Here is a 139,149-nt window from a genome sequence, read left to right as displayed (position 1 = left end):
GCCGCTATGATTTCATGAGTCCCAATTCGTCCAACCTTGTCATTTGCTAAGAGTCTATCCACAAGTACATGTGTACGCCCGTTTTCTAGCTTTAGCTTGTCTGTAATAAACTAATGTTGTGCTCCTTTTACATGGTTTAGCAATCATTTGAAGCTATACAATCCATTTTGACAGAAGACAGTGCCTGAACGTTTTCTCCATATACAAAATCTATACCAAGTGATTTCTTAAAAGCTTTGTTAAATCTGATACTGTCGATAGATCCCAACTTGGTATCAGCATAGATCATAGAACAGAGGAAGGCTGAAGAAGGCACAGGGAAAAGGTGGTGGAAAGCACACAGAAATCATCCTGTTGAGCACTCCGCACACATTTCCATGGATCGTGGCGTCGCACACTCGAATGCTTGGCCTCATAATTTGCTCGCTGTTTTTGTAATCTTCAGGTTTTGGCGCACTAGGTGGCATCCCATCATGTAGTGAAGAGCTACTGTTATCTTGTTGTGCGCTCCTGAGGGTTCCTCTGACTGCCCAACACCAACAGTGGCTACAGGCTCTCGATGATGGCCCCCAGCGCCACACCAAAACTCACACCTTGCCGCTTCCCGTATGCGCAACATGATGGGATCTCTCGTCATCTTCTCTGCAACCAGCATCATGTTGTCTTCCTGGTAGGATCCCTCTTTTACCTCTTCTTTTGGCGGGGAGACACGAAGCTCAAAGCTCACTCTGCCTCGCCGAGACAGGGTGCAATTGTGGTCGAAGTTGGTAATCCATCAACCAACCAGCAGCATTCAACGAGGCCCTCGATTCATGCCAAAAGACGGGAAGATTTGTTCTGCTTTACTGGGTTCATTTGGCTAGTGCTCTCAACTGGCTTACATCACCATGGGGACCCTGTTCGAGGGCATGAGAAAGATGACGTGCTTTGTGGCACATGAAGGATTCCCCCCATCCCCCCCAGTGGAAAAGTTCGCCAAAATTGGAATCATAACAGCAGTGCTGCCTGTGCTCGTCTTTGCATCTCTGCTTTTGTGAGGGATTCTAACACAACCATGTGAGATCGTCATTAGGAGAGGTGGTGTGGGTTCTCATTGAGTTGGAAGTCTACTGATAATCTTGCCCTGTGAAAGGTGATGATGATTACGGGATATTACTTCTGAAAGCAGGAGATGGTGATTATAATATCTCAGTAGAACAAGAATGTTGTAGTCCATTTATTCTCCATAATTTTAACATAGCTGCGATTCAAAGGTGAACAACAATCCGAATATGAAGAAATTATTCATCAATCTACTTATGGGCTTGAAATGTCTTCGAGGAAGCTCTGTTCTTAAGATTTGCCAACTCCAGGTTAAAGATTGAGCCTCGCTGAAACAATTGAATCAAGCTCTGCCTTCCAGTAATTGGTCTGAGAACTCTCCTCGGGTATTGTTGAGTGAAATGAAGACTATGTATCATGCTGCTAGTTGCAGCTCCAACATCATCTGAAACCTATGTAATTTCAAAGTTTGGTAATGGGCAAAGAGTGTGTCAAGAAATGATAGAGGTAAATGCTGACAAGGTCGGTTGTGCTTACGGGATGAAATAGTATCATCAGCCGTAGTAGTTATGTTGTCACATAGGCAGAACCAGCTCCGCAGTTGCAATGAGAAGTTTCTGCCAACAAAAGAAGGGGCAAGGGAATCAAGCAGATGAATTGCAGGATTGTGTTGTGGTCTTTTGACACCATCTAAATGCAGATCAATCAGTAGCATCTTACCTTGTCCTCTTTGTTATATCTCTAGAATTGTGGCTTTGTTCTTCAAGGTATCCTATGCCTGGTTAAAGATTGCGCATCATAAGTGTTGCTGAGAAATGAACATCGATCTTCCATCAGAATTACCTGTCAAAATCTTGGCGACTACGTCCATAAGGCTCCGAACGGGGAATCTCTTCGAGATGGAAGAGGGAAACCGAACAAGTGCTTACCTTCTACTACAATGCATCTCTATCTGTTGAACTGATTGTAAGAGACGAATGTCTTATCGGTATGCAACAAAAAAACTGTAACGAGTGTGATAAGCAGTATATGGTCACATACCAACACTTTGCCTTCCAATCAAGCAATATCAGAGAATAGCTTTGATCAAAGGTACGCTGGTGAAGCAAGTTTGATGATCAGGTTTTGGTATTACTGCAACATCTACCAGAAAAAAGAAAAAAAATTCCTAAAGAATAAAGTAGGAAAGAAATTAAGGTACAAAATCAGAGTGTACGTTGCCAGAAATGCTTACCGTGTTAATCTCACCAACGCCATTGTTCCTTTCTTTGATCATCTGTTATCCCAAATTTTACCCTGACAATTATCATGGGATGGTAGATATCGGTGACCGACCACGACTCCTCCATGCAATTCCGGCGGTCGGCAAATAATTGATTCTCTGGGGAAGTCACCATTAGGCAGCGTCTCGAGACCGGTAGGACTGAAGTTTTCAGCCATCAGTGAAGAACCCGGAGTTGCTCTTCTCTTCTCGTAAAGATCGCGAACTCGAGAGCGGGGTAAAGCAAGAGAAGATTTAGTGGAGAGGGCAAAAATCTAGGATAGCTATCTGATTGTCAAGCCATTGGAAGGAGTGGGAGTGGCATACGGATAATTCAGCTGCTGTTGCTCTTTGGGCAGCGAAGCAACACCAGCGAGCTAGACAGACGTTAGATTACGGAAATCGTCAATGTAGCAGCGGAAATGAGATTTTTTTTTCCTTCCTCTTTGTTGGGGAAAGGTAGAAGGAAAACAAATATGAAGCAAACAAAAAAATAAAGAGGAGCAAACATTTTAAAGAGATTGACATGTAAACAAATATAAGGGGAACAAAAATGTCTTTTATCATTTCATTTTATTTGAATAATGTGTTTGTGAAAAGGAAAACTCGAGGATGAAAGACAAATAAATAGGAAGCTTAGCAAATGTAGGAGAGGGACATGTTAATGTATTAGAGCTAAAACTTCTTTAATAATACTTCTTCAATAATTATTCTTATCTTCTATTTTTTCCATCATAGTATCAGAGCTGTTTACCTAGAGCAAACTCTTTTCTCGCTGTCGACTCATCACCGTTGCTTTGCCGTCGGATCTCCACCTCCGGCGGCAAAAGCAATTATCTTCTCCACTACCATTCTATGCCAATATCCGTTCCTTTCTGTTGTGGCGTCTCTAATGCTGTGCTCACCAGCACTACCCTACATTTCCTCCTCTACTGCACCTCTATTGCAGCTTTCTCCTCTACTGCAGCCATCGCCGTCACAACCGCAACAACAGCAATAACAGCAGCAGCGATCTACTCTTGCCTTACTCACGAAGCCTCTGACTCGTAAACTGTTGGTTTTACATCAATCCAAGATTGATATCCTTGACAGGAACACCATCTTGCGGGAGCATGATAGCAGATAAGATTTTTTCAACTATACGGGGAAATCTTTCTATATTAAAATTTCCTATCAATGTGATAATCGAAATGACCAAAGAATAGAAAAAAAATAAAAGAGAATGCATGTAGAAAAAATATATAGAAAAAAAAAAGGTGATTTGCTTATTTTCTCCGACTATATGAAAATTAGTTATCCTGATATGAGTTGCTCCATTCTGGCAAGGATTGTCACAGCATTATTAAGGTTGGCAGATGCTGTAATACGTTCTGGAACCGGTGAAAGGCTCTCGCAATCCGCTATGAACAAGGACTTTAAGATTCGGAAGGTGATGCTGCTGCAGGCCCTCACGGAGGCACCACCGCGTGATGCACAACGATGTGAGGGCTATGCTCTCCGCCTCATCATTGAATTGTTGAAAACCTGGAAGAGCAACCAATCCGCCAACTTGTGATATTGTCGATTCTCCTAAACATGGAGGCAGGAACGGTAGTTCCTCGAGGCCAGGGCAGTCCATGATTGACAATCTGCGCAGTCTGGGGCAGCAGTATCTCTATATTAACGTAGAGATAGACTCTCCAACATCGGAAAACCCCAGCAGAAATAGGGAAATCCCATTGGCTCTGTTAGACTAACGTGTTCCAGCTTGACTTGGAGGAATTTTTATGGAAAGATGTCCCTGGAGTTGATTCAAGTGCAGCAGCTGGTTGATCTCTGTCCATTCTTGTTGCAGACCTTGTACAGTTTCAGCTTTAGAACGGAGTTTGCAGTTCTCAAGTTGCAGAGTTTGGAGATGGATAAGTTGAGTCAAACATCTGGCCAACCTTTTGATTCAGGTATTAGACAGGCCCAAGTAACGAAGGTGCTTCGAAAGAGCTGTTGAACTCGGCAACACCTGTACATCGCAGTCGCTCAAATCCAGCACTCGCGGACGTCTCATCTCTTGGAACATGTCATCAGGAACTCGTTTCAAGCCAAACTCACATTGTCACGTCCACCTAAGAAGAGGAGGGTGCGCATTTGCCTGAAACGCTTCCGTCGGAAGTCCTCTACGCTCTTCCTACACCACTGATAAGTGACGAGCTGCTGTTGTTTCATGGTTAACAGAGTTATCACCGAAGGTGTTGTTTCATGATGACAAGTCATCATTTGTCTTCACTAGTACGAGCATAAGTAATCACAAGATAATGTCCACTCTCGATGAGTCCTAATAGGATTCAAAACACTTGATAGATGTGGATTATGATTAGTAGAAAAGAAAATCCTTAGTTAATTAGGATTTATTATCATAAATATCTAATGTATCTTTACATTTTAATGGAAAGTAAGATATGAAAAAATATTTTAGATGCTCTTATATTTCTCTCTCATAAATCTAGAAAGAGTGAGAAAAAAAGATAAAATAATTTTTTAAATTTACGTAAGAGGGTATACAAGAAAAATTGATCCTTAAGTTGAGACTAACTTAAGGATCTTATGACTGATCTCACATGATAAAAAAATTTGATTTTCTCCATCGATACTGATAAAGAGTATCGAATTATACTAATCTTATAATAAATTTTTAATATTTTATTATTAATTTATGATATATTTGTTTGACTTATAATTATTTTCTCCTTCCTTAATAATTACCTCTTTGGGATATATCTCAATTACCAAGAAAGTAATCGACATATTAGATTATAGTAGAAGAATAATTTGTATACATTATTTTGAATCTCATTATTATATAGATATGATAAAAAGATTATTGGAGATAAAAAAAATTATATTAATTTTTTTGAATTAAAAGATTTAAATAAAATTATGTTATATTATTTTAAAAGTGTAGATGATAGAGAATTTATGTCATGAAAAAAAAAATACTAAATCAAACTTTAAGATTAGTTATGATTTTACTTTACGAGTGTTACTCAAGACAGAAATTTCTATTATAGTTAGAATTAAAGTTTTGGGTTTATATTTTATAAATAAAAAAATTTACCTAATTCTTTAGGTAAATAATTGGGAAAAGAAATGATGTAGCATCAAAAGAGGCTCAGAGATCCGAGATATAAAAGATTGTAAGTCATCCTTTTTCATATATATTTTTAGTTTTGAAGTCACTCTCCTATTCTTCTATATTGCACTTGAGATATTTTCTTATATGATATTATTCGATTTTTAATAATATTGGGATTCTTGTATGGGCTCATTTTTAACCATCTATATGTCATGCCCCTAATAAGTAAAATCTATAAAATTTTCTTTTAGTGTTCACATTCTTTAATAAAAAAAATAAAATATAAAATATATCGTAATAGTAATCACGTAAATAAATACCTTCAATATTCTCTAAATATCATCTCAACTTTATTTTGTCAATCGAAATATACTGTCATCTAAAATTAGTAAAGGGAATAATACACAAAAATGCAAGTAGTAATAAGTTGAATAAATAGGTACATTTATAAGAGTCGACTATCATTTGCATGAATATAGTAAGAATAAAAAGAAAGAAGTGAACATCAATAGGTGCATATCATGTAATAATGAATAGTATTTAAATTATATAATTTATCATAAAAGCAAACATGAATGATAGTCGCTAACAAATTGATCTTTTTTAACTCTTGATACGATTTAACTCCTTGAATATTTGATAGAGAAAATTCCTGTCGAGTCTATCATCTTTGATGATCCATTAATCCTCTAATAGAATCAATAAACTGATCTCCTTACTCATCAATGGGAATAATGTAAATGATCAAAATAATACTATTCATGTAACGTGCATCGTATACTAATATCACATAAATTTATCTTGCAATCTAACTAATCAAATGTTAGTATACCAAAAGCAACACACACAACCTAATCAGATATCAGCGTACCAAACATCAGTATACCCAAAACGACATACATAACAAAAAACATGTTGTTGATTCATGCATGAACAATATGTATACAATTTTTCAAATTAAATAGAATCAACAATAATATAAAAATTAGAAATCCAAATAAACAAAATATTAATCCTTTCTGTCTTTCCCATCCCTTCATATTTTTCTTTCTTTTTATTTCTTTTTTCCTTTTTTTTCCTTTTATCTTCTTTACTTTCATCACTGTCAACCTCGGTGGTTAACGTTGACAAGATTTACATTTTACATATTTTTTTCTAAAATTATTAATATATACATATGTTAATATCGATAAAGGAAAGGCGGTGTAAGATTTTATTACATCGAATTTTAATTCTTCAAATATTTCTAATTATATTTACGTCCTTCGTAAGTCAACATCTATTTAATCTGTATGTAACGGTCTCGTCGCCGGAAGTTTAAGCTTCTTTCGCCATAACGCGGGAATCCAAGCAGCCGCCACCCGAGCGCTGCACTCCTCGCGTCGTCGAGTCCGATCGCGAACACCACTCCCCCTTCCTCATGCCATCAGCCTCCTCCTCGTCTCACCCCCCTCACTCTCCCGGTAACCCCTCCGCCGCCTCCTCGGATCCTTCGACCGGCATCAGAGACCTTGCCTGGAACCCCTTCGCCGATGTCGAAGACGATGATGCGGAGGCCAACAACCTCGCCCTACCGGCCCCGGTCGAGGAAGGTCCGGTTGAGGAGACCCTCATCTGCGTCCCCGGCGCCATCGTCTACCTCATCGACCCCAACTACAGCATCGAGCTCGGCGCTGGGGACTTCTCCCTCGTACGCCTCCGCCAGGGCGACAACACTCTCACAGTTCTCGCTGTAGTCGGTGACGGCCTTGTTCGGTGGCCCCTCCTCCGCGACGAGATTATCGTAAAGCTCGATCACTCCCACTACTTCTTCTCCCTCCGTGTTCCCCCCAACTTCCTCGACGATGACGACGGCAACGACCTCCTCAACTACGGCCTCACCTTCACCTCAAAGACGCAGGAGAGTCTCCTCAGGGAATTGGATTGCCTGCTCCAGGCTTACAGTAGTTTCTCAGCGCAGGAGATAGCGGTGAAGGGAGAGGATCAGGCGGCGACGGCGTCGTCTTCGGCGATGATACAAGTCCTGAATGGATCGGTGGAGTTGGAGGTGACGCCGGCCGAGGGGATGTTGAAGGAACGGTCGGCCGCGTACTGGACGACTCTTGCGCCTGACGTGGAGAACTACAGCAGCACGGCGGCAAAATTGGTCGCTAAGGGTTCTGGGAAGATCATCAAGGGGATCTTGTGGTGTGGGGATGTGACGGCGAATCGGATTAAGCAGGAGGAGGATAAGCTGAAGGGGAAAGTGACGCCATGCTCAAAGCCGGCAGAAATCAGCAAGGCTACCATGAAGAGGATGAAAAGGTTAGCTTTGGTCGCTTTGATATGCTTTCACAATGGAGTAAATTGAATCAGAAACTATTTTAGATTAAAGAAATAGTAAGTCACAATGAAGTAAATTGAATCAGAAACTTATTTTAGATTAAAGAAATAGTAACATATTACTTGTCATTTCTAGTTTTTTTCACTCCTATGTTTTTATTTGCAATTCTTATGCATGTCCATATATTTGTTTAATAAAATATTTTTTTTATGGATAACCCCTTTTGTTATTTGCGACTTGAAAACTTTTAATATTTTTAAGAGACATGTGGAATGCTTTTAATTCATCCCAATTTTTTTCTTTCTTCTTCTTCTCATCGTCGTCGTCATCGTTATTATTATCCTCCTAATAGGATTTCGATGTCAGCACCTTGACTGATGGATAAAATAAGTTTTAGAAACAATAATGATTGAGGGGATGTGAAAAAAAGATATAATTGATAATTAAGGAATTATATTTAGTAAAATTATTATATAATTTTCTTAGATGATTATATAAAATAAGATATCGAGGTTGGCAACAGCAATATTTTCTTTCCCCTTCTTGGACTTTTACTTGAGCATGCTTTTATCTTCCCCAGGGCAAAAAGGATCACGAAATTGTCAGACAAAGTGGCAAATGGAGTTCTCACTGGAGTATTGAAGTTTTCAGGGACTGTTACAAACTCTATTGTGACTTCAAAAGTAGGCAGTAAGCTTTTCCGACTCTTGCCTGCCGAGGTTGTCCTTGCTTCTCTAGATGGATTTGGTACGATTCTACTTCAATTCCCTCTCCAATTGGTGTCTTAGATTGGTGTTTTTGATGTTCTATTTTAGAATGTTGATTTTAGTTCACATAAATCTAAAAAAAATACAAATTTATTAGATGCTCTGTTTTTATTTATATTCTTTAATATATATATATATACATATTTCATTACATCAAATAACGTACATTACGCTTATCTATTATTTATGTAACACGAGATGTTTATGTTCATATTTCTGTTTGTAATCCTTAAACTCAATAATAATATATGATATCAATAATTATGGAACTACTAACACTCGGTTATTCTCCTAGTTGGCCTAATAAATTAACCTTTTTTATGGGATGCCAACAGGTAAAATCTGTGATGCTGCTGAAGTGGCTGGTAAGAATGTCCTGAAAACATCTTCGGAAGTGACTACCGGAGTTGTGTGTCACAGGTCCGTTTGAATTATTATTATTTATTTAGTTTTCTCAATCTTGAATTTCCATAGACGACATTACTCGACAAGATCGATCACGGTGCATTATAATATTGCCTAGTAATACTGCAGTATATACTATATATGTGTGCATTGGAACTTTGGTGCCGCAGGTACGGTGACGAAGCAGCCAAAGTCACACACGACAGCCTTCAAGCTGCAGGACACGCTGTTGGAACCGCATGGTCAGTCTTCAAGATCCGGAACGTATTGAACCCTGCGAGCTCTATGAGTGCAGTGGCGCTGGCAAAGTCATCTGCCAAGGCGACTGCAGATGATCTGAGAGCAAAGAATGGGAAACATGAAAAGAAGAAGAAGAAGAAGATGAAGAAGAAAAAGGACAGATATATAGAGAAAAGAATTGAAGGAGTTTGATGTAAAAGACAAATAGCATTTTATTTCTTTCCCTTCTTCCTCAGTCTCTAGACATTCTACTTGACTCACTCTATGTAATTTCAATTAGTTGATAGAAAAAATGAAGTTTGGTGAATTATTAAGCTGCAGTCATCCACTTATAAGATTTGGTCTGTGCCAAGGTTGACGACTTGGCTGTGTGCTATGGTTGACGACTTGCCATTGTCCACCGTTTGGCGGCTACCAAAAATGGCTGTGTGCTAAGGTTGACGACTTGCCATTGTCCATTGTTTTGGCGACTACCGAAAGTGGCAGTGGAGCTGCCCCCACTGAATGCAAAAGACTATATGTAATGGTCATTCTCAATAGATTGTTGGTGGAGGAAGTGTCCGTCGTTTTCTCTTGAATTGCTTCGAACATTGCACGTAGGTTTTTGTCCCCCTGAATTCGATCGGTTTTCTGATGAAAACCCTTTAAAGACCACAGATTTAATTATTGCTTCTGCATTTGGAGCTTGATTTATTTTGTTCCCACAGTATTCGGAGCTATGTAGATTTGATTCTCTCTCTTGATTCTATTACTATACCATTACGATCGTCAATGAACTATGTAGATTTATGTCTTAGTTGAACCGACAATACTTGAATCTATTTCGATTTGTATAGATCTGTAAACAAATTGACATGGATCGTACGTAATGCTTATATCTTCAAAGAAGTTGTTGGCTTACTTTTCCTTCAAACACAACCAAGGAAAAGATCGAGATAACTTTCATGGTTACATCATTATGTGATTCTCATGTTAGTTTAATCATTACTAGGATTTGTTAAAGACTCGTTCTGACCCCTTCATCAAGATTAATATGCTAAGCTTAAGCCTAATTCTTAAGCTTAGTTTTCAAATGAGTGAGAGAGTTTGGGAATGACAAAGCTCAAGTTCGCTTTGAATCTCGAGTTGATTTATCATAAGTTCATGTACATAATTGTTTATAGGATCATGCTCGATTATAAACTCGCAAAATTCCTTGTTCGACCAAACAAACACAGTCCCAACATGGATTAAGAATAAATAAGCAATCTAATATAAAATGGTACATCTCATACTTGGGAGTGATTGGCATGATTTACGCCGCCATGTTTTGTGGATTTTGTCTTGTTTTCATTGGGTGTCATAAGCACGGCTACAAACAAGTGAAACACCAAACACAAGGATCATAAAGCCAACATCTCCACACGACGAGCAGACCACAGCTTCGTCTTAATTAGGTCCATTTGATTTAATTAGGGTAAGTTGCATTTTTATTGTAAGGTTTCCTGCGTGCAAATTTGTGACAATCTATGTACCATAATTAACTCAAAACCAATATTATCTCTAAATTAGTATGTTGTGATGCAATATTAGTTTTTTTGGAGTAATCAGATATATGCTTTACGTAATCGAACTGTGATGGCGGAGGTTGCGACAAAAGAAACCATGAAGACAAGATTGAGATGTGAAGGAAGAAGAGAAATGGACAACAACACACAACAACTCAGTGTGGGCGTGGGGGACAAAAATTCCATCCACGAAAGAAAATGGAGGACAAAAAGAAAAGGTTTCTTGATGACCAGCACTCTAAATCCCAAACCATCTGCTTGTGCCAACAGAGAAGAGCAACTGGAAAGCTTAGAAAGGTAGTTGACATCATCAGTGCATCCTCATCAACTGTTATCAAGAATCCTCCATAACTTTTATCAGCAGAGAGAGAGAGAGAGAGAGAGAGAGAGAGAGGGTGGTGATAAGGGTTGGGCATGAAGGATTGGGGTGATGGGTCACTTGAGGAGGCAAAGGAATGGAAGATGTTGGATCATTCCGAGTGATAATATATATATCCATCACCATATGACAAGATCTTAGTAGAAAAATTAACAGAATATTCCTGAGAATATCCTTACCACCAATATGTCACACGAGTATAGGAATAGATAATGAATACGTATGTGGAGATCCTAAACGGGAGTGTTAGCTTTGTCCAAAACATTAAATACATGGCTAGCAGTACATGCGAGCATCAAAGATACGAAGCAAAGTTGGCGAGGATTCTTTGACTGGGACCTAAACAGGCGGAAGCCCGCCTGAAACCAGAAACAGCAGCATGCGTCCACCCACAATGTAATGCCCCACGTTGGTTCCAACCTACCCGAGTATAATAATGCAATGGCCACCTTTGATTCAACTGGTTTTTTTAGGTAGTGATGACATGAGGAGAGAGGGAAGCCTCCTCCAATCCACTCCTCCCATGTCATCCTTTTCTGCTCACCAACTCGACTTGAAGTCTCCCCCCCACCTCAACGATATATAGCCGGAGCGAGGACGGGGAGGAAGGTCGAGGATTCTATTCTTGTAGGTTCTGAGGTGAGATGGGGAGGTCTCCATGCTGCGAGAGGGCCCACATCAACAAAGGAGCATGGACCAAGGAGGAAGACGACACCCTTGTAGCTTACATCCGCGCCCACGGAGAAGGGTGCTGGCGCTCGCTCCCCAAGAGGGCCGGCCTTCTCCGGTGCGGTAAGAGTTGCCGCCTGCGCTGGATCAACTACTTGCGCCCCGGCCTCAAGCGTGGCAACTTCACCGAAGTAGAGGACGAGCTCATCATTAATCTCCACAGTCACCTCGGTAACAAGTGAGTGATCAGTGTGCTTGCGATCATAAACTACGATCGACTATAGCTATAGCTCTGATGATTCTAAATGGAAACTCCGATGAGCTGCTCAGGTGGTCTCTTATAGCTGGAAGGTTGCCGGGAAGGACAGACAACGAGATAAAGAACTACTGGAACACGCACATCAGGAGAAAGCTGTTGAGTCGAGGAATAGACCCGGAGAAGCACCGTTTGATCCATGCGCCCGTATCGGGCTTCACTATGTCTTTCGCAAAGGGTGAGGAGAAGGATAGGAGCCTTTTTCCATGTGAGCAAGAGAAGATAATTGGCAGCAGCAGCAGCTGTAGTAGCAGCAGCAGGGAAGGGTCATGGCAGATCCAGAAGTACAGGTGTCCGGACCTCAACCTGGACTTGTGTTTAAGCCCTCCTCCGTCACAGCAGCAAGTAGAAGAGTGCACACGTTGTTTTAGCCGTTGCAGGGGGCTTCAGCCGACGAGGAAGGAGTGCAAATGTGATGCCTTTCTTGGGCTCGGATCAGGGTTATGCAGAAGCCTTGAGATGAAATGAACTGCGTATCCCGACATCTCTCTTCTTCTTCCCTTCTCAATTTGTTTTCCTGCCTGTAACAATACCTTTATAATCTTATTTTCCTTGATTCTCGTCAAGACATTCGTATGTTATCTTATGCTTAGATCTCTCCGTTCCTTTATTTGATGTTGTGGTTGCAGAAGAAAATTACTGGAATCTTGTCTGCCATAGTCATTCTTGTACTCTTCTTTGTATTATTAGAGTTTACTTTCTTGCTATTTTCTATTTTTGTTTCTTTTTTACCTAAAAAATCCTGTCCATCGTTAGATTAAGCAAATGCAGTATAATGGTCATTGTAGATGAAATCTTTGGGCCCAAACCAGCAAAATTAGGTCCAAATCCTGTTGATCCACCAAAGAAAACTCACATTCTCTCTCTGTCTTATTATAATTGCTGCTTCCTTTTGTTTTAATATATGATAATGACATTAACCAGTGTCTATATCTTGTGCGCTAATGATCGTCTTCTTACTGCCACGAAGCTTACTTGAAACTTTGGACTATCACCTAACTCATAAGCGAGTAAATTGGCAATGATGTCTCACTACGTCTCAGTACCAAACACTTGTGTTACCTCCCGATTAGTTTAGTACCAAGCACGTATCAGTCAGTATCAATACGTCATGTCTTCATAAATTATACGTAAAGAAAAGACAAATCGGTGAATAATATGACAGGCCGGAGTGCTTTCACCTATATGTTAGCCTATTGAAAGTGGTAACTTGCAATCCGAGCATCTTATGACTGCAGGCGTCGAGGACTACATAAAAGATTACATTAAAAAATATAATTAAAAGATTACATAAAATACTCAAGGTTCATGAACCTGAACATCTTATGACTGCAGGCCTATCATGATGTTTGATCTAAAATTTATTTCGCCACACCTATCATTTGGAAGGATCAATCAAAGGCTCAATCGTTGACACTCCGCTTATGATTTATCGAGCTTTAAATATAGCTCATATTTTTTTAGAAAGAAAAAGTTATCTAAAGGATTCTGAGAGACTAGAGATAAGCATATGAAAGTCCATATTGTAGAGACGTCTTTAATCCTACAAGATGTAAAATGAAATTTTTAAAAAGGTGATCCAAATCCAATTTTATTTGTAATATAATTAATTTAATTATATTGACTAATATTTTGTATCTTGCATATTTATGAGAAGTTTAGTAGTGATGAAGAAGCGACTGCTATTTTGGCTTCAAAACTGAAGAATTTATAGTAAGTGTTACAAATAATTGATTGTTAAATTAAGTAACTATAACTGATTGAATTTTTATTTGTTATTTATAGTACAAGTTGTTCTACGTTTTGGAAAGACAGAATCATGATGTATGAACATAAATCATTTTGGAATTTGTTGGTTGTGGGAGAATTTAGTGATGGAGAAGTTATAAATGCCTATCAATTTATTTTTTGTCATAAAATTATATAATCAGGATAAAAATTTTAATCATCTTTGTTCTTTGTGGAGTGATTTCGAGGTAAACTAGTATATTTGGTTTTTGTTCTTTAATTTATATTACTTTGTGATTGATCAACTAATATTTTTATTGGTTTTTAATTATAGGTAGCATATCATGCATTTGAGATGAAGAATTGCAAACTCAATTGCTGGATGGCTCCATTAGGTATATTTTTATTCCACTTTATAGTAATAACCATTGGCATCACCTAGTGATACATCTTTAGGAGAAGATTTATTCCCATTACAATTCTCCCCCAAAAATATCACATTCGAACATATTTAGATTAATGGTAAGCGTTCTAATTTGACTAGTTATACTATCAGAATATTTATCTTATATTAAGTAATTATTTATTGAGAAACAGGTAAACAAATTCAAGGACATATCCGTAGTTGATCTGTCTCCATCCTAGCATTATAGAGAAGATTATTACTAAGGGATGAAAGACAAAGATAGTCAAATGTCCTCAACAAGATGGATCATAAGTAAATCATGTTATTCACATTGGTCAAGTTATGTAATTATTATACTAATTTATTTTATCACTATTTTCATAGCAATGAATGCACAATATTTGTGATGAAGTACATGGATCACTTGCTGATGGACAAAGACATGAAATTTAGCCAATGAGAAATGTAATTGTTTAGGTTCCAAATTGTCGATGCTATATTAAAGGACTGTTATTATGTAACAAGACACAGAGATATTTGAGCAACTATAATTGGATGGGTGTTGTTATTGACTTGTATGGTGGCCTCTATTGTTTTAGAAATTGTTTGACAATGTCAAATTGGTTTGGAATTCAATCTGATTAATGTTAATGTGAATTTCTTCCATGTCGTGTTAAAGCTATTATCCACAAGTCTCTCTCTCTCTCTACTGTGATTGATTGTATGTGGTTATTATGTTTCTCATACGTGTGTTAATTTAGGATTCTTCATTTTCCAAATAGGTTATTTTGAATTGAATCTGAGATGTCACTCGAATATGACCCGAGTATAACTCTAGTATAACTTAAGTATAAATATTGAATTTATTCCCATACTTACCTAATTTTTTTAACTGTAAAAACATGTTTCTAACATATTTTATATTTTTTTATTTTAGAGTTGTATGTGGCTAAATATGAGATTTTTAAATTGAATCTATGATCTAGTATAACTTATGTGTAACTCAAGTATGAATATCTCCAATCATTCTCAATCCTTCTCGAGCTTCTCTAAAGCTATGATAACATATTTTTATATTTTTATTTTAAAATCAATAGGCGGTGAGATATCGGGTTTCTATATTGAATTTGTGATCCACTATGCCCCGAGTGTAACTTGAGTATAATTCAAGTATAACTATTTCTAAATATCCTCCATACATATTCAAACTTAAAAAAAAAAAACTATATTAACATGTTTCTAACATGTTTTATATTATTTTATGATTTAATAGTCAATAAATGATGAAGTAGAAGATCTTTACATTAAATCTGTAATCTAGTATAACCTCAGTATAACTTGAGTGTAACTCAAGTATAAATATATTCAATTATCCCTAAACCTATTTAAAATTCTTTAAAACTATAATATTATGTTTCTAACATATTTAGTAGAATTTATCCTAACTTGTTTTATTTTTATATTATTTTAAATTTTATTATTTTCAAGAAGAATACTAAAATTATTGAAAATACTATCACCTAATCCAGGGGTGGTGCGACCACTCTAATTTAATATAGTACTGCCCAACGGTGGTACCATCACCACTATAGTGTTATACTATGATCGAGTGTATCTACGATATAACACTAGTATACTTGAGTTACAATAAAGGTAATAGATTCAAACTTATCCAAAAGACATGATTTTATGTTGATGAATATTTTTTAAAAAAAATTTAGTATAATTATGAAATTTGGCATGTGATGATCCAAATATTAGATCGTAATGTTATCCTATTTGTAACTTGAGTGTAACTGGAGTTAAAATTAATCCAAATTAGAACCAAATTCTCCAAAACTATCATGACATGACTCTAAGTTAATTTGTCCCAATTTTTATTTTTAAGATAATTTTAGCATAATTATTGGAATTTGGCACGCCATCATCTCAACAGAACATATCTCAATCAATAAATATACTATTCAAATATCATCAAAAATATTTGTATAACAAAAATTATAACATCAATTATAAACTAGTAACTTCATATTCAAAATTATTAGATGTCTCATAATGTTGTGGCACACTTATTGAAAAATTATATCCGTATACTTGTATACATATACTATACATAAAAAATCACCCCTTATAACTAATATAGATAACAAAAGACTAACCAAAACTAGGCTATACAAAAAGATTGAAGAAACAATATTGCTTGATATTTTAGAACATTAACTTATACAACCGATGAAAAAATGCATAACCATCGATTGTGATATAACCATTGTGTCTCAATTCGATCCTTGCATTCTTTCTTCTGCTCGGTGGTTTTACTCTCTTGGAAGGTAAGATAATCCTATCATTAGGTTCTTTTAACCCAAAACTGCTTGCTTCTTGTTGGGAAGATGGTGTCACTATAATTCTTCTTCAATATTCTGCCAAAAATTAATCCTCATAATAGTCATATGGATTGGAATTCAAAAATCCAGTAGCAACTATTGCATGAGAGCATGGAATAATAAATATATAAATATATCAAAACACCAACATAAACTATTTTAGTTTTTCAGGTCTACTATGACTATCTCAATAGATGTTTAGACCTAGAAAATATTATTCGAGTGAGGGTGAATAGTGTAGAATCTAGCCTTATCTTTTGATTTTGAAATTTCTTGGAGATGTTAATGTATAGATCATAACATTGCCAATTTAATGATGCAAATAAAACCACTCAACGACTTTCCTTTGTGTCATCTTGATTATATATGTTATTGATAGTCTAGGTTATCTTTTAGCAATGGATTCATGCTTTCGGAATCATTTATTGTTAACATTGCATATCATCATCTCGTAAAAAATATAGTAGCCCACTTCTCTTTATCTATTTTTGAAATCCAATGATAATTTTTTATATATTTTTTTTATCAGTGTTCATATACATTCATTAAACTTAAACCCAATAAGTACTATCGCCTAAAAAGGTTTTATTGTTTCCATATTGTATACGTCACTTATTAAATTTGTCGAAAGATGGATCTTACAATAACCATGATGAGCCTCTGAAAATATTTCTTTCATTGCTATAAGAATTTCTGAATTTTTATCCCTAACAATATTTAAATAATCGTAATGTGCACCATAGCATTTTCCCAACTAAAAAACAAATATTCCCACAAGTCTCTCCCCTCAATCTCTGTTATTTCAAATATGATAAGAAATAACTTACTAGATCCATTAATAGTAGTAGTAATCATTAATACAACAAGATATTTTTTAGATAAATGTGTTGCATCTATACAAATAATTGGATGAATGAGCTGAATAAAACTATGCAAACATGCACAGAATGCCCAAAAACCTAACAAAAATGTCCTTCCCCGGTACTCATTAAAGAAATAGTCATTTCATAATCATAAACAAAACTAAACTCCCTTAGGAAAGGCATTAACTTACTTTAATATTCATCAAAGTCTTTGCAAACTTCATTCAATATGATTTCATATGTCAAATATGCTTTTCTATATGAAACTACTGCTCCAAATTTTTTTTATATGTTTGCATTGATTATCTTCGGGGTATAATGTTCATTTGCAAAAACTTATTCTTTGATTTTTTCAGCTATAGTTCAAGATTGATGATCTCGATTTTCTGTAAATATATTGCATTGGTGCTCGTTGATAAATTTTGTAATTCAATATGTATCACCTCCACGAGCAATTATCCTCCATTCACAATGCTCAACTTCACACCATGCTTTATGCTTCTAATTTATACATACCTGAATTTTCATTTCAAAATTTCTCCTTATGACATATTCTTGCACACTCTTTTAAACTCTAAACTCTTTTAAACTTTAAAATATCTTTAAATACCTATAAGACATGAATGACTTCAGTGTCAAATATCATAGCAAATCTTTATATTTTATATTGTAATATGAACAATGGCATATTATTACTTATCCAATGTATAGACCATTGATGATAATTTCATCGTCTGGACACAAAGCTAAAGCATCAAGGTTGAAGTCATCTTCTAGTATAACCCTATCCTCTAAAAGGTTTTCATACATATTTGAGTTGAAATCGATCAGTTCATCGTATCATGGGCATCAAATATATTATGATATATATCTTTTGTTATTCTCTGTTTAGACCACTCTTCTTGGAATACCTCATAACCATCTTCTTGGAATATAAATGTATCATTCAAATCAAAGTTGCAAGTTTGATATTATGCCTAGAATCACATTTCCCAAAATTATTTATGATTCTAGTATTGACAAAGGTGATGTTTCGTTGAAATGTCCATCCTTGTAATAATTAACCCATACTTAAATGACGTTCGAAATTAATAGTATCAAGCTACAAAGATATAATTATTAAATTTTTTTATAAGAAATGATTCATGATACACTAAACAATAACCACTACAAAGAATGATATTGAGGCTTCAACGATACTTCCTCAGTAAAATTACCATGGTTCGATGCTTCAACATCACTACAAAGGATGATGTTGAGGCTTCAATGATACTATAAATATTTCACCAATACTATGGTAAATTATATAGCGATTCAATAAGGCTGCAAAAAGATAAATGATTATACAACGATGAATCGCTAATCACCCAGGCTCCACAAAGCTCAATGCTCAACCAATGGCCACAACGATGATGAATAGTAGGAAGACTGGTATACTTTCGTCCACCTCTTGCCCCATTGGCCACAACGATTGTGACCCCTCTTCCTCTCCTCTAAAATGACATATTATTGGTAGAAACCCAATGGCAATGCTATCACTACTGACACCTTATTAGCAACAACCCTAATACAGTGGCAAAGGTTCACGCTAGCCCTAGCTCCTATTGGCAACAGCTACAAAGACAATGACAATGACAAAAATCACGATTGTCGACCACCACTGACAAGAAGGTTCACAACGACGATGTTTTTGTTGCATTGGTAGAACGGGGGTAACGAGTAATTTGAAAAAAATTAGAAGGGCAATCTAAACCTTAACAATACCAAATTAAATACTTATATTAAAGTCTAGTTCCATAAATCTAGTTTGGTCCAGTCCATCACACCAGTTCAAATCTTAAACCAAAGTAAAAAAATAATATTAAATACTTATATTAAAGTATTTTTTTCAAATTTATTTAAGATATTTTGCTTCAATTAGAAAAAAATAAAGACACCCCTAGCCTAAAAAAACAAATATGGTGTCATCCAATAAAATCTTATTATTATAAACTCTTTTGGATAAATTATTTTAATTTTTTATCCTTTTTTCCATAAATCCAATAAAATCTTATTATTATAAACTCTTTTGGATAAATTATTCTAATTTTTTACCCTTTTTTTTCCGTAAACTCAAATACCAACCATGTTGGTTGACACCTTCTTGGAGCAATATAATACCAATACGTTTCTCATTATTATTTTCAATTTCGAATAATTTTATGATTAAAATATATCAAATTTAATATATTCCTAAGTTGAATTTTTAGTCAAATGTATTTCCTTCTTTTTTTTGAATGTAATGATATAAAATTTCCCCAGATCATCTAAAAATTGTCATATAAATCAAATATAACATTAACATCCTTTATAATACTTTTTCGATATTTTATCATTATCTTATGTCGGGTTTGACATGCTTTTTATATTAAATATGCAAAGAGAGCATCTCAATTCATTTGAACGGACTTCGACCATCGACAACACCCTATTTCATTCAATGAAGGCAGGACATCGATAGATAAATTGCGAGAAGACAAAAAAAAAGGTAATCTAAGCATTCTTAAATCACCCCCTGATAAATTCTCGATGGAGATAAAGCCTACAATTGCAGCAACATTATTGATATGCTACAACATAAGACAACAGTTTCACACCATTTGAGAGTCCTACGCTAATATGGCAATCATATATACATTTATTTGAATTCGTCTACAATACAAGTGCATCTCACCTATTTTCTTGTACAACTAAAATCGGAAGCCAACATTACATCTGCAGCCTATTGCGCAACCATGTTCAAGCGGGAGTTGCATTTGCAGATCTTCCAACAGAATTATGTATAAACTGCCTTCTCCACCACTTCCCACTCTAGCCATATCTCTGGCACTAATCTGAACATGACCAATGGCAAATAGATCTTCTAGGTCTCCGACGGAATCCGCAAGGCAACTCAACAAGTCTCAGACTTCAAAATACCACAGAAAAAGATCTGCTTAAATTAATAGAGCTTCTCAAGCCAAAATATACAGGTAAATATTCTACCAATCTTCTATATCATCCTCCTCACTTTCCCCTGATTTCTTTCCTTCTAAACTTCCATCTGTACAATCCATGTCATCTTCCCTATGTAGGCTTTCTGAAATATTATCATGAGCATGAACATTGACAGGTGAATAGAACCATTTGATCGTCGGTCTATATTCAGTGGCTATGGATGACAGACTGCAAAAACTGGAAGTTCCATAGGTTGCAAATCTCTCAGGCAACATCTGAATCTACAGATGAGCATAAGAAGACTAACATCATAACAGACAATATAGATCTAACATCAGTAACAAGACAGGCATATACTGGTTGCCTTTGAAGAAACAGAGAATACAACACCACATACTTAAGAGGCCAATGTCAGATTGATAAAACTAAAAAATTGTTGGACTCAAGTTTTAAGTTTCAACAAAAATTAATTTATAATAGATCATTTGCAGGAGATTAGGAAATTACTATAGCATTAGGACAATTTTTTTGTGATTTTAATTCAATTTTAGGCACTGGAAATAATATATCCACTTTTGAGGATATTTCCTTGGCACTTCTACGTTAAGTTCACCTATGGGCAAGTAGGGATGTCAAAAAGTGATCAGTTCATAAGCAATAACAGATAGCAAATTTGAATTAACCTAAACTTGATACCTGGCTCACTTTTGTTAGGCTTGTCAAAAACAGAAATATACAGAAGTAGATGAATGATATATCTATTTTATACCCACAAAAATATAATATACTTATTAAATATACTAATTATTTAGAAGTAAAAATTCAGCACCTCAATCAAGACAAGTAACAGGATTAACTCACTGACTCTTTACAAACTTTGTATTGGTGAAAACTTGGTTCACTGAACGATCCTTTTCTGAAAGGATTAGTTTAACACAGAATCTGAGAAATGCTATGATGACCTCAGACTGTCAATACACCTTTTAACCAGCTACTCAGGAGCTACCTGGGGTTGGATAGCTGTATAAGCTAGCATAAGTTCAATAATTCACAGTAATATAAGCAATAGACCACACAACTAGGCTGTTGCATTATAACTCATTACCCATCATTAGTCTGTACAGAACATGGTTCTGCATGAAAGTGCATGAAAGTCGGGGTTCATCTTGAACAGAATGGGCAAATCAATTCATTATTAAATACATCTAGGATGGTATGACAAGACTTTTGTTATCTAGAAACCTTTAATTTTATTTGAATTCCTTTACAGCCTTATAGAAAATACTTAGCTTTAAATACCTCCCCCATTCTAAATAGATCTCATGTGCTGGAATGTGTAAGCCAAGACTCCCAATTATCTAAAAGTAATCAAAATTTTCTTTCGATGAGCAGGTCTGAAGCCTATAAACAATGTTTTATGTGATTATATAGATCTAGGTTGTGGCACACAAAAATTCAGAGCATGACACTCATGAAAATGTAACATACATGAATGAACATAATTGACTACATGTGGTAATCGATTTACCTTACTGTGTCGTGATGTTTGCTCAATTTGCCAAAGTTTTGGGGTACGGATAGTGTGCCACCTGTTAATCAAAGATGTGAAGGTTCTTTCTTATTTTACAAGGTTAAAAAATTAAACAAGAAATAGACCTTGAAGGTGATGGATGTGAATTTCCAAACAACACACCACGTACTGCAACTGAAGCAGCAACTAGTTCTCTAACACTATCTGATTCATTTGTCTCGGTTATTCGACAAAACTTTGGATGCAGAATGCTAGCAAGCATGTAGTCAGCATCACTTAGATAGGAGTTCACAACCCATCCACTATCAGTTGCCTCATCACTTACAAAGTCAAGAACTGCAGATAAGAAGGTTGATAAGTATTAGATCTCTGCCAAATCTTCGCATTCCAGGCAGAAGTTTAAGTAGCTGGCTAATTTTGATCTAATGATAGATATATAGCTTTGCTGTTAATAGCAACTGTAATAACAGGAAGTGCAAAAGACATGATATTGTTATGGGCCCAAAAGTCAGCAAGTTACCACATAATGATCTTCAACATTTAACAGTGTTGTCCTTTTGAGCTACGAATAACAGACATCAAAGAAATTTAAGATGCCAAAAGAGAAAATAAGACTTGATTTTTTTTTTCTTTTTAAATTTTACTCCCTCCATTCAAGCATTACATTACAAACTTAGAAGATGCTTACAATGGACATGAAATCCTGATCTCATGACTATGCACAAAACATCTTAACCACTAGGACATCTCCTGAAAGATAACAAAAGATTTGAGGTGCTTCAAGGTGTGTCGTACCTAGAAGAATGGAGCCTTTTGGCATTTCTCATGTGTACAAGGGAACCTAATAGGATTCCTGACAGGTTGACCAATTTGGTAGGACAAAGGGGAATAATACCTTTCGGCATGACTTCTTTCAGAAACCACTGTTGGATGTTATAAGTTTCAACACCCAGTGTGCTTCGTAATAGACTACTAAACAAAGTAAAAGTTTCCTTCCAAGAAAAAGTTAAGGCGGACAGCATAGCAGAAAAAGTCATTGCATCTTTTTTTTTTAATTTTTTTGTGGGCACAACTTGGCACATCAAACCCCACAGCAAAAGAGCAACAAGCACACAGGTGTCATAGTGAGGGTTCAACCTTGACCTAGGGTAAAAGATCCTAGATATACACCACCAGACAAACTAGTTGGTATATCACAACCAACAAGTGCCTAAGGAACGAAAGAATTGCTCAGGCATGGATCTTGTTATGACAACATGGTGAAAACATTTGGCTTCTATATCTTTGATGTGTTAGAAATTTGGAGGCAATTACACTACATGTACTAATGTAAAAAATTTCTTTACAAGATGAAAATGTCAAAAGATTTTGTAGGTAGAAGTCTAAGCATCACTCATTAAATTAACACCATTTTAGCATTGATAGTAAAAGTGAGACCGGTACTATCAGTGGGTTACACATTCCAATTAACAAGACCAACCCTTCAATGAAGCATAATTTTGAATCCATTATACAACAAAATTGAGACTAAAACTAGCCATCTAAAGAAGAAGAAAACAAATATGGAATTCTCATAATTAGCTATCAGACATGAACAATTGTAGGTAGAAAAATAAGCAAAGTAATAAAGACAATCTGTTCATGGTTTACACCAAGGCTTGATGTATCGAAGTGTACCACTCAGTATAGGTGATACATACCGGTCCGATAAAGGATCAATATGGGTGATACATCGGTACACTCCAGTATACCATATGTCAGTGCGCTCGGTACAACTTGGTATGTACCATATTGACAACTAATCAATACACCGATACGGATCAATAATGCGAACCATGGTTTATACAGACCAAGGATTTTAATTTCGAATGATACCGCCCGTACCGAGCAATACGTACCAATCCGCCAGCAGACTAATACGCGAACCACCCACTACCAGGCGCTCGAAGAAGAGGGAGAATCGGGAGAGCCTCGACACTTTCCAATTCGATGCCCCCCTCCCTCGACGATCCCGATCCAGAAGGTAATAGAGAGGCGGCGACTTGGCTTCTTCGCCACGTTCTTCGCTGAAGGCTGAAGACGCCTGCGGCCTTCATCGCGTTCTTTGCCGAAGGCCAAAGACACCTGCAACTTTCGCCGTGTTCTTCACTAAAGGCCGAAGACGCCTACGGCCTTCGCCACGTTCATCGCCGAAGGCCAGAGGCGTTTGCGACCTTCGATGCCTTCGCCGAATAAGGAGAAGACTGGTCTTCTCCTCGTCTGACACGACAAGGAGAAGAAAAGGAGGCGATGTCACCAAAGCAACGTACGCCTCGTTTATATATATATATAAATATATATACACACACACACACACGCGTACCGAGCGATATACCTTAGCGTACCGCTCAGTACGCCTATACTATACCATACCGAGCAAAGCTCGAAACACCAGTACGATACGAAATTACGAACCTTGATAGAGACAATCATTGGAAGTTGGAATTGTGATTTACGTAAATGTGTATTCTTAAAGATGACACTAGAATTGGAAGGACAAAAGAATAACCGCCAAATATGGAAATTTAACATGAAAATGAATTTTTAAATATGCAGGTAACATTGAGAGAACAAAAGGAAAACTACCATTTTCATGGAGAAAATCCGTAATGGTCCGTGCTTGCCCATGTGCCTGTAGAAGAACTTCCTCTGGAGCATCCATTTTCAGTGGATTCCTTGCATATTTCTTTTTCAAAGTGAACAAATCTGGTGCTGCAGCATCAAAAACTCGATTAAACTGAAAAACTGGAGAGAAAAATGCAGATTCTTATCCTTCCGAAAGAAGGCAATTGTCTGAAGAAACATTCACTGGCTTAAATATATATGACAGGGAATTGATATCAATATTAAGTGAAGTAATCTTTGACTAACAGTCTGGAGTCCCACTATTAGAAAACACCACAATGGTTTAGTAAGGTTTGCTCAAGTATAAAATTCAACGAATTTGATGTCTCAAAGTTCAAAGAGAACTTGTATAAATTGCTTTTGTGTTGTATATACTAGTATCAAATGATGCTCGATGAACAGTAATCATTTACACATTGCCATGTACACCACAATATTATTTCCAACAAAAAAGTATGAACTGACTAGAACAACACCTTTATATGAGTCTACAACTCATGTGCGCTTAACGATTTCACCATGATTATGTTGTGGGATGCCAAACACGAAAAAAAATAAGCAAAAAAATTTGTTTCAACATAGTGTCTGTTATACAATGTAAGCAAATAAGTTAACCCTTAATTGACACAAATAAGGCAACCCTTTCAACCTGAAGATGCAATATGGATTTTAATTCTGGCTTGTATATGCTCGACAGGTTAAAATAGATCTGACAGCAAAATAACTTGGAGGATAACCTGAAACATCTTATGACTAAAAGAATCGATTGTCACCAAGAAGAATTACCTTGATTTAAAAAACTTCAAGTTAAGGCTACTACAATTTCCAGAATGATTTCCCAAATTTCACAGAGAAATTATATAGGATGCTTCTTTTAGTACTGAACTCAAACAGTTTGCTCTAACAAGAGCATTATGAAATCTACCCATTTTGTACAACACAATGTTGACCTTCTCAATGCATTTGTATGAATCTGTTATTTATGTGCTCAAAAATTTTACCACAACCAAGTTGTAAAGCACAGAGGACACAAAATAAGCTAAATTATACTTATCCAAATATATTTTTCATATTTAAAGAATTCTAAAAAGTGAAAGCTGAAGATGCAATGAGGATTTCACTGAAAACACCACAAGTCAACCAAATAATACTATAGAATGACAGGACATATTCAAAAGATAACAGATGCAGTAATAGAAAAATTAATACAATGAAGAAATACAAACAAGATTATCACAAACAATTTTATCAGTTTCCGGCATAGGATCTCAAATATGAAGGTAAACTACTTACACTGTTAAGTTCAATGGAACATCTAATAGTTGCTAATAATACTAACACATAGATCGTTTCCAACTTAGGAAAGAAGAACATGTAAACTAAACTTATAGCAATATGGCATAATAGGATTAGCCAAGCTCTAAAATCATTACTTTGTGAAAACAGAAAATAGACTTTTATTGTGAATGATGTATATGTTAAAGCTTGTAGCATAAACATATAAACTGCAAATAATATATATAGTGCTACTGCTAACAGACTTCACTCCAGTAATTTCTGATAAGAAGACAATGACTTTACTTGTAGAGTTAAGGCAGCATACATTGACCCTCCCCAAAGACTACAACAGCTGGAGCCTCATGAATCGGACCATTCTTTCTTTTTAAATTTCCGACAAGGAGATGATTGTTACAGGAGACACAAAACAACATGAGAGGTCCATCAATTATTAACCTTATCAAAACCATGAGAACAGGACATGATTATTAATATCAAGATATGATCATTAAAGAAATTTACATACCCACTGGTTCAAATACTTAAAATTTTCTTGATTACAAATTTATGGTGGCTATTTCTCCACCAACTGTATCAAACATTTCATAAAATACTTGTTCTAGTCAATCCCACTGAGACAGATTGCCAGAAAAAGGTGATCAACTTCTCATGTCAAAACTATTGTTTCAGAAATTAATACTTGGTCCTCCTTTGACAGCTTAAACAACAACAAATACAACCCATATCTCACAACATATGCACACAAATTCTAACAAAACTTTTGAAAGGTACAGAGGAAAGTCTTAAACTTTGAATTATTTGGTTAACAAACTAAATAGAGAAAGTGTAAGCCTGTAAAGAAACAGAAATATTCAGAACATTGCCAAGAAAAGTAGACGAGGTAGACAGTACATCCAAATCATAAGACTCCCAACATGTCATGATCCATGAATTATGTGCTTCCTGCATCAACCAAAAGAACAATTTTCTCACACGGAAGAACTCGGTGCTCGTTAAGGAGACAAAGGTAGCGTTAGTTGTTAACATCTTAAAGGACAAGAAGAGTTGCGTCAACTAGGTCAAGCATAACAAAGAAGAGGCCCAAAAACCTCATGCACTCTAACCTCGAGAGAAAGCACAAAAACCTAGGTGAATATTCTAGAATCCTTTAGAATGGAATACGGTCACAAAAAATTCTATAATTCAGACATTAATTCTTGTTTAAACTTTAAATGACAAGCGATTGTTTAAGAATGCAAATATCATGCACAGAAGAGGTTTATAACTTTAATAAACTATGAATCTCCTAAATTTAACTTGGCAACTAGGCATGTCATACAAGCAAACCATCTTGAAGAAGCTCCCTTGACCTAGTAGATTGATTAAATAAACAGTGTGATATTTGCTACATCCTTCATATCTGATTCAACAAAGTTCTAATAAATAAAATAGATAGAACTGTCATTGAGAGCATTCCATGTAAATTTTCAAAAGAGTAGTTGTTATTTTAGAAAAATATACTGGAAATTATTACATCTTGATTCATGACAATGTTTATTTGCTGATTAGCACAAAACCATTAAGACAGGGACCTTCAAATTATAATGACTGGATTATAATATGCAGCAAAATCCAACAGATTGCCATGCTTTCAAAATCAACAAAGAAGCTGTTAGACAACATCTCAAGCACATGTTTGCATTGTGCCCAGCTCAAAATTTGCTTCATCAGCATGTTTAGGACACAAAATATATTCTAGCAGGGAATGGCTTACTATGACCAGCATGTTTAGGACTCCAATCAGTAAAATCATAAAGCTAATACCCCATGTCATTCAACATCAATAGAGGGATACATAAAGTTAATATGCCATGCCATTTAACATTAATAGAGGAATATTTTTTTTATCATCAGCAATAAACTACAAGTCCAAAAAAAACTACAACTACATGAAGATAATTCATAGTAACATACCCAGTGCAAAAGCATGTGGTGTCTCTCTCTTGTTGTGAAGGAACTTCCCCAAGGCATGAAATAGAGTAATTTTTTCATCTCTTCCCCATGGCAATGAAACCTGACGATTAATGTGCCCATCTCCATAACTTGCACTTGACAATAAACTGGGACTACCAGATTTTAGTTCATCATGAGTGTCATTTGGAACTGATTCATGAACAGGGAATGATTTGACCATCTTTATGCAACAATATTGTAAAGAAGTTATGGCATGTCTGATGTCACCTCCACTCACTCTGGCTATATGATCTATCCATTGTGCAGGGACATCACACTTCTCTTCTTGGCATATTCTAGTAAGAGTTTTCTTGATGGAATTTTCTGTTATAGGATTAAAAGCTACCTGCGATATAATTGTTATAGGCTACCACTAATTCTTCCCAATGTGATACTGTAGAACTTCAAAAGCTTATGAAGAGAATATACCTTATAAGCCCCAGCTTGTTCAATAGATGATTCAAGTTCCTCCCAGTATTCTGTTGCACTATCAGCGGACTCAATTTTGTGATATTCAGTAATCAAAATGACTGTAGGTGTCTGAGCTGACTGAATAAGAGTTTTTATGCACTTCCTTAATCTTGAAAAAGAAGCTCTTCCTTTTGTCACTGGTATGTCATCAATTAAGAGAACTGTTGGTTTCCTTAATTCTTCTGCATAAGCTCCATGAAGCAATGAATATTTTCTTATCTTTTCTATGAAGCCTTCAAATTCATCCAACTTTGACATATACTGTATTCCTACAAACACAGAGGTCTCAACATATTTGCAAGATACATTTCCAAAACCTATACTATTTGTAATTGTAAGTAATGATGGGTTTAATCAAGCACACCATATGTCTGCCTGCAGTGAAATAATTTGATGCATTTGTAATATGGTTAGTAAAATAGAGAATAAGTACCAGAATTAGAATTATGGACATGCTCTTCCCAGAGTGTTGGTGTGGGAGACATCCATTCACACAAATCAGCTCCAAGTAGTGATGCAATTACATGGATAGCTGTCTGAACAGGTAATGCCCACATGAGAATAAGAAAATTTAACGTACTACTGCATTTTAGCAGTCTTAACAGACAGAACAAAACAAGCAAAATGCATTAGCATCTTCAGCTTAGAGTTTCTTGGCCAATGAAATTCTGATAGTAAAGAAACTCTGTAAAAACAAAAGCTGAAGATTTCTGAAATCAAGTTAACAAAAGCTTCAGAAGCGTGCAAACATGCACCTAATAATTAAAGATAGCAAAAGTTCACATTGGCATGTTGCAAAAATTTATTATAAGTAACCTATGCAACAGAAACAAGATACATGTATGGTTCTGTGCATATATATGTATGTGTATACATGTTTACTGTACATATTTATATATGTAGAAAATAGCTATGACTTGAAGATGACAAAGTAGTGCCCTAACGCTCATGGTTGACACAACCAAAGAGTAGCATCCTTTACATGATCCAGTTACAATCAAGTTTGCCTCTTCGTGGGTATCATGGTAGTTGAAAATGCCCACCTTAGTAAACCAAATTAGTATTCCAGCATGTGTGACATCTACATTGATCAGATGAAATAACAATTTTGCACTTACTACATCAGAATTAAAAAAACTAGTTAGCCATAACATATTAAACTAGAAAAGAAGAAGAATCTTCCACATATTGAACTAGAAAAGAAGAAGAATCATCCACCTAAGGACCAATAATAGTATGAAGAGGAAGAATGCAGAAACATTCAGAAAGAAAAAAAGAAAGAAGCATACTGATTTTCCAACTCCAGATCGGCCAGTGATAAGAACACAGTTCTCTATTCCTTCCTGTATTTTAGGGGGGAAAAACCTGATTACAGTATGCTTATATAATACCCTTCAAACAAAATACAAGTACATATTTGAATTAACAGCTACAAAAACATAAAGTTGACCTCAAAAGATTATCTAAGTTCATTCCAACTTTTTCTCAAACATAAAAGCAAGCTTTCAAGAACTCTATTGGTAAAACCTGTAAATTAAAATATTTTATGATTCGGCAGTAAGGATTAGGCAATTCAAAGAGAACTCACAAATATCATATGTATGAGTGCTTGGGGTATCCCAGTTATGGAACACTGAAGAATGTAATATCACCCTCAAAAGGTTCTTGGATCTTTCATTAACATGGGATCTAAATAATTTTGTTTGATAATAGTAGCTCTTGGTTAAAAATGTTCAACTATACATGCTCCAAATAGGAAAAAGAACCCCATAAGCTGGCATAATCAGGAACCAGATTGAGAGATGAAGATATCGAAGTGTACATATTACAAAAAGAGCAACACATCTGAAAAAAAGGTTAAATACATCTCAGGAAAGAGAGGGTCAATGATTCATCCTAAACATTCAAGATCAATATTGTTGAGAAGACAATAGCTTCTTTGAGGACCTTCTCCAACCATTACTAAGATGTGAGGTTCTCACTAACCAGAGCTTACTCTAGTTTGAGAAGCGAGTCCAGACACAGTTTGCTAAAACTAAGATGTCTCAATAATTCGATATCAAAATGATATCTAAAATTGCCTCATCTTAGCACTCCAACATGCAGTAGTCAAATGCATAGACAGTCAACCCTTTCAGAAACATAGTCATCAGCTAGGTGGCTACATGAGGGGCAAAAGAAAAATACATTTTAAGTTATTGCATCAACATAATAACAGAGAGATTCATGTTGACTAGTCACAAGATACAATTATGAATTCATATCACATGAAGTCCGTCATATCTTAAATTAGAAACTAATTTGAATCAACTCCACCCACATTTTGTATGTAGCCTTAACTGTAATTATCTTCACATAGGGAGAGAAGATCAAGACCTTGAAACGATCTGAATGGGGTTCAGTGCATATGAATGAATGCATATGCTAAAAGAAAGAAACTGAAAGGGTGGTCAAATAGCCAATGATTCACACAAAAATGAAGCAAATTATTGAAGAATATGATGATAAGGAGGACACTGATAACAATATAGTATTGATGATGGGGCACTAGCACTGTTGGTACATAATGAAAAAGTCATGCTTCTAAGATAGAATAAGCAATTCACGTATTGATGAGATTTAATTCTACCTTTGGTGCTTTCATTCTCTCTTCCAACCATCTTTTGACCTCTTCAACCTGAGAACTGAGAGGTAATATTTAGAAAACAAGAATCTACCAAACAGATGCATCTTTCGAGCTAGAAAGGACAGTTGAAGAATTACTGCTATAGAAATGAACAATGAACAAGCTTCTTATCCTAAGAAAAAGTTAAACCACAGCCTGCTAACAGAATAAAAAAAATTTAAAGAACTAGGTTTATGTCAAATATATTAACTCACAAAGAAGACAATCATAAAAAGAAATATTTGCAACGACTTGAAAACTCATTCAAAACATGCTTAATGAATCCATCAATGACTATGGCAAAGTAAGAACTAAATATTGCCCATAGATGCAAGCATATCATGACTATAAACCCAATTGCTTACATGTTATTCTTCTCTAACTTATTACTACTCAACCACAAATTGTGCAGCTACAGAGGACAATAACTGCTCATTTAAGAAACTTCCTATATTTCATTCAAGGCATACCTTATATTAGAATTACATTGCTTGCAAGAAGAGAAGATTCTTGGAGATTATCAACATCAGATGCCTTAACCAAAATCAAGTGAAATGCAAAGCATCAATTAAGTAAGAACCTTCTTTTTATGGACAGCAAGCTCTGCCAAGGAATGGGGTTTATGTTTCTCAGTCCAAAGCTCTTTTCTGTCTGTTTGTGTAATTCCTGTTTCAACTCACCCTTCTCAGCAATTTAAATATTAAAAAAATATATCAATGTAGACAAGAGAAGAAAACTGTTGCATGTCATGCTTGTAAAAAATGATTAAAATTTAGAGGAAGTATTAGATCCACATTCCAGGTCCGAATGACTCGATAATAACATATGTTTCTTTGGTCATGGTGTAGACATCACATCTCAAACAATGGTAAGCAGAATCACTACTCTAAAATCATTACTTGATGCATGACAAAAGAATACCTTAACATCCATATCTATTTATTTCAAAGCTGAAAAAATCTATGCACAAAATCGTTGAGAAGAAGTAATTCTGAACATGAAAAGTAGATGATTTTAAGACATTAACAATGTACTTTGCTACCTTGCTGCCTTTACATGTTCAATTGTTATCTATGTTATGAAGATTGTTGCCGCTTTTGTGTTCTAATGTCATTCAATCTTACTTTGGGTTATGCAAACACATGACTTCAATTTTATGTTTTAAAATGCTATACCTTTTTCTTACACATTAAAACTTGTTTTCACTCATAAAAAGGTAAATGTCACTTGTGCTGTATTAGCGATGATACTATTATCTAAACACAAAACTCAGTGGGTTGGATGTGGTTTGGCACCAGCATAGCCCAACCAAAAGGTGTCGCAGGCCATTCTTTTAATTGAGTCAACCAGTTTGGGCCCAGACCAGTTGGGAAACCAATCAGTGAAAAGAGGCACCAGAATGGCGAGGAAGGACAGAAAGAAAAAAAGAAAGCTACTTTTCTTTTTCCTGTTGTTTTCCTTCTTTTTTTCAATCGTTGTCCCTTAATTTAACCAACACCTGGCTGCCAGGAACTAGTTATATAAGGACCAATACCATGTTGTTTGATGTCGGTCCCACATGGTCAGGTTACTATCTCATGTTGCATGGCTCAATGAACATGCAACGTTTATTTCCCATCAATTTGCGTGTAAGTTGTCGATTGCTATTGCTAGAATGCAAACAACAGACTGCCGAGATAGTCCATATATTACTGAATGCAAAGCAGTCTTTCCAATTTCTAACACAATTATATAACATGACAACTAATTCAGACCTCGCGAATAAGCTAAAGATCTAAAATGTTCAATTTTCATACAAAAGTGCTCCAGAATGAAGGTGTTCTGGGCAGCAAAATAAAATCACAACTTAAGGAACTCCAACAAGCTGCATAATACGCAGGATTATCTACTCTAACATTTGGATAAAGAAAATACCTGGTGTTTTGCTGAAATCATGAAGATGATCACAGAATTCTTCAGAAGGCATATCAAATTCAGCCTTTATGAAAAGCAATAATTATAAGAACTTCAGAATAAGATGTTGAATGTGAAAAATTAATAAAAGAGTAAATCGTTATAAGTGACAGATAACAAACAAAAGATTCATGAAAATTAATCAATCCAGCTGGACATGAATACATACACACATATATACACTGAGTCAAGACAAGTATATGCTTGTGCCCATTAAGCTATATGATAGGCAAATTCAATATTCACAGAAGAAATGGTTTTTTACCCACATTATGAACTGTGAAATTTTAGCATTCATTAGGCAATCAAAAACAGCTATTTTTATTTTAATTTTAGTCACTTCCAATTTCATGATTTGTAAAATATGCCATCACTCTCCAAAACTTCTAGTTTAGTGGTGTGGATCACAAGCATGATCCTTATAATAAAGTCAAAAGTTAATTTCACAGTGATTCACAGATTAGCCTAGTTCTTGACCATGGAACCAGATCCATTCTTGCAAAAAAGATAGATAACACATGTTGTTAACACAGCCTGGCAGTATGCCATGCCAAAGCACGTACCACTGAAAGAAAGAAGATCCAAATAATTAGAAAGAGATAAAGGTAGGAAGAAAGAAAAAAACACATGCATACAGCAGATATCCCAACGTTGACACCAACACCGGTCATCCTCAACACCGGTGATTGATAGGTGCAGACACCATGTTTGATCTTCACAGCTCGACTCTCTTTCCCTTTCTATCATGTCAAGGAGAGGAAAGGGGAACCTCAGAGGTGCCCTAATTGAAGTGAACTGGTCCTTCCTCTTAGTTGGTTCATTAATAAAAACTCCAAATTCATTAATCAAAGAGGTCCAACTAAAAGAATGAACCAAAGGGTATGAACAATAATAGATTGGTATCCCCAAACCATGACTATTGGAAGGCAGTCAATACACCACAGAATTTTCATCCTTGTTCCGAATCATAAACCTTTCTCTTGCTCCTCTTTATTTTAACTTGTCAACAGAGGTGGCTGCAGGTTCTACCTGGTATTCGGTCCAAAGCTTGATGGTGGTCTCTATCAATTTGAAAGGAATGATCATCCTGTAACAGTCCAAGCACTGGATGATCTAATCAGCTCCTCGAACAACTTATTATGCAATTGATTTTTCCAAACATAACCTTTGAAACTCATCGGCATTTTTCATGCTACCAAGGAAGGAGAATGCACCATTTGGGATCATTTTCAACAGGTTAAAATTTCTTGCATAAAAAGGAAACTATGATGCTCCTACGCAGAGACCCTACCAGAAAATGGACAATTCAAAGAAACATCGACATTAAGGAGTGGCCTAACCTCTGCGCTATATTAAAGGAACCAGGGATTTCCGATGTACAAAAATATGCCAGCATATAGCACCAACTGCCTGTAAAGTAGTCCAAAATTTAACATGCATTGCAAGCCCACAATGCCAGCGCACTTACATAAGTCCAGAAATAGCTCGAGAAAGTCGAGCAATTATCATTAATTGTGAAAAAAGAAACTCTCTATCTTGGTAATCACTTAATAATCAGGGAAAGTTCCAATTTCGATTCTATACAACCTTCACAGAAGTGCCTACCTTTTATTTTCATACTTTATGTCATCCAACCTCGCCGCAATGCCTAGTGCAGTGACTAAACGATAGACCCTCAAAACTATCCAATGCTCTCGACGATTCACCGGATCTCGAGAGAAAAGAGGTCGAGCCGCATCACCATGATATTTACAGACATGAGACAAGAAAGCGTCAAGAAACAAAGTTGCAACTAGGGATCAAGAAAGGGAAAAAGGAACCCAAAAAATCCTCAAGAAATGGTGCGTCGTTCATTAAATACCATCACGAACACAGAATTACTCTCGAAAGACGGAAACGAAATGATCGAATCGCATACCACATGCCCATCCCGTGACGCCGAGGGTAGGCTCTTCCTTGAGCCCCGACCTCGGGGTCTCTTCCTTGCCGCCGACGCGGATCTCGATCCTCGCCTGGAGGAACAGCGACCGCCGGAGGTGGCGCAGCCTCGGACCCCATCGCCCTCCTCATCCGAGGAGGAGAGCACCAGCACGGGATTCCTCTTCCGCATCGAAAACCCTAATCGGAGAGGAGGGTTTGGCGGGGCTGGGGAATTGGGAGGGAAAACAGATAGACATAGGCTTCTCCGGTAAGGCATCGGAAGAGAGACGCACATCGAATTTTAAAAAGGACTTGTTTACTTGGGCCAGGACTATTGGGCATCTCCTAGCCCAAGTCCGGCCCATGGGATACAGATGGGCCGCAATCAAACTCAATCCACCTAGTCACTGATCCAATCCAGTAAAGTAAACATAGGACTAAAGAAGTTAATTTTGTATAGATCATTTGACTTTTTATAAAAAAATTTAATTCTTCCTCCATAATAATATATATGCACAATGCTTCGAGCATCAAAGAAAATAAAAATCCAATATGCATTATTCGAGTGATGAGTGCTACACTTTTCACGGGATCATAGAGAGCTGCCGCTGGGTGCTGTAATCATGTGTGGTGACCGAATCTAATTGTCTCCCGCAGTACACATGTTCTTCTTCCCGAGACAGCCATGACTATTATTAATTTCTCCCGCCAAGCATAAGATCTGCCAAAACAGCCGATGGGCCACGGAAGACAACAGCACCGACACCCTCTGTGGCCGACGGGAGATCCACCGCCAGAGATTCTCGTACATGTAGCTTATTGACTGCAGCGTGATTCCAGTGAATGCGTGGTGAGATTCGTGCAGGCAGCATGTCACGTTAGGTGCCACTCTCATGCATCTACCACTCGAAGCATCGTTAGCCATCTTGTAGTTGTTCCGGAATAATAATAATTTGTGTGGACCTCGGCGTTCTTGCGTCCACGGAAATAAGAACTACGATCTCCTCCCAGTGCCGGCAGAGAGATGCAAGGCACATTGTTCTTGGTCATCCTCCTCGGAGCATGTTTTGTTGAAGGTAACACGAGTGTCGAGCATGTTTATCGTTTACTTATTGTTAGTAGATCATATAATCTAAGCTAAAAAATGAGGTATAATAATCGATAACATACGTGTCTAAAAATGACTGAGAAGGTAACATGAGTATTTATTACTCATGAGAAAGGCTAAAGTCATGTATATCATATCATTCAAGTTGATAGTCACGTGGCAAATTAATAAGTTATCCTCCTATCAAAAACAAAAATTATAATGTTCAATATTATATATGATGCTCTTATGATTATTCGAACCTAAAACATATCATCTATTTAATAATGCATTAGTCAATTAGATATCTCAATAGAGGTTAATATAAAAATAATTAGTTATTACTCAATACGATGAAAGAGATATTTTCAAAAATAATTCAAGGATTTCCTGAAGGATCATCATATGAAGATTTAGAAATTCGGCATTTTAATAGAACAAATTTTGAATGACATGAATTTATTAGTTGTGATTTTATTTTTATGTGTTATTAGTAGTATTTTTAATTTGAAGTGAGAGCAAAAGCCAAAAATAAAATAAAATTTATTTGATATGAGATCATAGTGTTTTTTTTTTTTTTAAGATGAAAAATTCATCCACTAGCTTCATAAATTTGCAAATTCTTATGGAATGATTAGGATATAAAGCTTTCTGAATTATTCCAATAACTTTGGATAATATTTAAACGAGATGTAGACATTTTATATGTTATAGAATGTTTTTAGGGTGAAAATTGTTTTTTTAAGAAGAATGCAGTCGTCATTTTTATTGAAACGTAATTTTATACGAAATGCAATGTTAGGCAAGAAAATGTGAAAATAAAGTAGGTAGGAAACAAAAACTTTCTCGAGTATCATTTTTGTCAATGTTCCATCTTATAGTCGTAATCACGATAATACTTTTGGGTCAAGTGACATTAGAAAAAATACGTTGAAAGTGAAGGATGATTGGTAAAAAATAATTTATGCAAGCACCAATATCTATGAAGGAAATATTATTATATTCACATAATTCATAGAACCAAGTGCCAAAGTGACAAGTGGATTCAGTTGAATGTTGTATAAACCTATTAAAGAGTGAGATGTGCCCGATGAACATCATTAATAATAATATTGGATCGAATGAATGTATATTTAACACTTAAGTTAAATATATATATAATTAATAATATCGGATTGAAAGGAGTGAGAACCTAATGGTCGAGTCAACATACCTAACATTTTTTGTAATCGTTGGCACTTAGTGAAGAGTTATTTCGCGAGAACGATCTGAAGAAGTCATCGCATGTCAATCATGAAAAATCGTGTTGCATAAACATCATGAAAAATCGTCACTCAAAGTCTCATTTCTATCACTCGAGTCCACGTGGAAAACGTCTTAACTTTCCAACTTTTGACCATTCCGGTGGACCATCCAAAAGACTACGACTTCAAAGCCATCCCCCAAATCCAACTTCAGTTACGGTCAGTAACATGAACCCCTTAAAAAGAAGGTGTGGGTGTCAGTCGATGTCGTGTTGCTTGCAATGCAATCCACGGCCCATAAATATCTCCACGTGAATTTTATATTCGGATCGATGTAGATGGGTTCATCGCGTGTGGCGGGACCTACTGATCCGGTTCCCATCATCTTGGGTCCCAGTGTTTCACCTCCTTCACCTGCCACACAATTCTGAATCCTCTCTTCAGGCTTCACACAGTTCCGTCTGTTAATTGGCTGCTCACTTGTCTATTATTATGCGTACTTCCTTACCCTAAAGGATGCCACAACGCATATCTGAAAGGTAGGTGGATGGTTCTCATGCGAGGAATATATTTGAGTCGTGTTAATCGTGCCCTTCCATATGGGACCTTTCAAAACGATTCGTTGAAGACGAAGGTGAATTCGTTTCGGTGATCTCTTCCGGTGAGGACACAACGAGGGATTCGATACCTTCGCTCGTATGACGGACTCGTTGTCGCCGGTCACCATCACTTGCTGGCTAAGCGAGCGAGTGAAGTCGGCGTCGGGCTCCCACCCGCCACAGCTGGTAACCGAGTCATTTACCGTTGTGTCGGTCGAGTGCGGTGACCAGTTATCTCGCTTTCCCGCGAAAAAGGGGGCGGCTATTTTTAACCGCAGGCATCAACTACTCTCTACTTTGGTGCTTCGCCCTCAAATCCCGCTACGACTTCTTCTCCTCCTCCGTCTCTCTTCTTCCTCGGTTCCATCTGTCTCTTCTTCTTCTTTTCCTTTCCCGTATCAGAAAACCGTTGCCTAACTAAGAAGCTCTGGCTATGGTTTCGTGGACTAATTTCTTATTGAAGGGATCATGATGGAGTGGTTGGGCTGTTACTCGTCTGATACCTCTTGCAGCAAATTGTCTTGCTGGAGTGCGACAAACGAACAAGATTTAGGTAGGTTTAGGCGGACGGGTGGCCTGTGTTTTTTCCTTCCACCTTTGTTGTTGGATTTATGGGGCCGTCTCGGCTCTTCTATTTGTTGTGATCCCTCCTCAGCTTTGCTTTGTCTCACAGGGAAAGAGCGGTGCATGCGCCGCTGTGGGGTTAACTCTGAGCATGCAAATTCTGAGTTGATCTAGTGGATGGATTTTTAGGTTCCAAGTGTTCTGTTTCATTCACCTTCAATCGCAACTGGCGCAGGAGATAGATAGAGACTTGACAAAGTGGGCACATTCCAATTGGTCTACCGGGAAGAGGTGCTTGGAGATCCCAGAAGACTACTATACCTTTTGGGACACCTGAGATACAAAAGATCAAGTACGATTACGGAGAAGGAAGCCATGGGTCAGGAGAAGGGCAGAGAAAGGTGTGTGCTGGTGGGGCTTCAGATGAATGCCAATGGAAGGGAATTGCTCGACTGGGCTATCAGCAGAGTAGCAGAGGAAGGCGACCGTGTTGTGGCAGTTCATGTCTGCCGCGATTCAGGTACTTTCTTATTCTCTTAGCATCTGCTTCGACATAGTTTCGAGCTTTGTTAAGCTTTCTGACGATCGACTCTTCTTTCAGACCTCAAGACCACCACCACCCTATCTCTGATCGAAATGTTAGATGACTACCTGGCAGCGTATGAAGGCTTCTGCAATCTTAAGCAAGTGAGTCATCTTTGTTCATCTGCTGAGTAGTTCTATGATATGGCTTCCTTGCTTCTCCTGATTCGTAGCTTCTAGGTTGCGTTAGTGGGCCGGGTGTCACGGGGGAACTCAATTAAGAAGATCTTGGTGAAGGAAGCCAAGCACCGTGATGCCTTCAAAGTTGTAGTTGGAGCAAACAAGTACTACTCACTTGGGTAGGTGTTCGACTCTTCTTTTCCTTCTTCTTCTCGTTGTACAAAACTGACAGCATCGATTGTTCAGCGGCTCGGCTTCACTAGCGAAGTATTGCGCCAAGAAGCTCCCTCCTACCACCTCAGTAATCGCAGTTCAGAATGGAAAGGTCCTCTTCGAAAGAGTGATTGCCAAGCCATCACCAGGTGAAATCTCTTGTCATGTAACCTTCCCATAGTTCAACATGAAGATATCAGCTTCTTTATATTTGATACCTTGAATTGGTTTCTTTCGATGGTTCAGGAGGAGAACCAAAACCCATGGAAAAGGCTGATATTTCAACCCCCAGGTTGCATAATGTCGAAGCAGGAATCGATCAAAAGGAAGAGGCCAAAGACGACGACAGTCTCGGTGGATCTGTCACGGTCCCAGTGCAGAAGCCAGCAGAGCCAAGTCTCGGATGGCCCTTGCTTCGGAGAAGGGATGATGCCCGGAAGCTGTCAGTCGTGCAATGGGTCATGAACCTGCCAAATAGATCTTTATCGTTCACTAGGCTGCAGCTGGACCTAATCAAGGAGTTGAATAGTGTCCTCAGTAACAATTGCTCCAACTGCAGCAGATGGTTTCGATACGATGAACTGCATCGTTCAACCAATCAGTTTTGTTCAGGTTCACCTTTCAGTCACTAGATATCCTCTTAGACATGGCGCTGCAGTCCTTTTACCATCATATCGATTCTGTAACAGGGAACATGATCGGGAAAGGAGGGAACAGCCAAGTTTACAGAGGATGCCTTGCAAATGGCCAACAGGTAGCCATAAAATTGTCAAAGCTTTCTGAAGAAGCATCAGGGAATTTTCTTTTGGAGGTTGATATCATCACCAAGCTGGAACACAAGCTCATCGTTCCATTGATCGGCTTCTGCATCGAGGAGAACACTCTCATTTCGGTTTACGATTACTTTCCCAAGGGAAGCTTAGAAGAAAACCTCCATGGTGAGATCCACTTTCACATCATGCAATCTCACTAGTTAGTGTCGTATCTACTCTGCTTCTGATAAATATGCCTGGAATATAGGTGAAAAGGCTAAGAGTCCACTCCCTTGGGACGTGAGATTTAAGGTGGCAATTGGGGTTGCTGAGGCTCTCACCTACCTCCACAGTGGCTGCTCTAAACCGGTGATTCACAGAGACGTGAAGTCTTCAAACATTCTTCTCACTGATGAATTTGAGCCTCAGGTAACATCTACAAACAATTGATGAGTATTTAGAACTGATCACCAGATCTGGCATGATGTGAGTCATTCTACAGGTATCTGATCTTGGATTAGCCATATGGGCACCTACGAATTCAACCTATCTGACACACAACGATGTGGTCGGAACTTTCGGGTACGTAAGCCATTGACGATACTGATGACTAATCTCATTCCCAGTAGCAAACTCTGAACTGAGATGAATGCTATCAACAGATACCTTGCTCCAGAGTACTTCATGTACGGCAAGGTCAGCGACAAGATGGATGTGTTTGCCTTCGGTGTTGTGCTACTTGAGCTGCTTACAGGAAGGAAACCGATCGATGATGAAAACCCCAAGGGCCAAGAAAGCTTGGTGATGTGGGTAAGAAACCAATCCATTAGTTGTTTGTACTGCGATTTCTTGTGGAGATAGAAGAGCGTGCCTTGACTCACTTAACGTTGACCATAGGCATCACCGATACTAAAAAGGGGGGATTTTATGGAGCTGTTGGATCCCGATCTCAATGAGAATTATGATGAGGTCGAAATGAGAAGAATGGTTGTAGCTGCATCTCTTTGCATTACAAGGAGAGCTCGCCTGCGACCTCAAATGAGGGAGGTAAGTATCGGACACAAACCTGTTCGACGATATGACAGTTTAATTCCCATGTTTTTATTCTCATTGTGCCTTGATACAGATACTTACCCTTCTGCAAGGGGAGGAGGACATGGAGGCACAGATGAGATGCCACGTTGATGTCAGCTCAGACACGTTGGATTGCGAGGACGATGAAGCGTATCCATGTTCGAGCATCAGGTCTCATGTAGGCCTGGCGTTGCTCGACGTTGAAGACGATGCATCGTTGGCTAGCTTTGAGCAGAGCAACCTTGGTTCTTTGGATGAATACCTAAGAGACCGGTGGAGCCGTTCTTCAAGCTTTGAGTAGCTCCTATGGATTGTATTTTTCTTCTTCTTTTTTCTTCGATTCTTCTTCGAATTTCTACCCGAGTGCTTTGTGGCATGACTGCGGAGTATCAAAGCCAGTAAGATGGTTTGCGGTCTCAACATGAGAGAGAGGATGCAATAAGAGACGCACAAGAGATTGCTCTGTTAGTGGCGGGGTTTTCTTCAGAGGAGAGAGAGATTTGTACAGTGTGGATGTGCTTGATCAGAGTTCAAATGTATTTGGAATGACACGATGTCTCTTGGGATAATGCCACTAAAGAGTTGCACAAAATCTTTGTTTTATGATGTTGTGAATGATTCTACTGCAAAACAAGTGTTTCAAGAAAATTGGATCTGATAGACTACAATGGAAAATAAATCAAATCTGCGGATGTCTTCCCTCTGGATTAACTTCTCGAGACAGGAAATCAATTGTAAGGATTCCCCTCATTGCATATAGGAACCTGATAGGGTGTGGTAATCCGAGAAATTTGCCGTCATAAGTCAGACAGCATATGTCCTCTCTCTCTCTCTCTCTCTCTCTCTCGGATCCAACACCCACACGCACACCCCCTTCCTAACAGCCACTCGAACGATCCACATCACAACAACACAACGCAAGAAGCCACGATAAGAAGAGGGAAAGGGCAGAGAGATTAACGCGTGGAGGAGTTCTGGAGATCTTGCACAAAAGATTCAGCATTGTTGATGTCATGTAGATTAGCGACACCGGAGTCGATAACAGAAGAGAGAAGAAAACGGACGTCATTCCAGTAACACTTCGATGCTGCCTATTTTTACGGAGCCGCAGAACGGGCACGCTTCGAGCAAGGCCGCGCAGGGCTCGCAGCAGCAGAGGTGGTTGCAGGGAAGCAGCACCATGCACGCATTCCGACGCACGCAGACCCTGCACCGTCTCCGCGTCGAGCCCATCCCAGCTGTTGGTTCGTTGGCTGCGCCACTTGCCGCCCACTCGGTCGGTCCGTTGTCATTGGAGGAGTGGCAGGAGTCTCGTACTTGCTCGATAGCGTTGCTAAGAGAAATAGCCATGGCCTCGTTTGCCATGGCCATCCCTTGCCACTTTGTCCTCTCCTCCTCCGCGTTCTTCAGGCGCAACTCCAGTTCCCGATTCATCATGTTCGCCTTCGTCAACACTTCTTCCCGTTGTCTCAAAAGGGAGGAAGCTTTGGACTCGAGACTCCGTATGATAGTGGCCGTATGCCGATTCGTCTGTTGCCGAAGCCCCGCAGCCAACAGATTACTCTGTTCCAGAATCAAAGGATATCAACCTTAAATTAGAAGCCTTGATCTTAAGAGATAGCATGTTCTACCATTGCTCTCTTTTAGAAGGAATTCGAAGCTACCTGTTGCCTGAGAATTTGATCCGTCTCATTCCTCTGTTCCTCCATAATGCCTAGTATGAGTTGATCAGAGAGATCCATCGTAGCACTAGAAACTGAACTCGACGAGGAAGGCAAAGGAAAGCCTCCTATCATCGACATCCCCGAAGGGGGAGGAGGCGGAGGACAAAGAACCCAAGGAACCGTGACCATCTGTTGCTGCTGAAAATATTGACAGAGGTCAACAGGCAATCCTTCGCCGTCGTCCATCGCGTCCAAACTGTTCCTGTTGCGGATGAACGGAACCGGCGCTTGGATGGCCATTAAAAGAGCAAGGGAGAAACTTTAACTGCATCAGAGGGGACGCACGAGTTCGATGGGGGGGGTGGAACCGACTTTATGCAGATCCTACTCCGATACACTGATCCTTCCCGTCGAGATCATATGGAAAACAGGGTGCCGCCGAGCGGGAGGGGGGGGGGGGAAGTCCAACAAGTCCGAGCTCTCCAACCCACAGCACGCGTTGACGTTATGGGGTTTCATCCTTCTCTCAAACCCTGCGATCTTTTTGTTGCTCGTTTGGTTCTCGGCACGCTGTCATCCACCTCGACTTACCTTTTCGCTCACACCGGACTGGATCTCGCAGATATGGATACCACGATGGTGGAAGAAACATGAAATATATTGATCGACTTGGAATCCAATAAATATACACGAATTATGGCAAGATTTATATGGGGAAAGGTCACAAGGACTGGAGCGTCGGTGAGCGTGGGTTCTCCTCCGGATTCGCTCGCCTCGCTGACTTCAATGCAGGCAGAGCTCACCGTACATGAAGAGTCCCTGATCTCTCAACCTACACGCATAGTAAATGGGCGCATTCAATGGATTGTGGGAGGAGGCTTCCTTTTTTTTCTCCTTTCTTCTGTCTTTTCCTTTTATAGCTCTCCACGTCCCACGTGAAGCAGTGGGTACGTGTATGGCGATATGCATGCAGAAAAGCGGGGAAACATCAAACGTGGGGTGTCAAACTTTGGCTAGCGAAAGGTCATGGGTTTCTGTGTTCGTCGACTTTGCTTCATATGGGCGGTTTACTTAATTCGTGGTTATCGCAGATGCCTTATGTTCCCTTTTTCTTCGAATCAACTCACGCATGTGTTTGGATCATATTTTGGATGCGTTTCCTCTTGTTATATAGTCTTTATCCAATTACTCGTACCATTCACCAAAGCAATGGCTTCAGGTCTCTCGCCTTGATCACGTTTATCTGTTGTTTATAAGGCGATCTGCAGCCTAGACATGTAGCAACTAAGTCAACATTGTTATCTCATTTGACTTGATGTTAGAAGACTAACTACTGTTTTACGGCTCCGACATGAGAAAAAGAAAGTTTCAGTCTGCTCTTTGTATATCCTTTTTCTTATATTACTAAGAAAAGATAATCACATGAGAAGAAGACCTGCCTCGGTTTTAAATGTAGTTAGCATTATCTGAGACTCGGAGGGTGGCATGTGAGGTGGTGTTCTAAAAGGGTCATTCACGCAGGCCATGTGAAGTAGGGAGAGTGTATACACTCTTTGCTCTGTCTTCTTCCCAACTTGCCTCAATCGGTGGCATGCAGTGGGGTTTAGTACCTCAGATGATGATGCTTGGCGGTTGTAGCCGTGGCTTTCCCTCAGCATACCAACAAATGTGTCCCACTGACCACTCCAGCTTTTCAACGGAGCCGCAGAACGGGCACGCTTCGAGCAAGGCCGCGCAGGGCTCGCAGCAGCAGAGGTGGTTGCAGGGAAGCAGCACCATGCACGCATTCCGACGCACGCAGACCCTGCACCGTCTCCGCGTCGAGCCCATCCCAGCTGTTGGTTCGTTGGCTGCGCCACTTGCCGCCCACTCGGTCGGTCCGTTGTCATTGGAGGAGTGGCAGGAGTCTCGTACTTGCTCGATAGCGTTGCTAAGAGAAATAGCCATGGCCTCGTTTGCCATGGCCATCCCTTGCCACTTTGTCCTCTCCTCCTCCGCGCTCTTCAGGCGCAACTCCAGTTCCCGATTCATCATGTTCGCCTTCGTCAACACTTCTTCCCGTTGTCTCAAAAGGGAGGAAGCTTTGGACTCGAGACTCCGTATGATAGTGGCCGTATGCCGATTCGTCTGTTGCCGAAGCCCCGCAGCCAACAGATTACTCTGTTCCAGAATCAAAGGATATCAACCTTAAATTAGAACCCTCGATCTTAAGCGATAGCATGTTCTACCATTGCTCTCTTTTAGAAGGAATTCGAAGCTACCTGTTGCCTGAGAATTTGATCCGTCTCAGTCCTCTGTTCCTCCATAATGCCTAGTATGAGTTGATCAGAGAGATCCATCGTAGCACTAGAAACTGAACTCGACGAGGAAGGCAAAGGAAAGCCTCCTATCATCTGTTGGGTCCAGCCCATATGTGGGCTTGGATAAATTTGGGCCATCAGCCCAAATCAAAGAAATCAAGAGAGAAAGAAAGAAAGGGCCAAATTGAGTGAGAGGGCAGTATGCACAGTGAGCGTGCAGCGTGCACAATGAGCGTACAGCGTGCGGCGTACGGACAAAAGAGGAGAGAGAAATAGAGAGAGAAATATTAGGTTTTTGAGTTTTCTGTTTGACGATCGGTGGTCAAACGTTGTCAGTTTCGACCCAAATTTTATGTGGAGAATCCTTGCAGCAAACTCTACAATCCTAATAGTGTTGATCTACAGTTTACCCTCTTTAAGGTACTTTCCTGCGATATCTACTCTGTGAGACATAGAATTCTCTTTTGAGGAGATTCATCCTACGTGATGATGATCCAAGATCTATGATCTTGATGTTATTCTGATCCTCTAGTTATTCTAGAGAAGATCTACTGTAAACCTGTTATCATTATTATTGATAGTGGAAGTTTGAGGTGGACTACGGTCCCGTGGTTTTTCTCACATTGGGTTTTCCACGTTAAAAAGATTTGGTCTCACTGTGTGATTGATTTATTGCTCTATTGTTTATGCTGTGTTGGTTGATATTTTCATTTGGATATCAAGTTGGTATTTTGATGAGGAACCCATTTTGATACACAAGGAGGGAAAAGATTATTCCGCATTAACAGGTTTCTTCCCAACAAGTGGTATCAGAGCATCAGGTTATTTGGTGCTAGTTTTCTTGTGTGATTGAAATGGAGTCAGATGGTATGATTAAATTGAACTCATCAAATTATTCCACTTGGAGGCGTTTGATGGAAGATTTGCTCTATTGTAAAGATTTATATAAGCCTATCAAGGTTAAAGATAAACCTTCTACTATGGACGATGAAGAATGGGAAGTTCAACATAGAAAAGTTATTGCCTATATTAGAAGATGGATGGATATAAACTTGCATGAGCATATTTCAGTTGAAATCAGAGCTGATGTTGTTTGGCAAAGGTTAGAAAATCTCTTTGCGAAAAAGACAGTGGGAAATAGAATTTCTCTCATCAGAAGGCTTGTAAATTTGAAATATAAAGATGGTGGCAACATTGTTGAGCACATAAGCATATTTCATAGTCTTGCAAACAAGTTGGTTGCTATGAAAATGAATATAGATGATGAGATACATGGATTATTACTTCTCAGCTCTTTACCAGAAAGTTGGGAAACGTATGTGGTGACTATTTGTAACTCCACGCCAGAGAGGACTCTAACAATAGATATGGTTAAAGATAGTTTGCTAAATGAAGATGCAAGAAGGAAAGAACGGGGTGAATCTTCTTCTAGTGCATTTGTTACTGAAAAACAAGAAAGACGTGGAAGAAGTCATAGCAGAAATCCATATGGTTATAGAGGAAGATCCAAGTCTAGAAGAGATATCAAATGTTTTCACTGTAATAGGCCAGATCACATGAAGAAAGAGTGTAGGTTTTGGAAGCGAGAACAGAATAAAATGAAGAAAAATGAGAAAGAGATCAATACAGTTGCTGCTGAAGGTAATATCACTATTGTCTGTGATGAAGGTTGTGTTAGCCTTGTAGCTCAGGACAGTAATTGGGTAATTGACTCTGGTGCTTCATTTCATGTTACTTCTCATGGTGATTTCTTTAGATCTTACGGTGCTGGTGATTTTGGTAATGTCAGAATGGGAAACATCTAAGATTGTGGGTATTGGAGATATTTGCTTGGAGACCAGTATTGGGAGCAAATTGATACTCAAAGATGTAAGGCATGTTCAAGATATTCGTCTTAACTTGATATCTACAGGTAGACTTGATGATGAGGGCTTTGCACATTATTTTGGTGAAAGTAAATGGAAACTCACTAAAGGTTCTCTAATTGTGGCAAAAGGAAAGAAGATTAACTCTTTTTATGTCATAGAAGCTAAGCTACACAAAGGAGAGATTAATGCAATTCGAAAAGGTGAAAGTATAGATCTTTGGCATAAGAGGCTTGGACATATCAACGAGAAGGGACTTCAAACTCTTGCTAGAAAGCAATTCTTACCAGAGTTGCAAGGTACATCTCTTAAATCTTGTGATCATTGCTTAGCTGGAAAAACACATAGAGTTACATTTCAGACATATCCATCGTCTAGAAGATATGATGTTATTGATTTAGTTCATATTGATGTTTGTACTATGCAAACTAGAACTCTTTGAGGTGCTCTTTATTTTGTTACTTTTATTGATGACCATTCTAGAAAAGTTTGGGCTTTTGCTTTAAAATCTAAAGACCAGGTACTCGATGCTTTCAAGGAGTTTCATGTCAATGTTGAAAGAGAAACTCGCAGAAAGCTAAAGTGTGTTCGATCAGATAATGGTGGCGAGTACAGGGGTCCTTTTGAGAATTATTGTAGGTTCCATGGTATCAGGCTTGAGAAAACAGTTCCTAAAACTCCTCAGCAGAACGGTGTGGCAGAAAGGATGAACAGAACCATTGAAGAAAGGATTAGGTGTATGCTTTCCCACGCCAAGTTACCAAAGTCATTTTGGGGGGAGGCTATGAGAACTACAATTGACATGATAAATCTTTCTCCATTAGTTCCTCTGCAAGGTGATGTTCCAGAGAGAGTATGGAGAGGAAAAGATATATCTTATAATCATTTGAGAGTCTTTGGGTGTAAAGAATTTGTTCATATTCCTAAAGATGAGAGATCCAAGCTTGATAATAAGGCAAAAGCATGCATCTTCTTGGGATATGGTTATTAAGAGTTTGGGTACAGATTATGGGATCTAGTGAATAAGAAGATTATTAGAAGTAGAGATGTTGTGTTTCTTGAAGACCAATTGTTTGATGATGGTGATAATATTGAGAAGCCAGAAACCTCTGTTTATATTCCTTGGAGTTTGGGTCTAGTTCCTTCACCTGTAGTTCATGATGATCATGGGGGAGATGAACAAGAAGATTGTGGTGAGAATACTAGTGATGATACATCTACAGTTGATGATGCTGAACCAACTGAACAGGCACCTCCACCACTAGTTGAGATTTCATTGAGAAGATCCACTAGAGAGCGACAACCGTCTACCAGATATCCTCCACATGAGTATGCTATGCTTACTGACGGGGGAGAGCCAGAAACTTACCAAGAAGCTATTCTACATGAGAATAAGAGTGAGTGGATTAAAGCCATGCAAGAAGAGATGAGATCCTTGCTTGAGAACCACACCTATGACTTGGTAAAGCTACCGAAAGAGAAGAAAGCTCTCAAGAATAAGTGTGTTTATAAATTTAAGACTGAAAATAATAGCTCACAACAAAGATACAAGGCACGACTAGTTGTGAAAGGATTCAGTCAGAAGAAAGGTATTGACTTTGAAGAAATATTTTCTCCGGTTGTGAAAATGTCCTCTATCCGAGTTGTTCTTGGTTTGGTTGCCCGCTTGAATTTAGAAGTTGAGCAATTTGATGTAAAAACATCATTTCTTCATAGTGACTTAGAAGAAGAAATTTACATGGAGCAACCAGAAGGTTTCAAAGTCAAGGGAAAAGAAAATCTGGTATGTAAGCTTAGGAAAAGCTTATATGGACTCAAACAGGCACCTAGACAGTGGTACAAGAAGTTTGATTCCTTTATGATGAGCCAAGGGTATGATAGAACCACATCTGATCATTGTGTGTTTATGAATAAATTTTCAGATGATGATTTTATTATTTTACTGCTATATGTTGATGATATGCTGATTGTTGGCCATGATGTTGGAAAAATTGGAAAGCTTAAAAGAGAGCTAAGTAAGTCTTTTGCCATGAAAGACTTAGGATCGGTGAAACAAATACTTGGCATGAAGATTCTTCGTGATAGGAAGAAAAGAAAGATTTGGCTATCTCAGGAGACTTACATTGAAAAGGTTCTTGAAAGATTCAATATGAGTAAAGCCAAAGCAGTTTGTTCTCCACTTGTAGGTCATTTCAAACTGAGTTCGAAACAATGTCCTACAAGTGAGAAAGAAAAAGAAGAAATGTCCAAAGTGCCTTACTCATCTACAGTAGGTAGTTTGATGTATGCTATGGTTTATACTAGGCCAGATATAGCTCATGTAGTTGGAGTTGTCAGCCGATTTCTTTCTAATCCTGGAAAGGAACATTGGGCAGTAGTGAAATGGATATTAAGATATCTAAGAGGTACTTCCAAGTTGTGTTTATGTTTTAGCAGTGATGAACCTGTGTTAGAAGGCTACACAGATGCAGACATGGCAGGTGATACTGATTCCAGGAAGTCCACTTCAGGATTCTTGATGACATTTGTAGGAGGAGCAGTCTCTTGGCAGTCTAAGTTACAGAAGTGTGTTGCTCGATCAACCACAGAAGCAGAATACTTAGCAGTTACTGAAGCCTGTAAGGAAACTTTATGGATGAAAAAGTTTCTACAGGAATTGGGCTTGAAACAGGAAGTATATACTGTTTACTGTGACAGTCAGAGCGTCATTCACCTCTCCAAGAATTCAACATATCATTCTAGATCCAAGCATATTGATGTGAGATATCATTGGATTCGTGATGTGCTTGAGATGAAAGAATTACAGTTGGAAAATGTGCATACCAATGAGAATGGTTCAGATATGTTGACAAAGTCTTTGCCTAAGGAGAAGCTTGAAGCATGTAAGCAAAGAGCGGGCTTGGTACAGCCCACCGAGGGGGAGAATTGTTGGGTCCAGCCCATATGTGGGTTGGACAAATTTGGGCCATCAGCCCAATTCAAAGAAATCAAGAGAGAAAGGGCAAAATTGAGTGAGAGGGCAGTGTGTACAGTGAGTGTGTAGCGTGCAGTCTGCGATGTGCAGAGGAAAGAGGAGAGAGAGACAGAGAGAGAAAGATTATGTTTCTGAGTTTTCTGCTTGACGATCGGTGGCCAAACGTTGTCAGTTTCGGTCCAAATTTTATGTGGAGAATCCTTGTAGCAAACTCTACAATCCTAATGGTGTTGATCTACAGTTTACCCTCTCTAAGGTACTTTCCTGCGATATCTACTCTATGAGACCCAGAATTCTTTTTTGAGAAGATTCATCCTACGTGATGAGATATGCTATCCTTGAGCCAAGATCTATGATCTTGATGTTATTCTGATCCTCTAGTTATTCTAGAGAAGACCTACTGTAAACCTGTTATCATCTCTAGTTATTCTAGAGAAGACCTATTGTAAACTTGTTATCATTATTATTGATAGTGGAAGTTTGATGTGGACTACGGTCCCGTGGTTTTTCCCACATTGGGTTTTCCACGTTAAAAAGATTTGGTTGCTGTGTTGGTTGATATTTTCATTTGGATATCAAGTTGGTATTTTGACGAGGAAAGAAAAAAAAAATTATTCCGCAGCTTTCTTCCCAACATCATCGACATCCCCGGAGGGGGAGGAGGCGGAGGACAAAGAACCCAAGGAACCGTGACCATCTGTTGCTGCCGAAAATATTGACAGAGGTCAACAGGCAATCCTTCGCCGTCGTCCATCGCGTCCAAACTGTTCCTGTTGCGGATGAACGGAACCGGCGCTTGGATGGCCATTAAAAGAGCAAGGGAGAAACTTTAACTGGATCAGAGGGGACGCACGAGTTCGGTGGGGGGGGTGGAACCGACTTTATGCAGATCCTACTCCGATACACTGATCCTTCCCGTCGAGATCATATGGAAAACAGGATGCCGCCGAGCGGGAGGGGGGGGGGAGGTCCAACAAGTCCGAGCTCTCCAACCCACAGCATGAGTCGACGTTATGGGGTTTCATCCTTCTCTCAAACCCTGCGATCTTTTTGTTGCTCGTTTGGTTCTCGGCACGCTGTCATCCACCTCGACTTACCTTTTCCCTCACACCGGACTGGATCTCGCAGATATGGATACCACGATGGTGGAAGAAACATGAAATATATCGATCGACTTGGAATCCAATAAATATACACGAATTATGGCAAGATTTATATGGGGAAAGGTCACAAGGACTGGAGCGTCGGTGAGCGTGGGTTCTCCTCCGGATTCGCTCGCCTCGCTGACTTCAATGCAGGCAGAGCTCACCGTACATGAAGAGTCCCTGATCTCTCAACCTACACGCATAGTAAATGGGCGCATTCAATGGATTGTGGGAGGAGGCTTCCTTTTTTTTCTCCTTTCTTCTGTCTTTTCCTTTTATAGCTCTCCACGTCCCACGTGAAGCAGTGGGTTCGTGTATGGCGATATGCATGCAGAAAAGCGGGGAAACATCAAACGTGGGGTGTCAAACTTTGGCTAGCGAAAGGTCATGGGTTTCTGTGTTCGTCGACTTTGCTTCATATGGGCGGTTTACTTAATTCGTGGTTATCGCAGATGCCTTATGTTCCCTTTTTCTTCGAATCAACTCACGCATGTGTTTGAATCATATTTTGGATGCGTTTCCTCTTGTTATACTCTTTATCCAATTACTCGTACCATTCACCAAAGCAATGGCTTCAGGTCTCACGCCTTGATCACGTTTATCTGTTGTTTATAAGGCGATCTTCAGCCTAGACATGTAGCAACGAAGTCAACATTGTTATATCATTTGACTTGGTGTTAGAAGACCAACTACTGTTTTACGGCTCCAACATGAGAAAAAGAAAGTTTCAGTCTGCTCTTTGAATATCTTTTTTCTTATATTACTAAGAAAAAATAATCACATTAGATCAACGTGTGAGCAGGCTGAGATCTAACAACTCTTGTGAAGCACTATTAGCCAGCCTTGTCAAACTCGCACGTATAATTCTGTACCTTGTACACCAAAGAAGAAGACCTGCCTCGGTTTTAAATGTAGTTAGCATTATCTGAGACTTGGAGGGTGGCATGTGAGGTGGTGTTCTAAAAGGATCATTCATGCAGGCCATGTGAAGTAGGGAGAGTGTCTATACTCTTTGCTCTTTCTTCTTCCCAACTTGCCTCAATCGGTGGCATGCAGTGGGGTTTAGTACCTCAGATGATGATGCTTGGCGGTTGTAGCCGTTGCTTTCCCTCAGCATACCAACAAATGTGTCCCACTGACCACTCCAGCTTTTCAACGGGAAGGGAGAAGACCATCATCTTTGGCAAGCCATCTTATTAGACTGACGAGATTCCCCCACTTGTGAACAGTATTCTATTGGAAACTGCAGTAGGAGATGCATTTGTTTTGCCTTCTTTCTTCTTTCCTGGGAGGGTTCAGGCAATTATTCTGTGGCTGAGAGCCAGCCGACGGTCCTCGGTCGCCTCTTGAACCGTTCCTGTTGTTACTCTCATAACACAGTAATCGACTGTAACAGGTGTGACATGAAACCGATGCATGAATTAAATTCGTTTCCTTCTATTCCTCTTTTCTGGGGTACACGACTGCTGTAGATCATTTATAGGGTGTTGAAACGCCGAGTGTTAGAAGTTGGATTAAAGATACGTAAATTTTCTTTCGATACCGATGATGTGGAGGGACTCCATACACCACGCGTGGCAGAGACAGGGCGTGCATGACCTTGGGCGACGCGTCGATAAGATGGCAGTACATGTGGCAGCACCATTATGGATGACCGTGTTAATTTAAGACATCGAAGAGTCCGGACTTATGTAGTCGCTGCCCAGTCGCCCATCCTCTCCTCCCACGAAAAAAGCCTTCTCTTGGCCTCGTTTCGGTCGCTTGCAGAGAGCAGGAAGAATGGGCCTCTTGGAACACGTATCTGAGCTTTGCTCCGTCTCCAGAAGTCGCAAAAAGCTCAAGAAGAATAAGCAATTGCAGGTGAGCATCGTAATGACTATGTACTCTTTTTCTCATGTTGTTGTTCATGTGAAGTGCTAACAGCACGGGTTGAATTATTGATCGACTCAGACGGTAGAGTTGAAGGTGAGAATGGACTGCGAAGGGTGCGAGAGGAGGGTCAGGAAAGCCGTGGAAGGCATGAAAGGTCTCGTCTTTCCTCTTTATACTGTGTAGTATTTCCGAGCGTGTCGTTCGGATGGACTGATGGTTGATGTCGATTAAACAGGAGTGAGCAGCGTAGAGATCGAGCCGAAGCAGAAAAAGGTCACGGTGATAGGGTTCGTGGACCCGAAGAAAGTAATAAAGAGGGTGGAGTGGAAGACGGGGAAGAAGGCGGAGCCGTGGCCGTACGTGCCGTACGACGTCGTGCCCCACCCCTACGCGCCGGGGGCCTATGACAAGAAGGCGCCGCCCGGGTACGTGCGGAACGTGGTGGACGACCCCGACGCGGCGCCGCTCGCCCGCGCAAGCTCCACGGAGGTGAAGTACACGACGGCGTTCAGCGACGACAACCCCAACTCCTGTACTATTATGTGAAGTCTCTGCTACTCCCAATGGAAGAAGAGGGGGAGAGAATTTGTAGAATGCTTCCGTTTGTACGCATGTAGATACTGGGTAGAGATGTGTATGAGGATTGTCCGGTGTTTGTTGAATGAATGTATTTGGGTGTTGTTAATATTGAGTTTAAATCGGATGAGTATTTGGAGGAACAGTTTGGTATGTGAATTGGGTTGATTCAGATGTCGTGCACGTCCTTGAATTCGTGTTTCTTAACTCTGGATTGGTGAGCTTCCATGAGTTGATGTGGTATTCGACCCCCCATTGTGATGGAATTTAATGCTTCCGGACGATATATAGATAATTCGTCCTTGTCTTGAAGACTTTCGGGTCTTCTGAAAAGTAGTATCGTGCTTCCATTGGATTGCCTTGAGACGATCACATGGGTCGTCACTGTCCGACCATTGTCGCGTTTCATTACCAATGGGTTTCTCATCTCATCTTCTCTAATCTCTCTCATTCACAGCCTTTCATCCCTTTTGACTTTTGGATCTCACTCGATTACTTTACTGGCCCCTCAGTGGCCACTTTCGGTTCTCTTTCTCACCACCATCGTTTGCTTTGCTCGCCATTACTGTGTTCACTGTTGTTATCCTTTTGACGTAAGGTGCTCGCCGCTATCGACTCTTTGCGGTGCAAACATCATTAGCACGACTGTTCATCCACTCTTCCGTGCATGCTCATACCTAATAGCCGTCAGGTTCATCGTTCTTGCCAAAAGGAAATTAGAGCACAAAAGATCGGCACTAATTGATAGCCAAAAATCCCTCTAGCAATAAAAAACTAACCTAATGATTCTGTCAAATTTGGTTAGCCAATTTACTATAACATTTCCTTCTCTAAAGACATGATTAATGCAGAAGGAATCCAAAAGCATTCAAAATACAAAGAAAATTACCTATAATCTTCAAGAAAGTCCACGGTGCAAAATGTGGGTAAGGATGGAAGAATCAGACTCAATGTTCGAGATGGAGGAACAAGGAAGAAACATAATACTACGATACGAGTAAAAAGAATCCTTTTGATTCAAGAAAACTGATGTAGTATTAAAAACATGAGGAATACTTACAAGATACCAAATGCACACAGACTCTTTATCTTCCTCTCCTCAATCTCAATGTCTTGCTAGATGAACTACGGTCTTATTTATAGGACCTAATGACAACTACCCTATAACTACTAAATCATAAGGTAGTTATTGAAACTACTAGATCATGATCAAGTGGTTATTGAAATCATCATGTAACCACTAGATCATGATAACAATCTAGATAGATAACTAGAATCAAATCTCAACACTCCCCCTCGATTCATAGTTGCATACACCAATTTGCGACATAAAATAAATATGCTTTCGAAGTGGAAGTGATTTGGTGAAGATATCTGTAACTTGTTCATCCGTTCCACAATACTTCATTGTGATAGCTCCACTTGCCTGAAGTACTCTTTCGATCGTCTAAAGCTCCTGCACAATCACTATCAGTGAAACCAAATAATTTGCATTTAAATTTTGTTTTGAACATCCATTTTAACCCAGTCGTTTTCTTTTCTTTCGGTAGATCCATTAGCTTCTAAGTTTCATTCTTCTCGGTTGACTTGATTTCCTCCTTCATTGCTTTTCTCCATTGATCTGAAATTTCTTGGAGGGGTTTCATCTGAGAAATCCGAATTTGAACTGCTATTGGGTAAGGTTGACGATGAGTTTGTTGGAGCAGGATCTGTCACTTGATTCTGCGGAGTGTCTAGTTCTGCTGGAATCTGCATTTGTAGTTCACCTTTATTGGTCTCCCAATTCTAACTTGCCCTTTCATCAAACATAACATTTCTGTTAATAATAACTTTGTCACTAACAGGGTTATATAACCGATATGCTTTAGATTGTAAAGAATAACCAATTAAAATGCATTTCTCTGATTTTTCATCAAGCTTGTGATGATTTTGTGAATTCACCAAAGCATAAGCAATACAACCAAAAATTCTTAGATGTCTAACACTTGGTTTCATACCATACCAAGCCTCAAAAGGAGTTCGATTCATAACAGCCTTTGTTGGTGAAATATTCAACAAATAAACTGCTGTTGCAACTGCTTCTGCCCAAAACTGATTTGGAAGATGTTTTCCTTTAAGCAAACTTCTTGCCATTTCCACGACAGTCCGATTCTTACGCTCAACTACACCATTTTGCTCCGGTGTATATGGTGCTGTCAATTCTCTGTGAATACAATTTTCTTCACAAAAAGAACTAAACTCATTAGATACAAATTCACCACCTCTATCTGTCCGAAGTGTCTTTATATATCTACCACTTTGTCTTTCTACAAGTGCCTTGAACTTTCAAAAATTATCAAATGTTTCAGATTTCAATTTCAAAAAATATACCCAACTCATGCGACTATAATCATCCGTAAACAATAAAAAATATTGACTTCCACCAAATGATTTTGTATTCATAGGTCCACATAAGTCAGCATGAATTAATTCAAGACAATTAGATGCTCTCCATGCTTTTCCAATATGAAATGGTTTTCTACTTTGTTTGCCATAAATACATCCTTCACATACATCAAGCGTATTAATCTTAGGCAATCCAAAAACCATTCCTTTTTGACTTAACAACCTTAAACATTCAATGTTAAGATGTCCATATCTTAAATGTCATAAACTAGACTCATTCTTTTGAGTTGTGATAAGCGCATGTCTTTCAATATTTGACACATCAAGTGGAAACATCTTGTTTTGTGTCATGCAAACATTTACTATAATCAAACCAGATTTCTTATCTCTAATAGTGCATGAACCATCATCAAATATTACTTGATATCCATCATTTACTAATTGTCCAACACTCAACAAATTATGTGATAAAGTAGGAACAAAGAAAACATTATCAAGGTATTTTACCTTCCCTTGATTTGTCTTCACCTCAATTGTTCATTTCCCTTCCACTTGGATTTGCTTGTTATCTCCAAGTCTAACATTCAACTTGTGAGTCTCATCAATATCTCTAAATATTGATTTTATGCCTGACATATGATTAGAACATCCACTATCCAAAAACCAAATATCATTTGAGATGTTATGAATTTGTGAATGAGTCATAAACAACTTACTATTTTCTTCAATTTTCTCCACATAGCTGGCTTGCTTTTCTCTTTTCCAACAATCTGCCTTCATGTGACCAAACTTTTTACAATAGTGACATTGAATTCCACTTTTGTAATTTTTTATATCATAATATGATTGCCCTTGTTCATCAAAGTGTCCATTTCCTCTACCACGAAATCCTCCTCTGCCACGTCCTCTTCCTGTTGATTTTTTTTTTTTGTCTTCTTCTGAAGTAGAAGACTCTCCCTTAACCTGAAATGCTTTTTCTTCACTTTTTTCAAGTGACCTGTTCAACCTTACTTCATGTGCTTGCAAGGAACCCATTAGTTCATCAAATGAATAAGTAGATAAATCTTTTGATTCCTCAATTGCGGCAACAACATGATCAAATTTCGGAGTTAAACTTCTCAAAACCTTTGCAACAATTATATGACCAGGAAGATGTTCACCATAAGATTTCATTTGACTAACAATTTCAGTCACTCGAGAAAGAAAATCTTGCACTGATTCATTGCTTTTCATGAATAAAATTTCAAACTCACGACGGAAGGTTTGAAGTTTTACCGTAATCACCCTTGATGAGCCTTGAAATTCATTTTGAAGTATCAACCAAGCTTGCTTTGAGGTTGTCGCTGCTGCAATTCTTGAGAAGATCGTCTCATGTATAGCTTGTTGAATGAAGAACAATGCCTTTGAGTCATTCTTTCTATTCTCCCTCAGCCTGATTTCGTCATCTGGATCTGCATATCCATTCTCTATTAAGTCCCAAAGATCTTGAGACTTGAATAGAGTCTTCATCTTGATACTCCAAAATTCATAACTTTTGCCCGAGAAGATGGGGATAAGAGGTTGAGACACGGAATTGCCGTTAAAAGCCATAATGCCCAGTTCAGATTGAAACTAGGCTCTGATACAACAAATGTTGGAGATTGAGGAGCAAGGAAGAAACAGAATACTACGATACGAGTAAAAAGAATCCTTTTGACTCAAGAACACTTACAAGATACCAAATGCACACAGACTCTTTATCTTCGGTCCTATTTATAGGACCTAATGACAACTACCCTATAACTACTAGATCATAAGGTAGTTATTGAAACTACTAGATCATGATCAAGTGGTTATTGAAATCATCATGTAACCACTAGATCATGATAACAAGATAGATAACTAGAATCAAATCTCAACACTCAATGACCACCATTTTTTATTCCTCCATCTTGGCAGCTGGACGCCCTTCCATCGTAGCAGACATGGTTAATGAAGAAGGCATCAAAAGCATCCAAAATACAAGAGACATTAGCTGTAATATTCAAGAAAGATCACGGTGCAATAACTCTCTTGGTCAAAATGTTAGTAGGGATCTTAGAATCAGATTCAATAGCCACCATTTTGACTCCTCCATCGTGGCATATAAAGTATCCCCCTATCTTGCAAATTTACAGCCACCATCAGAACCTCTAATAATGAATTCTGTGTCCTCATTATTAGGTCTTACCTAACGATCCATCACAACCAATCATCGGTTTTTCCCGTCTCGGTACCAATGCTGGCGGGTCAACCGTGGTGGCACGGAAGACTTCTCTGAACCGGTCATCTTCTCCTCGGTCCCTGAAGGCCCGAGACTAAAGGCCTGGTTCATCCTCGACCCGAGCCGAGATTTTGTAGGAATTTGGTCCGGTTTAATGATACATTGTCCGGTCCAACCGGTCTGATATTAAATTTTCTAATACATATAGGAAGGAACCGACATCAACTGGAGAAATCCATTTCAATTCATAGGATTGAAAATGCCCAACACATCACAACGAATTGTGTATGGAGAGAGTGTAATATCCTATTAGTTTCCAAAATTAAAATTGATTTATAAGGATATACTGAATATATTATTATTAATTTTAATTTAAATATTTTGATCAGTGGGCCGGGTAGTAGGGGGAGAAAAAAAATATGAAAATTTCATTAATAGTTGATGTAATTCTTAGACAAATCTTTGTAATAATTATCCAAGCAATATCATCTTATTTTTCTTGAATTGGAAAGCTTTTCTGCTTAATTTATTTTGATGGAAGTCCGCCCATTAGCTCAGAAATGATAGTAATAATATCAATAATATAGCACAATTTCAGGTTATTCTGAAAGATATAGTTGTTTAGGTGGACAACTTCAGCTACAAACTCAATAATTAATTCAAATTATAAAATACTGTAAAAATACAAATAAAATTTGAAACAGTCAGGTGGAGACCACTAAATGCTCCATCATTTTCAGTAATTATGTGAATCTTGGCGAAGCCCTCACAAACATGTATCCTTGGATCATTCTTGTCCCTCCCACAAACATATAAGCACGCATCATGGCGAGCGCAAGCTTCAGGCCAAAACCACAATGAAACACTAGTGAGGACCGAAGCAGACGAAGTACAAGGAGGCAGGCGAATAGAAGAAGAGCAGTCCTGTCCTGACTTCCGACTCCTGCGATAAGAACATCCTTTGGAGCACTTGACATCCTCGATTAAGATTGATAACATAACGTGAAACAAATACGTGGATATCCTTGGGATATTATTAGCAAGTTCTCAATCAATTCACATCACAATGCAGCAATATCAGAGGCGTAGGACCATCATAAGAAGGCTAATTAAGTTAAGCTACAGATATTGCTGAATGATGTGGCTTAGCATTGGTGGGACTAAGCTTTTCTTCTGAAAAGAAAGCAGGATGGTGATGCCACTGCCGTAGAAAGAGAAAACTTGGGTTCGTTGACGACTCTTTTCCTCTCCATCTTGTGTTCGGTGAGATGATTTGTTTATTGGCAGCCTGCCGACCACATCCGTGCTAACCTTCTGGCTTCCAATGATTGAGGCCCCAATGCTCCGCCGGGATCATGTTTATTTCACGATACCGCTAAACATTGTATGCAGTCGGTATATTCCTCCCAGCAAGCAGACAGAGGAAGCTGCCAGACCAGAACAGCTTCACCGTCTTCCATCTCAAGTGATACTGACGCATTTCTTCCTCTAAAAAAATGAGATCCTGATGCGGCACAGAGCATGCATGGAAGCCGAGCATGGTTGTTGCTTGCTGAATGAATCAAACTACATATACATTTCGAACATCCCAACTAGTAGACTCTTTGATCTCGTAGAAATCCGGATGAAGTCTATCCCTTTATTTGTAGTTTTGAACTATCTGTTTCCATTGACAGATCACCGAGGGTACATTTCGGAATTCTTTAGTCCCTGTGTGTTCCTCGTGGGCCAAGTGACATAATTGTTGAGAGAAGAAGCTTTACAGAGTAGCTTGGATAGAGTCCGAACCACACTTTGCCTCCCTGGATGTGGGGGAAGAGGAGCAATCTTTATCCCTTCTTTGGCAGTAAAAGTAGCACTGGCTTCGTCACTGCTCCATAAACTTGTTATGTAATCAAATTTGAGCTTATCTTCTAAGTCTTAACTTCAAAACATGGTGACACGAGGATAACGTGATGATGATGTGAAAGATAAGTGCATTCCTTGCTGCGAGGTTGGGACCATTTGATGTGGGAAGGAAATTATGATCGAGTTGTAGGCATGTGTGAGATGGCTACCAGAAATTGTCTACAAATTTTAGCTTTATTATTATTATTATTATTATTATTCTATGGTTAACGTAAACTCTATTTCATCTAAGCATGAATAATACACGATGGTTCACGTTTCGTCATAGAGCCTATTACAACTCATCGTTGAATTTTCCGATAATAAACTATTTATTGGATTAAATAGACCAAACAATATCCGCCTTGATTCGAAGATGATCATTATCGTTGTTGTATGATTGATCAGGTCGTGATGATTAATGTTTATCCATATGCGTGCTTGATTTGGTGACAGGAAGTCTTGCAATTATTATCGTTGCCAACCGTATCATGATGGATTCAACGCTTGTCGGTTGTTCTCGCTTGGTACAGTTGGGAGAATCCTATGGTCAGATCATTAGGGTGTTTCGTGTTCTAGTTTGAACAGCCTGTGGCGTTGCGGGGAAGGGAAACAGGCGTGGCGAAATTTCAAGCGGGATTCGCTTGGGGAAACGCGCATCGCGGGTCGGCACGCGTATTAATTACCCAACGGATAGTTTGGGAAAGCAAATATTCCCAAGCTTTCTGCTCCCGGCCACAACCGCTGCCCAGTGACGTGGGTCCCCCGTGATCTTTGCCTTTCTATTCGAGTCTGCTGCGTTTGGTGTTGTAGACGATACAGCCGAATCGTGGACCGTTGCCATCGATCCAACGAATAGATGGGAGGAAGAGTCGGGAAGCGTCTAGACGAGAGAAGAACGACACGTGTTATCCCATGACCGAACCGGTCCGACGGTGTCTGCTGTTATGCATAGAGCAGCGAGGGGTCGCAGTCATGTCAGGCCTCGGGAGCAGACGGCGACCGCCCAGCGGGGCACGGCTAAAGTCCATGAGGCCGAGCCAGGGCCCCCCTCCGTCTCCCCCACGTGGCATCACCTGGATCACACGTTTGTGGGAGCCAAACAGGGAGGGCCCCTGTCTCGATAAGACAGGCTTCCTTTTCTCTTTTTCTATGCCTTTTTCTTCCGTTGGCTCAACCGGTACTCGGGGCTCGATACCTGCGTCGCAGATCTTGAAGGAGCAGGGAAGCCAGCATCGCCGTTGGCTTGCATTTGGACGGCGGAGGGCAAAGTGCAGAACCGGGGAACAGCAGGAGACTTCTCCATCTGGAGCTGTCTCGGTGTGGCACTTGCTTCGTACCCAGACCAAGTTGGAGCGCAGCAATAATTAGAATATTCCAACCACGAGGACCGATGGCAATCAGACGGATTGGTCTCACAAATTTGCTTCGCTCGGACCCAACCCGGCTGAACATTTGACTCATATTTCACATCGATTAGGCTCAATCAACCACTTGATCATTCGTGAGAGAAGACATACGGAACCCAAAAGCCACATGTATAATGGATGTCACAGCAATTTGATTGTATAGTTTGGAGGAGCCGTTGGATGCCAGGCTGACACTCGTGTGCAAAGACACACATCCAACCCAGCCCGCCTCGTGTATTTAAACCACCCCGAGATGAACAGAGAACATGATGAGCTCACATGGTCTGGTTGTCACCGGGACCCACCTGGACCACCTTTCAACTCCTCCGCCTCTATCTCTTCACATAATCCAACGGCAGTTCCCGATTACCGTTCACGTGAAGCTTCGTTACCGAATACTATGAAATTAAATATGGCTTGTCTTTTGTTATCATCATCATCATCATCATCATCATCACCATCATCATCATCATCAACGTTGTTATTATTTTTGTTTTCTCGCTGTCAAGGGAAGCCACCAACCTCTGTAGCCCACATGTTATCCATAAAGCCCCCCTCAGCCTCATTCCATAGGAGAGCACACAAAGCCACGAGGGGCAGTAGTAGCTGCAAGTGAGCCCAAGCAAAGAGAAAAGAGAGAGAGAGAGAGAGTAAGAGAGAGGATCATCATGTCGAAGGAGGTGAGCGTGGAGGTGGAGCAGCCACCGGCGAAGGACTACAGTGACCCGCCGCCGGCGCCGCTGCTGGACTTTGGTGAGGTCCGCCTCTGGTCTTTCTACCGAGCCCTCATCGCCGAGTTCGTCGCCACCCTGCTCTTCCTCTACGTCAGCATCGCCACCGTCATCGGCCACAAGGAGCAGAACGCGGCCGACCAGTGCAGCGGCGTAGGCCTCCTCGGCATCGCTTGGGCCTTCGGCGGCATGATCTTCATCCTCGTCTACTGCACCGCCGGAATCTCAGGTCCTCCTTCATCCACCTCGCCAGCTTCGACCCACCCATACTAAACCGATCTGCTCGTATGCTCATAACTTGCTTGGGTTTTCAGGAGGACACATCAACCCGGCGGTGACGTTCGGGCTGTTCCTAGCGAGGAAGGTGTCGCTGATAAGGGCGGTGCTGTATATTGTGGCTCAGTGCTTGGGAGGCATCGTCGGGGTGGGCATCGTGAAAGGGATCATGAAACACCAGTACAACTCCCTCGGCGGCGGGGCCAACGTGGTCGCAACCGGCTACTCCAAGGGCACCGCCCTCGGGGCGGAGATCATCGGCACCTTCGTCCTCGTCTACACAGTCTTCTCCGCCACCGACCCCAAGCGCAGCGCCCGCGATTCTCACGTCCCCGTACGTACCAAGAACATATCATGCACATGAGTTCATCCGCATCTGCCACTAAATTTCTAGTCTTTGAGCTCTTGCACAGAGGATGTTCATATTTGAGGTAATTCCTTGCAGGTGTTGGCACCACTTCCCATCGGGTTCGCCGTGTTCATGGTACACCTCGCCACCATCCCCATCACCGGGACTGGCATCAACCCCGCTCGGAGCCTTGGCGCCGCAGTCATCTACAACCAGGACAAGGCCTGGGATGATCATGTGAGTCTATAAATCGACAGATTACATGAGTTCCTCCATCTTTGTGGTTGTTTGGACGTAGGATGACTGACTGTGTTCTTCTTGATGCTTCATGCAGTGGATCTTCTGGGTGGGTCCGTTCATCGGAGCGTTGGCCGCCGCGGCGTACCACCAGTACATCCTGAGAGCAGCCGCCATCAAGGCTCTGGGCTCCTTCAGGAGCAACCCGAGCAACTAAGCCCTCTCCTACCCGCATGCAGCGGCCGGAGCCCCCGCTACCTCTTTGTTTTCCGGTTTCATTTGTGGGGGGTTGATTCTGATTTCCCTTCGTTATTTCCTTAGTTTCTTCTCACTCGCTCATCTTTATTCTTCTTCTTCTTCTTCTTCGTCTTGTGTAATGTATGGGGGGATGTGTGGTCCTTTGTTCAATTCAAGTTCTGGAAATTATGTTCGTCTTGTTGTCTCTTAGCTTAATCATCCATCGTATGTCTGTAATCTGCTCATAATTGGCTTAATTATTAAAGGAGGAATTGTTCTCCAGAACATTCCCCGGCTCGACCCACCGTGTCCTTATCCTTCTCCATGTGGTCCTCCACTTGCATTTACTATACTCCCCTAAAAAATAATCTTTCAATTTCTTTACGCAAAAGAAGACGAGTAAAAACGAAAATAAATATTAAATGAGAAATCGTTTGCCTCGAACAAAGTTGAAAGGCAGGCTATTCACTGCTCCCAACGACCGTGCCACAAAGAGAAGTGTACTCGGTCATTAAAAGCTCACACGCTGTAGAGGAGGCGGCAGCTCGCTCTGTAAAGCTACCCGAGGCGTGCTGCACTTGGCCTGCAGCTTTGGGAGGAAAAGGAGAGGAGAGGGTGGGATGGCAAAAGTCGGGTGAAGGAGATAACCAGGACAGCTCGTTGGCTTCTTCGTCCAGCGCTGCTGAGGAAGGTCTCTGATGGCACAAAGGGTCGTCCTTGAAGGCATGGTGGGCATATATGTTGGACTGCCATTGGAAGCATTTGCCCAATGGTCACATGGTCATTTGTCACCTTATCCCCACCGGTGGTGGTGGCGCTTGCTACATGACCACATCATTCCAGAGTGTCGTGTCCTCCCACTGTTCCTTCAGAATTGGTGACCACTGTTGTTTCTTGGAAGGCTCCTCGCAGTAGTGCAGTAAACATCAAACAATTGGCCACCATTAAAGAGAGAACTCTCACTCATACACCCCGAGTTCTACATTTCATGCCTCAGCACAACGCATCAATCAATCAACCTGTGCAGTGGCATATTAGTGCACAAAAGTTGCAGTGGAACGGAGCTGTTTAACTTATACTGAATAAGATTCTGATGAAGATGATTAGACATAGGAGTCCAAGATGAAAAAAGGACAATTACTTGTTCCCAATTCAGCTGTTTGTGTCACCAAATTTGTCTACCTAGACAATGTTTTGAACAGAGGTAGAGGGTCTTTACAAGATTGCAGCCTTTTAAGGAATGATCATGAAGGGTTTAGAGTTTAGAAATTTGGGGTTTCGAGAGTCATGTAAGAGGTGGGGTTTTGGGTTTCTCTGTTGCGTGCAAAGATCATGAAATAGTCCGGTGACTTAAAAGTAGAGCAAAACGAAATGAAAATGATTGATAATAGTCTTCAACCTATGCTTGTTGCTGCTACACAAATTTGTTCTTTTATCCAAACCAAATTTAGCTACTTTAGTGTGACATAAACTTCTTTTTTAATTGAGGGTTTTGTTCTTGTTCTAATCGTCTTTACGGATTTGAGCCATAACGAGAAGCATACAAAATGAGACTTAATTGCTCCATACGACATGTATGATCATATCTAATTAGATAATATATATTATAGATATAAATAAATTTTGATTATGATTATTGATCAATATAAATATAATTATGATCAGATTTTTTAGGAAATAATCTTAATGAATTTTTTTTTCTCATTATTTATATTAGACCTTTGGTAGGTAAAAAACATATGATTAATGAGATATTATAAATTTTTTCATATCTTTCTTTGTTTCTAATTAATCGCTCATAACAATTATGATACGAAGGATATGAAGAGAAGACATGACAAGTCTAATTCTCTAAGTGTTGTTGTAGCTTTTTAGATCCGATACGCTTGTAGATCAGATAAAAGCTTTATGAGTAATATCGAAAGGTATATATCATAAATTTAATCTATCATTATTTGATTTTAAATTTAAATATTAAAATATTTATATAACAGTAATATAATCATATTTTTATGCTTATAAATATGAGCTTAAATTACATTCATTTATAGATAATAAAATTCATGATAATAACTTGTCGATTCAATCTTGTTGATACTGGTCATTCATCAGCTGTGACAATGATTAATTTGAAGCACACCCAAAACTAGTTTATGTTTAATCACTGAAGTTATTGTCAATGTTACTCTCGATAAAATACATCAAGCGTAAATTAGTTTGATTTCAAGCGACACTAATGAGATTTAATTATCCGAGCACTTGATTAGATTCCACCAAGATCTATCTAATATCGGGGAAGCATTTTAATCTTGTGTGCGCACACTCAAAGTCATCCTAAATCCTTGCTTAAATAGGATTTCATATTAGTTATAACATCAATTCAGTAAAATATTTTAGGTTAAGAGTCATGTATAATTCGATTCTTTCAATTTGTAGAGATTTATGATTACCTTTTCAATTCATCTTTCTTTATCTCATATGCATAAATATATCAAACATTTTCCTCTATTTATATGTGAGTTAATAGTTTTCCCCTTACTTTTATTGTTTTAAATTTTATTCGTATCTTTTTTTGATACTATGTTGTGGTTCACCCATCCATATCTATTTGTGGTGATATGATTAATATTCATTGAGATCAAATTTTGTCCACTTAGCTCTAGTATTATGTTAAATCTAGTAACGATGAGCATCGATCAATCTAATATGATCAAGTATCATAAATCAGGCTAGATAAATATTTAACATAAAAACTTAATACTTTTTTATTATGAGCCAAATATAATATATGTAAGATGACTCTTTCAATTATTATTATTATTATTATTATTATTATTATTATTAATTATCATCTCACATGCATATAGATACGAAGTCTCTCTCGTTCAGGAGGTTTGAACTCGAACCAATGTGGATGACGGATGGGTTGGGAACATCGTTCCTCGCCGTCCTATCTTCCCGCACAGCTCCATCATCTACTGCGCTTCCACCCACCGTCGAACAATTTCCTTCAAGAATGCTCAGGCGGCAATTGGCCGAGCTCTTTTAGGCTTCGCTTTCCGGGCCGAAAGTTTGGGGAAGGTGACACATCAAATTGGGGTGCCGAATCATCGTTGCTCGCAGAAGTGGAAGGATACGGAAAGCACTGGAGCTCTTTAGGGAAACACAGCTTGTGCAAACATGGCATCCTTGACGCACGCCAAACCTGCCCACTGCGTCGCTCTTCGAGAGGGCTTTCTCGAGGAGGAAGTGCAAACATGAGTATGCTCGAGCCATCTCTGATGCCACGCCATCAAGGAATGTGGGGTCTTGGGTGGATGGTGTGCAATGGATGGGAGGGCCAACGATGCAATCGAGTAGTTCCTTTCCGTTCCACAAAACACCAAGTCCATGCCTACGAGGCGTTCGCTTTAATGTCTGCTATTGGGATCCTGAGATTACACTTATAAGAAGTCCATGCCTATAAGGTGTTCGCTTTAATGTCTGCTTGGGATCCTGAGATTACACTTCAGCGGGGTGATGGCGGCAGATAGCCTGTGCGTTATCGTGTTCAGCGAGAGAAGTAGTTCCGCTAGATGCAGCGAAAGCATTACTAGAGAAGTCTCCTTGGCCATGCAAGAAGGCTCGATGTGGCATATGATCAGATAAGAAAGATGCAAGATTGCAAAATCTTGAAGAAAATTTTCTTCTATAGCTAATGCTCGATAATAAGCCTCGATGTTGCTGATGGTTTCCGTGGCCTTCGTGGTGAACGAAGAAGCCCTAATATTTAGCTGCACGCATCATCAATCAAAGCCTACTGAAACAGTGTGAGCAAAATATGGAGCAGCGAAACAATTAATACTATGCATTCTAAAGAATTCTTCCGAGCCAGTAAAAAAATACAACACTATTCCTACTTGCCGCGGCTTGAAGATCCAAGCAGCCTCACCAGGTGGGTTTGCACTTGCGACCAGGAGAAAGATGTGAGCCACTCCATCGCCTTCCTCGTGTTTCAGTCAGTGCCTTGATCTCCATGCATATCAATGCCTGTTCTGCCTGGCGTACAACCGATGCCCCAAAATCCAGCAACCATGGACGCACACTAGGCCATCTTTCTGAACTCGAACCAGATCTCGTAATGGCTGAACAGCAAGCTGTCGTGCGTGTGCTTCCTTACATACTCCAACCCCAACTTCGAGAGCCTCTCGGTGCACACGTCGCCGCCCAGTCGTGAACAGAACTTGATGTTGTGAGACACAAAGATTCGACCTTTCTCCGGCTTCAGCCTCCCCGACAACCTCTCCAGCCCCTCCCAGACCAGCGCGTCGGGCATGTGGAGGAACACCGCGCTTGCATATATGAGATCGTAGACAACATCGGATCCGAATCGATCGAACTCCATGTCCTCCCCTCGGAGAATGAGAGGCCGCTTGTGGAGGAGACCCTGGGAAGGGAGCTCGTAGCGGAGCGCGGCCATGAGGGAGAGCTCGTCTCGCTCGAGGCAGTGGAACCTGGCCGCGTCGAGGTACCGGATGAAGTGGAGGCCGACCCGGAGCGTGCCGCACCCGATCTCGAGCACATGGTCGGCGGGCGCGAGCCTGGCGGCGGCAGCGAGGAACTCGAAGACGTCGCGGCCGCCGGCCCACGGCTCGCCGTAATTACTGTGGTGCTCCTCCACCAGAAGCTCCCCAGGGCATGGGAGGGCCGTGTGGTTGCCGGCATCGTCGCCCTCGTAGTGAGAGACGCCCTTGAACCTGCACAAAACCAATCAATATCAGACATTCCAAAAACGACTGGAATCAAAGTGAGGGGTAGGATCGAGCGACGGGGAGAGGAATCCACCGGCGTAGGTCTTCGAGCTGCTGGGCGCGGGTGCGGGGGTTGATGCCCTTGCGGAGAGAGTGCCAGGCGGCGGGGGAGGACGGGGGTTCTTGGACGGAGTTGCGGGCGAGTTGAGATTTGAGCCAGGCGATGTCGTCGGGCGTGGGGGAGATTGGATCTGGAGGCCTTGTGGTCGCTGCGACGGCGGCGGCGGCGGTGGTGGGGCAAGAGAGGGAGGGAGCATTGGAGGAAGAAGGGGAGAGGGAGGGGAGGAGGAGAAAGAGGAGGAAGGCGGCGGCGGCGGTGAGGATGAGGAGAGAGGCGGGAACGGTGATGCCCTTGGAAGGGGGAGTCGCCATCGGATCTAGTTTGGCTGCACGAGACGCGGCACCGACACACAACAGGTAGCGGTGAGAACGGGGTTGGCGCTGGCTATATACAACGCATGATGTGTACGTCAAAGTCATATACGCGCCCATGTTGACTTGGGGAGGAGTCGCTCGAGGAAAGAAGCATTTCATCGTGTTGAAACGAGTTTCTCGAAGGAAGAAGCATTTAAGTGCAGTATGTTTGCTTAGAAGATTCCAACAAGTGATACTGCCAAACATCTCTAAAATAAGTTGCAAAGAATAAATATATTTGTGTGTAGATTGGATATGCATAATGGAACAATGTAGCTTTTGTTGTTCTAAACGTATACCACAAAGTAATATATGCCCTGATAACATCAAAGTAAAATATTTATATGCGTCACAAGAGCAGTGTATGTATCAAATGGGAGTCCATTCTTTGATCTCAACATCTCACCGAGTATTGAGAGAAAGTTTCACTTCATATGACAAACTCAAAGTATATGAATAAATCATGATCAATTATCCATTAGATTCTATTCATTTTTCATTGTTAATTGGTTATAATTATCCCAAGCTCTATATTAGATTGTTTTTTTCTTTGACATTCCTTGTTTATTTTTTTCCTGATTCCTACAATATCGTCATCAATTTATAAAATTAATTTAAATATTTTTTTTCAATCTTATAAATGAGGTTATACAATCAATAAAATAAAATTTCTATTTCTTCTCCTTTCATTCTAACTTGCTACCACATACTTTGGACCACAGCAGAGACACTTGTAGTTGGCTGAATGTTGTGGTCTCACTCGCTGTTCTCAGACAAGAAGTAGCCACATGAATCCATAAATGCAATCACCGTTTCACCACAGATTTTGAACTTGTCATACAACTCCTCATGACCATTAGAGTTAGGTTGAGAAGGCATCAAATTTCAAACTTTACCCTAACACAGGCCGAGCCAACAAAAAAAAATACACATGGATTCTATAAAACAAATAAATAAAAGGAAGCTCATGACACACGCAATGATATTAGGATGAACCACACAACACAAGCATCTATACATTATCCAAGGCCTGTTGCAAAGCAGCATTGACAGCACAAAGTAGTATGGAACTCAAACTTATGATCATTGATAGATATCCCAATCGATGTCAATGTTGGAGAAAACCTCATAGTCAGTTGGTCCATCCACAAAGCTACCGGCGGTCTGAATTCCTTCCAACAAAGATGGCTGAAAACTATCGGTTCTCGAGGGGAGCATTTTGTAGAACAACACCAATCCTAGAGTAAAGATGGCCTGCAGCTTTGTGGAGTCACCACGGATTGAGAAGAAAAACAACATGGACAGAAGAAACAAGACTACACAAAAATGCATAATGCATAAGACCCTGTCCATCAGTTTCCCGTCGTTACCAGCTGGGAATCCCTGAACTCTGTACACAAACAAGAAGTTATACTTGTCCACTATGTATCGGTAGCCAAAGTAGATGGCACCTACAGGAACCACGAGCGGAGCAAACAAGGAATAGATCATCGTGAGCGCAAAAATTGTGAGATTAAAAGCATAGTACTGTGCAAAGTCAAATGTCTGCTTTGGGGTGTGGAAGCTCCTGTCTATAGGATACACTGAAAGATCTTGTACTTCGGCACCATTCAAATCCAAACTATCAACTCTATCAGAAACGAGAGGCATCCGCAAATTACTTTCTTCATTGTTCTGCTCTACTGAGTAGTCCACATTTTGTTCCGGAACTAGTTGAAGCATGTCATTCTTCCGGAATTTCTTCAGAATGTTCTTTATCCAAGGCATTGGAGCCAACAAATCAAAGGATATCCCAAGAAAGGTGCTCGTGATGAGAAACGCAAGGGTGGAGAGACAGGACCTTGACAGGAATGAAGCACTCATATACTGTTCGATTTGTTTGCAATCTTCCCCATCCATGTAACACCTCCCCATTCGAAGTATCGCACTCTCAAGTGATGACTCCACCATTGCACGCAAGAGAATGAGATTCACCAAGAAGAAGCAAACCATCTTTAGCAATGCAGCTCTCTGCTCCCCAGAAACAGTGAGATGGCACTCGAACTTGGAAAGATAGGACAGTGCAGACGGGATGATTATGTACATGCTCACGAATATGAGGACATTAGGCAAGAACTGGAGAACGAGAGCCCCAAACCAGCTCGAGCCCTCAAGCCAAGTTAACCATGACTGAGCATGATCGACGGCCTCTGCATTAATGATCCTTGCAGCACTCTTCATTGCGCTGATGATTGCAAGAGGTGAACTGCAAAACAGAAGCATCAGGAGGAGGCAAGTGTTCACAGCGATCTTCCGCAATCTCAATGAAAGCTTGCTCAAGCCCAAGTGGTTCCAGTAGATGTCTTCGGCCGGCGGGGCCCTCTCAACCCTCCACCGGCTCCGCTCGAGCTGGAGCTCCATCAGGGGGAAGAACTGCCCGATGGGCCTCTTCTTCCTCTCCGACCTGAAATCCCTCACGGCCTTGTTGGCAGTGTAAACGTCTTTAAAGACCACGAATGCAATTCCGGCGCCAGGCGCCCGTCCATCCTGGTAGTCCAAAAGATTGCTTTGCAGTACCAACCTCAAATTCTGCAGCTTTCTCAGCCTTTCTTCCTCGGTGAAGCCCAATTTCGCAGCGACCATCGCCCAGAATTCTTTGGCCTTCCTCAACCACAGATGCTCATCAATCTGGATGCCTTCGTCACCATCGTTCGAGAGGGATCGGGCGTTCAGGCGAGCTTCGAGCCAAGAGATGTCGTTCTGGACCTTGGTCCACTTCGAGGCGAGGTACTCCAGGGTGCATAGATCAAAGGGCACGACAACACGGTAGACCTTTCCAGGATATCGATGCTGAAGGTACTCCTCGAGCGGGGCCTTGTCGGAGGCTAGGGCTTTGGGGATGCCCTGCACCATGATGGTGAAGATGGAGATGGAGCTCGAATTGGGGTCACTGGGATTGCCGCTGCCGTCGCGGAATCGGGTAATCCGGAGGTCGTCTTCCATCCGAGTTATGCCGAGATGGGCGACGGCGACGACGAGGGCAACGAGGAGGAGGTGGAGCCAGATGAGTGGGGAGCCAGGGAGGAGGTGGGAGATGGTGGTGCGGGCGAAGGGGTCCGCGAGGAGGACGGAGCCGGCGCAGAGATTGAGGGGCAGGGCAGCTATGAGGGCGAGGAGGGCGACGGCGAGGAGGACGAAGAAGCTAGCGCGCTCGATGAGGAGGAACTGGGCGGCGTCAGCGCCGCAGTGTAGGGCGATCTGGGCGGGGGTGGCGTGGTAGACGGCGAGGAGCTTAGCGGCAAGGGCGGATGGGCCGGGGAAGCGGCGGTGGTCGGACCGGAGCTTGACGAGGATGAAAAGGAGGAGGCAGGAGGCGGCGCCGGCGGCGGAGATGTTGAGGAGGTACTGGATGTTGCCGTACCACGCGGCGGCGGGGTAGTCAGGGTCCGCAGACGGCGCGGCCGCGCCGGCCATGGACGGAGCGATCGAGAGCGCGCTCATGGGTCTTTCTCCCTCATAGGGGGATGAGAGAAACCCCAACCCTAATCGAGAGAGACCCGACTATGAATCGTCTCCGTCGGGCTTATTTTAGAATAACCAGAAAATTATAGCGTCAGCCTCTAAACTAAACTCCACCGTCCGATATCCTCCACAAATATCGGATGATATGTCAATCTAATATAAAACGCTCATGAAATCCCAAGTTTCATTAAATCTTAAGGATACAAATTATTATGGGAGGGAGAGGAAGATTAGCGGCCACGGCGAGGCCACTCGAGGTGGTCCGTAATGTATTTGTTTTAATGCGGAAAAGAAAAACCAACAAATGCAGAAAACAAAAAAGGAAAAAAGTTGGGCTCCAAAGGATGCGTCTGCTTGCATGCTCCCATTTGTCCAAGAATAATGCCTTGTGGTGTTGGCCTCCTCACTTCATGACCTTGTCGATAAGATAAACTACCTCTTCCGTTGTAAAGCCACCCTGTGGAGCCAACCCATCGTAAACAATTGGTTAGAGAAATGTTTATCCTGTGCTAGCCAAGTCAGCGTGAGAAGGTTAGGGCCCGACCAATAACAGACACATCGATAAAGAAAGAAGATACTATTTAGCTTACGGTCGCACAGCCTCGGAGGATAGGCAATATCTCACTACCACTTACTGAAGTCCTTTTTTTCTAAGGCAAGCTTATGAAGAGGGTATACAGAAAAATTAGGTCATCATACTCGAAGAAAGAGGAAAGCTTGTCCATTTCAACAAAACATCCCCTCTACATAGTGCACGAGAGCCAGATGAGGGGGTAACTATGAATGCAAGTCAAATGGGGTAACTTCCTCATCATTTCTCCAATCTGTAACTTCTGAAATGAAGGTGAGTCCATTGTCACTGGCCAAACCAATCTCTCTCGGACTAATTACAGTGCATGCTAAGGTTATCAACAGAAGAAACCCTTCTCACCTGTTGCATCCACATTGTCTTGAGTAGCAATCTCGACCTTTGAAAAGTCCCAATTGCATCTATAGGCAATCCTCTGTTGCCTCCGGTCTCAAAGAGATCATGACTCTCCATGGAGGGCAAGCTAAGAGCACTCATCTGCACTTGGGGTGTATTTATCTTATAAAGCCACAGTGCATGTGGAGCTGCTTTCCTCTGTGAAAGAGATACCTGACTCTTAACAGTCTGCAGAGCTGGGCCAACCTTGGTTAGACCATATGACATACATCATCATCAACTCCACGGCAAAGAAAAAGAAGAAAAGAAACCTTTGAACTTCGTTGATTAGGTTAGAGAAGGTAGTCTGTCGTCATTCACAGTTTTTCTTTTTCTTTGTTGTGCTACACATCGAGAAGCACCAACTTGGAGATTAGTCACATAGAGAAGCTTGGTCTGGCATAAATATTGATGTTGCCAAGTTAATGTAAAGCTTGAAAGGAAACCATCAGTAGTTGACTCAAACGTGTGGAACGACTCTAGCATTTGGTCTACAACAGAGTAGAGATGACAAAAACAGGAGTATTCATCAACTTCAGTGATGGGGTAACGTGTAGCAAGCTTTGCCAGGGGTATGACTGCTACCAAGCTTACTGAAGGCTTGAAAGAAAACCATCTTCGGTAACTCTAATATGAGGAAATATAACAAGGGCATGGATCTTAAACAGGAAGGTGCTGACATGAATCTTCTACCAAACCTTGAAGGATCATCTTAGTGAACACAGATTAGATACATTGCATCAAGCGTTGACATGATATGCAACTGTTAGGAAAAGAAACGGGTGAAGGAAAGTGGTTGGTAGCATTGAAAGAGGAAAGGGATGGAAGTAAAAGAAGGTAAGACATAATTCATGATTTAGAAGCTCTAATTTCAATGGAAGACAGCACTACAATTGATACGCTATAATTCTTCCAATCATAATTGGTCTTACACAAGAAATCAGCATCCTGGATTCATTTCTGAAATTTACACATATCTGAAACATCAGTATTTGCTTAGCGGATACATACACAATGCTTTATTGATCATTCAGAGCCTCTCGCTTTATTTTGGGATGGATTTTATTTGTATTTTCGAAGGAAAACAAGTTGCTTGTCTCCTGCTTTCTCCAGAATTATGTGTGGCCTTTTCTCATCATTGCTACAAATTCTTCATAATTGATTCTACCATCCTGTGAAGAAGTAACATATATTTTTGCTCTTGTAAGGGCTCAGGTATACATGCAGGTAGGTAGTAATGCACAAGAGGGAGACAATCACTTACTTTATCAGTATCAACATCATCAAGTACTTCATTGATGGTTGCTTCATCACCCATTCCATATTGTGACATGGCATGTTTCAGTTCGTCTCTTGTAATATACCTGGTTGAGAATTCAAGAAAGCAGATATAAAACAATTAGATCCATTGTTACAGCCTCGATTGATGAACATCTGTTTTGTTTGGTGCTATTTTGCAAAGAACAAATGTTTGGTGATTGTGCTGCAGTCAGGAACTGAGTTCTTACCCGCTATGATCCTTGTCAAAGTGTTCGAAGGCCTTCAACAAATGCTCTTCTTTCTCTAGTTTATGGCGATGCATCGTAGCAGCCATGAATTCAATGTAGTCTATAGTCCCATTCTTGTCTACATCTGCCTGTGACAGAAAACGAGCGTTTCAGACTGTTCTTTGGTGCAGGTGATTGGAAAAGGAGATTGCATTGCAGTCTTACTGCGTCCATGAGTTGCTTGATCTCATCTTCGGTCAGCTTCGATCCCAGCCTTCTCAATCCAGTCTTCAATTCTTCAAGTGTAATTGTGCCACTCCGATCGGTGTCTATGCTATTAAACGTATGTTGTAATCCCTTTAAATCCTCTTCTGAAAGAGTCTCTGCGATTACCTTGATCACTCAAGAAGGCATCTTAGGTCAAAACTACAGCAGTTAATATAGAGAAAAACCTGTATAAATATTCCAAAAGTACTACCTTCAGCGCAAGTTTCTTTAGCTTGTTCATCGCCCTGAATTGCTTCATTCTGGTAAGAACTGCACTGTCAATAGGCTTATCTGATGCTTCACCAGCTTCTTTCAGCCATGGGTCCTCTGCTTTATCCAAACAAATCCAAATTACGATGAATGTAATCAGTATAATGAACCAGTCAAGCCAACAGATTACAAACGGAAGAAGTTAAGCTTCATCTTTGTATTGTCAATGCAATGATATGAGATTCTAACCAAGGGCCTGAGCAGCAGTAATTCTCCGCTTGGGGTCTTTTGTCAACATCTTTCTGATGAGGTTCTTTGCACCACGGGATATTTTTGGCCATGGTTGACTTTCGAAATCAATGTACCCTTGTAATATTGCATCAAATATACCTTTCTCCGTTTCTGCATGGATTTTTCCCGCTTAGATTCATCAGTAACAATTGTCAAAAGCAAATAATGGTTAAGTGGATCACATCAGAAGTAATTGTGGTAGATACCTGCCCAGAACGGTGGCACACCACTGAGGAGAATATACAGTATGACCCCAGCACTCCATACATCAATCTCCTTCCCATAGTTTTTCAGTAACACCTCTGGAGCAATATAATATGCACTTCCTACCACATCTTTGTAGACTTTACCTGGACACACATTTTAAATGGCTTAGAATTTAGCAGAATGTTGCAGCTGCATTATGTGTGATGTGCTTTCTCTAACATATCTTTGATTTAAGTGGAGCTCATGTAAGGGGTGTTGTCCTATTGCTTGCCACAGTTGTATCTCAGGAAAACATAGGGTGAACCAGAACCTAAGGAGAGGTAAAGCGGACTTCAATCTCAAGGATGTTGGCTAAATAGATCTTTTAGTTTGTGAAAATTTATGACATAGTAGTTGATATAAGGATCATCTTTGTGGAAATCAGTAGCACAGGGAATAGATTGAGTTCGTGCTAGATTATGGAGAAGTAAGCAAGCAAGTTGATGCCCAGCAATCGTCATCGCTCAGTAGCATATTTTTTTCTTTTTATGGTAAAGATAGAGAAGACCTTCTTCAATGAAGACGGAGAGTCCGAAGTCTGTAGCCTTGAGCTCAGCATTTTCGTCCTTGCTCACCAGCAAGAAGTTCTCCGGCTTCAAGTCCCGGTGCATCACGCCCATGAAGTGGCACACATTCACCACGTTGACGATGTCCCTGCACACAGCGGCCGCCTGCTTCTCCGAGTAGCTTCCCTTGGCGGTGATCCGATCGAAGAGCTCCCCGCCGGAGCACAGCTCCAATACGAGGTGCACGCTGTCCTTGTCCTCGTACGCGCCCTTGAACTCCACGATGTTGGGCTGGCCGGTGAGGTGCTGCAGGATCATCACCTCCCTGCGCATGTCCTCCATGTCACGCTTGGTCACAAGCTTGCGTTTCGACACCGACTTGCAAGTGTACTTCCGGCCTGTCGACTTTTCCATGCACAGGTAGGTGACCCCGAATTGGCCGCGGCCAAGCTCCTTGTCGAGCGCATAAAGGGATGTCACGTCAACCATGGGATTCCCCAGAACCGGTCCGATCTTGGCTGAGGAAGGTGCTCTGCCGACGGAGGATAGTGCTTGTTTGGGCTTCGAAGGATCACTCTTGGGAAGGGAGGCAGCGGGTGGAGGCGGAGGTCGAGGCTTGACAGGGCCGGAGGTGATGGGAATTTCGTAGGTTCTGTTGAAGCAATTCCCCATTGGCGCTCGGGATTCGTCTTCCTCTGCGACTCTCGTCTTCTTGTTTCGGCTGCTTGGTGATTTCTAATGGGTTTTAAATAGACTTTACGAGGAGGAGGAGGAGGAGGAGGTCGGTTCTGCTACCTTTCTTCTTCCTCCACCTCTGGTTCTACTTTCCTTTTCCCCCTTCTTTTCTTTATGCTCCTTGAGCTGTCTGTCGATCTCGACGCGGGAAAGAAGATTCAAAGTATGCTGCCGGATAACGCAAAGGAATCGATATTCTCAGGAGACTTCGAGGTAGAGGGAGATATAGATCAGTGAGCTTGGCAAGACGTTGCTTCTTAATTGTCATTTGGCGTGAAGGATGTGACATTGTTCCCGCCACACCCTAAATAAGCTCTATATGACATTCTATAATTATACTTTTATTATATTGAGATCCGAAAGTAAGATATTTAAATCTATTGTTCTAATAAATTTTTTTTCTTAATTTTTAATTCTGTATAGAGATATTTAACTTTCGTAAATATAAGGTTTTCGATATAACTTTTGAAGATAATAATTAATTATAAAAAAAATATATAATTAGCCTATATAAATATTATCTTTATTTTTTATGTTAAAATATTATCATAAATCTTAATAGCTTAAAGAGTCTAATATATAATAAACTCTGAGGCACCTTCGCATGTCAATCGAATTAATAAACTAAATCCAAGTGTATTAAAAAAATAAAAATTACAATAATCGTTAGAAAATATCGCTCTCAGAAAGAATCATCTATTGGCCGGTGGACAAGACCTCAAGGAATGATTGACGTCAGGAGATTCTTTAAAGTTGTGGATCAGATCAAGATCAACACAACGAAAGCAATCTCATTTTGATTTCTTTTTCTTTGTGCGATTCTGGTGACAAGCGTAACTCATCCCTTATTTATCATTCGGAAAGAACATTATATTTCTCTTCTGACAGGATATGAGGTCATGATCAGCTGGTAAGCATGCAAGGAAATGAAGTAGAGAGTGATAGCTTACCTCTAAATGGATGGGAATCCTGCACAACTCAAAACCAGTTTCTTTCATGTCCCCTTCGCCTATTGTACCAAATTGCCTTTTGATTTGAAATCCATGGTTCGTAAGATAAAGTGTATTTAGCTCTGCTAGGCAGATAATCATCATCTCTAAACATTCTAGTTGGGAATTTCCATCGAGAAATGATAATTGTATATGGTTAAAAAGTAATTCATAATTCATTCTCATGCTTAACTTACAGTGAAAATCCTAGAACATAGCTTTCTTCGGTGTTCAGTTCTACAAATCCATCATATTTTAGGTTAAAGATTTAAGAATATTATTCTCAACCAAAGTACAAAGCTAGATTGGTTGCGAAAGACTTTGGTCAAAAGAATGGAATTTATTTTAAAGATATATTTTCTTCTATTGTTAAAATGTCTTCTATTCGTGTTGCTATTAGTATTGCTGTTAGTCAGGACTTGGAGGTTGAGTAGTTAGATACGAAGATAGCTTTCCTTCATGGTGATTTGGAGGAGAAAATTTATATGGAGCAACATGAAGGCTTCAAAGTCAAAGGTAAAGAAAACTTTATCTGCAAATTAAAGAAGAGCTTGTATAGGCTAAAACAAGCTCCAGTAAAGAAAGTTTAATTCATTTATAATAGAGAATGGATACAAAAGAACGACTTCATATCAGTGTACATCAAATGATTTGATGAAAATTTTATTATTCTCTTACTTTATGTTGATGACATGGTTATTCTTGGGAAAGATATGTCTAAAATTGATAGATTGAAGAAGAAATTAAGTGAGTCTTTTATAATGAAGAACATGAGGCAGTAAAATAAATACTATGCATGCAGATTTCCTATGACAGAAAAACTAAGATGATTTGGTTGTCACAGGAGAAATATATCGAGAAGGTATTGGAAAGGTTCAGTATGAGCAATGCAAAACCAGTTGGTTCTCCTATTGCAGATCACTTTAAGTTGTGTTCAGAACAGAGTCCATCAAGTGATGAGAAGGAGAAAATATAAAAGGTTCCTTGTGCTTTAGCAGTTGAAAGTTTAATGTATGTAATGGTATGTACGAGGCTAGATATCACATATGCAGTTAGTGTTACTAGCAGATTTCTTGCAAATCCAAGCAAAAAACACTGGGCAGTAGTGAAGTGGATTTTGAGGTATCTCAGAGGGAGCTTTAAGGTTTGTTTAAGCTTTAGAGGTGGATCACCTGTGTTGACAGATTACACAAATGCAGATATGGCAAGAGATATAGATACGAGAAAGTCCACTTCAGGTTACTTTTGCAGGGGGAGTTATGTCATAACAATCCAGGTTGCAAAGGTGTATTACTCTCTCTACCACAGAAGCAGAATATATTACTGCTACAGAGGTATGTAAAGAAATATTATCAATGAAAGAATTCTTACAAGAGTTGGGGCTAAAATAGAAAAATTATGTGGGGCTACAGAGGTATGTAAAGAAATATTATCAATGAAAGAATTCTTACAAGAGTTGGGGCTAAAATAGAAAAATTATGTGGTGCATTGTGACAGCCAAAGTGCTATCCATTTATGTAAGAACCCAATGTTTCATTCCAAGTCAAAGTATATAGATGTCAGATACCACTGGATTCGAAATGTATTTGAAGATAAGTAGTTGCAGCTTCAGAAAATTCACAAAGATAACAACAGAGCAGACATGTTGATAAAGACTTTACCAAAAGAAAGATAGGAGATATGCCGACAGTTGGTCAGCATGACTTCACATTGCGGAGTCTTAGGACAGCCTCCCTTATGGGCTGAAGGGGGAGGTTGTTGGGTTGACAGCCCACATTCAACCCAAGGTGGGCTTTATCAGCCCATAGCTCACCCCTCTTAACCTAACCCTAATTCATATTAAAGGGGGTGTGGTGGCTACGAAAATAAGCATAAAAGGGCACCAACGAGGGCAGTAGGGCACATCTTGGCAACAACAAAAAGGAGGAGAAAAAGACAGAAATCCAAAGAGAAAGAAAGAGAATAAAACAAAGATAACGCAGAGAGACTGTTCTCAATCATCTAGCAATTTTTCATCTCAGGTTAGATTAAATCTATAGTAAATTCTTACTGTGATTACTTGGAAAGAATTAGGGAGAATTTAAAATTTTGTTTATAGTGACATGATCTTTGTATCCCAGTTATTCTCTTATGATTGTTGTTAGGGTTTTGGGTAAAAGATTGAGATTTGTATATTCATTATTCTTATAGTGGATTATCTCTGGTTTGTCCAATGATTTTTATCCTTTTACATTGGAGGAGTTTTTCACATATATCTTAGTGTTATATTTGATTTCATTTAATTATGTTGTGTGTTATAGCTCGCTAATATTTATACATATATAAAAATTTATTTCACTTTAAATCTCATCACATCGATCTTGACGCGAGAAAGAAGATCCAATGAATAGATATTCTCTAGAAGGCTTCGAGGAAGAGGGAGTTACCCATCAGTGAGCTCGGGAACACGTTGCTTCTTAATTGTCAGCTGCCGAGAACGAACTGACATTGTTGCCGCCACATCCAAAAATAAAGATCAGTACAAACATGCCGCCATCGACGTAAGACTACCATAAATCCTACAAACTTGGGGTAGAGTGGTTCACACTTGTAACCAAAACGATTCCAACTATCAAGAATTCACCTTATATTAACCCTTGCGTGCTAATCGGATTAGGCTTACATTTCAAAGTGAATCCAAGTGTATTTAAAAGATCAAATTTTCAATCGGATTACCTTAGATTAAAAAATAATCGTTTGAAAGTATCGCTTTCAAGAAAGAATCATCTATCGGCCGGTGGCATGGAAAATGTGGCTGAACTTTAGAATCCAGGGGAAGACAGCTCCCTAAAGGAATGGTTGGCGTCAGGAGATTCTTTAAAGTTGGGGATCAGATCAAGATCAACACAACAAAAGCAATCTCATTTTGATATCTTTTCCTTTGTGATGACTCATCCTTTTTCTTCCATTTGTAGAGAACATTAGATTCCTATTCTAACAGGATATGATGAGTTCTTGAGAATATAATGTGACTATTTCTAATCAGCTGCTAAGCATGTAAGGAAATGAAGTAGGCAGTGACAGCTTATCTCTAAATGGATGGGAATTCTGCATAACTTTAAACATGTTTCTTTCATGTCCCCTTGGCCTTGTACCAGATGATTGCTTTCTGATTTGAAATCCATTGGTTCATAAGATGAAGTGTATTCAGCTCTGCTACACAGAAAATGAAAAACAAATATTATGCCGGACTTCACAAATACAAATATTATGCGATCTTAGAGAATCCGGGTGGTGCTACCTTATAGCGATCACTCTACCAAAGAAGTTGCGACCCCAATAGGCCCCGGACCCCCGTGAGGAAGCCAAGACATCGACACTTTTGAAGCTGCCTAAACAACTTGCCGAGGTGCCCCTAAAGAGGGACCGAGCCGACATGGCCATGAAAGTCGGGACAACACTCCCTGAAGCAAACCAGCTCCAGCTCATCAATTTCCTAAAGAGAAATGCTAATGTGTTTGCATGGTCCTTAAAAGACATACACAGAATCGACTCAGGGGTGACCAAGCACCATCTCAACATCCACCCCGATGCTTGACCAGTAAAACAAAAGCTGAGTAGGTTCGCCTCCGACCGGCAAAAGGCAATCAGCGACGAGGTCGACCGTCTTAGAGAGGTTGGATTCGTAACCGAGGTGAAATATCCTTGGTGGTTGTCGAATGTAGTCCTCGTTAAGAAATACAATGGAAGCTGGAGGATGTGTGTTGACTACACCGATCTCAATCGAGCATGCCCCAAAGATTGCTACCCACTCCCGAGGATAGATCAGCTGGTTGATGCCACCGTAGGCTACGATCTCCTTACGTTCATGGACATGTTCTTGGGCTATAACCAGATCTAGATGGCACCACAAGACCAAGAGAACACTGCCTTTCAAAGTGATGCCTTTCGGCCTGAAAAATGTCGAGGCAACTTACCAAAGAATGGTCGATGAGCTATTCAAGCAATAGCTTGGGAGGAACATGGAGGTGTACGTAGATGACATGATCATAAAAAGCAAGTCGGCAGGCACACGTCTGGCCGACCTGGCCGAGACATTTCAGACCCTCAAGCGGTTCAACATGCGCCTGAATCCCTCGAAGTGTGCCTTCGGGGTCAGTTCGGGAAAGTTCCTTAAGTTTGTCATCCACTAGAGAGGAATAGACACCAACTCGGAAAAAGTTCAAGCAACAGAGATGTAGCCTCCCCGCTCGATCAAGGAAGTGCAACGCCTCGTTGGAAAACTGGTAGCACTCAGTAGGTTCATGTCGCATTCAGGCAACAAGTGCCTCCCCTTCTTCCGAGCTCTTCAATAGGCCGATAGCTTCATGTGGACCTCGGAATATGAGGAAGCCTTTGAAAAGTTGAAGGCGTATCTCGCTCAATTACCCCGGCTCGCCTCACTCGAGCCAGGCGAGGTCCTCGATTTTTACCTCATGGCCTCAACACAAGCAGTCAGCTTGGTGCTAATCCGAGAGGCACCATCAGCACAGCAACCCATCTATTATGTCAGTCACATTCTTATCGGACCCGAGGTATGGTATTGCCCGATCGAGAAGCTGATCCTTGCACTGATGAAGACGGCCCGAAAGCTGCGACCGTACTTCCTAGCTCACACAATCAAGGTGATAACCAACCAACCCTTGCGGCAAATCCTCTCCAAGTTTGATGCATTGCATCAGATGCTGCAATGGTCAGTCGAGCTCGGCGAATTCGACATCCAATACGCCCCTAAAATGGCCATTAAAGCCCAGGTATTGGCCGACTTCATCTCCAAACTAACCCTCGAAGACCATGTTGTTGGATAGGAACATAGCAAGTGCGCATGGACCTTGTATGTGGATGGCTCGACGACCGCTGAAGGAGCAAGGGTTGGACTCATCCTCAGAAGTTCGATCAGAGAAACCTAAGAACGGTTGCTCCGGTTACAGTTCAAGTCCACCAATTACGAAGTCGAGTACGAGGCATTACTCCACAGACTGCGCCTCGCCCTGGAAATGCATGTGGGCAACCTTGAGGCCTTCAGGGACTCTCAGCTGGTGGCGGGACATGTCAATGGGAGCTACGAAGCCCGAGATCCAACCATGCCCGTTGTACCTGGTAGAAGTAAGACGGCTCGCCCGTTGCTTCGACCGCCTCTTAGTTACGAGGGTACCCCATGCACGAAACATGCAAGCTGATGCCTTGGCTAGGCTAGCCTCCGCTCGCGGCCTAGGAGGAGCCCCAACAACAGAATCCCTCACGACCCCGACAGTGCCAACCCGCGACGTCGCCAGGACCGAGGTCTCACCGAACTGGATGGAGGAAATTCTCCATTTCAAGAGGGATGGAACATAACCCGACAACCCGATGGTCACGCAGCGATTAAGATGAACCCAGGCTTGGTATTGCAAGATTAGCGGGAAGTTGTACCGAAGAGCCTTCTTGCAACCCCTCCTATGCTGCCTCTCGCCACCTGAGGCCAAGATGGTTCTCACCAAGCTCCATGAGGGAATGTGTGGGGAGCACATCGGTGGCCAGACGTTGGCCTTCAAGATCCTCAGACAGGGATACTATTGGCCGACCATGTGCTGAGATGCCCAATCATACGTGCAGCAGTGCCAACAATACCAAAGGCTTGCTCAATTACAACACCAGCCTGCAGTCCCTCTCACCTCGATAGATGCAGCATGGCCCTTCACCTAATGGGGCATTGACCTCCTCAGGCCCTTTCCTCCAGCTTCGGGACAGCGACGCTTCCTTATAGTCGACGTTAATTACTTTACCAAGTGGGTCGAAGCTGAACCCCTAGCATTCATCATGAAAAAACAAGTTCAAGGCTTCACATGGAGGAACATTGTCACCCAGTTCGAGATCCCGAAGGTCATCATCATTGATAACGGAACTTAGTTCAACAACGCTAAGTTCAAGGCTTACTGCTAGTCGTACAGAATACAACTGAAGTTCAGCTCGGTCGCACACCCCCAAACCAACGGCCAAGCCAAAGTGATGAATCGGGCGATCCTAGAAGGCCTCAAGAAGAGGGTCTCGGGCGTGCTCGGGGCCTAGGTGGACGAGCTCCCTAGCACCTTGTGGGCATTGTGAATGACCCCCAAGTCCGCCTCAATGGAATCCCCGTTCAACTTGGCATTCATAATCGAGGCGGTCCTTCTGCCCGAGATGGTATTCTTGACCTTACGCATCATCACCTTCGAGCAAGACAACTTCGAGGAGGGCCTCAGGGCTAACCTGAACCTCCTCAAAGAGAAAAGGACCGAGGCGCACTTACATACCCTGGCCTACAAGAAGGCCACAGCCTGACTTTACAACCGTAGGGTTCGCCCAAAATCGATCAAGATCAGAGACCTCGTCCTTCGACAGACTGAAGTGAGCGACCCGTCAATCCAAATCTGAGCCCGAGTTTAGTTGCTTAGCCAAAAAGTTCAGTCTTTGCCCAAGTCGCATAGCTCGGTCCCCCAACTAGCGACTCGTCAGTCCAAGCCTGAGCTCGAGTTTAGTTGCTCGGCCAATAGGTTCGGTCTTTGCCCAAGTTGTGTAGCTCAGTCCCTTGACCAGCGACCCATCAGTCCAAATCTGAGCCCGAGTTTAGTTGCTCGGCCAACAGGTTCAGTCTTTACCTGAGTCACACAGCTTGGTCCCCCGACTAGCGACTCATTAGTGTAAGCCTGAGCTCGAGTTCAGTTGCTCGGCCAACAAGTTCAGTCTTTGCTCGGGTCGCGCAGCTCAGTCTCCTGACCAAGCGACTCGTCAGTCCAAATCTGAGCCCGAGTTTAGTTGCTCAACCAACAGGTCCAATCTTTACTTGAGTCGCACAGCTCGGTCCCACGACCAATGGCTCATCATGCCAAACTTGAGCCCGAGTTTAGTTGCTCGACCAACAGGTTTAGTCTTTACCCGAGTCGCGCAGCTTGGTTCCCTGACCAATGACTCGTCAGTCTAAATTTGAGCTCGAGTTCAGTTGCTCGGCCAACAGGTTCAGTCTTTGCCCGAGTTGCGCAGCTCGGTCCCCCGACCAATGACTTGTTAGTCCAAATCTAAGCCCGAGTTCAGTCGCTTGACCACCAGGTTCAGTCTTTACCTAAGTCGCGCAGCTCGGTCCCTCGACTAGTGACTCGTTAGTCTAAATCTGAGCCCGAATTTAGTTGCTCGGCTAACAAGTTTAGTCTTTGCCTGAGTCGTGCAGCTCGGTCCCTCGACCAACGACTCGTCAGTCCAAGCCTGAGCTCGAGTTCAGTTGCTTGGCCAACGGGTTCAATCTTTGCCCGAGTCGCATAGCTTGGTCCCCCAACCAGCGACTTGTCAGTCTAAATCTGAGCTCGAGTTCAGTTGCTCGGCCAATAGGTTCAGTCTTTGCCCGAGTCGCGTAGCTTGATCCCCTGACTAGCGACTCGTCAGTCCAAGCCTAAGCCCGAGTTCAGTTGCTCAGCCAACAGGTTCAGTCTTTGCCCAAGTCGCGTAGCTTGGTCCCCCGACCAGTGGCTCGTCAATCCAAACCTGAGCCTGAGTTTAGTTGCTCGGCCAACGGGTTGTCTCTGCCTAGGTCGCGTAGCTCGGATTCCCGACTAATGACTCGACAGGTCCAACCCCGCCCAAGCTTAGCCGCTCGGCCAATAGTTTCAACCCTCCCCGAAGCATGAAACACGACTCGCCGAGTGACCCCACGACAGACCAGCCCGACTACCCCTCACAAGCAATCAGTCCACATGCGACACTCCTACACTACAAGCCAGGCGCGCCCCTAGCCCTCTTGCAAAGACCTGTGGCATGCCTCAATTGGGGGGAGAAGTGATAAAACATATTTTGGGCCCTAGCTACGTCACAACCGACGTTGTAGCACGACCCTGCCAAGTCAGCACAAGGAGCACTTCCGCGTGCCAAGTCGGGATCCGTACCAAGGCACCCCTCGGTAGATCCTATTCCGAAAAGCTCGGGACAACGTCGTATGGTGCCATTCTGTGCATTTCGGGACAACGGCTGCACAAGGTTCCACCTCGCCCCTTAGGGATCGGTTGTTGCACCAAACCCGCGTACGATCGATCCTCGCGCAGTAGTATAAAAGCCCCTGATTGGCATCTGGCCAAGAGGAGAAGAAAAAAGGAGAATCAATCACTAAATTAATCTTCAAGGGGCCAAAGTCAGGAATCACCCAATGAGGGCCTTCTGTGTAGGAGTGCGATCACCCCCGGAAGAGTGATTGAGCTGCTTAATCCGAGATGCCCTCCTTGAAGATGGTGTTAGTGTCCCGACCGAGAGGCACTTCCCCCCTCAAACGACGTTAGTGCTAGTCATAGGTGCCCAACAAGCCAATCACGTGAGTGATAGCACGTGTGACTTGATACAGAATCTTTTTGCTTATTATATTTTGGCATATATCACTTTATAACTATTGCATATATGCATATATATATTGTGATGTCCTTAGATTTGTGCAATGGGAATCGAATCGTGATGAGATTACGGTAATAAGATCGATTCATCTTTAAACACAAATCCTAAATAATCTCGGTCATAGGTTACTCGAGAGAGACATCGTGATAACCGGACAGATTGGTGTGCTGTATACCCGTCCATATGATGGATGCAACTGGTCTCATAGTTGCTCGTGTAGGGACACTAGGGATATAGTACAGGTGCTCATTGGAGAATAAGTTCACTGATTGATCCACTTACGAAATGTTGGATGGTTGATGATGCCTTATTGTCAGACAACGATTTTGTAGTCCTAGTGGTGTATCTGGTCCTTAGACTTGAGACACCAAGGATGTCCTGTATGAGTACTCCACTCTTTGATACCAGACTTATAGGTTTGACTATCTCAGATCTAGTACAACTGGTCATTGGGAGTGGTAGTCGACCTTACGAGGGCTATTGAGTGTCGATAAATGATCATCCACTCTTGGTGTCATGAGATGAATATCCCATGTGTTCTTGCTCAGACAAATCCTTGGCCAGAGTCATTTGGGTTGAGAGAGAAAGAGTTCTTCGGAAGAATCCGATTAGAGCGAGACTCGAGTAGAAACCGTTTGGGTCTGACAGTACCATGCTCGATATACGGTCTATGGGATATTAGATGGATGAGGGACTATAGGTGCATGATAACTGAGGACAGACAGGTCCAATGGATTGGATTCCCCTATATCGTTTGGGGACTACGACGTAGTGGCATAGTACGTCCGTAGTCGATGAGTCAAGTGAATTATTACAAAGATAATAATTTACTGAGTTAGAAGGAGTTCTGACACATATGACTCACGGCCAGCTCGATATTGGGCCCAGAGGGTCACACACATATGACAGGCATTGCGATGAGTAGAGGTTCGGATATGAGATATCCGACGGAGCCCTTGTCTTATTAGATATCCAAAAAGCCCTTGAATTATTGGATCCCATGTACGAGATCCAATAAGAGCCCATGAGAGATTATTGGATAGAGATCCACTAATCTAAAAGGCTTGGGTTATTGGATGCATATCCAATACCCACTAGGCGAGGATCTATTAGGGTTTGACAAGGGACCTCTATAAATAAGAGGGATTCAGAGCCTCGTAGGCTAGAGCCTTTGCTTGCCTCTCCTATTCTCCTCCCCCTTTTCACCTCAAACTTGGAGTTTTGAGGAGCGTCGTCGCAGCCCTGCTGTGTGGATCATCGCTAGAGAGGAGGACGCTTGACCTCCTTCACCCTATCCTAAAGATCTGCAAAGAAACAGAGATATACGATCTCACTAGGTAACACAATCTACTCTATACGCAGTTTTAAGTTTTGCGGATTTTGCGCACCAATCTTCGCACGACGACGAACATCTCTTTGGGAATCGAATATTTTATTTTCTTATTATTCCGCTGTGCATGTGATGTCTCCCTCAAGATTTCCCAACAGTCAACACCCCAACCTGCAGACATGCTCAATCCCGACGCCTCCCCCTACCGATCGAAACTCCCGACATCGACTCGTGGACTAAACCGTACTGATTTATCAATCATGGTACATCAATTCATCAACACTGAGTATCGAGAGAAAGTTTCACTTCGTATAACAAACTTAATGTATCGTGACAAGTCATTGTTGATCGAAACATAGATCGCACAACAGCTTGCCATAAATGAGTGCATCAAAACAAAACCTCTGTACATAATGGAGGAAAGTCACCTACCGTCGTCTTCATTCACGAAGGGAGGGAGAAGATGTTGGTGAAGGACTGGCTTGATACCATGTTAGAATGAAAGGAGAAGAAATTTTTTTATTTTATTGATTATATATTTTATGTATATCATAATCCTATTTATAGTGTGAAAGATAATCAAATGAATCTTGTAAACTAAACTAAGGAATAAAGAGATCATTCATCCTGTCAATCCCAGCCCCCACTCTACCACTAGTAGTTATACCTCGTCAGGTAGATGAAACTTGTGCATCTCAAGCTCAAGCATTACCTTCGCCATCCTTGGCTCAAAACCATCCAACAAACTCAGAATTCTTGAACGAGTTGATCACCCAATCGATCGACCTCCTGACTAAAGTTTGAGACTATCTTGATTAGATGGATCGACGGCTGGAGGATACTTATAGAGAAATTAAGTAAGACAAATAATATGAGGCAGTGTCATACTTACAGTATTCTTTTTATAAGTATATGGATCAAATTAAAAGATTTCAACGTACCAAGATGAGACTCTTTTTATAGAGACAAAACTATTTCAGATGCATAATTTTAACATGAAAAGATATATGAAACTGTAGAAACATTGCAAGAGCTTGTTGAACAAAAATAGTTATGACAGAGAATTCAATTGAGATAAATTTCTCTCATTATTCATATCTTTAATCTAATAGTAAAAACTTTTAATTTCACAATGCTCTAATCTTTATATACGCCTTCAGGCTATAATGTCAAAACATTCGTTCTTTTTAAGACTGCTATCTTCTTGAGCATATAACACAATTGTAATTATGTAACTTTCATTAAATATTTTTGTATACAAATAAGAATTGCGTCTATCGTGATGCCATATCTTATGGATAAATCATGATCAATTATCCATTTGATTCTATTCATTTTTCATTGTTAATTGGTTATAATTATCACAAGCTCTATAGTAGATTGTTTTTTTCTTTGACATTCCTTGTATTTTTTCTTGATTCCTACAATATCGTCATCAATTTATAAAATTAATTTAATTATTATTTTTACCTTATAAACAAGGTTATACAATCAATAAAATAAAATTTCTATTTCTTCTCTTTCATTCTAACATGGTACCACATACTTTGGACCACAGCAGAGAAACTTGTCGTTGGCTGAATGTAGTGGTCTCACTGTTCTCAGACAAGAAGTAGCCACATGAATCCATAAATGCAATCACCGTTCCACCACAGATTTTGAACTTGTCATACAACTACTCCTCACGACCATTAGAGTTAGGTTGAAAAGGCATCAAATTTCGAACTTTACCCTATCACAGGCCGAGCCAACAACAAAAAATACACATGGATTCTATAAGACAAATAAATAAAAGGAAGCTCATGACACACGCAAGGATATTAGGATGAGCCACACAACACAAGCATCTATACATTATCCAAGGCCTGTTGCAAAGCAGCATTGACAGCACAAAGTAGTATGGAACTCAAACTTATGATCATGATTGTTAGATATCCCAATCGATGTCAATGTTGGAGAAAACCTCATAGTCAGTTGGTCCATCCACAAAGCTACAGGCGGCCTGAATGCCTTCCAACAAAGACAGGCTGAAAACTATTGGTTCTCGAGGGGAGCATTTTGTAGAACAACACCAATCCTAGAGTAAAGATGGCCTGCAGCTTTGTGGAGTCACCACGGATTGAGAAGAAAAACAACATGGACAGATGAAACAAGACTACACAAAAATGCATAATGCATAAGACCCTGTCCATCAGTTTCCCGTCGTTACCAGCTGGGAATCCCTGAACTCTGTACACAAACAAGAAGTTATACTTGTCCGCTACGTATCGGTAGCCAAAGTAGATGGCACCTACAGGAACCACGAGCTGAGCAAACAAGGAATAGATCATGGTGAGCGCAAAAATTGTGAGATTAAAAGCATAGTACCGTGCAAAGTCAAATGTCTGCTTTGGGGTGTGGAAGCTCCTGTCTATAGGATACACTGAAAGATCTTGTACTTCGGCACCATTCAAATCCAAACTATCAACTCTATCAGAAACGAGAGGCATCCGCAAATTGCTTTCTTCATTGATTTGCTCTACTGAGTAGTCCACATTTTGTTCCGGAACTAGTTGAAGCATGTCATTCTTCCGGAATTTCTTCAGAATGTTCTTTATCCAAGGCATTGGAGCCAACAAATCAAAGGATATCCCAAGAAAGGTGCTCGTGATGAGAAACGCAAGGGTGGAGAGACAGGACCTTGACAGGAATGAAGCACTCATATACTGCTCGATTTGTTTGCAATCTTCCCCATCCATGTAACACCTCCCCATTCGAAGTATCGCACTATCAAGTGATGACTCCACCATTGCACGCAAGAGATTGAGATTCACCAAGAAGAAGCAAACCATCTTTAGCAATGCAGCTCTCTGCTCCCCAGAAACAGTGAGATGGCACTCGAACTTGGAAAGATAGGACAGTGCACACGGGATGATTATGTACATGCTCACGAATATGAGGACATTAGGCAAGAACTGGAGAACGAGAGCCCCAAACCAGCTCGAGCCCTCAAGCCAAGTTAACCATGACTGAGCATGATCAACGGCCTCTGCATTAATTATCCTTGCAGCACTCTTCATTGCGCTGATGATTGCAAGAGGTGAACTGCAAAACAGAAGCATCAGGAGGAGGCAAGTGTTCACAGCGTTCTTCCGCAATCTCAATGAAAGCTTGCTCAAGCCCAAGTGGTTCCAGTAGATGTCTTCTGCCGGCGGGGCCCTCTCAACCCTCCACCGGCTCCGCTCGAGCTGGAGCTCCATCAGGGGGAAGAACTGCCCGATGGGCCTCTTCTTCCTCTCCGACCTGAAATCCCTCACGGCCTTGTTGGCAGTGTAAACGTCTTTAAAGACCACGAATGCAATTCCGGCGCCAGGCGCCCGTCCATCCTGGTAGTCCAAAAGTTTCCTTTGCAGTACCAACCTCAAATTCTGCAGCTTTCTCAGCCTTTCTCAAATTCTGCAGCCTTCCTCATCCACAGATGCTCATCAATCTAGATGCCTTCGTCACCATCGTTCGATAGGGATCGGGCGTCCGACGAGCTTCGAGCCAAGAGATGTCGTTCTGGACATTGGTATATTGAATCTCATATTTTGATGATGAAACTAATTGATAATTATGTTTATATTTTAATCTGTGTTTTGAGTGATACAGGATGCTTCGATCATGATAAGACAATTAAAGCAGGAAAAATCATGTTATGCTGGAGGATAACATGTCAGAATATTAGACGTCGGACCGGAGAAACGGTCGACGTATCGATAGAAGGCTTCGGGCCATGGATTCGGGCATTGGGCCAAGAAGAGCGGATATTAATACAGTGTCAACTAGCCGATTGGACAATAGGCCGCAAGAGAGGACGATGCGCTAAAAAATCGGACGAAGCGTTGAGGGACCAATGAAATTCCGAACAACTTAATTAATGCTTAGTATTAATTGTTTAGATCGAAGTATGTTTTACATGTGCAGGATTAACTACGATAGTAAGGCATGAAGCAAAATGAAGTCCCTGAGTCAAGGACACAATTTCGTTGGGAGTTCGAGAGTTCGTCGGAAGTTCTGACGGAACCAACCGAGAAGTCTCGGAGCTTGCTAGAGAAGCTCATCGAAACTCGCCAAGAAGATCATCGTGAAGTCCAGAAGCTTGCCGAGAGTCCGCCAGAACTTTACCGAGAGATCGTCAGAAGATCGCCGGAAGCTCGCCGGAAGAATAGACATAGGGACTTGTTTAGCTTAGCAAATATCTTAGGATTTCGTAGTTAGCACATAATTGGGCTTGGATTTGAGCTAACCCAATTAAGGGCCAGCTAAGCCCATGTAAGGATTGTGTTGGGCCAAATAAGAGGCCCAAACAGTGTCTCAAGAAGTCTTACAATCGTGGCATAGTCTTCGAGACTATGTCAGGCAGTGGTACTGCCAGTCTGGGCGATTGTACCGCCCCTAGCGAGGTGCCAAGTAGTGGTATTGCCCAGCACTGCCCCCCAGGCGATAGTACCACCAGATTGGGTGATAGTACTGCCCAGGACAGTATCAGTGTCAAACTGACATTGGGCGGTGGTACCGCCCGTGCTCGGAAAACTCAGGATGGGAAAGTTTTAGGCTCAAAGTTTAAATCAACTTGAAGCCTATAAAGACCCCTCTCATCCTTGGTTAAAGAACACAAGCACAGAGTCTAAAAGCAAAGAAACATTGCTGCAATCTCTTTAGAAATTTCTTCCTCCAAGTCTAAGTATTAGAATTCTATTTAGAGAGTAGAGTGAGTGTTTGTAAGTTTTATCTCCTAAACCCGGTAAAAGGAGAAGAGGGGTGTAAAAAGGTGATTGGTCTTCGCCTATTGAAGGAAGACCGTTAGTGAATGCCGATGGCTTCGACATAAGAGGAATCAGAGGAGTGGATGTATGTCACGATGACCGAACCATTATAAACTATCGTGTTCTCTAGTTTGCATTTTATTCTTGCTATTACCTTATTGTGAATCTCCTTAAGTGCTTATTGCCTTCAATTCATTACGTACGCTTTCAAGTTAAGTTTCCAAAATCGATTTTTCGTCAGAAACGATTTTTATCGTATGAAGGTTTTTCAAACCGACGTAGTTTTTACCGATGCACTAATTCACCCCCCCTCTTAGTGTCGACCTTGATCCTAACAATTGGTATCAGAGCCTTGTTTTCTAATTTGGTTTAACACCTAAATAGAAATTACTCTTTTTGGCTTTTAAGAGGGTCACTCTCTTATTCGTCCTCTCTTTTTTAATGGGACGGACTATACTTATTGGAAAACTCGAATGAGAGTTTTCTTGCTTTATTTGGATTTGAACTTATGGAAGATTATCAAATCCAGTTTTAAAAGGTCTTCTCATTCAATGAACTATTGGAATGATTTGGAGAAGAAGATGTTTTCTTTAAATGCTAGAGCTATGAATGCTCTATTTTGCGCTTTAGACAAAACTGAGTTTAATCGGGTTTCTACTTGCAAAATGGTTTTCGATATTTGGCGCACTCTCGAAATCACACACGAAGACACTAATAGAGTAAAAAATTTGAAGATTATTTTTTTAATATATGATTTTGAGTTGTTTTGTATGGAACTAAGAGAGACTATTGAAGACATGTACACCCGTTTTACATGTGCAGGATGCTAGTCATAGGTGCCGAGCAAGCCAATCACGTGAGTAATGACACGTGTGATTTGATACAGAATCTTTTTGCTTGTTATATTTTGACATATATCACTTTATAACTATTGCATATATATATATATATATATATATATATATATATATATATATATATATATATATATATATATATATATATATATATATATATATATATATAGTGATGTCTTTGGATTTGTGCAATGAGAATCGGATCGTGATGAGATCACGAAAATGAGATCGATTCACCTTTAAACACATATTCTAAATAATCCCGGGCATAGGTTACTCGAGAGAGATATCGTAATAACCGAACAGACTGGTGTACTGTATACCCGTCCATATGATGGATGCAACGGGTCTCATAACTGCTCGTGTAGGGACATTAGGGATACAATACAGGTGCTCATTGGAGAATGAGTTCATTGATTGATCCGCTTACAGAATGCTGGATGGTTGATGATGCCTTATTGTCAGACAACGATTCCGTAGTCCTAGTGGTATATCTGGTCCTTAGACTTGAGACACCAATGATGTCCTATATAAGTGCTCCACTCTTTGATACCAGACTTATAGGTTTGGTTGTCCCAAATCTAGTACAGCTGGTTATTGTGAGTGGTAGTCGACCTTACGAGGGCTATTGAGTGTCAATAGAGGATCATCCACTCTCGGCGTCATGAGAGGAATATCTTATGTGTTCTTGCTCAGACAAACCCCTAGCCAAGGTCATTCGGGTTGAGAGAGAAAGATTTCTCTGAGAGAATCCGATTAGAGCGAGACTCGAGTAGAAACCGTATGGGTCTGACAACACCATACTCGATATACGGTCTCTGGGATTTTAGATGGATGAGGGACTATAGGTACATGGTAACTAAGGACAGACAGGTCCAATGGATTGGATTCCCCTGTATCGTTTGGGGACTACGGCGTAATGGCCTAGTACGTCCATAGTCGATGAGTCAAGTGAATTATTACAAAGATAATAATTCACTGAGTTAAAAGGACTTCTGATAGGTATGACTCACGGCCAGTTCGATATTGGGCCTAGAGGGTCACACACATATGGTAGGCATTGCGATGAGTAGAGGTTCGGATATGAGATATCCGACGGAGCCCTTGTCTTATTGGATATCCAATAAGCCCGTGAATTATTGGATCCCATGGACGAGATCCAATAAGAGCCCATGAGAGATTATTGGATAAAGATCCACCAATCTAAAATGCTTGGGTTATTGGATGCAGATCCAATACCCACTAGGCGAGGATCCATTAGGGTTTGATAGGGGACCTCTATAAATAGGAGGGATTCAGAGCTTCATCGGCTAGAGCCTTTGCTTGCCTCTCCTATTCTCCTTCCCCTCTGCACCTCAAAGCAGGCTTGGAGTTTTGAGGAGCGTCGTCGCAGCCCTGCTATGTAGATCACTGCTAGAGAGGAGAACGCTTGACCTCCTTCACCCTCTCATAAGGATCTGCAAGGAAACAGGGATATACGATCTCCCTAGGTAACACAATCTATTCTATACACAGTTTTTCAATTTCGCGGATTTTGCGCACCAATCTTCGCACGCCGACGAACATCTCTTTGGGAATCGAGGATTTTGTTTTCTTATTCTTCCGTTGCGCATGTGATGTCGCCCCCAAAGATTTTCCCAACACAGGATTAACTATGATAGCAAGGCATGAAGCAAAATGAAGTCCCGGAGTCAAGGACGCGATTTCGTTAGGAGTTCAAGAGTTCATTGAAAGTCCGGACATTCGTCGGAAGTTCTAATGGAACCAGTCGAGAAGTCTCGGAGCTTACTAGAGAAGCTCGTCGAAACTCACCAAGAAGATCGTCGTGAAGTCCAGAAGCTTGTCGGGAGTCCACTGGAACAGTACCGAGAGATCGTCGGAAGTTCGTCGGAAGCTTGCCGAAAGAATAGACATAGGGACTTGTTTAGCTTAGCAAATATCTTAGGATTTCATAGTTAGCATGTAATTAGGCTTAGATTTGGACCAACCCAATTAGGGGCCAACTAGGCCCATGTAAGAATTGTGTTGGGCCCAATAAGAGGCCCAAACAATGCCCTAAGAAGTCTCATCGTCGTGACACAATCTTCGAGACTGTGTCAAGCGATGGTACCGCTAGTTTGGGCAATTGTACCGCTCCTAGCAGGGTGCCAAGCGATGGTACCACCCGGTGGTACTGCCAAACTGAGTAGTGGTACCGCCCAGGACAGTGTTAGTATCAGACTGACACTGTGTGGTGGTACCGCCCAACGCAGGCAATGGTACTGCCCATGCCCGAGAAACTCGGGATGGAAAAGTTTTAGGCTCCAAGTTTAAATTAATTTGAAGCCTATAAATACCTCTCTCATCCCTGGTTAAAGAATAGAAACACAGAGAGTCTAAAAGCAAAAAAACGCTACTACAATCTCTTTAAAAATTCCCTCTTCCAAATCTAAGTATTAGAATTCTATTTAGAGAGAAAGTGAATGCTTGTAATTGTTATCTCCTAAATCCGGTAAAAGAACAAGAGGGGTATAAAACGATGATTGATCTTCGTCTATTGAAGGAAGACCGTTAGGGGATGCGACCTCGATGGAAGAGAAATCGAATGAATAAATATATATCACGATGATTGAACCACTATAAATTGTTATATTCTCTAGTTTATATTTTATTCTTGCTATTTCCTTACTGCAAACCTCATTAAGTATTTATTGCTATTAATTCATTTCGTACGCTTTCAAGTTTTTAAAATCGATTTTTCATCGAAAATAATTTTTATCCGACAGAATTTTTACCAGTGCACTTCGAGACGAGGTACTCCAGGGTGCATATATCAAAGGGCATGACAACGCGGTAGACCTTTTCAGGATATCGATGCTGAAGGTACTCCTCGAGCGGGGCCTTGGCGGCGGTTAGGGCTTTGGGGATGCCCTGCACCATGATGGTGAAGATGGAGATGGAGCTCGAATTGGGGTCACTGGGATTGCCGTTGCCGTCGCGGAATCGGGTTATCCGGAGGTCGTCTACCATCCGAGTTATGCCGAGATGGGCGACGGCGACGACAAGGACAACGAGGAGGAGGTGGAGCCAGATGAGTGGGGAGCCAGGGCGGAGGTGGGAGATGGTGGTGCGGGCGAAGGGGTCCGCAAGGAGGACGGAGCCGGCGTAGAGATTGAGGGGCAGGGCAGCGACGAGGGCGAGGAGGACGAAGAAGCTAGCGCGCTCGATGAGGAGGAACTGGGCGGCGTCAGCGCCGCAGCGTAGGGCGATCTGGGCGGGGGTGGCGTGGTAGACGGCGAGGAGCTTAGCGGCAAGGGCGGATGGGCCGGGGAAGCGGTGGTGGTCGGACTGGAGCTTGACGAGGATGAAAAGGAGGAGGCAGGAGGCGGCGCCGGCGGCGGAGATGTTGAGGAGGTACTGGATGTTGCCGTACCACGCGGCGGCGGGGTAGTCAGGGTCCGCAGAAGGCGCGGCCGCGCCGGCCATGGACGGAGCGATCGAGAGCGCGCTCATGGGTCTTTCTCCCTCATAGGGGGATGAGAGAAACCCCAACCCTGATCGAGAGAGACCCGACTATGAATCGTCTCCGTTGGGCTTATTTTAGAATAACCAGAAAATTATAGCGTCAGCCTCTAAACTAAACTCCACCGTCCGATATCCTCCACAAATATCGGATGATATGTCAATCTAATATAAAACGCTCATGAAATCCCAAGTTTCATTAAATCTTAAGGATACAAATTATTATGGGAGGGAGAAGAAGATTAGCGGCCACGGCGAGGCCACTCGAGGCGGTCGTAATGTATTTGTTTTAATGCGGAAAAGAAAAACCAACAAATGCAGAAAACAAAAAGGGAAAAAAATTGGGCTCCAAAGGATCCGTCTGCTTGCATGCTCCCATTTGTCCAAGAATAATGCCTTGTGGTGTTGCCCTCTTCATGAAACTTCATGGTGGTGTTGCCCTTTTCATGAAACTTCATGACCTTATCGATAAGATAAACCTCTTCGGTTGTAAAGCCACTCTGTGGAGCCAACCCATCCATCGTAAACAATTGGTTAGAGAATTGTTTATCCTGTGCTAGCCAAGTCAGCGTGAGAAGGTTAGGGCCCGACCAATAACAGACACATCGATAAAGAAAGGAGATATTATTTAGCTTACGGTTGCACAGCCTCGGAGGATAGGCAATATCTCACTACCACTTACTGAAGCCCTTTTTTCTAAGGCAAACTTAAGAAGAGGGTATACAGAAAAATTAGGTCATCATACTCGAAGAAAGACGAAAGCTTGTCCATTTCAACAAAACATCCCCTCTACATAGTGCACGAGAGCCAGATGAGGGGGTAACTATGAATGCAAGTCAAATGGGGGTAACTTCCTCACCATTTCTCCAATCTGTAACTTCTGAAATGAAGGTGAGTCCATTGTCACTGGCCAAACCAATCTCTCTCGGACTAATTGCAGTGCATGCTAAGGTTATCAACAGAAGAAACCCTTCTCACCAGTTGCATCCACATTGTCTTGAGTAGCAATCTCGACCTTTGGAAAGTCCCAATTGCATCTATAGGCAATCCTCTGTTGCCTCCGGTCTCAAAGAGATCATGACTCTCCATGGAGGGCAAGCTAAGAGCACTCATCTGCACTTGGGGTATATTTATCTTGTAAAGCCATAGTGCATGTGGAGCTGCTTTCCTCTGTGAAAGAGATACCTGACTCTTAACACTCTGCAGAGCTGGGCCAACCTTGGTTAGACCATATGACATACATCATCATCAACTCCACGGCAAAGAAAAAGAAGAAAAGAAACCTTTGAACTTTGTTGATTAGGTTAGAGAAGGTAGTCTGTCGTCATTCACAGTTTTTCTTTTTCTTTGTTGTGCTACACATCGAGAAGCACCAACTTGGAGATTAGTCACATAGAGAAGCTTGGTCTGGCATAAATATTGATGTTGCCAAGTTAATGTAAAGCTTGGAAGGAAACCATCAGTAGTTGACTCAAACGTGTGGAACGACTCTAGCATTTGGTCTGCAACAGAGTAGAGATGACAAAAACAGGAGTATTCATCAACTTCAGTGATGGGGTAACGTATAGCAAGCTTTGTCAGGGGTATGACTGCTACCAAGCTTACTGAAGGCTTGAAAGAAAACCATCTTTAGTAACTCTAATATGAGGAAATATAACAAGGGCATGGATCTTAAACAGGAAGGTGGTGACATGAATCTTCTACCAAACCTTGAAGGATCATCTTAGTGAACACAGATTAGATACATTGCATCAAGCGTTGACATGATATGCAACTGTTAGGAAAAGAAATGGGTGCTGGAAAGTGGTTGGTAGCATTGAAAGAGGAAAGGGATGGAAGTAAAAGAAGGTAAGACATAATTCATGATTTAGAAGCTCTAATTTCAATGGAAGACAGCACTACAATTGATACGCTATAATTCTTCCAATCATAATTGGTCTTACACAAGAAATCAGCATCCTGGATTCATTTCTGAAATTTACACATATCTGAAACATCAGTATTTGCTTAGCGGATACATACACAATGCTTTATTGATCATTCAGAGCCTCTCACTTTATTTTGGGATGGATTTTATTTGTATTTTCGAAGGAAAACAAGTTGCTTGTCTCCTGCTTTCTCCAGAATTATGTGTGGCCTTTTCTCATCATTGCTACAAATTCTTCATAATTGATTCTACCATCCTGTGAAGAAGTAACATATATTTTTGCTCTTGTAAGGGCTCAGGTATACATGCAGGTAGGTAGTAATGCACAAGAGGGAGACAATCACTTACTTTATCAGTATCAACATCATCAAGTACTTCATTGATGGTTGCTTCATCACCCATTCCATATTGTGACATGGCATGTTTCAGTTCGTCTCTTGTAATATACCTGGTGAAGAATTCAAGAAAGCAGATATCAAACAATTAGATCCATTGTTACAACCTCGATTGATGAACATCTGTTTTGTTTGGTGCTATTTTGCAAAGAATAAATGTTTGGTGATTGTGCTGCAGTCAGGAACTGAGTTCTTACCCGCTATGATCCTTGTCAAAGTGTTCGAAGGCCTTCAACAAATGCTCTTCTTTCTCTAGTTTATGGCGATGCATCGTAGCAGCCATGAATTCAATGTAGTCTATAGTCCCATTCTTGTCTACATCTGCCTGTGACAGAAAACGAGCGTTTCAGACTGTTCTTTGGTGCAGGTGATAGGAAAAGGAGATTGCATTGCAGTCTTACTGCGTCCATGAGTTGCTTGATCTCATCTTCGGTCAGCTTCGATCCCAGCCTTCTCAATCCAGTCTTCAATTCTTCAAGTGTAATTGTGCCACTCCGATCGGTGTCTATGTTATTAAACGTATGTTGTAATCCCTTTAAATCCTCTTCTGAAAGAGTCTCTGCGATTACCTTGATCACTCAAGAAGGCATCTTAGGTCAAAACTACAGCAGTTAATATAGAGAAAAACCTGTATAAATTTTCCAAAAGCACTACCTTCAGCGCAAGTTTCTTTAGCTTGTTCATAGCCCTGAATTGCTTCATTCTGGTAAGAACTGCACTGTCAATAGGCTTATCTGATGCTTCACCACCTTCTCTCAACCATGGGTCCTCTGCTTTATCCAAACAAATCCAAGTTACGATGAATGTAATCAGTATAATGAACCAGTCAAGCCAACAGATTACAAACAGAAGAAATTAAGCTTCATCTTTGTATTGTCAATGTAATGATATGAGATTCTAACCAAGGGCCTGAGCAGCAGTAATTCTCTGCTTGGGGTCTTTTGTCAACATCTTTCTGATGAGGTCCTTTGCACCACGGGATATTGTTGGCCATGGTTGACTTTCGAAATCAATGTACCCTTGTGATATTGCATCAAATATACCTTTCTCCGTTTCTGCATGGATTTTTCCCGCTTAGATTCATCAGTAACAATTGTCAAAAGCAAATAATGGTTAAGTGGATCACATCAGAAGTAATTGTGGTAGATACCTGCCCAGAACGGTGGCACACCACTGAGGAGAATATACAGTATGACCCCAGCACTCCATACATCAATCTCCTTCCCATAGTTTTTCAGTAACACCTCTGGAGCAATATAATATGCACTTCCTACCACATCTTTGTAGACTTTACCTGGACACACATTTTAAATGGCTTAGAATTTAGCAGAATGTTGCAGCTGCATTATGTGTGATGTGCTTTCTCTAACATATCTTTGATTTAAGTGGAGCTCATGTAAGGGGTATTGTCCTATTGCTTGCCACAGTTGTATCTCAGGAAAACATAGGGTGAACCAGAACCGAAGGAGAGGTAAAGCGGACTTCAATCTCAAGGATGTTGGCTAAATAGATCTTTTAGTTTGTGAAAATTTATGACATAGTAGTTGATATAAGGATCATCTTTGTGGAAATCAGTAGCACAGGGAATAGATTGAGTTCGTGCTAGATTATGGAGAAGTAAGCAAGCAAGTTGATGCCCAGCAATCGTCATCGCTCAGTGGCATTTTTTTTTCTTTTTATGGTAAAGATAGAGCGGACCTTCTTCGATGAAGACGGAGAGTCCGAAGTCTGTAGCCTTGAGCTCAGCATTTTCGTCCTTGCTCACCAGCAAGAAGTTCTCCGGCTTCAAGTCCCGGTGCATCACGCCCATGAAGTGGCACACATTCACCACGTTGACGATGTCCCTGCACACAGCGGCCGCCTGCTTCTCCGAGTAGCTTCCCTTGGCGGTGATCCGATCGAAGAGCTCCCCGCCGGAGCACAGCTCCATCACGAGGTGCACGCTGTCCTTGTCCTCGTATGCGCCCTTGAACTCCACGATGTTGGGCTGGCCGGTGAGGTGCTGCAGGATCAGCACCTCCCTGCGCATGTCCTCCATGTCACGCTTGGTCACAAGCTTGCGTTTCGACACCGACTTGCAAGCGTACTTCCGGCCTGTCGACTTTTCCGTGCACAGGTAGGTGACCCCGAATTGGCCGCGGCCAAGCTCCTTGTCGAGCGCATAAAGGGATGTCACGTCGACCATGGGATTCCCCAGAACCGGTCCGATCTTGGCTGAGGAAGGTGCTCTGCCGACGGAGGATAGTGCTTGTTTGGGCTTCGAAGGATCACTCTTGGGAAGGGAGGCAGCGGGTGGAGGCGGAGGTCGAGGCTTGACAGGGCCGGAGGTGATGGGAATTTCGTAGGTTCTGTTGAAGCAATTCCCCATTGGCGCTCGGGATTCGTCTTCCTCTGCCACTCTCGTCTTCTTGTTTCGGCTGCTTGGTGATTTCTAACGGGTTTTAAATAGACTTTACGAGGAGGAGGAGGAGGAGGTCGGTTCTGCTACCTTTCTTCTTCCTCCACCTCTGGTTCTACTTTCCTTTTCCCCCTTCTTTTCTTTATGCTCCTTGAGCTGTCTGTCGATCTCGACGCGGGAAAGAAGATTCAAAGTATGCTGCCGGATAACGCAAAGGAATCGATATTCTCAGGAGACTTCGAGGAAGAGGGAGATATAGATCAGTGAGCTTGGCAAGACGTTGCTTCTTAATTGTCATTTGGCGTGAAGGATGTGACATTGTTCCCGCCACACCCTAAATAAGCTCTATGTTACATTCTATAATTATACTTTTGTTATATTGAGATCTTTAAGTGAGATATTTAAATCTATTGTTCTAATAAATTTTTTCTTTTTTAAATTTTTAATTCTGATGTTTAGGATTTCGATATAACTTTTGAAGACATACAATCGAAATACTAAAAATAATTAATTATAAAAGATAATATTTTCTTTATTTTTTATGTTAAAATATTATCATAAATCTTAATAGCTTAAAGAGTCTAATATATAATAAACTCTGAGGCACCTTCGCATGTCAATCGAATTAATAAACTAAATCCAAGTGTATTAAAAAAAATAAAAATTACAATAATCGTTAGAAAATATCGCTCTCAGAAAGAATCATCTATTTATTGGACGGTGGACAAGACCTCAAGGAATGATTGACGTCAGGAGATTCTTTAAAGTTGTGGATCAGATCAAGATCAACACAACAAAAGCAATCTCATTTTGATATCTTTTTCTTTGTGCGATTCTGGTGACAAGCGTAACTCATCCCTTATTTATCATTCGGAAAGAACATTATATTTCTCTTCTGACAGGATATGAGTTCATGATCAGCTGGTAAGCATGCAAGGAAATGAAGTAGATAGTGATAGCTTACCTCTAAATGGATGGGAATCCTGCACAACTCAAAACAAGTTTCTTTCATATCCTCTTGGCCTATTGAACCAAATTGCCTTTTGATTTGAAATCCATGGTTCATAAGATAAAAGGAGAAAACGATAATTGTATATGATTAAAAAGTAATTCATAATTCATTTCTCATGCTTAACTTACTGTGAAAAATCTACAACATAGCCTTCTTCAAGTCCACACCGTTCATATTTGTCTCTAACTATGTCGAAATATATAAAATTATACTGACGATATTTTTTATAAGATCATTTTTGTTGCTTAAGTTAGAAAGGAGTTCGAAAGACTCAGCTTAAGTTTTAGAGAGAAAAAGATTCATATTTGTGTGAATGCACGTGAGGTTTACATCTGAATACTATTACTTTTGAACCAACAATGTGATGACATTTGGTCTTCTCAATCTTATGTTAAGGTGTTGACCATATAATATTGAGATATTAATCCTATGTCATCACGGTGTTGGCCATGTGACATTGAGGTGTAGATGTTAAAGTGCCCCTCATGTGATGTTGAGATGTCCTTCATATGACAATGAAGTATCAATTATGTATATATTAGTACATTAGGTGTATTCCTCTCACTCATAGAAAAGTCAAGTCACAAAGTGGCCCACATAAGTCGATTGGCATCGAAGCTTATCATGAATGAATTGCGTCTAGGTCAATTTGGCTATATCCAATGTTGAAATGCATTGTGGGTTAATTTAGTTATGCATATTATTAGAATGTAATTGGTTTGATTCAAGTATGAATACACTTTAACTATGCTAATGCACCTTAGGTCGATTCAACCATATGTATTGGGTTTAGTTAATTGTCTATTTTTTTTATTTGATGAATTAATGGATTCCTTATCAGCTCATCAAGTACGGTTGAAAAGATCACTTGAGAAAAGTCAAAAATATATATATTTTTTTTGGTTAAGGGAGAATCTTTTATTTCAAAAGAAAAAAATAAAAAAATCAATAGAAATAGAATGTGACATAAGATGATTTCGTGATAGAAAAAAAATGGAAGAAGAAGATGATATTTTATTAGGCATGATGAACAAAAATAATTAAATTATAATAAAAAAAAATTAAAGAGTGATATTAAATGTTATTATTGTAAAAAATTTGGTCACGTAAAGACATCTTATTAGAAAAAAGAATACAAAGCCAACTATATGCAGAAAATAAGGAAAATAATATATTGTTAATGACTCCTTCACAAGTTAATAATTTCTTAAATGATATTTAGCTTTTTAATAGCAGTTGTTCCAATTACATATCATTAGATATCCAAAGGTAGATTTAGAGATAGACAAATAAATCTAATTAGAAGGGAAACAAATAATTGAAATGAAAGGTAAAATACCTTGATAATATTTTTTTCTCTTTCTAATTTATCATATAACTTATTGACTATTGGATAATTAATAAATGATAGATATTTAATATATTTGATGATGATTCATACACTATTAAAGATTAAAAAAAATCTAATTTGATTATACTAAATATTTGCATGACTCAAAATAAAATGTTTGCATTTGATGTTTTGAAAAGCATATTCTTATTACAACTCAAAATAATGAATCAAATTTATGGTAGTTAAGATATAAACGTATTAGCATTAAAGATTTAAGGTTTTACGTAAAAAAAAAAAGATTTTAAGATATGGATGTATTTATGACCAACAAAGTAAAAAATTATTTTCTATTGAAAAAACACGAAGAGTATCTAGTTCCTTTGAATTAATTCATGTTGATTTATGGAGACCAATAAATATAAAATCACATAGTAAAAATTAATATTTTTTTTTTATTTATCGATGATTATAACTGTATAAGTTGGGTATATTTTTTAGAACTGATACTTGAAATATTTAATAATTAAAAAAATTAAAACACTTATGGAAAGGCAAAATGGTAAATATATAATGATAATTTGAATAGAAAAAAGTGATGAATTTATATTTAATAAGTTTAATTTTTTTTATGAAAAAAATTATACACATAGGGAATTAATAACAAAATGATGTAGTTGAACATAAGAATTGGAGTGTAGTTGAAATATCAAGAAGTTTACTTAAGGGAAAACATCTTCCAAATTAGTTTTCGATAAAAACATATGCAAATAGTTTATTTATTGAATATTTCATCAACAATAACTATTATAAATCAAGCTCTTTTTGAAGTTTGATATGGTATAAAGTCAAGTATAAGTTATTTAAGAATATTTAGTTATATTGCTTATGCTTTGGTAAATTCATAAAATCATCGTAAACTTGATGAAAAATCTAAAAAATATATCTTAATTAGTTATTACTTATAATTCAAAGTATATCAATTATATAATCCTATTAGTGATAAAATTATTATTAATGGAAATATTATGTTTGATGAAATAGTAAGTTGAAATTTGGAGAACAATAAATATGAAAATTAAATTCAGATCGTAATAGAACTAGACACTTAACATAATCAAATAATAGATCTTATTTCAAAAAATTCATCGTCAGCTTCATCTAGTAACAATTCAAATTTATTAGATGATTTCTCGGATCAAACCCCTTCAAGAAGGTTTACAAGTTTTACATAAGCAATTGAAAAAAATGAATGACAATAAATAATGAAAAAAGAAATCAAGCCAATTAAGAGGAATGAAACCTATAAGTTAATAGACTTGTGGAAAGAAAAAAAATTATTGGATCGAAATGAGTGTTCAAAATAAATTATAATATAAATGAAAGTATTGACTTATAGCAAAAGGATATTCGTAGCAAAACTTTGGATGATAGAAATGTTAGAATTGGGTTCCGTTGCGATATTTTAGCCAAGACTAAGTCCGGAACGATTCCTCGGAGATATCCGGAGGAAATCTTCTGAGATCTCATCTCATCGTAGACCCTCTGCTCTCGCCTATTAAAAGACAGGATCTCTAAGGGAGTTAGTGTGTTAGAGCGTTATAACGTCGCATCTCTCCGTTGAGGAATTCAGTTATTCTCCTTGACTCTCTCCCAAAACCCTCTCCCCAAAATCCATCCATCAATCTGAGTGATCCTGTGAAAGGATAGGAAGAGATGAGAAAGGGTCTACTCTTCGCACTCCCTGCAGATTCCGCAGCGCGATCGGATTAAAGACGGAGCCTGCAGCAATCTTGGATCACGGTGCTGAGCAGATCAAACAAGATCTCTGAACGGATGGCATCAAAAGGTACGCATCGTATAATTTGATCTATGTATTGATTTCAATCCTGGCATATAGGTTAATTATGCATTATTGACTTAGCATAATTACAGATTTTTATGCTTACAATTGGTATCAGAGCCCGGTTTTTGAAATCATGCATTAGATCTGTAAATTAATTTACGATGCATAATTACCTTTGTCTTCCAAGAACTGCTAAGCAGTAATGGTCACCGTCGACCTCGCTGCAAATCTGCGATTACGTCGAGTAGCGTGACGACATTACAGAACTCGTCCACGTGACGGCATCACGGAACTCCGTCCTTGTGACGGCATCACGGAACTCCGTCCTTGTGACGGCATCACGGAACTCCGTCCGTGCGACGGCATCACGGAACTCCGTCCGTGCGACGGCATCACGGAACTCCGTCCGTGCGACGGCATCACAGAACTCTGTCCGTGCGACGGCATCACAGAACCCCGGTCGCACACGGCCAGAATCCGTCCATGCGACGGTCGGCCGCACGCAGGCAGATAGCCCAGGTGGCGGCCATGCGTGAGTTGGCCGTGCACAGGCGGCGGCCGCGTGCTGGCAGCTGCCACCCGCGGGCAGGAACCGTCGTAGCGGCAGCGGCCGCGCGTGAGCAGTAGCAGCCCCGCGGCGGCAGCGCCGTGGCGGCAGTGGCCGCGCACAGGCGGTCGCTGGCAGCCGCGCACAGGCGGCAGCTCGCAGATGCGTACTGGCGGCCAAGCCGCAGGCAGCAGCGGCAGCGCCGCTCGCGCAGGCGGCGGCGGCGATGGCAGATTAGGGTTTTGGCATATTTACGTTTTTGTCCTCGAGGATAGGGTTTTTAAAAATTTACAGTTTTACCCTTTGCAAATATCGTAATTACATTTTATGTTCTGTCAACATATTTACGGTTTTACCCTCGGGTCTAATTTCTACCAAATTACAGTTCTGCCATTCGCATATTTTCGATTTATATCCTATCAAATATTTTCGGTTTTTATCATTATGAAATTGAGAAATTTAGGTTATATTCTCAATTATAAAATTGATAAATATCATTTATTATAATTATGATTAATTTTAATCATGATTATATTTTTTGATTATTTGATTGGATTTAATTTTGATTAAAAAAAAAGAACTATAAATTATGGTTTATTTTATGGTTTTCTCATATGAATTATTCATTATATATGTGGTAAATAAAATTAAAATCCAATTATCATTTTTTGGAATTTTTATTTATTTATTCACATGTATATGTTTGAAATTATCATATGAGTTTTATTAAAGTTCAATAATTATTATGGTTATTTTATTATTGAACTGCTTTACATAAATGTTCAATAATTATTATGGTTATTTATTATTGAACTTCTTAGCATTAAATTTCAATAATTATTATTGTTATTTATTATTGAATTGCTTTGTATTAAAGTTCAATAATTATTATGGTAATTAATTATTGAATTACTTTATATAAATGTTCAATAATTATTGTTGTTATTTTATTATTGAATTGTTTTACATTATTGTTTAATAATTATTATGGTTATTTATTATTGAATTGTTTTGTATTAATATTCAATAATTATTATTGTTCTTTATTATTGAACTGTTTTGCATTAGTATTCAATAATTATTATGGTCATTTTATTATTGAATTGCTTAGCAAAAATTAAATAAATTGATGAATATTATTTGTAATTCATTTCCCTAAGTTCTATCTGACTAGTAGCTGCCAAAGTGGCCTAGGATGATAGACTTTTGTGATATAAATTACAATAAAAGCTTTATTATTTATAGGACATTTTTATTTTATATCATGGCATTAGTCTTGAAGTCACCAAAGTGATCTGGACTAATGACTTATAAAATAATATTAAAGAATTAGTCCTAAATGATATTAAAGAAATAATATTCATAATGACACATATAATTATGAGATTTAGATAATCCCAAAGGAGAATCTAATTCAAATAATTATGTGATGGAGTAGGATGATACTATTTTAGATATCCTTGCAGTTTAGGGTTGTATACCCAAAGGTAACAATACCTATTCCTCAAGGATGGTATCAGTCCTCCAAAATATTCTTGAGTGAACACTAGATATGTTAATATTTCACCTAAATGTGTAATATAGATGACATCAATAGTTCATCAATTTTTGACAAACTCAAAGCATTAATGTTGTTATATATATTTTTGCAGTGGTACTTCCGCATATACACTTATATGCTTCAAGTGTCCCTGTACTTTCTGGATCAAATTATTCAGAATGGTTAGAGCATGTGCAATTCACACTGGGTGTATTAGATCTTGATCTAGCATTACTTGTTGAAAAGCCTGCAGACTTGACTGATGAAAGTACTGTAGAACAAGTTAATGAAATGAAGGCTTGGGAAAGATCTGATAGGCTTAGTTTAATGTTCATAAGAATGACAATTGCAAATAATATAAAGACTTCATTACCGATTGCAACTAGCGCAAAGGAATATTTAAAGGTTATTGAAGACAGATTTAAATCTGTTGATAAGTCATTGGCTGGCACATTGATGAAAGAACTGACTACGGCTCAGTATGATGGTACTCGAGGAATTCAGGATCATATCCTCAATATGGCCGACAAAGCTGCAAAACTTAAAACATTAGGCATGAATGTTGATGAATCTTTCCTCGTGCAATTTATTCTTAATTCTCTTCCTTCTCAGTTTGGCCCATTCAAGATTCACTATAATACAAATAAGGATAAGTGGGACTTGAATGAGTTGACTAGCATGTGTGTTCAGGAAGAATTGAGATTAAGGCAGGAAAATTCATATAATGTTATGACGACTACTCAAGGAGGAGGTAATAAGAAAAGGAAGTTGAAGCATCATCCATCAAAGAGATTTGCTAAGTCTGGAAATGTTAAACAGACTAATGAAAAGAAAGCCTTTACTGTAAAGTGCTTCTTTTGTGGCAAGAAAGGACATGTGAAGAAGGATTGCATTAAACGCAAGACTTGGTTCGAAAAGAAAGGTATTAACTCGACCTTTGTATGTTTCGAATCAAACATTACAGAAGTTCCTTCTAACACTTGGTGGATAGATTCCGGTGCTTCAACTCATGTTACAAATAATATGCAGGGATTCCTTTCAATTCGGAAACCAAAAGAACATGAAAGATTCATTATTATGGAAAATCGTCTTAAAGCGAAAGTGATATCAATGGGAACTTATCGTCTACGCTTAGAGACGGGTCACTTGATGGATCTTGTTGACACATGTTATGTCCCTACAATTTCTAGAAATTTGATTTCTCTTTCTAGAATTGATGAGTTAGGATATTGTATTTCTTTTGGTAGTGGCAAACTCAGCATATTTTACGATTCAATAAAAGTTGGTTCAGGAATTCTATGCGATGGTTTGTACAGAATTAATTTGGATCTTGAGTTTGCAAAGACACTAATGACCCTACAATCAAATGTTGGATTGAAACGTAGTTTCAATAATGAAAGATCTTCCATATTGTGGCATAGACGATTGGGGCATATCTCCAAGGAAAGAATTGAAAGATTAGTGAAGGATAATATTTTGGAACATTTAGACTTCACTGATTTTGATATTTGTATAGATTGCATTAAGGGAAAGCAAACTAAACAAATAAAGAAAAATGCCACAAGAAGTAAAGAACTCCTTTATAGATGATCTATCCAGATATCTATGGACCACTCCATATTTCTTGTTTTAGTGGAGAAAAATATTTCATCACATTTATAGATGATCTATCCAGATATGGCAAAGTTTATCTAATACATGAAAAGTCTCAAGCCGTTGATACTCTTGAAGTATACATAAATGAGGTTGAGAGACAATTAGATAGAAAAGTTAAAATTGTCAGATCTGATAGAGGTGGTGAATTTTATGGCAGATATGATGGATCTAGTCAGAATATTGGTCCTTTTGCTAGATTCCTAGAACAACGGGGTATTTGTGCTCAATATGCATTACCAGGTGTGCCACAGCAGAACGGTGTTGCTGAAAGGCGAAATCGTACTCTGATAGATATGGTTAGGAGCATGATGAGTTACTCCTCTGTACCTGAGTCGATGTGGGGTGAAGCTCTTAGGACAACTATGTACATCTTGAACAGGGTTCCTAGCAAGTCAGTTTCATCGACTCCTTTTGAGTTATGGACTGGTAGGAAACCCAGTCTGAGATATCTACATATATGGGGGTGTCCTGCAGAGATGAGAGTATTCAATCCACATGAAAAGAAATTGGAGCCAAGAACTATTTCAGGATATTTTATTGGTTATCCAGAAAAATCCAAGGGATACAGATTTTATTGCCCTAATCATAGTATGAGAATAGTAGAATCTGGTAATGCAAAATTCCTAGAAAATGGCGAAATTAGTGGGAGTGAAAAATCTCGAAGGATTAATTTTGATATTGAGGAGATTCAGGTTAATTCTCCCATATCATCTCCTGTCCGAGAGATTGTTGTTCCTCAAATCAATGAGAGTATTGATGAGGGTGAACAACAAAATAACATTCAAGAACTCTCACATGATGTTGATGTCGTCGCTGATGATCTTGTAGAACAATCACAATTGGCAGATTTGAGAAGATCTCAAAGGAAAAGGAAACATGCCATTTCTGATGATTATGTTGTATATCTACAAGAATCAGATTATGATATAGGAATAAAAAGAGACCCCTTATCGTTTTCACAAGCCATAGAAAGTAACGATTCTGAAAAATGGTATGATGCAATGAAAGAAGAGTTAAAATCAATGGTACAGAATGATGTCTGGGATCTCGTTGAATTGCCCAATGATTGTAAAAGAGTCGATTGTAAATGAGTCTTTAAGACAAAACGCGACTCAACGGGCAATATCGAACGATATAAAGCCAGACTTGTGGCCAAAGGTTTTTCTCAGAAGGAAGGCATCGACTATAATGAGACTTTTTCTCCTGTTTCTAAAAAGGACTCGTTGAGAATCGTTATGGCATTAGTAGCTCATTATGATCTTGAGTTGCATCAGATGGATGTGAAAACGACATTTCTGAACGGGGATCTGGATGAGGAAATCTATATGGAACAACCTGAAGGATTCATAGAAAAGGGAAAAGAAAGTTGGGCTTGTAAACTTAAGAAATCCATTTATGGCCTTAAACAAGCTTCTAGACAATGGTATATAAAGTTTCATAATACCATTACTTCCTTCGGATTTAAGGAAAACACTGTTGATCAGTGTATATACTTGAAGGTAAGTGGGAGCAAGTTTATTATATTAGTCTTATATGTGGATGATATTTTACTTGCCAGTAGTGATCTTGGTTTATTGCACGAAATCAAGATATTTCTCAACAAAAACTTTAAGATGGTTGATATGAATGAGGCATCCTATGTCATTGGCATTGAGATATTCAGGGATAGATCTCAAGGATTATTAGGATTGTCTCAGAAAGGATATATTGATCGTATCTTGGAGAGATTTAATATGCAGCTTTGCTCAACCAATGATGTACCTATTACTAAAGGTGAAAAATTCAATCAAAACCAGTGCCCTAGAAATGACTTAGAAAAGAATCAAATGAAGAATATTCCTTATGGATGTGCAGTTGGAAGTCTACTATATGCTCAAACTTGTACAAGACCATATATCAGTTTTGCAATTGCAATGCTGGGAAGATATCAAAGCAACCCAGGAATGGAACATTGGAAAGCTGCAAAGAAAGTAATGAGATATCTACAAGGGACAAAAGATTATATGCTCACATACAGGAGATCTGATCAGCTTGAAGTAACTGGATATTCAGATGCTGATTTTGCAAATTGCCTCGACAGCAGGAAGTCCACTTCAGGATTTGTATTTATGTTAGCTGGTGGGGCAATCTCTTGGAAAAGTGCAAAGCAATCGCTTATTGCATCATCAATAATGGAAGCTGAATTTGTGGCATGCTTTGAGGCCACAAATCAAGCTTTATGGCTGCGAAATTTTATCTCAGGACTTGGTGTGGTCGACTCAATTGCTAAGCCGCTGAAGATATTTTGTGATAACACTGCAGTAGTTTTCTTCTCTAAGAATGGCAAGTACTCTAGTGGTTCCAAGCACATTGAGTTAAAGTACTTGGTGGTTAGAGAAAGAGTCCAGAAACAGCAAGTGTCAATTGAGAACTTGAGCACCACTATGATGATTGCTGATCCATTGACAAAAGCCTTACAGTGCAAAATATTCAAAGAACATGTTCTTAGAATGGGGCTTGTGAGCAAGTCATAAAGGATATGGTGATGCATGTTTATGTGGATGCTATTATTGACATTTTACTTAATTAAAGTTATCTGTTTCTGTTATCCTGTTTACATTTATGTTTATGCATATTATGGTTGAATGTAATAACAGGATTGTCTTGACAAGACAAATTACAGGGGTCATTATGGACTATGTTAGGAAAGACTAACAATGTTGTGGTACATAGAAGGGAGTATGACATTGATGAAATACAACCGCTATGACTCGCATTGATAGTTGGACTTAATATAGTATTATTGTGATTATTGGACTTATTGGCTTATTTTTAAAACATGGCCATGTATAAAATGCTTTTCAAAATTTTTTTGGAATCCAATTAGATAAAATTGTTTTCAAACAAATTTTGTTTTGTTTGTTTTGATTTTGTATCTCTTTTATATCTTATTAATTAATGGGCCAAGTGGGAGAATGTTAGAATATGTGGCCCTTTTATTGAATAAGATATATAATAGAATTGGGTTCCGTTGCGATATTTTAGCCAAGACTAAGTCCACTACGGAACAATTCCTCGGAGATATCCTTGATGGAAGGAAATCTTCTGAGATCTCATCTCATCATAGACCCTCTGCTCTCGCCTACAGGATCTCTAAGGGAGTTAGTGTGTTAGAGCGTTATAACGTCGCAAGGAATTCAGTTATTCTCCTCGACTCTCTCCCAAAACCCTCTCCCCAAAATCCATCAATCTGAGTGATCCTGTGAAAGGATAGGAAGAGAGGAGAAAGGGTCTACTCTTCGCACTCCCTGCAGATTCCGCAGCGCGATCGGATTAAAGACGGAGCCTGCAGCAATCTTGGATCACGGTGCTGAGCAGATCAAACAAGATCTCTGAACGGATGGCATCAAAAGGTACGCATCGTATAATTTGATCTATGTATTGATTTCAATCCTGGCATATAGGTTAATTCCGTATTATTGACTTAGCATAATTACAGATTTTTATGCTTACAAGAAAGAGTCTTTTTTCATCTCGAATCAAAAACTATATCTTAGAGTTTCAAAAAGTAAATAATAATTGCACTATCAACAACATTAGAATATGTTGTCAAATAATAATGTTATGGAGATATTTCCTATACCTAACTTAATCATACATAATAATAAAGTTATTAGTTTTAAAAAATATATCAAAGTTCATCAAAATAAAAATATATTCTTGAAAATAGTTTAGTAGTGTTCTTGTTTATAACTATTTCAATTTTTTGTTTTTTTTCAATAGTATAATAGTATTATATTTTTATCGTTTCTTACTCGTACGTCTCCAAAAGAAGGTGCTTTGTTGACGTAGAAAAGTGCTGCTTTGGGATTCGAACGATCACGCTTGGGGAGGGAGAGGCAGCGGGTGGAGACACAGGTGGAGGCTTTACAGGTTGAGAGGCGATGGAAATTTCGTAAGTTCTGTTGAAGCAATTCCCCATTGGCGCTCGGGCTTCGTGTTCCTCTGTGACTCTCGGTTCCTTGTTTCGGTTGCTCGATGGATTTCCAATGGGTTTTAAGTAGATTTGCGAGGAGGAGGAGGAGGAGGTTGGTTCTGCGACCATTTCTTCTTCCTGCTTCTACTTTCCTTTTCCTTCTTTCCTCTTTTTCTTAATGCTCCTTGTGCTGTCCGTCGATCTCGACGTGGGAAAGAAGATCCAAACTATGGAATAGATATTCTCTGGAAGGCTTCGAGGAAGAGGGAGTTACCCATCAGTGAGCTCGGGAACACGTTGCTTCTTAATTGTCAGCTGCCGAGAACGAACTGACATCGTTGCCGCCACATCCAAAAATAAAGATCAGTACAAACATGCCTCCATCTACCTAAGACTTCCATAAATCCTACAAACTTGGGGTAGAGTGGTTCACACTTGTAACCAAAACGATTCCAACTATCAAGAATTCACCTTATATTAACCCTTGCGTGCTAATCGGATTAGGCTTACATGTCAAAGTGAATCCAAGTGTATTAAAAAGATAAAAAATTCAGTCGGATTACCTTAGATTAAAAAATAATCGTTAGAAAATATGGCTCTCGAGAAAGAATCATCTGTCGGCCGGTGGCATGGAAAATGTGGCTGAACTTTAGAATCCAGGGGAAGACAGCTCCCTAAAGGAATGGTTGGCGTCAGGAGATTCTTTAAAGTTGGGGATCAGATCAAGATCAACACAACAAAAGCAATCTCATTTTGATATCTTTTCCTTTGTGATGACTCATCCTTTTTCTTCCGTTTGTAGAGAACATTAGATTCCTATTCTAACAGGATATGATGAGTTCATGAGAATATAATGTGACTATTTCTAATCAGCTGCTAAGCATGTAAGGAAATGAAGTAGGCGGTGACAGCTTATCTCTAAATGGATTGGGAATTCTGCATAACTTTAAACATGTTTCTTTCATGTCCCCTTGGCCTGTTGTACCAGATGATTGCTTTCTGATTTGAAATCCATTGGTTCATAAGATGAAGTGTATTCAGCTCTGCTACACAGAAAATGAAACCAAAAAAAAAAAATTATGGATAAGGTAATTCATCTCTAAACATTCTAGTTGGGAATTTTCATCATAAAGGAGAAATGAGAATTGTAGATGGTTAAAAGATAATTCATAATTCATTCCCATGCTTTGCATACACTATGTAAGTCAATCATGAGAAGACCAATGAGTACTCATTGCACCCAATCAAGCCATGATTAGATGCATGTATACTAATTAATACTCGGTTTGGTGGCATATGACCGACCCATTGCCGATCTCATCATTGGGCAACCAACATCCATAAACGTAGATGTTCCAACTTCCAACATTGGTAGGTAACGTATCCATTACCCCATTTGGAGAATCAAAATAACAAGGACGAAGAGTTTTCCTTGTAGAACAATAGCATGTTGGAAGACGCAATCGTCTACAGCGATGATAACGCATCATACAAGACAAATGTCAATGAACTCAGACACTTCGATGGTTGCTTCATATATACTACTGCAGCGTCATGTGGTGAGATACTTGTAATCTTAGGGCGGGCCTAACCTTGTGCAATGTACGATGGTCAGATGCATGAACAGGAAGACATGGCGTGAGGCTCGCTCATAACTTGGGTTGGCGGTCTCCGCAAGCGTCGCGTAGCCCATGTGGAGTCGGTAGAATCCAGCATTGAATTATGTTTGGCCCTACATGAAGTCAAGTAGTCACAACCTCCCATGTTATGCTACCTGATTCCTGGTAACGTTTAATGCTGCACCCATTTGGGTCTACCACATGTTAGACTCGTAGTATTCAACGCATGAAGACCATGTGAGGTGAGACCATTTTGGATGCCTAATAATTGCATGCACCTTCTCACTCTTTTATTTGAGATTCGTTTCTCACAAATTAGCCTTACGCCACCCTCTATATAAAACCCAAGTGCCTTCTACCGGAGACTGATGGAAATGGAGCCCAATATGAGAGAAAGCAGACGTGGCCATGGTCTACGGAAGTGCTTCTGCCTCGGGAGCCCGAGGGTCACGGCAGAGGAGGCCGTCGAGGAGCTTACCCGTGGAATGGTCATCTCCACGGAGGAAGGCGACGGAGTAGTGCGGTTGAAGATTGTGATGAGCAAGCAAGAGCTGAAGGTAATGGTGGCGTCGCTGAGCGGGGAGCGCAGCGATGCAGGTGGCGGTCGCGGTCGCACGTCGCTGCCGCCGCCGCCGCCGAGCCTGGAGCAGTTGCTGCATGCGCTGCGCAGGCGGCACATGAAGAGAGCAGAGAGCGGGAAGCGTCGGAACGGCGGGTGGATGCCTGCACTCCAAAGCATACCGGAGGAGAATTGAAGTTCGTGCTTTTTTTGGTGGGCTATGTATACATTAATTTGTATAGAGTACCGATCTTTTGGAAGGTTCGGAGAGGTCTAACTTTATGATCTGTATGTAGAAAGATTGGTCTGATGCCTCCATGGAAATGTTTGGATTTGCACAAGTTGGTGATGTAGTCCTCCTGACTTTGATTCTCATATCTGCTGCGTCCCTTTTGTGCCTCCATCATGCGCATGGCTTTCTTCGTCTGCTATTGAGGTTAATGGTCAGAGGGAGAAGGAACAAGAAAACCCGTTTCCGATCAGGAATGTGACGCGGACTTTACCGCGACTGAAGAAACGAATCTCACACGATCCCAAGCGCCGCGACTTAAGTAGGGTCACGTTGTGTTGTTGAAACACACAAACGGCTTCCCACAAGTAGAAGGTTGCTTTGGAGGGTACATCTGTATTTTTAGTATATACTAAAAAAAATTTGAGTGAATATATAATTATAAAATATTATGAATGTTTGATAAATAATAGATAAAAATTATATTTTAAATATATATTATCATAAATATTATTTAGTAAAATTATATTTCAAAAATCCATCGAATATTATGTGATAAATTTACTCCTTTAATATTTTTTATACTTATTCAAGAGTGAATACATATTTTTTTATTTAAATAAATAAATAAATAAAATAAATGAATATATGTAATCTTATAGAAAAAAATTATATGGCCCAGATATATAATAAATAAAAATATATAATCATATAAGACTATCCTCTAATGATATTTTTTTTTATCTGCTACGTATGAATATTTTAAATATTTTTTTAATTCAACTGTGGGTTTAGAATCTTTTCCTTAGCTTAAGCTTTGATCTCGTATCTTTTTGATGTTATGGAGTGATTTATTCATCTTTATTCAATTAAATCGAATGATTTAATAGTTTTTTTAATTTTGACTCATTCAAATCAAAATTTTATTCATCTTGTTTTGATACCAAAATTTTATAACGATTAATCCAAGTCATTCTAATTATAATGAATATATATTAAGTTAGATACCAATTCATCCCAAAAACCTAAGCTCTTAGGTTATGACTCAAACCTAATATATATAATATGACTTATTCAATCATCAACAATATATGAATATGTATTCAAGATATCTCTTTTCATCTCACACATATAAATATTTTTAATAAATATAATAATTATCATAAAAATTAAGTGAAAAATATAAAAAAAAGTATCATTTGTTTTTTGTAACAAATATAATACAACTATTAAATTTGGAATTTCAACCTTCATCACAATTCTATAATATGTTCGAGACTGTAATCCAATTAGAGCAAATCAATACAATTCGATCGTAAGGTAAGAAACAAGTAAAAAAAAAAAAAAAAATTTCTATTTCGATTGAATGGCAGAGGCATTAGATCTCTATACAGAAGCTCTTAGGTAAGATCAAGTGAAAGGGGATACGATAAAAGTGCAAGATAATGTTATTATCTTTAGCGAGTGCTAACTCCACTTCTCAAATTTTCAATCAAAATAAAAACAAATGCTCGTTTTAGGATATTAGGTTTTCTTTTTATTTTTTAGGAGAATCAACCTACATAATTTTTATTTTTTATAAAAATAAAAAAAACTAATTTCATGATGTAATTATTATTTTTGATATAGTAAAGGAAAAAAATTATATTTGTGTCCTTTGATTGGGAAAATTTGTTCTTAGTTAAAGATGATAATTGCTTTAGTATATTAGAAAATATTACTTAAACATATATTATTTTTATTAATTAATTCTTGTTGGATATTCACAAAGAAATATGAAATATGAAATATGATTTGACTTTAGAGCATGACGGGGCACAAATGCATCCAATCACGAAGCACGTAATTGGACGGGGAGAGTTAAAAGTAAAAGAAAGTATTATTGTGGTGGTCATCCCATCCGACACGACCATAAACGTGTCACAATCGTGAGGCCTACGGCTTCGTAGAGACGATCAGGACCGTCCATTGTACGGGAGGCTATCCGTAATAACGAGAAGACTTCTCCCCCCCCCCCCCAAAGGCGAAAAGCCAGGGGAACAGAGGCGAGACGAGCGCTTCCCTCCTGCGTGCGCTCGCTCTGTCGTCGTCGTATGGGCCAGTGCGCATCGAGGAGGGCGAGGCGGGCACGCGGCAGACGGTGGCGAGAAGATGAGGACGCGGCGTCGGACAAGGTCGGTTGCCTCGCGGTGGCGAAGGAGAAGCGGTCCAGGTTCTACATCCTGCGGCGGTGCGTGGTGATGCTTCTCTGCTGGCACAAGTACGGCAAGTGCTGAACCCCATCCTGACGGCGCCATGTTCCCTCGTTGCTTCACGCTTCCCTCATCTGCAGATGGCCTTCTTGAGTCCGAAGAGAAGCAACGAAGGTGTTTCTTGACTCCAATTCATGTCTCATGTTGCATGGATGCTCTGAATCTGTTTGGGTGCTGCCTTTTCTCTTTTTTTTTTTAAATTGTTTTTATAATAATTTTTCTTTTTCAGAAGAAATATGACACAATTTTCATGGATTAAAGGTGGGTAAATTGCTGCTCCAATTATCATCAATTAATTGTATGAGAAGAAAGATTAATAGCCAAAACCGTACGCCATGTAAATAATTTATTATGCAGAAGATGTTCAACTTCTTTGTTCTTCGTGGTAAAGATTGACTTTACTGCACATATTATTTAAAATATTGTTGTTGTCTGATTAGGCATTACTGCAGGCAACGCAGCCTGTTTGAGTCTTTACGTTATTTCCAATACGTACAATTGTTCCCTCGATTGAACTTTAGAGTACACCATGAAACTTGTGTCGAAGGATCCAAGTCTAAATTCACATGTTTATCATGTTACCCTTACGGAGATTGAAACCTAATTCTATGTTCAGGCTTTCTTCATGTTCTTAGTAGCAGTATTGCAACGATGGCAAGGAGGAACGAAAAGGTCATCGTCTTAGCATCTTGCCTTAACCTTGAAGAATACCTTGGTAGTGTTTTCCTTTTATGTTTATAATACGTATTAGAGTTGAGTCCTAATAAAGTTCAAATTATTTGGAGGACAAGCAATGTAAGTCTAGAGAGAAATCCTTACAAATTACAATTTGGTAGTTCTTTAGATATCTAATGTATCTGTTGAGGTAGAGGTATGCAGGAAAGACATCTTGAGTGCTCCATCTTTGCACCATCTTGTCTTGAGCTCGAAGAATCTTTTGGTAATGCTTTTGTTTTAATTCGTAATTTACTGTTGTCCAAAACAAACTGAAGTAATTAGCGCTTTCATGGCACCTTTATCTTTCAGATTCTGTTTCCTGACTTGATTAGCTCCGTATATAACCATAACTAAAAACCAAATAACATTCCTGGAAGGTGAAGTTCATAAAGTTTAGCTTTCCTATATAAGCATGGATATGTCATTAAGTAGTTAATCATGAAAAAAATCGATACAAGCATTCTTTTCCTATATAAAATGTGTAGGTTTATATTACAAGTTATAGTAAATTTAGTATTGAGTTGAAAGTCAACTCTGTGCAGTTCTAATATTTCTCTTTTGAGTCCAAATGTGCATCAGCTTTTAGCCAGATTGAGAACAATAAAATTATTGAAACTGATAAGTATTTTAAGATTTCTGGAGCCAGTGAGAATAAAAAATCCTAGTGGGAGAAAGAAAGAGTCCTTGTGAAAGAAAAATTTTCTAAAAATTTAGATTTAATTTTGTTATAAATATCTTATGTATCTTTAGATTTTGATAGAGAGAGAGAGAGAAAGAACAAGATTTAAGGAATACTTTGAATATTTTTGGTAGAGAAGATGCTATTTAAGGTTTCTAGAGAGGAGGATAAAGAAAGATATAAATTCTTCGGGTTCATACGAGAGAGTATACAAGAGGAGTCGTAGCGTACTTACTATATAAGGGTTGTCATTAATCTCATTATGGGTCTTGTGATTAAAAAAATTGATTTTCTTTTTGGATATAGATAAGAGTTGATTTTCTAATATCTTTTATTTTTTTTCCCAAGAAAAACAGGCTTATTATATATAAGCAAGCAGAGAAGTGGTGAAATCTTTTGTTGCAACATTCTTTCAACTATTGGGTTCCTATTGAGCAGATGTCTTTTGCTGCAAGCTTCTTTGAACAATTGTGTTCCAATTGGACAAGTATTTTGTTTCGTCAGAGTACTGTGAAATAAATTATTAATGATTTCATCAACACCAACAAGTGCAGCTGCACACAGAGTGATCCATCCATACCTCCTTTGTGATGCCTTGTTTCATCTTGATGTGCATTCTGCAGTTGGACTAAATGGATGGAAACAGAGATGCCTCATGAAGTCAAGCCTGGTGGAAAGGAAACAAGACCAGGAGACTTGTGAGAAAAATTGATGCTCAAGTTTAGGTCATGGATATTTGAGGTTCCTCATACAGTGAAAACCAAACATTAACCCTGTGAAAGTAATTGTTTTAGGAATATGCTCTTGCAAATGTAACTCTTGGAATATTAGATCGCTTCAACTCATCATCATTGCTTAAATAGTTTAGAGCTAAAGATATCTCTCATGTGTACAGGGAAGAAAATAGATGTGTTGATTGGTTGGTCGGCTGGGCACGATCAACTAAAAACTCTCTTTGGTGGAGAGACCGGTTTTTTGAGTGCTGATGCGTTCAGCACGGGTTGTATTCGCTCTTTCACTCAAACCACATGTAGCTCTAGGGATTAAGTAGAAGAACTAAATACAGCAGAAGAGGTAGCTGGAGAAGAGTAAGTGTTGCTTGATGGATTTGAGAGAGAGAGAGGACTGAAATGGAACGTAGTGCCATGAGATGGCAGCGCATTTATGTACGTAGATGCCTGCCATTATATCGTCGTTGTTCAGACAAAGATTCCTTCATTTACTGCCCTCATTGACTCCACACCCCAACACAACACTTAATCTTGTGGGTTTCACATCATCGGCATCTGTGACTACAAATAACATAGTCCACTTCATTGCGTATCCAACCATTTGGATGATCCGTCTCTCGTATCAATGTCACGTTGTTGCAGAGTGCACAGAAAAGACTGCACACCTCCTGAAGCATTACCAGGTTATACAGTTCCTGCAGGGAGCAACCAGGGTGGAAATCCTTCTCTTATATGTAAGCAGATGAGGTCGATGGAATCCAAACGATAATGACCATAAGGAACATCATATTTCACGTCTGTCTAGATTAATTTTTGTGCCATATGCGATGATAAAAACCTTCCAATCTGTACCCACATTTCCTGGAAGTGGCCAGTCCAGTCTAGCAGCACCTGTAGACACAACAAGAATGCACAGCAAGGTGGTACAAAGCTTCAAATTTTTATTTATTGCAATTCATGCACTAATGGCACAAGTGACAACTAGTGATGGTCCTGCTTATGGACCTCCATCCCATTGTCTGTGCCATGCAGTGGGAACAACTTCTGGAGGACTTCTTTGCTGAAATGTTTTGAAGTGCCTTTCAGTAGTGGACTCCTGTAATTGAAAGGCTCTCGAGTGCTATACAACACATCAATTCACAAGGCAAAACTTTCCACACTCAATCTTCTAGCCCTTCTCCTAGCGTTTATGGCAACACATTAGATTTACGTCTTCTTGTGCCAGCCAAGAGGTAGCAATTAATCCCGCTTCCTCTCTCTCTCTCTCTCTCTCTCTCACATGCTAATGCTCAGAGCTCGCAGTAATGGCTGAAGGAGCAAAACCTCCAAAGTTGTTGGTGCAGTGGGATTTACTATACCACTTGGACGCTTGTATATGAATGGAATAGGAATTTGATGGTCTTCGACGCAAGCAAATGTGATGAAGTAGTGATCATATAGCCGTGTGAGAGAAAGAGGGATGGAAAGAATACTGTGAGGTTGGAGGTGGTTAACTATTAATGTGGCAGCCTGTCTCTCTCCTTTGGTAGTCGGGGCTTTTAATGCTTCGCCACACACCCACCTCCTTAAATTCCAAGTCGTTCCCTTCCCCCTGAGACCCATCTCTCTATCCCCTCTCCCTCCCCCCCACCCCCCCCCTCCATCTTCTCCAAACAGTTCCATTCTTTTTCCCTCGTAGTTGAGATGGGAGAAGCTGCTTTACGTCCATAAACTCTTGTTCCTCTTCGATCTAACACAATGGTTTGGAAGGAGGAGAAGAACACGCCATGAAATAGTTGCTATGATGTTGGCCCGGTTCACTCAGAATTCACCAGCAAGCCAAAGAAGAGGGCTTTACGTACTGTACTCTGTTCTGATTGAGCCGCGCCAATATCTTAGTATCTTTTTCATTCCAATACCTCTTTCGTTTCCCAATTGCACTGCCATTTAGGTACTTGTATACAAGCTTCTTAACTGTTAGAATGCACATGTAAGATTCTTATTATGTTTACGTATAAGAAGATTTTATCTTCCTGAAGGCATATGGGACAGCATACGTACACAGTAAAGCAAATCAAAACAAACCTCATACATGCAGCCACAGGAAAAATAAGATTTTGATTATACGTGTCAAGCATGTATCTTTTTCCTTTTTTATGTTTCCGAGACTCTCTTCATATCACAGTGGATTATAAGTTTTAAAGTGTTGCATGGACCAGCCTCTGATGAGGCTGCCTACTTTTCATGATCTTTTACAAGATCCTTCTCTGGTGTAGTTAATGCTGAGGCTGGAAAAAGTTGTTGAACAGGATTAATAGAACATAAATGATGGATGGTGAGTGTAAAAGCAAATCTGAAAGATGGAGATAGCATCTTTATGTGTATAGATATCTCTTTCATTCGTCCATTTACTCCTTGATTATTTTGTTTTAGCTAGCATTTAATGCACCTATGCTCTACATGGTCCTGACAGCAAAGGAATAATATTATGATTGAGAAAAGTTCATGTTCATGCATACAGCGACTATATCTCATCACGTATTTGTTTCTGTCGAAACATTATGCATGCTTGGGTTGGAATCTATAGCACAAAGTGAGTGTGTCATGGATCAAGAGAAACGATATTTGTTCTTGTTCAACTAATAAGTATACAAAGGGTTAGGTTATAAGCTCTAAAGTAACATAACACACCGCAAATCAAGTCTCGCAACATTTTGTTGTTAATATGTCCTTTGCTTTCCTCTTTAGACCAGTCGAATGATTTCAGCTACCTAAATCTCCACGGCAGGCTACAATCATCAGATTTCTACCAAATATTTAGATGTTGTCTTCCGACAAAAGTCTTTGAGATCTTCCTAGCCAGACCGCTAGACACTTCATTCCAGTCTTCTGTCTCACTTATGTGGTTCCTTAGTTGATCCAGGAGGTAACAATCAGTGCTCACAAGATACGGAGTATCATACTTTGCACTTCCTTGCTGCACTGGGAAAGGACTTAATCTCCTTTATGTTCATTCACTAGTTGTACTTCTCCATACTGTTATTTGCTTGAACCTTTTTCTTTCCTTTTGGTATCTATCTTTTCCTATTCCTTTTATCCTTGCCCACGACGAAAGCATTCGATTCCTCATGTTGTGACTACTTAAAGCCCTCGTCGAGATTAAGTTGTCACCTGCGAGAGAGAAGATGACAATGTTGAAGGTATTTGGACAGCCGGCCGCCACAGACGTGGCCAGGGTGCTAACTTGCCTCTTTGAGAAGGATCTGCAGTTCCAAATCGTTCGTATCGATTCGTTCAAGGGGGGGCACAAGGTGCCGGAGTTCCTCAGGTTACAGGCAAGTCATCAAACTGCTGCTTCTTCTTTCACTTGCATTTGAATATTACGATTCAACAAGGGTTGTCTGCTTGCTCCTCCATTCGGCCTTGCAGAATCCATGTGGTCAAGTAACCTTCAAAGATGGAGATGTAACTCTTGTTGGTATGTGTTGGATCACCGCTCGATGTTTGCCTACAGCAACATGCATGGATTACATTCTAGAGATAACGTGATCCTCTTCTTCTTCTGCCAGATTCAAGAGATATTTGTCGACACATCTCCAAGAAGTACGAAGACAAGGGAAACAAGGCTCTTTCTGGTACTGGCTTCCTCCAGAGGGCATCGATCGAGCAATGGCTACAAGCAGAAGCTGTGAGCTTCGAGCCTCCTAGCTCTGCTTTGGTCTTCCAATTGACCTTTGCACCAGCACTTCACATGCCACCCGACGAGGAACTTATCCAGCAAAACGAGGAGAAACTGTCCAAGGTGCTCGACATCTATAACTCCAGGCTCGGAGAAAGCGAGTACTTAACTGGTGACACGTTCACGCTTGCTGATCTCTCTCACCTTCCCAACTCGCACTACCTCACCATGTCCGAGAGGGGACGCAAGCTTTTCGAGACCAGGGGGAACGTGGCGAGATGGTGCACTGCAATCTCAGCACGGCCGTCGTGGAAGCAAGTCGTCGAGATGCAGAGCGAGCGTCCCGGTCTGATTTGAGATTTTAACCATGTAGAATCTTTGCCTAGACAAATATGTGGTGGCAGCATTCTATGCGCATCTAAGAGAATAAGTTTGTGATATGTGACAGAATTCAACAAAATATATAACATTCACACCACAATATATACGTGTGCTCGTGTGCACGCGTACGTGTGGAGACGCTTGTTCTAATTGGAACAAGAAGCACTGCCTTGATGGGTTTAGGTTGTTCCTTTGGGTTTCTTTCTCTGTCTTCAACCAAGCACCATTTCTTGGTGTCAGAACAAAAATCACTGGAAGCACTGCCTTCATGGTGAAGCTCAAACCAGAGCAATAAAAGCAAACATCAGTTGGCCATCTGATCCCCATCCAATGGGCACGATATGCGCTCCCTGAAACATTCCCTATACGCTAAACTTTCTCTCTTTTCCTTTTTCTCTTTTCCTTTATATCTTTTTCTTTTACTTTTAATTCTCCTCTTGTGAAGCAAGGAATTTCCCCACCAGCCCTGTTAGTATTTATATCTCCCCTCGCAGTCTCCCCCTCCATGCACCGAGAACCAGAGTGCAGGAGCATCCTTGCGCACTTACCATGGCTAGCGTGAAGGTTTTCGGCTCCCCGACGTCGGCAGAGGTGGCGAGGGTGCTCACCTGCCTCTTCGAGAAGGAGATCGAGTTCCAGCTCATTCGCGTCGACACCTACAAGGGCCAGAAGAGGCTCCCCGAGTACCTCAAGCTACAGGTATATATGAGAGCTCAAGAATCTATACCAATGGCTAAGCTACCCAAGTCTTATTAACGCATGCACCATTCCTCGTCGCAGCCCTTTGGACAAGCTCTAACTTTTGAAGATGGAAAGACGACCCTCGTCGGTAAGAGAAGACAACAAACTCCGTGCGGTTGCCCCACAAGTTCGTTCCGTATGCCGAATGTTATATGTGGTTATGAATGCAGATTCCAGAGCCATATGCCGACACTTGGCGGAGAAGTATGTGGAACAAGGTAACAAAGACCTTCTCGGCTCCGGGACGCTCGAGAGGGCATCGATCGAGCAATGGCTGCAGACGGAGGCTCAGAACTTCGACCAGCCCAGCTCCGCGCTCGTCTTCAACCTGGCGTTTCCGCCGCTCCCGGGCCTGGTGCCGGACGAGGAGGTGATCGAGAGAAGCAAGAAGAGGCTGGCCCAGGTGCTCGACATCTACGAGCAGCGGCTGGACGAGACCAAGTACCTGGCCGGAGACAAGTTCACGCTCGCCGACCTCTCGCACCTTCCCAACACCGAGCGTCTGGTGTCGAACAAAGAGTGCCGTTCGCTCTTCGAGGCCAGGAAGAACGTGTTCAAGTGGTGCAAAGCGATTTTGGGCCGGGCCTCGTGGAAGAGGGTGGTGGAGATGCAGAAGGAGCCGCCACACATCGTCTAATAAGCATTGGTTTTGTCCCCAAGTGTGATAGCTCTTCTTCAGGGAGGGGTGGATTGCTCGTTTGCTGTGTGTCGTTTGCTTTCCCAGCTGCTCTTTATTTACCGTCTTTGCTCAGTGCTCCCCGTTGGAGTATGTGCTGCCAAGTACGAATAAGGATTAAGCGTCACTTATGTGACCTTAACAGTATATCCGGATCCTAATATTCTAGACCTGTTCTCTAGTTTGATACACTGCAAAGCCAATCTGGTGTACTGAGGCATGCATCATTTAAGACTCCTACCGTGCTGCAAAACAAAACAACGAAGTTGCCCAGAATCCCATCAGATTTCTTTCTTTATCCGTCTCTTTCTCCTCCATTTGTTGAACCAATTGCTCCGTTGAACGTGGACCGTGGACTACGAATTCTACGCTACGCTAAGTACTACAGTGCATCTTTATTGGAATCGTACTAACACATGCCTTGCGGACAGTGGGTGGACGTTTCTTTAACTACTAAGCCTCCTCTGGGTTTCCAAATACCACCACCTGCCGAAACCATCACCCTTCCTCCACATTCTATTCATTGACCAGCTAACCTGTCTTTGACTCATTGAGATGACGAATGGCACTTTACCGTCCAAGAAACGGAAAAATAGCGTGCAACTAAAATCTTGTCTCGTAAAGAAAAATCAGAATCCAATATATCTATAGCAAAAGAAAGTAATATAAGAAATATCATTAAAAAAATAGAAAATTTGAATAATGATCCCTATCCATCTACACCTTTGACTGAGGAATCATTGAGCCGCTCTTCAAAATTTTGAATGGCCCAAATTAAAATATGATGTTATATATAATTGAAAAAAAAGGAATTATTTTAAGAATATAGCTGTCGTGATTATTGGGTATCCTTCATTGCAAATACCAGTCGTCATCATCGTATTAATATTCAATAAAAGAGACTTAATTGCAATTAAAGGCGCGTATATGACGGAAGTGGATAACTTCAACCGAAGCAAGACGAACTAAAAGGGCGAAGTGGACACGGCGTCGCGAGAGAGAGAGAGACAGAGAGGCGGTGAAGACGTCGAGGGCTCCTCCAACCGTCAACTCTTGGGGTTCATCGTTCGCAGGTTACACATCGCAAGCAACCGCTTTTGGTTCCCAGCCACCCGTCCTTACGAAGACGTGAGGAGTGACGGGGCCCACTGAATGAACCACCCAGAATGCCCAATACGAAGACAGGTAGATAAACCGAGTAACGGAAAACGGGTGGGCGAGCCTTTTTTTTATTTTCCTACGACTGGGCCAGACGTGTGAACGGATCGAACTCCAATGTCCGTCCGCCGCCCAGCCAATGGGCGAAGCAAACGCCACGTGACGGCCCGGCTCGTGTCACGCCAGGCCAACGCCTCGCTCCGTTACAAAAGAGTAGATTCCCTTGGAATATTCGTTTTCGAGATTAACTCCTTCCTAATCCCCTCGTCTTTATCTCCTTTCCCTCCGCTATGTTAACGCCCCGGTCTCCGCCTCCCCCTTTCCTCGCTACAGACCAGAGAAACCGTCTTTCTTCCTTGCATCGTCGTTTTACGCATTGTAGCAAATAGATGACGAGCAGTGATCGCACGGAGAGGATGCTGGAGGAGGCATTCAAGATCCGCGGCCGGGACAAGAAGGGCTGCAAGATCCTCCGCATCGTTGGCAAGTTCTTCCCAGGTACGAAGGGCTAATCCACATCTGTTGTTTGCTCGTTTTGCGATTCCTCCGATCCGTTCCTGATTTGGGAGTAATCTGCGACAGCGAGGGAATTGATGAGCGCAGCGCAGGGTGGAGGCGAGGAGGTGCTGCGGAGTTTCTTAGAGAGGAGGGTGTTCCCGGAGCTCGCCGGGGCGCCGTTCGTGGTGGTGTACATGCACGCCCTCGTTCAGAGGTCCGAGAACTTCCCCGGCGTGACGGCGCTGCGGTCGGTCTACGAGGCGCTCCCCGCCGCCGTCCGCGACGGGCTCCGCGCCGTTTACTTCGTGCACCCGGGCCTGCAGGCCCGCCTCTTCTTCGCCACCTTCGGTCGCTTCCTCTTCAGCGACGGGTGAGTCACGCGCACTTTAGTCCTCTGTTATCGGGTACCGTTAACATGTGCCAGTCGGACCCGTTGCACCCGGCGCACGTTTCGGCCACTGAGAATTGCTATCGTGAACCGTAGACTTTCCTTTGCCCCGATTGGCCCTCGGCGCATAGTAGCAGAAAACAACGCTTGTTAGCTTCCAAGTCGAGGGAGTTGACTATAGGGTGTAAAAGGTCAAAATAGGGCTCATATTCATTGCTGTTTTGGTAACCTAATTCGATCCCTGGGAAAATTCGATGGCTTGACCAAATCTAATAGTCGATTTGCCGATGGGATTCGCTTTCCCAGTCGAAGTCTCGTTGTGTTTTTCTACTCTAATCCGAGTTGATGGCATCCTAATCCAAGGGTTTTTCCGATCTGGGTGGAACAGGTTATACGGGAAGCTGCGATACGTGAGCCGGCTGGAGTACCTGTGGGAGCACATGAGGAGGGGCGAGGTGGAGGTGCCGGAGTTCGTGGAGGACCACGACGAGGAGCTGGAGCACCGCCCGCTCATGGACTACGGCCTGGTGGAGAGCGACCACCACCACCGGGCCTTAGACGACCCCGCCATGGACACGACCGCTTCCATGTACTCGCACCGGTGCATCTCCTAGCCGTCGTGTGATGGCATGATGATCGAGGACCATCATGCGCCGTTCTTTTTGTTTCTGTCTTGTATACGTATGTACATAGTACATGACGAAAATGATACCCAGTCGAGCTGTTGACTTTTCTCGACCATCATTCGCCGTTCTTTTTGTTTCTGTCTTGTATACGTTTGTACATAGTACATGACGATAATGATACCCAGTCGAGATGTTTTGACTTTTGATTGATTGACTCGGCAATTACAAATATCAGGATAAGATAATAAATATATAAACGATAATAACTATGCAAGTTCTAAGCGCTGCGATGGTAGGTTACATGATATTGCGATTAGCCCTGATGAATTAATTGCCTAAACAGCTGGAGATATTTAGGATATGGATGACGATGGCGTTTGTGGACTGTTAGGTCATAACATTTATCTAATAATCAACTTAAAGTTGGATAAAAAATCATTTATATTGTCAAGTAATCACAATATTTTACATTACGATAAAATCGGGTCTTAGCCTTTGCGTTTTTGTAATATAAGAAACCATATCTTTAGTTTTTTTATTTTCCAAAAATTCTTTGAAAACGATTTTATAAAAAATATTTTAAAATATTTTGATTTGTCTGCCAAGCAACACTGGAGAAAAATAATCAACCTAAAGTTGGAAAAAATCATTTGTATTAAAAATTATTTATATTTTGAAAAAAATCGGAGGGCCGAGTCTTTTATGCAATTTTTTTTGTCTAATATTTTCCTGAAATTTTGTATAAAATTACTTGGTAATTGCATGATGAGTTGTTGATTTTTTTAGAAGATAACTCATAAATCAATTTTTTTGACCTTTTTATATCTTTTTATTTTTCATAAATTTTTTGAAAATGATAACATTGTTTTGCGTAAAAAATAAATTTATTTTTAAATATTTTTATTTGTCTATCGAAAAACACTAGAAAAGAAAAAGAAGGTGAAAATCTAACCACATCGCAACAGCATGTAGAAAAATATAAATATCACTTAGATGTGTGAAAAAGACTGTAACTTCTTATTATGGTTATGGATACATTATTAGATAAGAATTCATGTTATCGATTATAAATTATTAAAGAAAATTGAGATTATTTGAAACCTATAATTGTTAATGGGAGGGATATAGTGATAAACTAATAACAATGTTGACTGTTAGCTACTCAACGTTAAGTATAAATCAAAATTTGTGATTTTATAGGATTTTAGTTTAGGAATCTGAACGAAGATAAGTGTTTCCATCATAGCTAAAATCAAAGTTTTTAGTTTATCCTTCTATAAATAAAAGGTTCATTATGTATATAATTAAGAAGTGAAATGAATTAGAGCATTGGCTCAGAGATTTGAGGTTAAAGAGATTATAAATTTTGGGTTCAATAAGAGTTTTAGTTTTTGAAGATTCTTTACTCCTGGACACTTCTCCATAATTTCTTGATATCTATAATCTTTCATGAGAGATTTTCTAATATGGTATGAGAGTTTTAATTTCCAATATGGTATTAGAACATCTCAAAGACATCCAAAAGTTAAAGAGGCTCTCGAGAAAGAAATAAATACTAAAAATACCTATCTTATATTATTGAAAGCCTTGATTAGATCTTGTTAGAGAGAGAAAACACATCAGAGAATTAAGTATATAAACAGAGAAACAGTATTGTTGAGAGAAAAATAGACTCTTTAGAGATAGAAATAGCACTGTTTAGAGAGAAAAATGATATTGTAGAGAGAGAAATAAAACTATTGAAAAAAAAACCTTGTTATTAGAGAGAGATAAATTGAAAAGATTCAAAAAGAGAGAAAAATCATAAAGAGTGAAAAGCAAGCAGAGAGAAATTATAGAGAGAAAAGAATTACTTGTAACATAGCAAATTTGAGCATGATAAATCATTAAATAAAAGAAGATATCAAGATAAATCAAGCAATCGACAGATTAAATTATAGTAATTGAAAGATGATCGATGTTAATTAACAGATAGAGAAAGATCAATAGATTGAAAAATTGAAACTCTCAAAAAACAAGATTGAAAGTATGGACGATGACTTTGATAATTTATTTCAAATTTCGTTATTACTTAGATTTGATGAAAATATTATTAGAGATGGAACGTCGTGATGCAAATTTATCTTGGATTAGAAGACTTCAAAGAAATTATTTTGGATGATTTTAAAGATGTGATACACTATACAAATTTTGAGTTACAGAAGAGTCGATTTTTAATAAAGAAGATAAAAAGGTAGCATAGTTGATCTTACAACATATTTATGAAAATTATATATATCATTCTATATCATTCGATAGTAAATAAAAAAAGACATATGATACAAAACTAGAAGAAAATAAAAATATCTCAATAAAAGAAGACCTCATCACAGATTACCCTAATAGTATTGTTTCTCAAATTAAAGATACTACATTCATACAAAAACAAGATTCACATTGAAATATGGATAGTCTTGATTTTATTGGAATATATGATTTTATTTTCATTGGACACATAAAAGTAGTTTTATCTCCTTATATATATAAAAAATTTACAGAGTTAGTAATTAAATATTAAAAAAATATTATTGAAATTGACATGTTATTAGTCGTCTAAAAGATATAAAGATTAATAAATATTTTATAAAAAGAAAGATATCTATGCAGATGATTATATTGATGACATTGATTTCCTATTTAGAGATTGATTCCAAAAATCTGATAAAATTGATTTCAAACATATTAGAGTCTTTATAATTGATCAAGATATATAAGACAGATTGAGCACATGATTAGCAATTGTAGATTGTGTGGCTCAGAATTTAGATTTCAGAAATTATAACATAAAGCAATAACATTGAAAGACAATGTAGGAAATTTCCAGCTTTCCATAATATTTTTTTTTTATAGAATTTAATTTATGGAAAGATGTTGAAGTATAAATCAAATTTTATAATTGGATAGGATTTTAGTTTAAGAATCTCATATAGGAGTTCTTATCGAAGTTGAATTCAATGTTTTAAATTTTTCCCTCGATAAATAAGTTCATGTAATGTTTTGAGTATATCCCTCAATAAACAATCGAGAGAGAAGAGATGAATTAGAATAGAGGCTTAAAGATTATAAATTTTTAAAATTTAAAGATTCTTTACTCAGTATCAGAGCCTTTTGATTTCTAAAAATCCCGTATTCCCTCTTGATTTGTTAAAGTATATGGATTGGGTTTAACCCAACAACACTTCTAACATGGATTACATTATTATGTTTGTAGTTGAGTCATGATCAACCCAAGACGATGAGTGGATTGAAACATTATCTATCTTGATAGAGTTATATCAATGCTTGGTTCCAAGTGGCAAACTAGTGGAACCTAGATTAGCTAATTGTTGGTTGCTCAAAGCACAATCCATTTTGGTTCTGTATATAAACACAGATATTGATTGGATTCATTTGCATGATTGAAATTATGATGAATTAACAATCATATTTAGCATTTAGTTTAACATGACTCAAATTTGAAATTCACAATTGAATTGAATAATCTTACAAAAAGGAGAAAAATATATTTTTGAATCATTCTCATTTTCATTGGATCACAAGGACATCGACTTAATCTTCACCAATTATATTCTTCCTTTAAAACTAGAGTTCAAATCAACAAGATAAACTAGAGTTTAGGTTGTTAGGAATTTCACAACATAAACAATATAATGAAACTAGAGCTAAAACGGAGAAAAATAATAAAAACACAATACACAAATTGATTTTAACATGATAAAACCCCAATTAATATTAGAGAAATATCAACTAAAGAAAGATTTCACTATGCCAAAAGGATTTATTTTCTCCAAATGGAGAAAATAAATAATACTCTCTTGTAGCCCAAAAAAAAAAAAAGATCTTTAGGTGAGTTTTACAACTCACATTCTACCACTTGCTCAATATCATAGACTTTGCCATTCCATCACCCATGATTATATTATCACTAGCCATAAAAGAATCTACTTCATATAAATTTGTCAGTACTAATTGGCTTAGTCATCGCATCTAATAGATTATCAAAATTGTGAATTTTTTATACAGTCAACCTTTCATTCTCTACTACTTCTCAAATAAAAATATATTGAACTTCTTATTTTAAAATAATTTCTTCAGTTAAAAGAATGAATTCCTTGAGATGTACAAGACTCTTCCGTGGCCACAATATAAAGTAATGTTACATTGCTTGTGCCCAAGTTCATCCATTAATCTTATAATTCAAATTGCTTCTTTCTAAACTTTAGTAGTTACCATGCATTGTGCCTCATTACATAATAAAGCTCTTATTACAATTGTAAACACATAATTTGTACTCGATTTTCTTTTGTCACAACATATACAGTCTCTTTGATATACATTAAGATGTCATCGAACAATATTTGTCATGAATCAACTGATCTTATCAAGTACTTGTATGATATTAGGTCGCATATAAATCATAGCAAATATTAATCTCCCTACTACTCATCTTCTACGTGGATAACATAGTTGTTGATAATTCCTTGTACATTAGATATACTGAACATCCAAATATATGTAATGAATAATAGCCAATTGTTTTGTTAGTTCACAAACCCATTGGCGTCTCCGTATCAATTACAATAAAAAAAGACTGATTATTGATATAACATATAATTTTGAACACTACATCCAAAATGACTTGGTTAGACATATAGATTTTTTTAGCATTGCTTTGATTCTTTCTACTGGAGTCATATTCATTTGTTCTTCTGTACTATTTTGTATTTTGCTGATGAGTATATGTCATACTAAATTATGCATAAAACATCAAGTTCATCCTAAATATTCTTCTCGACTCTATGTCCTCAAATAATTATTTTTTTTAATTCAAGTTCCACTTATGCCTTAACAAAAAAATCATTAATTTTTCCTAAATTACTTACCTCTATTAGAAATTTGATTCAACAATTAATTCTACTTTTAATTAAAAAATAAAAGTAATGTTTCTTATCTTTTTGGAAACCGCTGTCATCATCTTTATAAATGAGAGAACTTTTTTTTTTCATCCATATTGATTAAGAAAAAATTCGACTATAGAGTACGGTGGTTATTGGTTGTCTTTGAATTTAGGTGAGTCCGTGATCAATTTTTTTAATTTTATTTGTTTGTTTGGCTTTTTAGTTGTTTAATGGTTTATAAGATGTTAGGTAGTAAGTAATTTTATAGTTTTTAGATTTTAGATAAATATATCATATATGCCTCCCAATAACTTAGAGCTGAATATTGATGATATGATAATCAATATATAATCTAATTTTATGACATGATAATTTATAAAAATAGTATAACATAAATTATGTTATTAAAAATAGAAGTTAATTTTGTGACATACTTTGAGACCACTAATTATGCTTTATGATCGTGAAATTTTATCTCAAGATTTACTATGATCAGATTCAATTATCAAATCACTAAAGATACTTTGTGATATATCGTAATAATTTTATTATCCAAGAATGTTAAGTACTATTGTAGCTCTATGTATTATGATATAAAGTACTTGATAGCTAGAGAAAAAAAGTTTAAAAATAATTAATGTAAATTAAAAACTTAAAAGTTTCATTCTATTGATTACTGATCCATTCATTTATGACTTACGGTCTAGAGTATTTGAAAAAAATATATTCTTATAATTAAGTTTGTAAGTAAGTCATAAAAAAATCTGATGATAAATGCTTGAGTAGATATTATAATTGATATTATTATTTATATAACTAAAATTATTTATTTGTACTATTCTGTTCATATTTATGTATGTACACATTCTGGTTGAATGCGTTAGTATGATTTTTTTTATAAGACAAATTAGAAGGATTATTTTGGGCTATATTAGGAAGGGTTAAAAATATTATAATATATAGAAGAAAGTATAATATTATTGATAGATAATCGTCATGACTCGTATTAGTAGTCAGATTTATTGTTGTATTATGTTTATTGGATTTATTGTCTTATTTTATAAAATTCATATGCATGTGTAATATTTTTTCAAAGTTTTAAGATTTAATTAAATAAACTTTTTTTAAAATAAACTTTTATTTTATTTAATTTGATTTTAATTTTTTTTTATATCTCACCAATTAATAAATTAAGTGGGAGAATATTAGATTATAATAGTCCTATCAAATTAGGTAAGATATATTATGGATATAATTAAATTTTGATTATGATTATCTTTCAATAGAAAAGAAGTCCAATTATATTATAATTCTAACATGATGCAAGGGACTATTCTAATTATTTATTCTAGATTTTTTACTCTTATCTATAAATAGATAAGACCTTATTGAGATATAGATATGGGGATACATGAGATATTATAAATCTTCTTCATGTGAATCAGTCAATTAGAGATTATAGATATTTTTTTATCTTTAATTTATTATTTATAGCAGTCGGATAAGAAGAGAAGAAAAGATAAGTCTAATTCTTTTTATAGATTGACATTATTATAACTTTCGGATCCAAAGACATGCGAATGATTATTTAAAGTTCTCTGAAAAAAAGTTCAGATAAAAGTGTTTCGAGATCAAATAAAAGTTATCTGAATAATATCAAAAGGTATGCATAATAAATTTAGATATATTATTATTTAATATCATATTTTTGTATTAAGATTTTTTTATAACAAAAACGGATGATTTTTATGCTTACATAAATACATAATTTATACTAGATTTTCTCTTATTTGGATTGTTGAACAAGATTTATTATGAATCAGACCATATCAAATGCTTATGTGATATGAGGTCTTATATAAATCATAGCAAATATTAAGCTCCCCACTACTCATCTTCAACATAGATAACATAGTTATTGATAATTACTTGTTCATTAGATATACGAACATCCAAATATATATAATGAATAATAGATAATCGATTTGTTAGTTCACGTTGAAGAAGACCAATTATTGATATGACATAATTTTGAACACTCCCTCTGAAATGACTTTTGGCTAGACTGATAAATTTTTTAGCATTGCTCTAATTCTTTCTAATAGAGTCATATTTATTTGTTCTTCTACATTATTTTACATTTTGCTGATGAGTATATGTAATACTAAATTTTGCAGAAAACATCAAATTCATTGGCTAAATATTCTTCTCGATTCTATGTCCTCAAATAAATATTTTTTTTAATTCAAGTTCCACTTATGCCTTAACAAAAAAAACATTAATTTTTTTTCCCTAAATCTCCTACCTCTATAGAAATTTGATTCAACAATTATTCCTACTTTAGAAACCCCCAAGTAAGGCATTAATTATTTTTAATTAAAAAATACAAAATAAAAAAATAAAATTAAGATTTCTTACCTTTATGGAAACCCTTGTCGTCATTTTTATAAACGACTATAGAGAACGATGGGTGGTTGTCTTTGAATTTAGGTAAGTCCGTGATTTTTTTTTAATTTGTTTGTTTGGTGTTCAAGTTGTTTAATGGTTTATAAGATGTTAGGTAGTAAGTAATTTTATATTTTTATATTTTAGATAAATATATGATATATGCCTCTCAATAACTTAGAATTGAATATCGATGACATGATAATCAATAAGTAATCTAATATTATGACATGATAATTTTTAAACTATATTTGATGTTGAAAATTGATGCTAAAATTATTTGTAATTATATAAAATTATTTGATGTTGAAATAGTAGCGTATTAGTATTTTCTATTTAAATATTTTTAAAAAATATTTTTCCTATCATGAATGGGTACTTTGATGCTACTATTTCAAGGTTCAGTTTCAAATAATTAGGATTGATGTTTTCATTTAGTTGTAAATATTATTAAGTGATATTATACCTTCATGTGATTTTTGTTGATATTGTTCTAATCATATCTAAATATTTTTATATTATATACTATTTGAAAAAAATAGATTATTGGTAAAGTCTTGTCCGATTGAACTCACACTCAATTCATGTTTAGCCTTGATCAAATCCACATTAGCACTTCATGCAACCTTGAGACTCGATTAGTTAGTTAAGGTTTAAGCCAATATTATGATGTTTGTTATCCCTATAATTATAGTGCCAAGTTAATCACTAGTTCGAATCTATAGATATATGTAAATCATGATTTATTATTTTCTACACCTATTTGATGTCTCCTTCAATGTTTACGTTAATGAATGAAAATGTGCTACATGATAATGTAAGGAAATATGATTTCTTGTCAAAGCAAACAAACTTTTATTGATAGAGTGATGATTTCAACATGAACTATTAGCAATAATGTATTTTCTTTCGACGGGATAATACTCCATCGGGATTTCGATGTATGATTTTATATCCGTTATTAAGAGAACATAAAATATATTTTTTTATAATAATAATTTAGGTCTATAGGCACTTATGAGTATTACAACTTCTCTCTAATACAAGGAAAGACTCACTAATTTTTTCTTAAGTGCAGCATAGCTTTCTCAATGGGTTAATTAAACTTGTGTTCTTTGACCTTTTAAAGTGCTATCTACACCTCAGGTAGGTAGGTTTGTGAGGTCACATATTCTTTTACTTCCATTGACATTTGCCGTTGACATTTGGCAAGAATTACTTTCCAAGTTGGTAAAGAAGCACAAGTGTCCTCCGCGAGTTAAAATCAATTATTCTTTTTCTTTATTGTGGATTTGTTCTTCACGCAATAGATTCTTTGACTTATCTTGGATTAAACTTTATTATATACGTCATCTAAAGGATCCATCGCGTATGAAAATATATTCCCTTACCATATGTCAACATGAATCTTTAATTGATTATATAGCATAATAATAATAATAATAATAATAAATAGTAGTACAATGGAATTGCCGACGGGATTGCCGACGTGCTTTGAAAAGGAGTACAATGGAATCGATGCCGTCGCGACGGTGCATGTAAGCTGTCAGCGGGTGAATGATTTGATCACGCATAGCCGAGATTGAGCTGTTCAAATGCGGCAGCCGTTTATGAACCATACGACACAAAAGCTACGCGGTGATTAGGGGCCATATGTAACATCCGGTTTGGATCGATGTGGATCCCGCTTTTCTGACCAAAGAAGAGCTCGCGAAGAGTGGATGCTGTCTGGGCCGGTCCTCGAAGTGGTGATGGGTCGACAATTTCTTATGTTATCGTTGTGAAGAAAAGGCCGGAGAGAGGTTGGGGCACAAAGCAGACGGCGACACGAACCGTGTCGCCAGCCATCTGCGCGTGCACGCCTCTTACTCTTCCACCTTCACTTTGTCGACCCCGCGCGTGGGGCAAGATTCTGACGCACTCGATGCTCGATTCCCAGCCGTTGGTGCCGAGAAGCGAAGGGAAAGACGATCAGAGCGCGAGGGGCGCACAAAAACAAACGCCTACCGGGCGTACAGGGAACCCGATAAAGTTCTCCGAGGACGAAGACGGAAAGAGACGTGGGAGGTTTGTTTATGTAATGGTTTTAGGGAAATAGAAAGGGGAGAAACGATCGCGTACGACGCTCCTCGACATCACCTCTCTCTCTCTCTCGCTTTTTTTTCTTTTCATCATATTCGAACTCATTGGCCCTTCTTTCTTGATGGTTCACAGCCGAGCGAGAGGAAAAAGAAAAGAGAGATCCCGGAATCGGATCCATTTCACGCATTAAAATCGTTTTCTGCTGTCACGGACAATGATTCCTGAGCTCGAATTCGTCGTCCTTGACGCCTATAAAACGCTCGAGACTAGGCGAGGGAGAGATCACAAAGACGGCACACAGCGAGCCCTTGACTTGAATTGTTCTTAGGTTTGTTTCGCCTCAAGCGTCTTTGAGATGATGATTGAGTCGTTGCACCAAAAAGAAGTTCCTTGTTTTGTCTTTTCGTTGGCTAAATCTTTTGCATCTTCAGTTAGCTGTAAGTGCATTATATGGTCGTGGAGGCGATTGCTTGGAAACGTTTAGCTAAAACCCGTGAGACTCATTGCTTGGTATTGAGAAACGACATGCACTCTTTTAGCCCACAATACTGGAAAGAGTGCCTCAAATTCGAGGATTGTTTACATGGGCTTTTCAAGGTTTAAATTAGCTTATTCTAACCATAATTGTATCTGGTAAAAGTAAGGTTTTCCGTGCTAGGATCGTCATACCTATTATTTGAAATATCTGGCTGTGATATTTGCTATTTCATATTGCAAATTACTTAATGTTGTAAAGCAGAGTTCTGGAAGATGTTTTAGGAAAACTTAAATGCTATAGGAATATGTTGATTTTTGTTGCAATTTTTGATATTTTTCTTCTAATTACTATTCTTCTTTTTCCAATCATTTCACTGTTGAAGTTTTATTCTGAGCTCAATGCATTACATTTATAAATGGCTGTCACTGCAGGGATAGAACCTCTCTGCATCTGCTTAGCTGAATCAGAGGTCACAGTTATCTGATAATCATCTAGTTATCAGTTATGGGTTACGTTCGCACGGTATGCACTGACCTTCATCTCTTTTGCACTTACCTTTGAGTCTTTCCTTAGTTTGTGGTCCCTTTGCAATCAATCGTCTGGTCATGTTCCGTTATCGTTTGCATTTGTGACTTATGTGGGATTTGCAGGCGGTTGATGACACACGTCAGGGAAAAGAATGTTCCAACGGTAAGGAAACTTTCTAATATTCTATCACCTTTTGTGACTGCTATATTATTCTCTTTCAATTTTGGTAAATAATAAAGGATCTTTTATTGTTAAATCTGTTAAAGTTATTTAAAAGTTAGACATTTTCTGAAAGACTGTATGATACTCCAAAAAAGCTCATACGTCTATCTCTTGTATCGTAACCTTTTCTGGAATAAATGTAAATGTAACACTAACGACATAAGAAATAAATGACGAATCATCTTAAATAAAATTACTTCAGATATTCCTGTTATGTGTTGTTATTTACAATATCTTGGAAAGGACATATTTCTAATGTATTTTCATACAAATTGCATAAGTGATTGCATATATATATATATATATATATATATATATATATATATATATATATATTATGGCCTCAAAATGATGTAGCAATAGACTAC

General features: G+C 39.6%; 16 protein-coding genes and 1 pseudogene across 22 annotated transcripts in view; 10 read left to right on the top strand and 7 right to left on the bottom strand.

Annotated features, from left to right (window-relative positions):
* The first annotated feature begins 6,828 nt into the window (after window positions 1-6,828).
* LOC103995553 (senescence/dehydration-associated protein At4g35985, chloroplastic-like) lies at window positions 6,829-9,335 on the top strand. The gene is made up of 4 exons (XM_009416195.2): window positions 6,829-7,712; window positions 8,312-8,478; window positions 8,834-8,918; window positions 9,074-9,335. The coding sequence occupies exons 1-4, from the start codon at window positions 6,829-6,831 to the stop codon at window positions 9,333-9,335; spliced, it is 1,398 nt and encodes a 465-aa protein (XP_009414470.2).
* Window positions 9,336-11,588: 2,253 nt separating this feature from the next.
* On the top strand, window positions 11,589-12,650 carry LOC135634998 (MYB31 transcription factor31-like). Its single transcript, XM_065145780.1, has 2 exons — window positions 11,589-11,976; window positions 12,069-12,650. Exons 1-2 carry the CDS (start codon window positions 11,714-11,716, stop codon window positions 12,520-12,522), a joined length of 717 nt encoding a protein of 238 aa, XP_065001852.1. The 5' UTR covers window positions 11,589-11,713; the 3' UTR covers window positions 12,523-12,650.
* A 7,356-nt stretch (window positions 12,651-20,006) lies between these two features.
* Window positions 20,007-35,168, bottom strand: LOC135634636 (cell cycle checkpoint protein RAD17-like). Of its 3 annotated transcripts, none has more exons than XM_065145083.1 (12): window positions 34,905-35,168; window positions 32,948-33,011; window positions 31,614-31,699; window positions 30,998-31,045; window positions 29,658-29,711; window positions 28,802-28,904; window positions 28,327-28,637; window positions 27,859-28,243; window positions 24,568-24,693; window positions 22,068-22,278; window positions 21,940-22,000; window positions 20,007-20,692 (listed from the first exon to the last, which is right to left on the bottom strand). In XM_065145083.1, the coding sequence occupies exons 1-12, from the start codon at window positions 35,094-35,096 to the stop codon at window positions 20,456-20,458; spliced, it is 1,878 nt and encodes a 625-aa protein (XP_065001155.1). In that variant the 5' UTR covers window positions 35,097-35,168; the 3' UTR covers window positions 20,007-20,455. The 3 variants fall into 3 exon arrangements, with proteins under 3 accessions (XP_065001155.1, XP_065001157.1, XP_065001156.1); XM_065145085.1 differs by having other exon boundaries at window positions 30,998-31,052; window positions 34,905-35,046; XM_065145084.1 differs by having other exon boundaries at window positions 20,480-20,692; window positions 22,105-22,278.
* Window positions 35,169-37,872: 2,704 nt separating this feature from the next.
* On the top strand, window positions 37,873-41,744 carry LOC103994472 (protein kinase STUNTED). 3 transcript variants are annotated; one of them, XM_018823651.2, is made up of 12 exons: window positions 37,873-38,389; window positions 38,636-38,920; window positions 39,002-39,087; window positions 39,163-39,281; window positions 39,349-39,464; window positions 39,562-39,927; window positions 40,005-40,253; window positions 40,336-40,496; window positions 40,570-40,649; window positions 40,730-40,877; window positions 40,965-41,114; window positions 41,194-41,744. In XM_018823651.2, exons 2-12 carry the CDS (start codon window positions 38,776-38,778, stop codon window positions 41,440-41,442), a joined length of 1,869 nt encoding a protein of 622 aa, XP_018679196.2. In that variant the 5' UTR covers window positions 37,873-38,389; window positions 38,636-38,775; the 3' UTR covers window positions 41,443-41,744. The 3 variants fall into 3 exon arrangements, with proteins under 3 accessions (XP_018679196.2, XP_009413128.2, XP_009413203.2); XM_009414853.3 differs by having other exon boundaries at window positions 38,510-38,920; XM_009414928.3 differs by lacking the exon at window positions 37,873-38,389 and having other exon boundaries at window positions 38,884-38,920; window positions 39,173-39,281.
* Window positions 41,745-41,995: 251 nt separating this feature from the next.
* On the bottom strand, window positions 41,996-43,628 carry LOC108952496 (probable BOI-related E3 ubiquitin-protein ligase 2). Its single transcript, XM_065147010.1, has 2 exons — window positions 42,806-43,628; window positions 41,996-42,704 (listed from the first exon to the last, which is right to left on the bottom strand). Exons 1-2 carry the CDS (start codon window positions 43,103-43,105, stop codon window positions 42,207-42,209), a joined length of 798 nt encoding a protein of 265 aa, XP_065003082.1. The 5' UTR covers window positions 43,106-43,628; the 3' UTR covers window positions 41,996-42,206.
* Window positions 43,629-52,771: 9,143 nt separating this feature from the next.
* LOC103994394 (heavy metal-associated isoprenylated plant protein 27) lies at window positions 52,772-53,682 on the top strand. The gene is made up of 3 exons (XM_009414738.3): window positions 52,772-52,949; window positions 53,040-53,115; window positions 53,197-53,682. Exons 1-3 carry the CDS (start codon window positions 52,869-52,871, stop codon window positions 53,505-53,507), a joined length of 468 nt encoding a protein of 155 aa, XP_009413013.2. The 5' UTR covers window positions 52,772-52,868; the 3' UTR covers window positions 53,508-53,682.
* Window positions 53,683-62,033: 8,351 nt separating this feature from the next.
* On the top strand, window positions 62,034-63,483 carry LOC103994286 (aquaporin PIP2-7). The gene is made up of 4 exons (XM_009414647.2): window positions 62,034-62,420; window positions 62,506-62,801; window positions 62,913-63,053; window positions 63,151-63,483. The coding sequence occupies exons 1-4, from the start codon at window positions 62,129-62,131 to the stop codon at window positions 63,268-63,270; spliced, it is 849 nt and encodes a 282-aa protein (XP_009412922.1). The 5' UTR covers window positions 62,034-62,128; the 3' UTR covers window positions 63,271-63,483.
* Window positions 63,484-67,111: 3,628 nt separating this feature from the next.
* On the bottom strand, window positions 67,112-68,668 carry LOC135636196 (uncharacterized). The gene is made up of 2 exons (XM_065147817.1): window positions 68,115-68,668; window positions 67,112-68,026 (listed from the first exon to the last, which is right to left on the bottom strand). Exons 1-2 carry the CDS (start codon window positions 68,612-68,614, stop codon window positions 67,375-67,377), a joined length of 1,152 nt encoding a protein of 383 aa, XP_065003889.1. The 5' UTR covers window positions 68,615-68,668; the 3' UTR covers window positions 67,112-67,374.
* A 744-nt stretch (window positions 68,669-69,412) lies between these two features.
* LOC135636815 (CSC1-like protein At4g35870) lies at window positions 69,413-72,063 on the bottom strand. The gene has a single exon (XM_065148880.1). The coding sequence runs from the start codon at window positions 71,972-71,974 to the stop codon at window positions 69,578-69,580; it is 2,397 nt and encodes a 798-aa protein (XP_065004952.1). The 5' UTR covers window positions 71,975-72,063; the 3' UTR covers window positions 69,413-69,577.
* Window positions 72,064-73,828: 1,765 nt separating this feature from the next.
* On the bottom strand, window positions 73,829-76,901 carry LOC135636195 (calcium-dependent protein kinase 29-like). Its single transcript, XM_065147816.1, has 8 exons — window positions 75,969-76,901; window positions 75,421-75,564; window positions 75,173-75,325; window positions 74,925-75,040; window positions 74,672-74,839; window positions 74,468-74,595; window positions 74,224-74,323; window positions 73,829-74,131 (listed from the first exon to the last, which is right to left on the bottom strand). The coding sequence occupies exons 1-8, from the start codon at window positions 76,636-76,638 to the stop codon at window positions 74,075-74,077; spliced, it is 1,536 nt and encodes a 511-aa protein (XP_065003888.1). The 5' UTR covers window positions 76,639-76,901; the 3' UTR covers window positions 73,829-74,074.
* Window positions 76,902-89,344: 12,443 nt separating this feature from the next.
* Window positions 89,345-96,591, bottom strand: LOC135636197 (CSC1-like protein At4g35870; annotated as a pseudogene).
* Window positions 96,592-98,451: 1,860 nt separating this feature from the next.
* Window positions 98,452-101,495, bottom strand: LOC135636194 (calcium-dependent protein kinase 29-like). Its single transcript, XM_065147815.1, has 8 exons — window positions 100,592-101,495; window positions 100,044-100,187; window positions 99,796-99,948; window positions 99,548-99,663; window positions 99,295-99,462; window positions 99,091-99,218; window positions 98,847-98,946; window positions 98,452-98,754 (listed from the first exon to the last, which is right to left on the bottom strand). Exons 1-8 carry the CDS (start codon window positions 101,259-101,261, stop codon window positions 98,698-98,700), a joined length of 1,536 nt encoding a protein of 511 aa, XP_065003887.1. The 5' UTR covers window positions 101,262-101,495; the 3' UTR covers window positions 98,452-98,697.
* Window positions 101,496-117,612: 16,117 nt separating this feature from the next.
* On the top strand, window positions 117,613-119,780 carry LOC135634814 (small polypeptide DEVIL 17-like). The gene is made up of 2 exons (XM_065145441.1): window positions 117,613-117,950; window positions 119,581-119,780. Exon 1 carries the CDS (start codon window positions 117,678-117,680, stop codon window positions 117,858-117,860), a length of 183 nt encoding a protein of 60 aa, XP_065001513.1. The 5' UTR covers window positions 117,613-117,677; the 3' UTR covers window positions 117,861-117,950; window positions 119,581-119,780.
* A 3,330-nt stretch (window positions 119,781-123,110) lies between these two features.
* Window positions 123,111-124,176, top strand: LOC135635175 (glutathione S-transferase F8, chloroplastic-like). The gene is made up of 3 exons (XM_065146069.1): window positions 123,111-123,277; window positions 123,372-123,420; window positions 123,512-124,176. The coding sequence occupies exons 1-3, from the start codon at window positions 123,128-123,130 to the stop codon at window positions 123,976-123,978; spliced, it is 666 nt and encodes a 221-aa protein (XP_065002141.1). The 5' UTR covers window positions 123,111-123,127; the 3' UTR covers window positions 123,979-124,176.
* Window positions 124,177-124,494: 318 nt separating this feature from the next.
* On the top strand, window positions 124,495-125,566 carry LOC135634745 (glutathione S-transferase F10-like). Its single transcript, XM_065145300.1, has 3 exons — window positions 124,495-124,701; window positions 124,783-124,831; window positions 124,914-125,566. Exons 1-3 carry the CDS (start codon window positions 124,552-124,554, stop codon window positions 125,378-125,380), a joined length of 666 nt encoding a protein of 221 aa, XP_065001372.1. The 5' UTR covers window positions 124,495-124,551; the 3' UTR covers window positions 125,381-125,566.
* Window positions 125,567-126,852: 1,286 nt separating this feature from the next.
* On the top strand, window positions 126,853-128,295 carry LOC103993753 (uncharacterized). Its single transcript, XM_009413967.3, has 3 exons — window positions 126,853-127,075; window positions 127,160-127,445; window positions 127,852-128,295. Exons 1-3 carry the CDS (start codon window positions 126,967-126,969, stop codon window positions 128,075-128,077), a joined length of 621 nt encoding a protein of 206 aa, XP_009412242.2. The 5' UTR covers window positions 126,853-126,966; the 3' UTR covers window positions 128,078-128,295.
* A 9,088-nt stretch (window positions 128,296-137,383) lies between these two features.
* Window positions 137,384-139,149, top strand: part of LOC103993557 (probable alpha-amylase 2) — a 6,082-nt gene continuing 4,316 nt past the window's right edge. The window contains exons 1-4 of one of the 3 annotated variants that reach the window (XM_009413857.3): window positions 137,384-137,538; window positions 137,686-137,881; window positions 138,463-138,553; window positions 138,682-138,721. In XM_009413857.3, the coding sequence (XP_009412132.2) occupies window positions 138,536-138,553; window positions 138,682-138,721 (58 nt within the window). In that variant the 5' untranslated portion in view covers window positions 137,384-137,538; window positions 137,686-137,881; window positions 138,463-138,535. Of the gene's footprint in view, window positions 137,589-137,617; window positions 137,882-138,462; window positions 138,554-138,681; window positions 138,722-139,149 lie in introns of those variants that run through there. The other 2 variants (XM_065145750.1, XM_009413700.3) reach the window with 2 other exon arrangements.

Source organism: Musa acuminata, chromosome BXJ3-4 (genome assembly GCF_036884655.1).
Source record: "Musa acuminata AAA Group cultivar baxijiao chromosome BXJ3-4, Cavendish_Baxijiao_AAA, whole genome shotgun sequence".
NCBI classification, from domain to species: domain Eukaryota; kingdom Viridiplantae; phylum Streptophyta; class Magnoliopsida; order Zingiberales; family Musaceae; genus Musa; species Musa acuminata.
Note: the sequence above shows the minus strand (reverse complement) of the source record. Positions and strands in the feature narration are given on the sequence as shown.

What these genes read in the sequence shown, in the direction of transcription:
- LOC135636196 (XM_065147817.1), bottom strand. Translation starts at nt 68,614, where the DNA reads ATGAAATGCTTCTTTCCTCGAGCGACTCCTCCCCAAGTCAACATGGGC. An exon ending in CAGCTCGAAGACCTACGCCG is followed by an intron (nt 68,027 to 68,114) that starts GTGGATTCCTCT and finishes GGTTTTGTGCAG; the next exon opens with GTTCAAGGGCGTCTCTCACT.
- LOC135636194 (XM_065147815.1), bottom strand. Translation starts at nt 101,261, where the DNA reads ATGGGGAATTGCTTCAACAGAACCTACGAAATTCCCATCACCTCCGGC. An exon ending in CTCCGTCTTCATCGAAGAAG is followed by an intron (nt 100,188 to 100,591) that starts GTCCGCTCTATC and finishes ATGTGTGTCCAG; the next exon opens with GTAAAGTCTACAAAGATGTG. An exon ending in TACTGCTGCTCAGGCCCTTG is followed by an intron (nt 99,664 to 99,795) that starts GTTAGAATCTCA and finishes TGGATAAAGCAG; the next exon opens with AGGACCCATGGTTGAGAGAA.
- LOC135636195 (XM_065147816.1), bottom strand. Translation starts at nt 76,638, where the DNA reads ATGGGGAATTGCTTCAACAGAACCTACGAAATTCCCATCACCTCCGGC. An exon ending in TAAAGAAACTTGCGCTGAAG is followed by an intron (nt 74,840 to 74,924) that starts GTAGTACTTTTG and finishes TGAGTGATCAAG; the next exon opens with GTAATCGCAGAGACTCTTTC. An exon ending in TCAAGCAACTCATGGACGCA is followed by an intron (nt 74,596 to 74,671) that starts GTAAGACTGCAA and finishes TTTCTGTCACAG; the next exon opens with GCAGATGTAGACAAGAATGG.
- LOC103993753 (XM_009413967.3), top strand. Translation starts at nt 126,967, where the DNA reads ATGACGAGCAGTGATCGCACGGAGAGGATGCTGGAGGAGGCATTCAAG. An exon ending in CGTTGGCAAGTTCTTCCCAG is followed by an intron (nt 127,076 to 127,159) that starts GTACGAAGGGCT and finishes AATCTGCGACAG; the next exon opens with CGAGGGAATTGATGAGCGCA. An exon ending in CGCTTCCTCTTCAGCGACGG is followed by an intron (nt 127,446 to 127,851) that starts GTGAGTCACGCG and finishes TGGGTGGAACAG; the next exon opens with GTTATACGGGAAGCTGCGAT.
- LOC135634998 (XM_065145780.1), top strand. Translation starts at nt 11,714, where the DNA reads ATGGGGAGGTCTCCATGCTGCGAGAGGGCCCACATCAACAAAGGAGCA. An exon ending in CACAGTCACCTCGGTAACAA is followed by an intron (nt 11,977 to 12,068) that starts GTGAGTGATCAG and finishes TGAGCTGCTCAG; the next exon opens with GTGGTCTCTTATAGCTGGAA.
- LOC135634636 (XM_065145083.1), bottom strand. Translation starts at nt 35,096, where the DNA reads ATGCGGAAGAGGAATCCCGTGCTGGTGCTCTCCTCCTCGGATGAGGAG. An exon ending in GATCTGGAGTTGGAAAATCA is followed by an intron (nt 28,905 to 29,657) that starts GTATGCTTCTTT and finishes TTACCTGTTCAG; the next exon opens with ACAGCTATCCATGTAATTGC. An exon ending in AAACATCACGACACAGTAAG is followed by an intron (nt 20,693 to 21,939) that starts GTAAATCGATTA and finishes GCTCATCTGTAG; the next exon opens with ATTCAGATGTTGCCTGAGAG.
- LOC135634814 (XM_065145441.1), top strand. Translation starts at nt 117,678, where the DNA reads ATGGGCCAGTGCGCATCGAGGAGGGCGAGGCGGGCACGCGGCAGACGG.
- LOC103994394 (XM_009414738.3), top strand. Translation starts at nt 52,869, where the DNA reads ATGGGCCTCTTGGAACACGTATCTGAGCTTTGCTCCGTCTCCAGAAGT. An exon ending in AGAAGAATAAGCAATTGCAG is followed by an intron (nt 52,950 to 53,039) that starts GTGAGCATCGTA and finishes TGATCGACTCAG; the next exon opens with ACGGTAGAGTTGAAGGTGAG. An exon ending in AGCCGTGGAAGGCATGAAAG is followed by an intron (nt 53,116 to 53,196) that starts GTCTCGTCTTTC and finishes TCGATTAAACAG; the next exon opens with GAGTGAGCAGCGTAGAGATC.
- LOC103994472 (XM_018823651.2), top strand. Translation starts at nt 38,776, where the DNA reads ATGGGTCAGGAGAAGGGCAGAGAAAGGTGTGTGCTGGTGGGGCTTCAG. An exon ending in CTGATGAATTTGAGCCTCAG is followed by an intron (nt 40,497 to 40,569) that starts GTAACATCTACA and finishes GTCATTCTACAG; the next exon opens with GTATCTGATCTTGGATTAGC. An exon ending in TGCGACCTCAAATGAGGGAG is followed by an intron (nt 41,115 to 41,193) that starts GTAAGTATCGGA and finishes GCCTTGATACAG; the next exon opens with ATACTTACCCTTCTGCAAGG.
- LOC135634745 (XM_065145300.1), top strand. Translation starts at nt 124,552, where the DNA reads ATGGCTAGCGTGAAGGTTTTCGGCTCCCCGACGTCGGCAGAGGTGGCG. An exon ending in CCGAGTACCTCAAGCTACAG is followed by an intron (nt 124,702 to 124,782) that starts GTATATATGAGA and finishes TCCTCGTCGCAG; the next exon opens with CCCTTTGGACAAGCTCTAAC. An exon ending in TGGAAAGACGACCCTCGTCG is followed by an intron (nt 124,832 to 124,913) that starts GTAAGAGAAGAC and finishes TTATGAATGCAG; the next exon opens with ATTCCAGAGCCATATGCCGA.
- LOC103995553 (XM_009416195.2), top strand. Translation starts at nt 6,829, where the DNA reads ATGCCATCAGCCTCCTCCTCGTCTCACCCCCCTCACTCTCCCGGTAAC. An exon ending in ACCATGAAGAGGATGAAAAG is followed by an intron (nt 7,713 to 8,311) that starts GTTAGCTTTGGT and finishes TATCTTCCCCAG; the next exon opens with GGCAAAAAGGATCACGAAAT. An exon ending in TGCTTCTCTAGATGGATTTG is followed by an intron (nt 8,479 to 8,833) that starts GTACGATTCTAC and finishes GGATGCCAACAG; the next exon opens with GTAAAATCTGTGATGCTGCT.
- LOC135635175 (XM_065146069.1), top strand. Translation starts at nt 123,128, where the DNA reads ATGACAATGTTGAAGGTATTTGGACAGCCGGCCGCCACAGACGTGGCC. An exon ending in CGGAGTTCCTCAGGTTACAG is followed by an intron (nt 123,278 to 123,371) that starts GCAAGTCATCAA and finishes TCGGCCTTGCAG; the next exon opens with AATCCATGTGGTCAAGTAAC. An exon ending in TGGAGATGTAACTCTTGTTG is followed by an intron (nt 123,421 to 123,511) that starts GTATGTGTTGGA and finishes TTCTTCTGCCAG; the next exon opens with ATTCAAGAGATATTTGTCGA.
- LOC108952496 (XM_065147010.1), bottom strand. Translation starts at nt 43,105, where the DNA reads ATGGCCATCCAAGCGCCGGTTCCGTTCATCCGCAACAGGAACAGTTTG. An exon ending in ATCAAATTCTCAGGCAACAG is followed by an intron (nt 42,705 to 42,805) that starts GTAGCTTCGAAT and finishes ATTCTGGAACAG; the next exon opens with AGTAATCTGTTGGCTGCGGG.
- LOC135636815 (XM_065148880.1), bottom strand. Translation starts at nt 71,974, where the DNA reads ATGAGCGCGCTCTCGATCGCTCCGTCCATGGCCGGCGCGGCCGCGCCG.
- LOC103994286 (XM_009414647.2), top strand. Translation starts at nt 62,129, where the DNA reads ATGTCGAAGGAGGTGAGCGTGGAGGTGGAGCAGCCACCGGCGAAGGAC. An exon ending in CCCGCGATTCTCACGTCCCC is followed by an intron (nt 62,802 to 62,912) that starts GTACGTACCAAG and finishes AATTCCTTGCAG; the next exon opens with GTGTTGGCACCACTTCCCAT. An exon ending in ACAAGGCCTGGGATGATCAT is followed by an intron (nt 63,054 to 63,150) that starts GTGAGTCTATAA and finishes TGCTTCATGCAG; the next exon opens with TGGATCTTCTGGGTGGGTCC.